The sequence below is a fragment of the Chamaea fasciata genome, unplaced genomic scaffold (genome assembly GCF_029207755.1).
Source record: "Chamaea fasciata isolate MVZ Bird 193981 ecotype frontalis unplaced genomic scaffold, bChaFas1.0.hap1 SCAF_7, whole genome shotgun sequence".
NCBI classification, from domain to species: domain Eukaryota; kingdom Metazoa; phylum Chordata; class Aves; order Passeriformes; family Sylviidae; genus Chamaea; species Chamaea fasciata.
This window is the reverse complement of record NW_027094092.1, coordinates 59309897-59452603: the sequence shown is the minus strand read 5'-3', so window position 1 is coordinate 59452603 and position 142707 is coordinate 59309897. Positions and strand designations below refer to the sequence as shown.

Below are 142707 nucleotides of genomic sequence, written 5' to 3'. Positions count from 1 at the left end.
CTGACAAACAAAATTCCAGCTTTCCAAGCCATGAGGGAGGCTTAAACTGAAGGGCTGCTTGAGTCCATTGGAAGAAGACACTTTAATGGCACATTTTCCTTGTTATAAAACCAGTCTGAAATAATGAGGCTCGTGAAAGGATACGACCTGAACTATAAAATGCACTTATTAAAGTTGTATGATAAATCAGGGAGGGACATTTTTGGCCTCTTCCTCAGGAACTGGGTGCAGCCAGACAAGAAATGGAGGCAAGGCAGATTGATTTCTGGTGCCAGGCTCTCTCCCAGCTGGGGGTAAAGGATTAGCGCAGGTCAAATTGCTCACAAACCTCTGTCAAGGAATATATATATGTCTAACCTAAATGTCAGGCTGGAGTAAAGAAAACCTGGGCTCTGTGGCCCTGCTACATCCCAGTGTGGGTGACTCCATCAGTTCCATCCCTCTTTGCTCCTTTGTCTGGCTGCTGAATTTTTGTCCCTTCTTTTTTCCCCCCAGACAAGTGATTTGTCTACAGGAGGATGCTCTGCTGTCATGTGAGTGACAGGACAAGGGGGAATTGTTTGAAACTAAAGGAAGAGAAATTCAGATTAATATTAGGAAGAAGATCTTCCCTTGAGGGTGTGGAGGTCCTGGCACAGGGTGCCCAGAGAAGCTGTGGCTGCCCCTGGATCCCTGGAAGTGTCCAAAGCCAGGTTGGATGGATCTTGGAGCAACTTTGTCTAGTGGAAAGTGTCAACAGCCTTCCCTCTGAGTGACAAACTGCACCAGTAGAAAGGAGGAGGAAAAAAACAGGTTGGTTCATTCTTCAAATGCTTGGGAATCTTTTTTATCCCACTCGGATGATTTATTCTGCTGCAAAAGGCCTGGCTGGAGGGGATTAGCTTCCACCAGCAGCAAGCTGCAACAGGGAGCAGAGCAAGGAATGCCACTGAGGAGCTGTGGGATGCCACAGCATCTGTAAGGTGAAGGCTCAGAAGAGTGAAGGTGAAGTGGTTTTTTGCAGAACTTTCGGGTACGGGTGAATCAGGCAGGTTTTTCCCAAATCCCAGTTCCCAGAACACTGAAACAGCACCAAAATGGCCTCACACCTTGCAAGGGATTGGGGCTGAGCCCTCCTGTCCACTCAGGGCTTATGTCAAGGCCAGTTAAGGTGCAGGAGCTGCCTCTCCTCCCCTCAATTCCTCGTGGCACTAAGACGCCTCGGTTCTTAGCTGCCAAGTAATTTTCTTTTGGGTAATGCAATAGTGCATGGAAGAGCCTATTATTTGCCAGTAGCAAGAGACTCAGCAAGCACTAATTGGACAAACGAGGCTCCAGGGATTTACAAACTAAGCAGATGAATATGCAGCTGGGGAAAAAAAAAAGGCAAATAAGGCTTTGAGCCTCCCTGAAGGGCACCTGGGAGGGCGTTTTGCTCCTGGAAGCAGAGGGACAGTGCTCTGTGTGTGCTGTGAGAGGTCCTTCCTGCCCCATAAACCATCTCCCAGAGCTGTTTTCCTGGGAGCATCTCTGATGAGCAGGTTTTTTTTTTTCCCCAGGGATGCACTGGCTGCACTCCGTGGCAGGTATTTGGAATATATTTCCCAGGCTCTTGGCGTCCTTCCCAGCCCATGTTGCCCAGAGGAACAGGCTGCCATCAGTTGTCTGTGTTGGGGACTGTGCTGGGGTGAAGACTATAGCTCTTCACCTGTTCCCAGCCTAAAATCTTCCCTCTAAAAAAGAAGGAAAGAGGGAAAGAGAAGGAAACAAAAAAATTTTATGGGCAAATAAAAAAAAACCCCTTTTTTGTCCTCAAATATTGCCTTTGAAAGGATATCCTAAGTTGTGCCACACTGCAGGATATCGTTTGGAAGCTCTTTCTTCTTGTGCCCCCCTCATCCTTTGGGGTCACATCTTCATCTCTGGTCCCCTTGGGCGCTGTGGCTCTTTGGTCTGTGCAGGAGAACAGCTCAGACTGTGATTTCCAATACACAACAAAAGCCAGTGAAATGGCTTGAAAACATTGCTTTTTAACTGCTGCCAGACATGACCCATGACCAGGTCACTTTTCCTTCCATTTCTGCTCCCCTTTTCAGCAACAACTCCGTAGGGAGGAGCATTTGTTGCACCACCACCAAACCATGGCATCTCCTCAAACCACAAAAGTTTTCTGGGCACGAGAGCTGCTGTTCTCCACATCTGCGTCTTGCTCCATGGCCTGGGTACCGAGCTGCTGCCATAAAATGAGTAATAAGGTGTTGTGTTCAATCGGTGTCCAGGGCTGAAGGCTCCTGGTCCTGGAGTAAGGCTGGGAATGACCCCGAGAGGACGGCCAAGAGATGACTGATGGTGTTGGGTGAATTACGGCAAGCCAGGAAAAAAAAAAGTGCTCCTGGCTGGGGTTTGGATGATAGATCACTGCCTTTTTCTGTAGTGCATTAGCACTTGATCTCAGAGGTCGAGCCAGAGAACAACCTTCTCCCTCTAATTGACATGCAAAGCTGCTGCTGTGTATTAACTGGGATTGGGGCTGAACTCTGAGCCCCCGGCGCAGAGATCAGAAAAATGGAGAGGGGGAAATCTGCAATGAATTGCTTGGATATTTACAGGCTCTCAAACATGACATGTTTATTTAAAAAGAAAACCAAACAACAAAACTGCGGCCCATAGGATGGCTTGGCTTTCTGCAAGTGGCCAGGGTCAAAGAGTCCTCAGCCCAGTGTGGTGGGAGCAGGAAATATCTCATGGCGTTAACGACCTGGAGTTTTCCAGGGTGCCATCATGGATATCCTCTGTGTTTCCATGGCTTACCAAATGCCTACCTTGGTTGCACTGTGAGGACCATCAGTGAGGAGGCGAAATGCTGAGGCTGGAGTTAGACCAGGTGGGGAACGGGGAACTCCAACAATCTGCACCTTTTGGTGGTTAAAGGGCAGAAATCAGCTAGGTGAGGCACTACTTATAAAAGAAGAAAACAGCAATGAAGGGGATGATTTTCTGCCATTGGATTCCCTCTTTTTTTTTTTTTTCCATTCAGTTAATGCTTTCATGCTTCCTCTGCAGTCCTGATGGCCAGAAACGTGTTAGAAAAGAATCTTCTACATCTCCCTGCAGGGAAACCATGAGAGCTGCTGTGGGGCTGAGGGGTACAGACATTCAGCTTTGGGGACCATCACGATTTCTGTGGTATCCAAAGCTGGGAGACCTGCTATCAGTGACATCTCCTGCACTGGGGTTTTCACTTGAAATAGGACCTGGCAGCTAATCCAAAGTGCAAAACTTCTTGTTGAAGGTGAAGTGGCAACACAGAGTGTAAAAAGAAAAAAAGTGATGTTAACACACCTTTCCTTTAGTCTGCCTTCAGAATTACCCAGTCTTGTAAAGAAAAACCTTCCAGACCCTCTCTGTGCTGTCTGGCTTCATTTTTGCATGTCTGAAGGAGCAGACATTTCTTCCAGAAATAATGAGAGAAGTCAAAACGAGAAAAACATAATGAAAAGGGCTGCTGTAAACAGAGCTGCATCTTCCTCTAAAGTTAGAGGCTCTCATTAACCATCGTGTATCCAAGGGCTTATGAATTCCAATTATTAATTTCTCTGTGTGCTGTGCTTCCAAGGAGGACAACAATTAATTCAGTGGTCCTGGGCTTCATTAAGGCTCCTGGGTCTGGCAGGACTTAGCAAGCTGCCTGTGGCCAGGCTGAGTGTGGGCAGTCCACACACAGAGCTCTTGTGATAAGAGGGGAGAGGACCTTCACCCCTGGGCTTGGGTTTGTGCTTGAACCAGGAATCTGGGAGATTTTCCCCTTTTTGGGGGCAGGAATATTCTGGAACTGATCTGGAGGGAGGGATGTCATGGGTCCCCCCTTTAGCCTGCAGAGAAGCCCTTTCCATCCAGGAGCATCTGTGCATGTCCAAGACCTCGAGTGTGGCTCTTTGCTTGTTTTTTACCTATTTTTTTTATTTATGACCTATTTTGCCATTTTTCTCACCTGGGTGCCACCCTGATCACAGTGGGTGTGAAAAACAGGGTGAGCACAGCTGGGGCTGCCCCACACTGCAAACACCACCAGCACTCCTAGTGCTTCCCTCTCCCCCTTTTCCCATTCAAGCACAAAGTCTGGCTGTGGTGTGTGCTACCACACAGCTCTCCTGCAGCCTGCTCATGTTGGTAAACAAGGCTGCTCAAGCAGCTTTTCCCAACAGGCATGAAATGAAAGCAGCCTGGATGCTTTTCCCTGCCCGGATGCAATCTGTGCAGCACGTGGAGTGCAGTTCAGGTGTCTCCAGCTCTGCTACAGCAGGCGCATCACCACCAGCCTGATTAATTGTAATAATAATGAGTATAACAACAACAACAACAACAACAGCAGCACCTATTAAAATTACAACAACAACAACAACAATAATAATAATAATTACTACTACTACCACTACTATAATTATTATTATACTACCTTTCCTGAGCTCAGGATGAGCTGCAGCCAGTTCAGACCTGAGCCCAGAGCAGAACCAGACTGCTGCAGCAGTGAGCAGATGCCAGGGCTGGCAGCGGGTGCATCAGGCTGCTCCTTCATTTCTGAATCCTGGGATGATGCCCTGTCCTGCTGCCTGTGATGGATGAGCTCTGACTCCAGGACAGCCAAGAGTATGGGGTGGACACTCCACAGTGTCCCAGGGGATGCCTGGTCTTGGAAGAAGCCCCAAGGTAGACTTTTTAGGGCGACTGTGGCTCCCAGCAGGTTCTGCTGCCCTCCAGAGCTCCCAGTTCCTCCTGGGTGAGGGTCAGGGGGTGCAGCTGGGATGGATGTGGCGTTCCAGGACCTGATGTGCATTGATTTTCACTCATGGTGGGCAATTCAGATGATGAATCGGCTCACTTTGAAAGGAGTCCACACTTGACCCCAGTAAGTCAAGATTTTATCCAGTAGCCATTCACCAGCTTGCTCTGGCCAGCTGAACCTAAATTTAGACATTTGTATAAATTTGTGCCAATTTTGGCAGTTGTATAACTGAGCAGTGGGCAGGCAACTCTCTCCATGTGCACACTGCAGCCTTGCTCTCACCCACATCTCGTTTTTCAAGGTGATGCCACAGCAAAATAATTTCTGTAGGTGTTCCCCAATGTCTGCCAGCATCTGCTGCTCCCACCCCCAAACTGGGTAAATTTTTGATCCGAACTTCCAGGCTGAGGTGAATTTGTACACTGAGTTCCTGTTGTTGTCTGATTTGCTCAAGGAACAAGGATTGCACCGTTTTCCCTTTGTGAATCCTGCCGGGACATGACAGAGCATTTCAGAAGATGCTGTTTAATTAAAACACTAACAACAGGAATTTCTGGAAAAACATCAGAGGTTCTCATAAATTATCCCAGTCTCCCGTGTTTCACACTCCCAATCTTCTACCTTTTCTTTACTCCATATTATTTTGGACTGTGTTTCAGGGGAATATTTATGGGTGAAGCATGTTCCCGGCTATGACTGGCATACTCACAAATTCCCCTTTAATCAACAGATTTGATATTAATTAATAATTCATAGTCTGCTCTTAGGATAAAATTGCATAATAATGTCTTTGATGCAGCCCAAAGTGTCCATTGTAGATGGCATAAAATGTTAATTAGCAGCAAAATGCAGTTAGGAGAAAACACTTTTAATTATGTAATAGGCCTCATTACAATGGGTAATCAACAGTGCTTCCAAATTAGCCCACTGACAGCATTTATCTATACATAGCAAATAAACTTTTGTTTGCAGAAAATGCATTCGAATAGTCAGCCTAGGAATTGCTTCCAGGCAGGTTTTTAAGTCACTGCAGTCCCCAGAAGTATTTTAACAAGGACCACGCTTCTCTCAGGCAGGGCCATATGTAAAGCTTAGAGAATAATGGGGGAAATTGTTCACAAATATTTGCTCAGATATGCAAGCAAATTTCAGTTTGACCTTTTGCGGGACCCTCGTCTGAATACGGGAGTGTTTTGCTGACGGTGGTGCCCAGAGAAAAATGGAAAGCATTGGTGCATGAATATCCCCTGAATTTCACATTGTGCCCGAGGTCGTGCGGCCCTCACTGGCTGCTTTGTTGGTGAGGGGCATAAATCACCCAGTCCAACAACTCCAAAGCGTGGTCAGGATGGCCCAAGGGTGTGCACAAAGACCTGCTTGGAAGCCACTCATAAATCCAGCTTTTCCTTGTGAAGGAAAACAGGAGGGAGCTCAGCAAGCAGATGCCTCATGGTGATCTCTGTCCCAGCTGACAGTCTGAGCCAGAGTGAAATTAAGCGTTTGGCTGAAATGAGCCAATTGACCCAAAGTCAATGACACAGGGGGGTTTTTTGGGTGTTTTTTTTTTTCCACCCTGAAGCATTTTGCTGTTTCTGCCTGGATTTTTAAAGTTATCCAGGCTTCTTCAATCCTGATTTCTCTTCCAACTCAGCCAAACCTTTACGAGGTTCCATGCAGAGATGTGGTCCAGCTCAGACACCTTGGGGTACGGATAATGGATTTCTCACGTCCTCTGTCCAGCCCAAAACCCTTTCTGTCTCACTCCAAGTCATTAGTGGTGCTAATAACACCCTGCAGCCAGAGTTTCTGAGCAGTGCTAATGGCTGCTGGTCTCCCTCAAAGGGACAGCGCAAATCCTTGGGATATCAAGACCTTTACGTGTTCTCTGCTTGTAATTGTCCTTTTAATATTGTACAACCCTTGATAACCCAAGTTTATCCATCTTGTGGAACAGACGGACACTCTGTTATTAGATTTGCTCTTGCAGACACCTCTCTGGATTGTCTGAATGTAATTTGGAGTCTCTAAAATCGGCGGGCACAGATCTCTGCCTCCTTCACTGTCTGGTCATTTCTATTCATTTCATCTCTGGAATCTAATGTAATGAAATTATAAAAGGCTCTAACTCTTCAGCATTTAATCAGCTTAGTATGAGAGAATTACATCAGCAGCCCTTAGGTGTACTTTACCCAGCAAAGGAAATCTCACATTAGGAGGCAATCGCATTATTCTCACTACCGAGGATTGCAGGAATTCCCGAGGAGTTGCCAGGAATACAGAAGACTGGAGGCAGGCTGTGTCTTTATTTACAGCAGGTAATGAGCAGGAGGGTTTTGCTCTGCCAAAGCTGAGCCCTGCACCCAGAGCCTCCTGGATCCTTCACTAAGATCCAGAGTTCTACATCAGATGGGATTTAGGTGTAGGTAGAAACTTGGTAGATCCATCCCCATCTCTGTTCAAGACAGTTTCCTGTTTGCTGTAGATCAAACTTGTGTTCAGCAGAGGAGCTGGCAAGGAGTTTAGTGCCTACTAATTCAGAGAGCTTTTTCCCTTGCTAAAAGGATGTTGGTGCCTCCTCTCTCCTCCGTTTCTTGATCTCAGTTTCCAGAAAACCTGCTCCTGTTTTATATCCCACCCACACACCTGGGTTACTCACTCTGACTGGATCAAGAAATTTACAGAAATTCTCTTCCCAGAAAGGTCCTGATGCCCTGACAGATCCGTGTGTTTCTCCTTCCCAGAGCCCAGATTAATTCAGTGTATTGGCTGGTAGGGCATTGGTGGGGTGATTCTTTGCTTCCATCAGGTCTGGAGAAATCATAAGTTTTATTTTCTTGGCTCTTTTCATATAGTTATTGAATGGTTTGTGTTGGAAGGGATCTTAAAGCTCATCCAGTTCCACCCTGCCATGGGCAGGGACACCTTCCACTATCCCAGGTTTTTCCAAGCCCCATCCAACCTGGCCCAGAACACTTCCAGGGATTCAGGGAGAGCCACAGCTTTTCTGTGTCAGGGTCTCACCACCCTCACATCCAAGAATTCCTTCCCAATATCCCACCTAACCCTGCCCGCTGGCAGTGGGAAGCCATTCCCTGTGTCCTGTCACTCCATGCCTTGTCCAAAGTCCCCCTCCAGCTCTTCTGGAGCCCCTTTAGGCAGTGGAAGGACCTCAAAGGCTTCCCTGGAGCCTTCTCCAGTTGAACAGCTCCAGCTCTCCCAGTCTGACTCTAGAGCAGATAAAATCCAGGTCTCAGAACATCTCTGTTGCCTCTTCTGAAATTGCTCCAGCAATTCCTTCCGTGTCCTTCTGACGCTGGAGGCCTCAGAGCTGCATGCAGCACTGCAGGTGGGATCTCACCAGAGCAGAGTATATCCATTTTAATTATTTCAACCTGATAATTTCCAGCAACTGCTGTGATAAGGTGAATAAAGAGATGGTGTGAGGAAAGAGATGTTCCAAAGGATGATGTGTCCCACTCACCTGCCTGGGGTTACACAGAAGCTCTGTGAGGTGGAGTAGGAGACCAAACCCACATCTTCCCTGGGTTATGTCACTGCAAAGCCACCGTGTCCCACATCTGTTCCCCATCCCTGCCCATGGGTAGCTGAAAATGGGCCAAAACAGGATTTCCAGGGTTTTTTTTTGGTGGATCCTTATGTGGGCTTGGCTGAGAGGCAAAGTGAAAGGAGGAGGCAGACAGGGAGAGAAAGGAGCTGTTTAATGCAGCACAGGGATTGCACTTTTCTGGGTATGCTGAGGCCAGGGCTGTCCTTCTCTTCTGTCTCATGAATCCGTGCTCTCCTGACCCCCTGAGATGGCATTTCTGCTTCTCTGGGCACCAGTGTTATTTTAAAGGAAAGCAGCTTGCTTGTTTTCCAGCCCAAGCTGGCTCAGCCAAGCTCAGCCCCTCTAACCACAGTCTGGGCATTTATTTTTGTCCTCCAGACTTTCCAAGCCATTTCTTGGGGTTGTTTGTCTGGTTCTTGCTGGGAGTGATGGAACATGATAAAAATAGAGAGGAGTCCCAGACCTGGGCTCTTTCTCCTGAAAAATTCACAGCGAAGTTTAACACAAAGCTCAGGAAACCCAGGCAGGGTCTCAGTGGCAGAGCAGGACATTTGACGTGTCTTGGAGCCATCCATGGGGCCTGGGTAATTGAATACAACTCACAAGGGTGGCCTCCAGCTTGCCCTTGGGCATGTGTTGAAAATATGGATTTGCTAAAATATTCCAGGAACTGTGTCTCCAGCTTCAGCAAAGGCATTGGGGCTAAAACGGATCAAAATACGAAGAGTGGAACCACCTCCATGTGGGAACCGACAGTGGTCAGAACATGGATTCTTAGGCTCCAGGCAGTGCCTTGAAGCCTGTGAGAAAGCCAGGGACAAATCTCTCTCAGTCTGGCCTGGGAAATCAGGAGGAGAGACCCAAAACAATCCCCATAAACAATCCCTGTAGATAGCCTCCTCCTGACACCTGGTGTTTTTCCAACTTGTTTACTGGTAGAGACGTTTACACAAAGGGGGTGACCTGAAGGACCAATCTTATCAGTTGTACCAAAACACTGTACAAAAAGAATCTGTCTTTCAATAAACTTCGCTGTAAGCCCTCTGAAGAAATTGGACTTGTACGTGTCGTTACATGAGCTGTCCTAAATCCTAACGATAGAACACCCCCACGTCGACTTCAGAACCTGGGGCTTTAATTGAAATATCAACCACGACGAGACTTGCAGCTCAGCTGGAGGGTGGGCAGCACTGGATCCTGTCCCCACAACACCTTTGGTGATGTCAGTGTGATGTTTGGGGAAAGCCGTGGAGCTCAGGTTTGGTTCCTGGAGCCAGGTGTCCGGCACCTGCCGTGCGCCTGCCGCGTTATCCCGTCCCTCGGGAGCGCCAGCAGCAGCTGCCCGTGCTCTTGTGTGTCTGTTAATTTGAGGATGTGTTGTTGTTGTGCCTTGCCAAGTGCCCTCTGCACACCACAGGGAGGTCTGTGATGGTTCCTGGAGGAGCTCATCCGTGTCCCTGACGGCTTTCCTGGGAAAGCACCGCTAATGCACAGCTGACCACTGCCTCTCTCCAGCAACACCACTGGACACTGATTTAGCTGCTCACTGGTTTGCTCAGCTGCTCCGGAGCCTGACCATGGGCTGCTTCAAAGATTTAAGTGGTTTCCCTCAATCCCCAGGGGAGGACAGGGTAGGACTGAGGACAGGAGTTCAAACATCCCCAGCTCCCTGGGGTTTCCAAATTGATGATGGCTCGGGCTTGGCTCAGTGCCACGGCTGCTTTTTTAGCCCTGAGCTGAATTGTCTGTCATCATCCGTCTGTCTGGGCAGGGTGGTTTCTCCTCGGGATGATGGGAACCGTCACAGGGTGCTGCCAGGGTGGCTGAGCTCATCATGGATGGGAAGTCAGGAGCCTGGGAATACCCTGAATGTGCAAAGAGCAGCAGACTCCTCCTCTGCAAGAACTGCTCCGTTTGAGGCTACGTGGTGCCAAGGTTTTCCATTTCCACCAGGACTTATCTGGGTGGGTTTTGAGCATTTCTAATATTCAGCTGCAGCCTTGGGTATTTGTGGAGTTTTGTATTAGGAGTGACAACCCACGCAGCACTGACCCAGCACGGCAGACTTCACCACCAAACTCTGTCCACAGCAGCCACATCCACAAGTGTTTTGAACACTTCCAGGGATAATGATTCCATCACTGCCCTGAGCAGCCTGTTCCAATGACAGACAAACATTTCAGGGAAGAAATTTTCCCTAATATCCAATCGAAACATCTCCTGACCCAATTTGAGGCATCAGTTTTTACCTGGGAAAGGAGACTGAACCCCACCCACCCTCAGCCTCCTTTCAGGGAGTTGTAAAAATAATCTCTGCTCCTCGGTTTTGCTTTCAGACAAATATTCTTTACACAGGGAATGATCTTGTCCAAACTGGGTACCACAGGGATAATGATGCCAGCAGTGGTGGTGAGCAGGTCAAGCACTGGAACAAGCTAAACATTTCATCCGGAATCATGGGAACCCCTTCAGCACAATGCCTGGAAAAAAATGCACCGGGACACGTAGAGCTGCTTAGCCATGGATGTGTGGGGGAAGATTTCTCTTCCTGTTTGGCAGGAGGCAGCCAGGATAGAACCAGTTGTGCTGCTGGGGAGCTGTGCAAGGAGCTCTTGGGAGGCAGGTTTGGGGGATGTCTTTGGGGTCTGACCTCCCTGGGACCTTGTCATTGCCTCAGGGCCACTCATAATCCACCTCTCCTTGCTCCTGTCCAGGTTTTGCAGTGCCGCAATTCAAACCAGCATCAGCACAAGCTGTTTCCTCCTGGAAGTGGCAGCACAGCCCCAGTGCCACTATTTTTGAATGTCCTTTAAGCAGAAGTGTTCACACCTCTGGATTCAAATCACCGGAGTGCCTCTCAGCATTCTCACCGCTTATCTAAACAGATCTTATTTAAAGGTTTATTTTGTGGTCATAAAAATTTGCTGCTGGCACTTGAAAGAAAGCTCTCTGCTGGATCTTAGCCTAGAAAGAAATGTGTTGGATTGGCTTAGGCTAGAAGGAAAGGGACTCCAGGAGTTTATGAGAAATGGGTCTCCAAACTGGAATGCTTTAAGCAGATTTCCCAGACTTACCAGTTCAGACAAAACAAACGCAGCACTTCTCCTGGCAAACATCTCCTGTGGAGCTGGCAAGGCCGTGCAGCACCAGCGCCTTCAAGGAGCCTCTGAGGAAGATGCTCGAGGCACTGATTGAAAGTTGATCTTTGTTCAGCCCTGCAAAAAGGGGGACACCAAACACAAGTGATCACCACCTGTGCTCACCCTGAACCCACACTGTGTGCAGCACCCTATGTGCAAGGGAGCTCTGGATTTTGATTTAAAACCACTCCCAGAGGATGATGAATGGAGAGCAGAGATATCTTTGCAACGGGACTGAGTGGTCCCAGGGCTGGGGAGGCTGCAGGTTGTCCCAGGCTATGCTGGTCCCATCCTGTCTCCTTGCTGGCTACATAAAGTCACCTTGGGATGGGATAGAAAGCCCCCAGCCCTCACATAGGAAAGGAAGTTGATGGCAGCAGAGCCTCATTTTGTTGAAATCAGATTTTTTTTCTCTCCACCCACTTAGTTTATCTTTATTCCTGCCTTCCTGCACTTCTGTTGTGCAGCCAATCCCCTGTGCCCCAAGCACACTGTGCTGAGTGTGGGCTAATGAACATCACTGACTGTGGAGAAATATTCCCCTTCTGCTTATAGCTCCCTCAGCCCCTTCATTTCTGGGCTCGAATTTGATTGATATTTTTCTCAGCCTGGACTTTTGTTGCCGTGAGAAGTCAGAGCAACATTGATTTGCCTGTTTTGTGGTGAGGAAACAAGAAAGGTACGGAAAAGTTTGCAGAGTGGGTTGTACTCTCTGCGGTGCCTCCAGGATGGGTGGAAGAAGCTCCAGGTGTGGTGAGGTGTTCTCCTTATCCTGGAATGGTTCCTTTGAATGGACTGCAAAAGAAGAACTTCCAGTTACATGGGTGTCTTGATTTGGAAAGACAGGTGTCTGCTAAGGAAGGCAGGAGCCTCTCTTGGAATGGAGAATGTAAACCCCCTCACTCCAAATTATTATAATTTTGAAATTAAGGGGCTCTCAGGCAAAGATGTGGGAATAGGAATAACACTTCTGTACTAGGAATATAAAAAATAAAAATGTAGTAGTACAAAAAAAACAACTGAACAAAAAGAAAACCCTGACAGAGTCAGAATACCACCTGACACCCTGTTGGTCAGGGTGTTGGGAGCAGTCCAATCAAGTCCTCCTGGAGTGACAGGTGTGGTTCTGTTGGAGCAATGATCCTCTAAGAGGGTGTAGTTTTCCTCTGAAGGTCCAGTGGTGATGAGATGGGTCCGGTCTCCCTCTGGGAATCCAGTGCACACAGGCTGTGCTGGTGTTCTGAATGCCAGCTTTGATCCAGGCGGGAATGCTGGGCTCCTCCCACTGGGTGGAGCATCTCTCAATGGGATGATGGAATGGTATCAGTCATGCAGTGAGCCTCGATGGCCCAGTAACAGCAGATACCCCCTGGAGGGAGGATGGGTCCTGAAAGAGATAAAGGACACTGCCCCACCTGGTTTTAACAGCTGGCAATAGAATAGGTTCTTTTGGTGACATCTTGCATTGCAACCCAAGACAAGGGGAGAGAGTGGGAACAACGGATCTGGGAGAGGTGCACAGAGTTACACCTCTGGGGAAGCCAGAAGGGTGGGAAATGTAGCACCGGGATGAGGAGACTTAACAAAATGGGAAACAGACCTCCAGACATTAACATTGGTTAATGGATCTCTTCCCCTTCTTTGATAAAAGCTGGGTGCTTGGCATCTTGGCTGGCAGAATATTGTGAATTCCAGCCTGAACCCTAGGGAATGCTCTTGGTGCAGGTGTGCAGCCTTTTGCCAGGCTGGAGATCATGTTCTCTGCTGGTTTTCCAGTCAGGATCTGGGTGAAACACAGCCATTGCTCAGATAAATATTGAACAAACCAAAGCTGCTCTGCTGGTTCAGGGCCCTGTGGTAAAACCACAGCTCCCAGTTCTCCTTACAGTCTTTTTCCCTGCTTGGAAAGACTCTGCTGTTAGCCTGGAGATTGCCCCTTAGTCCAGCAGGGATTCCCAGAGTGTAGTTAGCCTGTAGTTAGCTCCAGGGTTCTGCCTGCACTCAGTGAAAAATCCTCCTGACTCCAATGGATGTAGATCAAGCTTGCCCCGATGCTGATGCTCACACTTTAATTACTCTTTTATCCCTCTCTCATTCCCAAAGGAGCCAGTGGTGAAGAGTTTGTAGACAGTAAGTCTTTACCAGACGGATCTTAGGCATGTCTCTCTCACCAAGAATGTTTTCCACCAGGGGTATTTCTTTTCCATAGGTGAAATTGATGACTTAAACCCAAGGCCTAGCTTATCTAACATCTCACTTGCAGAAATGATTCTGGTATTGCTTGAGGCAATCTAAGCTGTTGGCTCCTGTTTGTCCCATTGCCTCTGGAACCATTCCTGGAGCATCCTGACTGCTCAGGAAGGATCATTTCTTCCTGACAGCCCAGGAGAGAAGAGGAATGGGGATGGGGCAGAGCCATGGGAAGGGATCTGCTCTCCACGACCTGCTTCAGAGGCAGAATTTTATTTATTTGTGAGTTTCTTCCCATCCATGTGAGGCTGCCCAGTTTCTGCCTCCAAGACCTGCATGCAAGGACGAGAGGTTTGCTCTTGTCTTGGAGCAACAAATCCAGGGAAAGGGCAGGAGGAGAGAGGAGATGATCTTTGATGTCTCTGCATCCTGCAAAGACAATGATTCACAGCTGCCCTTGTTACCTGGGAATCTGTAAGTCATTCAGGTGATTAATTTTAGATTTGCTCACATAAGCCTTTTTTCATCCAGGCTGTGAAAGGCAAAGCAAAGGAGCGAGAGCCCTTTCTGGAGATGCATTAATGATCAGGGATGTATCATTTTGCTTTTACAGCCTGGCTTTTAAACTGTGCAATGACAAGAGTTTCACCTGCTGCTGCACTAAGAAAATCTCTAATAAAAGGACGTTTTATTTTAAGACAGCATCATGAAACTTTACCAAACGATGAGGGCTCTGCTATAAAGTGACTGAGGTCACTTATCTTTTTTTTCTGGCCCCTCTGGCTTCCCTCTGGGAAATGGAGGTTACAGTCCTTTCATCCTCCCTGTAGCAAGGTCTTCAGTCCTGGGGCCAACCCTATTCAGCATGGCTGGACACCAATTTTTGAGCCTCTGAATAGTTCTGTGGTGTGAAAACGTGCAAGGAACAGCTCAGATATCTGGTTCAGCACACAGTGCAGTTGTTGCAGATGTTGTGCTGCAGATGTTTTTGCAATAGATGCTGTGAGGGCTTTGAATTTCACACATTTTCTCTGATTTTCTCAGCTCCACCAGCAGAGATGTGTGTGGGAGGGAAGAGATAAAATGGGGTAGACAACCCTGGGGCTTCTGCCTTGAAAATTAGAGTGGGCCAGGCACCAAAGGCTCCTAATCCTCAGCAATGCATGAGATGGTTTCTTTTCCAGCCAACAGACTGTGAGGACAGTTTGGAGATCACTGTGGGGCTCTCCTTGGATAAGTCCTTGTCCTTAAATAACTTTTACCCTGGAGCTGAAGGAAATGATGCTTGTTCTTCTCAGGCTTTCACCCGCTGAGCTGTGTCTGTCTGGCTCAGTCATATTTCACATTCAGCCCTGAGCAGGTTATTTAAATCCCAGTGGTAAATAAATGGTAGATCAGCAGCACTGTGGTAGGCTGCTTAACCCATGCCCCATTCCCTCCACAACAGTCTCGTTTTTCATCATTGGGTGGGAGAAAAAAAATCCCTTCCTCTTTGGAGAGAAAATCTCCCCCAGGTAGAACACGGCTGGTGGGTCCCCAGTGCTGCAGGGCAGCAGCTCCATGAGCAGCTCCTGCATCCCTGCAGCCATTCCCTGCTCCAGAGGTGCTTCAGGATCAGCTGCTCATGTCTCCCCATCCATCATCCCTGTCCCTGCCTGTCACTTCCCGTCCTGGTGCTGACTCACGGTGTTTCTGCTGAGCTCCCTCCCTTGCCAAGCAGCTTCCCTCGCTCTGTGGGTCACTTCCCAGCAGCAGCAGGAACATCTCTGAGCTGTCAACCAAGATGTCTCAGGCTGGCAGCCTCTGGTGACATCTGGGAGTCTCAAAGGGCTGGACGTGCTTTTCTCTGCAGCACCTCCAGGAGGGTTGGCTCAGGGTCAGTGAGAAGCCTGGAGGTGGAACAGCAGCCAGAGGTGCCCTCCAGCTGGCACGACCTCCCAAGGGGGCAAATCAGGCTCACGAGGGCAGAAGATGATGGGCTCTTTGTCCAGAGGCAAGGTTATTTTCAGGAGGCCAGATTTAAAGGGGATTAGTCTGAAAAAATACATGAAGGCAACCAAAGTAAAGTCACACAGAAAGAGCAGAGAGACATTGCAGGGCTGATTTAATGGCTGAACGTCGGTGAGGAGAGTTTCCTCTTGATCTGCCCCTGTGTCACTTGTGGAGATGGATCTGTGACTCCTTAATGGGCATCTTTGATGGAAGTAGCAAGGTTGTAAAGGAAATGGAGTAGTGGGCTGGTCTGGCTGCTGAGCACTGGTAACTTTGGGTTCTGACCATGTGATAGAAAATGAGTGTTTTGGTTATGTGGGACAACAGCTTCAGCCTTTAGTGGAGGAGATGGACCCATTTCCCAGGGAACAAGTGACAGGATGAGAGGAAATGGCCTCAAGTTGCAGAAGGGGAGGTTTAGGTTGGATATTAGGGAAGAACTCTTCACAGAAAGGGTGGAGAGGCACTGGCACAGCTGCCCAGGGCAGGGGTGGTGTCCCCATCTCTGGAGGGACTTGAGAACTGTGTGGATGTGGCACCTGGGGACATTGGGTCAGTGGTGGCCTTGGCAATCCTGTGATAACGATTGGACCCAATGATCTTAAAGGTCTTTTCTGACCTGAATGACTCTGTGATCATTTTTGGAGGTGAGAGAATAAAGGAATGTTCTCCTGTTCAAGTAAAATTTGCTTTTGCTAGCGTTCCCCAAAACCAGGGAAAAGGGCTGGCGATGCACAGGAGGACCCAGGGTGCAGAGCAGGGTGCAGGTGCCTTTTCTTGCTCCTCTTTGGGATCCTGAGATTGGCCTTCCCTGCCTGGCACACCTTTGAGAGCTGATGGACGCTCATCTCCTCTGAGCTCATCCCCTGGACGTTTCTGAAAGGGCCTGTGAGGGATATCAGGCCTGCTCCCACTGCCTTTGGTTCTTACATGGATACAAAATGTGAAAGGCTGATCAGCCAGCCCTGTCTGTAGCTGATGGAGGATGTAATTTCAGCCCTATCTGCACTTGATAACATTTAAACATTTCATTTAATCCAGGCAGAGGTGGTGTGAGGTAGACAAAAAGCCCATCCAAGCAAAAAAAACTAACTCCTCCACTGTCAAAAGGCTGAAACAGATCATTGCCTCTCCTCTGAGACAAACCCAACCTTCCCAGACCTCAGAGAGAGGAGGAGGAGGAGGACGGAGCCCTGTCGGGGGCAGAGCAAATGACAAGTTGGCACGTGAATGCTGTTTAGGGGTGGCAAAAAAATAGATGGTTCCAGGCAGCAGCTGCCCCCGAGGAGGAGCTCTGAGCAGGCCTGGGCTGTGCTAATTACAGCCACACACTCCTAACGAGGAGCACTGCAGGAGAGCCAGGGCAAGGCAGATGGGGGCTGATTTCCCAAACCTTACAGTGTGGGCCATGGCCAAGCAGAGAAAGAAGGGAAACGTGCAGAAAAAGAAAGAAAACAGGACCCCATCACCTCTACAATTCTCTCCAGCCTCTGAAGCTGCTGCATCTCAATGAGCTCCCCACAGCTCATCCCATTAACTCTATTTAAGGGTCGGGAAAGTGATATGTTTACCCAGACACTGGGAGCAAAACATACTCCCTTTTTTTTTTTTTTTTTTTTTTTTTTTTTTCAGTCTGGGACATCTTATTTTAGGTTAAAGAAAACAGCAAGGAAAGGCAGAGTAAATATAACTCCCCAGGAGACAGCAAGCCCACTGTGTCCGCAAAATTCAACCCACTGATGTCCTGCTGAGGGGAGAAGTCCACAGCTACCCATGGCCATGTCACCTTCAAGGAGGGAGAGTTCAAAAGAAGCATTAACCATAAACAGGTCCCTGGACTGGGAACCAGGAGGTCTGACACTGCTTCTCCAACCCTGAGCAGAGCTGTGGAACAAGCCCAGTCCCCTTCCAGGGTGTCAGCTCCTCACCCTGCACTTCCTCTGTTTGAACCAAAGGCTCTCCTGGGCTGGCACTGTCTCCCTGAATGTTCCTCCACACACCTAAAATGCAAAGAAACCCCAGATTCAGCCATTGCCACTTGCTGGGAAGTGACCCAGCACTGGGGAAGCCCCTGCTCAGCTCCACAGCTTCAGGGGTTGCTCTTAGAGCTGCAGTCACTGGTAGGAAAGTGGGGGAAATCTGTCTTCCTTTTGCAATAAGGTCACTGCTTTACCCATCTCTAACGAGGCTGGTGGAGAACTCTGGATGTGGGTGAGGATGCACGGGCGGTCCTTTTTCCTTACTTGAATTGGGTAACTGAGTAGGTATCAGGAATAAATTCTTGACTCTGGGGGTGGTGAGGCCCTGGCACAGGGTGTCCAGAGAAGCTGTGGCTGCCCCTGGATCCCTGGAGGTGTCCAAGGCCAGGTTGGATGAGGCTTGGAGCAACCTGGGATGGTGGAAGGTGTCCTTTGGCAGGGAGTGGGACTTTAATGCTTTAATGCCCCTTCCACCCCAAGCCCTTCCATGACTCTATGACTCCATGGAAGTGAGTGGCAGGATTTCTCCCCTGGCGCCAAGGATTGCTCTTCAGGGGAAGAAGTCTGCAAAGCACAGCTCCCCTCTGCCCTCCCTGCTCTGCTCCCTGATTCTTGCTGATGGACGTGGCTGGGATTCACCTGAGGGCAGGCCTGCTGTGGTTTCCCATGTTCACGCAATGTCTAAAGTAATCAACAAGATTTTTGAAACTCCTCAGGGCTGGATTTTCAAGTCTCTGGTGCTCACTGACATTTCACAGAAGTCTGTCTCTCATATAAGCACCTAATAAGGCTCAGAGGGAAGAGGGCAATAACACTAATAGCAATCACTGCTGCTGCTCTCCTCAGTAATTGCCTTTTCCCCATTTTGTTTATCCAGCATTGACAAACCAATTGGTTTAAAAATGTCAACAGCAAAAACCAAGGGAACGCACCACTTGCAGTGCTGGGCTTGATTTGCCACTGTCCATCAAGAGGTGTTCAGCTGTGTCTGACAGTCCAGGGACACCATGAGTCTGCCCACCCATCATGTTTTCCTCTCTGGCTCCAGGTTTGGCTCCCAGAGGAGACAGAGATATTTGGGATGGTGGTGAGGAAACACCCAGAACCTCACTGCCCATTGAGCCTGTGCTGTGCTGCTGCCTGGGGCTCTGCGCCTGCCCCCAGCACTGGGGCTGCCCTGGGCTATATCCATGAAATCCAGATTGATTGTTGCCAAAAAGGCTGGGAAAAGGGCATGGAAAGAGTGTGTTTAACAGGCAGACACACCTCTGCCATAACGCCTGTCCCAAAGCCACGGTGTGGCCCCAGAGTGTTAATCTGGGAGAAAAACAGATTACAGGAAGAGAAGAACAGGCAGGACCAGAGACAAAGATCTGAATTATTTCTTAAATACGAGGTTTCAGTGTCCATGACTTCCCTGGCTCCCTGCTCTAGCCCCAGGCTTTGCAGGAATCACTCATGACTCTCCTCCCAACTCCACGGAGGCTTCAGACCCCATGCTTGCACATCTGCTCCTGGGGATCCGAGCGTCCAGAGGGGGATCAGATGGTGGCTGTGCCACCCTGGGCCAGGGGAGCCAGCACAAAAGGGAGCCTGGAGAGTCTCACACAGAGGTGCCACTGTGAACTGCAACAGAGGCTTCATTCAGCTGCAAAGGGGCTCTCCCAGGGTGGCACTCAGGACCCCGCCGACCCCAGGGTGGGGGTTGCGTGGTCAAATAAATTCTGGTGGGGAAAAAAAACCCCCACAACAAACCCCCTCTGATTTATCCAGACCCAGGGAACTCGATGCTCTCTGGTTGGGGTCAGAGGAGGTGTGTGGCCACCAATGCTCACTGTAACAGCTGGTTTGTGCATTTCTGGCAGCATCCTGAGAAATGCAGAGTCTTGCAAGCGAGCTGCTGGATCTGGGACGAACCTGATGGAAGTCATTAGGGAGGAGTCAGAGCTTGCTGAGACCAGGCAGGGACCCAGCCCAGGGGCCAAAAGTCAGCTCTGTGATTCAGGAAAGAAAAAAAAGGGAATGAGAAGAGGAAAGGCTGCAATGGTTCCTTTTTGAAAACTTCCAGGGATGGTGATTCCACCAGATGTTGAGTTCTGAGTGAGAGAAAGTCCCTTGGGCTCCACCCACCCTGTGGAAAGGAGAGACTCCAGAGGTTCCAGATCAGAGTGGACAACATTCCAGATGTAACTTACCTCCTACAGGCCAGCTGCCCTGGATGGAAGCTTGGAAGCTGAGGAGCCCCAAGAGATCTTTGCAGTGGCACATGACATAAATCAAGGTCCCAGCTCGCTGCTGTGAAACCCCAGGGGTATGTCTGTGGTGGGTTGGTCTCCACTGGTGCTGCTGCTTATCCCTGAATTCGCCAAAACATTAAATTTTCCTTGTAAAAAAGTATCTCCCAAATGTGTAACTCGAGTTCACCTTTGGGTTCCAGCCCTCTGGGCCTTTTCATGCCCCGTCCTCTGTCCCCTGGTTTGGCCTGTGATGGGTCCAGTCTCCTTTTCTGTGCACAAAACCCCGCATAGTTCCACAGGGAGCAAAGGGAATGCAATGGAGGAGGCAAAAATAGGGGAAAACAACTTCCCCTCTGCTAGTTTTCCCCACTCCCAGCTCCACTTCCAGAAGTTTTCTGGGCTTGCATGAGTCTCTGAAGCTTTTTGACCTCCTTTCTTTCTACCTCTGTGGCAGCTTATACTTTATTCTCTGCCTTCAGAACTCATCATAGCTGTGCAGGGAATGTTTTTTTTAGCAGCAATTTCTTCCCTGGAAGCAGACAGCTGCTGCCTGGCCGTAGCAGACACAGAAAATGTTTACAAACACTCAGAAAGAGACAATTTCAAGCCACAAGTTCAACCCAAGTGTGAGGAAGTGAGGTTTTCATGAAGGAACCGTGGTGCAATTGAAAGTCCCCGATGTAAACAACAGCGCTCAGGAAAGGCTACAAAACCCGAGACACGGTGATTGAAGCCTTTGAATGATCCATCAAAGCACGAGATATAAAAATGTTCTTAGGCTCAAAACTGGGAAAGGCTGCACATCAGAGAAAGTTGGCCATGAGGGGCTTGGAGGAGCTCTGTGAATCGGGAAGGAAAGCAGGGAATTGTGGAGGCTGATTTGGGACAGCGATGCTGCCGCTTTCCCTGAGCATAATTAACAACCAGAACATGTGGGTCAAAACCTGGTGACTTGCAGGGAAATCACCTGCTGTGTGGACAGGTGAGAGGTGATAAAGTGTAGGTGTGAATGCAGATTTAGCTCTTTGAGGATGGAAAAAGAGCTGGAAAGCTCCCAGGCACGTTTGGGCATCCCAATCTTGTACCTCTCCTATCCTTGGGTTTGCCCACCAAGGAACCAGCAACCAGAGTGTCTCTTTCTCCCAGGAACTTTGTTGAGGTCAAGGAAGATTTGTTTCTATTGGAGTCACTAATCATGATCCATGGCATGACTCCCAGTAAGTGTTAATGCCTGCAGTGAACACAAAGTGGATTGCAGAGTCCAACACCCCAAGGGCTTGGGCTGGGCTCTTGGAGATGCACCCCAGCTCTCAGTCTGCTCCCAGGAGTGCTTGTGACAGACTCAGAGAATCATTATGGTTGGGAAGGACCTCCAAGATCCTTGAGTCCGACCTTTGTGATGTGGGGAAAAGGAAGAATTTGAACTGGCTGCTCCAGGTGGAAGGGCCTAAGGTAAATTTACGATATCACCAATTCCTGTGGTCATCTCTCACCTCTGAGCTGTACAATGATAATTTAATTCCTGTGGTATCCTAAGGACAATGGAAAACATTGTCAGCCCTATGGAGAAACTGATGAACAAGATGGTTTGGTTATGTTTGAGCCCATTTAGGAGTCTTTCTGCCCCACCAGAGATCTCTCCTACTGGAGGTTCAAGGGTGAACAAAATCACGGAAGGTTTCATTGGATATCCACCATCTGAGCTTCACGGAGGAGTCCATTCAAATTCATCCCCTCTTAGTTCCCTTGTCTGATGGCTCCAGCCCTATTGAGACAGGAAGGGACCACGATTAGCGCTCCAAGCTGCTTTCTGTGATATTAACACCAAGCACTGATGATGACAATGGCAATAAACTGAGCATCAACCACAGGACATGCCTCCTGGGGGGACCTGGAAAGGCAGCAGATGGCTGGAGGAGATGGGAATATACAAACGCTTTCCTGGGAGGGCCCCCTTTGGAAAGTACCTTTCCTACCCTGTTTCCCAGCTGATGAGCACAGGAGGATTTAACAATATTAACTCATTAAGGCTGACAACGTCCTGGGGGCTGTAAAAGCAGCGGGGGCATCATTTCATTTACATCTCCACCTCTGTTTTCCCTGAAGACTGCAGGTGATGGAGGCACCAGAGGTGTTTGGGAGCAGTTGTGTCACCTCCTCCGTGGTTTTCCCTTCGGCCAGGCAGTCCGTCTGCCAGGGGACTTTGCTGCTGGTGCTGGGTGTTGTGCGGCAGCAGCTCCCTGTGCAGGGGAGATAAAACACCCACTGGCTGGCGACTCATTAGCTCTCCTTCGTGGGCATTAGTGGTTAACAGCATAATTAGTTTCAGTGGTAAAAGGAGGTTTTTGCAGACCCCAGGAGAGAGAGGCTGTTAATCTCCTGGCATTTCACTCAACATCAAAACGTAGCAAGATCTGTGTAAGAAAAAACCGGCAGAAATACCGTTTGCTGTTAAGCAACTCACAAGTAAAACACCGACCTGAGGTGGCTTTGTTTTGTTTGTGAGTTATGCTAAAGAATGATGATTTTAATGCTGGGAAATGCATTGTATTGTCAGTGAGCAGGCAGCAAAATATCCACCAGGATCCTGGGGTTCCTTCCCACTTGTAAATATCTGCAAAATCCTCCGTCCAGGCTGAGCACCTGAGTCATCTCCCTGCTGTGGGCAGGAGGCAGAGTTTATAATGAGGATAAAGAGGCAGCTTTTGTTTGGTTAGGAAACTTTGACCACTTTCTTTGTCTTGGTTCTCAAGGGCTGCAGCAGGAACAGGCAGAGGAACACCTGAAGTCCATGCCCACATCATTGGAAGCTGTCCAAACACCGTCTGGCATTTTTCTACAGCCCAGACCCCTTCTGGCACTGCTCAGCAGCTGAAGCCAAGCATCAAATGAATACTCCAAGGAAAGTGGTTTGTTTTGCTGGTGGTGCTGCAGACTTTTCCAGATTCATGATGTGCTGGTAACCTCGTGAGGAACAGCGGCTGCCTCGCATTTCCAGACTGGAGGAGGTCACACACAGTTCAGACAAGCTTTGGGGAAACAGCTGAACTTCAGGATGTTTGTGCAAACCCAACCCCTGACCTCCCCAGCCTCACATTTCACTGATTCACAAGTACAGATGGGATATTTACGTGGACATCTGTGCATGTGCTTGTGTGCGCCATGGAAAGACACCCAAATTGTTGGAGAAAATGAACTTTCAGGGCTGTGAACACGTTGCTGTTTTGTCCCCACACTTGGCAGAAGGAGGAGAAGCACCTGGGATCTGCATGATGCCTGCAGAAACACATCCATCCCTGAACAAAGCGGGATTTGTTACTGGTAGGACTCGAATACCTCAGCCCCTTTGAGGAAATGGTCTTTACACCCTGTTTGTCACCTTGTGTCTGAGCACCCCTGTGAACACCAGAGCAATTTAGGCACTGTGTGGAACACCATGCACAGTACTCCTGGAAACACATGGAAGACAGGCTCATCGTTTGATGGAGGAAGATGAATTTTATTCCCCTAGCAGTGAGCTGTGGATGCAAGCACCAGAATGCAAAGGTGGCCTCGGGATTCAGCTTGGGCTCCAAGGGCTGCTTCTGATTTTGAGAGGTTGTGACTCTCCTCTGGCCCTTTTCCTTCTCTTCTGAGAGCTGGCCCCCTCAAAAACAGAAAGCAGCATTAGAAGTGGTTTAAAGGTTATCCACTGCATGCCATGTTCATTTATATGTAAACCCCAGAGGATTGACGGACCAGGGAAAAGGAGCTAAAATGGAGTGAGGTTTGCATTTCTGCAGGGTGCTTGCAGGGCACAGGGAGATGCTCAGCAGCAGGCAACATCCGTGCCCAGGTCCTGGAAACCCAGGAGCTGGGGACCAGCCCCTCTGGCATCATCTCCTGCCCAGCCTGGCACGCTGCTTCCCAGTGGATTTTGGGATCCTTGGCCACCATCACTCAGCTCTGCAGGAAAACTGTGCTGCATCTGGCCCTGCAATCTGATTGCTGAGCTTGGTGAAGCATCACCAAATGTGCTCTTCCATCCCAGAAAGGGGGTATGGAGACAAAAGGAAGAGAGATGCTTAAATATGGGAAGCTACGACAATTTCTGACGGGCCCCTTTTCCTGCTTTCCCACTCCAAAGCAGCGTGTGGAGAAGGGAGCAGCAGCATTTCCTGACAAGTCTCTTCTGGTAGCTATAGAAACTTAAAGCACAGCCACAGTAACAAAAATACACCTCTTTGCTGGAGCTTCCTTCCTCTGTGGGTCGTGACTTTTCCCTGACACGAGCTGCCCCAACCCTGCCGGGCCCCAGGGAGCCTCAGCCCGGAGGCTGAAATGTTTTTTGTTATTGTTTTATTTTTTTTCCTGCTGGAATTGAGCAGTGTCATTTTATTGCCTGGAAATGGAGAGATGCAGAGGCAAAGCAGGGAATAGCAGGGACCACCAGGGATTAACTCAGGGCAGAGATCCTGAACGTTGCATTTGCGACAGCAACGATGTCAGCGCAGCTATGGGTTTGGAGAGGGGGATATATTGGAGCAGAAAGGCTGTAGGGAGGGCAGGGATGCTGGGGAGCAGTGGATGCCAGGAGCAGCTTGTTGGCAGAGCCCTGGTGGCACCCTCCTGCCTGCAGGTCTGCCAGCCTGGGCTCTGGCTGGGAGCCACCCGGCTTTGTGCTATTCCATGGGCATCCAAATGGCTTTGGTGCCCAGCACGAGGCCTGGGGACCTGCTGGGACAAGGAGGGGTTCCCTCCACCCCTCCTGATGGGCTGAGACATCCGCTGAGGTGATTAGCAAGGACACAGGTGGAAGGGAAGGGCTTTTTTGTTTTTTTTTTTTCCCCCTGGCTTTTCAGGAAATGTGTGCCTGTGGTGTGTGGCAGAACCTCCGGAGACATCCATCCCAACACACATTTCCACGCTCAGATGTGTGCTACAGCTCAGCACCCCACAGTTTTTATCCCAGATTAGGGGCAGGGAGACATCTGAGAAGTGCCAAGTGCCAGCAGATTGCATTGCTTGGTTTTTCTGCCCCCTAACAAATAAAAAAACAAGCAAAACCCACTAGACATGAGATTTATGAGCCAGTAGCTTACTCTGCTCTTGGTGTTGGCTGCTGCCATGTGCCAAGCCATGGTGGCTGTGCCTACTTGGGCTGGCTCTGCTCTATTTTCTCCCCTTGAATATTCAGGGGGAGTGATTTGGTTCAGTGGGGTTGATTTGTTTAAAAGGCAGCTTGCAGCTCTTTGGGGTTTTGGGTTGTTCAGCAAGAGCTAGCAGAAGAAAACTGGATTTTATTTTTTTGTGGTTTTGGGGGAATTACGGGTGTCTTTCCCATTAGCTGGGACCTCCTGCATGCAGGGGATGCTTGGGTGGGCTCCAGAGCAGCACATTCCTGCACAGTGCCAGTGACAGGGGGCTTCAGTCGATACCACCAGGCACCTTCCCCTGCCAAATGCTGCTCTTGAGAGAGGAGATGAAGCCCCCACCCTCACCACCATCCACCTCAGTGCCTCGAAAAAAATCCCTGCCCTTCTCCCAGCCCTTCAGCACGTGTGGAATCTTCTCAACCTCATAAGGGATGCTCAGTGTGCGAGGATGAGGATGAGGCCCTGGAGCTTGGTGCTGTCAGCAGAGGACGGATGCAGGGACCCCAGGAAAGTGATATAATGGGGTAGGGAGAGAGGGGAACCCTTTGGAGAGGATCAGATGTGTCCCACGAGGTGACAATGTCCCTGTGTATGGACAGCATCTCCTGCAAGGCTGTCCCTTAAAACCGCGGCTGTTTCCGCCCTTGCCTGCGGTGTCTGTTCCCATGCATTGCTCTGCTACTGCCAGGAAGTTTTTCCCAATAATTTGCCTAATGGATGTCTTTCTTTGCTTCAGATAAAGCCGATTTCCTCCTCTCGCAGTCGCGGCGGATGCAGAGAACAATGGGCACCATGTCTGCTCTGCCCACCCCGTGTGACGGGGACTCTTATCCCACTTCCTTAGGATGCCCAGACCTCCCCTGGGAATGAAAAAAATCCAGAGAACCCACCCGAGGGGAAAAAAGAAAAATCACCAAAAAAAAGAGCACTACTGCAAAGAAGTGCTTTGGGAAACAGCCCTGAAAAAAAAAAAAAAAAAAAAAAAAAAAAGAAAGAAAAAAAAAAAGGTGGGAAGCAGAAATTTAAAGAACAATGTTTGTTTGGCTGTTCCAGGACACTTCCAGCGAAACACACACAGGTGTTTGCAACTTTCCACAGTGCAACTTTTGTAAAATTGCTAGAGAGAGAAGAATCGCATCGCTGTGAGCTTCAGGAGTTAAGAAGCAGCCACGGGTGACCAGCATGAAGGAGGAAAATCGTGACCAGGCTTTGTGTGCTGTGTTGCATTGCTGCAAAGGGAAGGTGCTGCCTGGGAAACCTCAGCCCAGGAGCCAGAGACCCACTTTGGGGAGCCAACCACTGCTGTGAAGCTGCTTACTGCGAAAGAGGCAGCTGAATGTATCCAATTATCACCCTGTCTCCGGGTAAAGCAGACAAAACCTGAGCTTGTTTTCTCTCTCTCTCTCTCTCTTTTTTTTTTTTTTTTTCAAATAGCAGATGGTAAAAAGTCTGCAGCCCCCAATTCTTTAATCCCTTCTGCGTTGGCTGTTGTTTCCAGACCATGTCAGGTTGCTCTTTCCTGGACCAGCTCCAGCTCATCTGTATTATCCCTAAGCCTTGTGGAGTGTTGCCTTGTGCCCAGGGAGAGCTGTCACCTCTGTCACCTCCCATGGGTGCACCCAGAGGTGGCCCTTGCCTTGTCCTTTCCCTCCTGGGCATCATCCCAAGCTGGGGCCCACCACAACCTCCTCAGCGATTTTTATGGTGTTTTAGACCTATCCAAATGCTACTCCCCAGTCTAGATTTGGGTGTTATTTATCCCTCCAAAACACAGCCCCTTTCCCTCTTTGCTCTTACTGAATTTTGTGTAGCTCACTCAAAATAAATGGCATGAATTCATTGTTTCCAATTGTCCACCTTCCAAAAAGCTGGCACTCCTCACAGCCCAGGGTTATCCACGCACTTTCCAACACACTCTTGATTCTATCATTGAGATGCTAATGCAAATTTTGAATCTAAAAGGGATTAGGAGATCCTTGCAGCCCTGCAAGGACCTCACCTGGATCAGGTTTCCTTTGTTTGTTTGCGATGTCGTCAACCAAGAAGGTGCCAGGAGCCTCCCCTGAGTGAGGCTCTGTCATATACACAGCTTCCCTGCATTCTCCCCTTCCTCCATCTTCCCTTCCCTCCATCCTCCCAGCCAGTTTTCCTGTCAAAGAGCAGGAAGGATTGACAGGAATTTGCTCTGGCAAAATCCCTGTTGGCAATTTCTCTTCCCTTGCTTTCCCTCTGACCTAATATTTCTAAATTCCTTAACAATTTGCACCCGAAGCTTTCCAGCTGCTGAGATCCAGGCCATGGCTGGGATGCCCTGGGCACTGCCTGGACACTCCGCCTCATTTCTGTCCTATCCTGTCACTGCTGACCCCAAACTGGGACCAGTTTGGCACATCTGACTTACCACTTTGGTGGGTGAAGGCTGGCTGGCAAAAGAGCTGGCTGCTCCCAGTGCTTGCTGCTGCAACACCTCTGGATTTGTCCCAGCCCTGGAGAGAAATCCTCCAGGTAGAACACTCCAGGGATATTTGGGAGAAGGTCCCTGTTCTTTGAGGCTGTTGCAGAGCCTTTCAATGTGATGTCAGAGGTTAATTGTGTTTAGGTATTTGGTGCTTGGCAACATTTAGGAAGGACAGAGAAAACATAAGGGACTGGCGTATGTTCCCAAATGCTCCATAATGATGTCAGCCGAGGAAGATTTCCATAGGAGCTGGAGCATATGGCATGCTTTAGCACTGCAATCATCTGCCAGGACATGTGCTGTCACCTAATTACACACCCACATTTGGTCTCCTCTGCTTTACGTTTTGCCTGATTCCCTGCAGAGGCATCAGCCAAGGGATTTTCAGGCAGAGCACTGGGTGCTGCTCCATCAGAGCAGTGGGACATCCCAGACAAGGAGAGTGGTGTCCCTGTGGGCATCACTTGGACTCTGTCTCCTCTTGTGCTGGTTGATGTCTGAGAGGTTGCTGAGGAGCTAATGCACCTCTTAGCTCCCTTGTGGCTAAAATCCAGCCGGACAGACTCCTGCCGAGATAAAATGCAGGGGATAAGAGCAATCAGAGCAAAGGGACGTGTGTTTAACACATCAGCAATTTCAAGGTGACACTCTGTTCCACATCATTCCTACATGCTCGTCCAACTTGTTCTTAAAGATTTCCAGTGACGTGGACTCCTGTGCTTCTCCAGCTAATCTAGACCCCTGCTTAATTAACCTTGTAATCGGAAAGATTTCCTTAAGCCTCCCTCCAATGTGCTGCACTTTAATTCACCCTTGTTTGTCCTGTCTGCAGTGGCCGTGGAGAACTGTCTCTGAAGGACCATAGTACCTCTGAGGACTGGTGGAAGCCCTTCCCTCAGTCTTTTTTCCCCCATTTCCTTCAGACTTTAGGTTTTCCCGACCTTTGATCACTTTTGTCTCACCCCTTCAGGCTCTGATCAGTTTGTCTGCACCTTTCTCCTTCAGCTGCTTTCCAGCGGTGAGCCTTGCTGAAGGAAGAACTCGTGTACCTTAAATCCAACAGTCGTCTCAACTCACCCCTTTTTTAAATGGCTTTTTCAGGAAAGGAAATGCCAGTGGCACTCATGGCCCTGTGGCAGCAGTGAAGAGGGGGACAGACATTGTGATGGAGAAGATGGGATTTCACAGAACCCAGAATGGAATCCCGTGGTTTGTGTTGGAAGGAACCTCAAAGCCCATCCAGTCCCACCCACTGCCATGGGCAGGGACACCTTCCACTATCCCAGGGTGCTCCAAGCCCTGTCCAAGCTGGTCTGGAACACTTCAAAGGATGAGGCAGCCACAGCTTCTCTATGCCAGGGCCTCTCCATCCTCACAGGGAAGAATTTCTTCCCAATATCCCATCTAAACCCACCCTCTTTCTTCATTCCTGACTGTCTTCAACTGTGGCCTTCTAGTATGGAAAACAACATTTCCAAAGTGGGGGGGGGAGAAAAAAAATCTCTAATGATCCAAATGTTTTGCACTTGGAGTTTGATTTCAATGATATTTTCAGGGCAGCTTTGTTTTCAGTGTGTCTCGTTTTGAAAGGACGAGAACATTCTGTGCTGATGAAATTGTTTGGCTTAATTGCATGCTAAAAGCATGTTGATGTTTATGTTGTGTGAGTATTAATTTTAATCTCCAGTATTAATCAGCAGCAATGTAAACAATGTATCAAGTAGTATCTTTGCCAGGTTGTATTTGTATATAATTTAATATTTACAACAGGTGTTTAATATTTTATATTATGTGATAATGTTTCTCTGTTATTGCTCATCAGGGACACGAAAAGAAATAGAGGCTCTAAATGGCAGCCAGGGAGTCTGGATTAAACATCTGGAGCATTTTCTCTTAGGGGAAGGGCAGTGAAGCACTTGGGCACATTTTTGGGGGTGGGGAGAACTTGGTGTGACCTCAGCTGTCGTACCAGTTGGTTGTCCCCATCTGACCATCACCCAAAACCCTTTTAGCCCCATTTTCCCAATGGGGAAGGGAAACTCTAGAAGTGCCAGCCTGTGACAGGGACATGATAAAATAGCTCTGAAAACTCATAGATTTGATTGTCCTGATGGAACTATTTCCCTATTTTGCAGGAAACAAAGAAGATTCAAGGCAAGATCTGGACTGGCCAAATTTTGCTTTGATCGGGACAATTTGGGTCCTTGAAGCAGCTTATAAATGAACTGCTCAGAAAGTCATGGTCCAATTCCTCCTGCTGCCAGAGTCAGATAAAATTGAGCCATCACTCCTTGTCAGGACTGAAGACCACGAATCCAACTTGCCTCCAGATCAAGGCTGAAAACATCTGCATAAGAAATTATTTTTTACCTGTAAAACTGGTATTCATCCCTCAGGTCTGCTCTGTGCCTGGAACATCCAGCACAGGCACAGCCTGGCATTTTAATCCCAAATTTGTAAGGCAGAAAGACCCGCTGTGATCCAAAATACAAAATAACCTGTCTCTAGTAGATTTAGTGGAGATGTCTACTCTTCAAGACATGGCTCTTGATTCCCTGCACTAAGGAAGTGGACACTATTTCCTTCCAAAATTATTTTGAGATCTCATGGAAAGATTTATGTAGGAGCTTAACAGCATTTTTTTTTTTTCATGCATGAACCACTTTGACATTTTTTGTCTTTTAAACTAGAAAGGTTGTTTTTTATATTATTATTATTATTATTATTATTATTATTATTATTATTATTATTTTCCAGGAAGCCATTTAGTTAAATTATATTTTAATAGTGTTTCAACAGACTCTAGTACAGAAAATAAAGCAGTCACAAGTTATGCACCTAAACACTGATTTGCATTATATTTCCCCACCAAAAAAAAAAAAAAAAATTTGTTGTTGCTATGAAACCTGAAGTTTTGCTTAGATCAGATCATTTTGTTCTCATGTCGTGGATAGAGGGACTGAATGAACAATGTACTGCTAATGGTGCTCACGTTAAATCTCCTTAAAGGAACCTTTCACCTCCCACACTTCCCAAACAAAAAAGGTCTTTTTAAATTGGCTTTGGGTAAGTTCAGTGCTCCTGAAAGTTCCTCCTGGGAGAGGCAGTGAGAGGAGTGCTGGGGCTGTGTGCTGGTGTGCAAATCTGGGTTTTGCAGTGATTTATGTCTCAGTTAAGTTGAGGTGTGGTTTTTGCTGATGCATCAATTCCCTCCTTCAATAGAGGGGGGCCCCTTGAGAATCCTCCTGCTCCTGTTGGGAGCCCAGAGTGGCACCAGGATGCTGATGGTGAGATGTTGATGATGAAAGGATAGTAATGAGAATATAATTTTTGATTAAAGGACTTCTTCCAATTGCCTTTTGGAAGAAAACTGTGGTTAGAAAAGATTCACTTGATTCCTGGAGCTTGGTCTTTAAGGGGGAAAAAAAAAAAGGTGAAATTCTGGGATCAAACTTCCTTTGGGTGATGATGTGTCAGGCCTTGGGCAAGGCAAGCAGGTTCTCTGCTTCTTTTGGCTGCATGTGTGTAGGTAGAGTGTGCAGGTATCTATGGAATCTATGTATCCATGTGTGTATCTTTAAAAAAATTATGACTTAAGATTCATGCATGATAAATATGTAAATATATACGTATAGTGGATAGCTGAAATTTTAACAAAAATTCTTGAATACATGAATACACATGTGTGTATATATATGTGTGCCTGTGTCTATATATATATTTATATTTATAATCACACATAAACCCATTATATTTATATACACATATAATAGCATAGATATTTATATATACATATACGCACAGAGACATATATACATATATATAAAAATATAAATATGAATATATATAGTCCTGAAAAAAGACTCAAAGACGGAAACTGTCTCTTGCCCCTGCCCTCATTTTTTCCTAATTGTGCATGATGGATTGCATTTATATGGCTCTCTCTAATCTCTTTTCTTAAATACAAATATATCTCTGTAAGAATTCCTTGGGAAGAGCTGTGGGCAGAAAGCTAATTCAGCCTCCATGCTGATTCATATTCCTTGCTCGCCTCAGACATAACAGTGATGGGCTTGTGGAAGTTGGTGCTTGCAGAAAACCCCCACCTGTTTGAGGGAGCAGCTCTGGGGTGTCTCGTCCTTCCCCCCTTATCAGCACTGGGTGGCTGCAAGAATAGAGCCTGTGTAACAGCCCGGGAATGGGAAACGAGGCACGGCAGCCAAAACGGGAATGAAAGTCTCTTTTTAGCTGCTGAACAGAAGATAGGAGTTAAAATATGCGAGTCCATGACGGAGCCAGGAAAATGTGTGCTTTGTTAAAACTAACTGGTGAGGGCTGCTCCCCATCCTTTCTTAGCCACTGAGGGAACACCGTGGCTCTTCTCCAAAGAGGGGCTCAGTTTTGGGTTCACCTCGTGCCAGCTTCCACCCCTGGGCTGAAGGCGATGAGTGCTGTAAGCTGGAAAAATCTAAAAATTTCCTCAAATATCCATCCTGAAGATACACATTTATATGTGTGTGCACATATTTAAATATATATATATATATGCACACATATATAAAAATAAATACACACACACACACATATATATATTTACAAGTCCTCAGCTGCTCTGTTTTCAAAATAAACTTTCAGTCTAACTTAAAAAAAAAAAAAAAAAAAAAGAGCAGAAAAATCGACAGTGAGTAAACCTGGAGTTGCTTGGAGGGAAGTGATGCTGCCTGGAAAATCAGTATGTTTTTAGGGCTGCCTTTGCTTCTGGCTATAAGTCATGACAGGAGTTACCTCCAGCACCTGTGGCAAATTCGCTCTTGGCTTGGACTGGATTTGCAGGGAGCCCGAGGGAACAGCCTGGAATTTTAACCTGGTTCCTACCCCTGTTGCATTAAAGAGGAGAATCGTTAACTACAACTTAGCTCATTAAAAGAGGGATGAAAGGAGAGGGCAGCTCAGACGGAGGGGAATTAACTCAGCAGGGAGCAAGGCAAGGGGTAGAGATGCAGGGGGATGGAAAATCCCACATGTGGGACTCCAGGAGCTGGCTGGGAGGGCACATTCACAGAGAGCCCTTCAAATTTTGGGAAATGCTTTTTCTTCTCCGGCTGCATGATTTTCCGTAGTGGAGGGATACCTGAGAGTGACTTGGGATAAGCTTCATGCCACAAACCCACAAATCCAAATGGGTTTCTTGGAGGCTCTTTAGAAACTCTGGCATTAAGCTTCCTGTAGTTTTACTGGTTAAACTGGTGGTTTTGTCAGGATACAGAGCACACAGCTATGGATAAGGTGTTCTCTTTCCCTTTTGCATCCTTGAAGAAAACTCCCTGCAAGAAAATGTCCTCAGCTTTTGGAGCAGGAAAGGTGCAAGATCTACGTTTCTCCTGTGAAACCAGTGCTAATTCCTGGCTGCTTTAGAGAGGGATTAGGGGATGCATGAAGTGTAGTTTTGTGTTCAAAGTGAACTTTTGGGTTTGTGGCACTGGGCTGTGACACACGGGGTGGCTGTTTATACCTCCACTAGGTAAAATCAGCATCATTATCTCTTTAGGAATGAGTAGATATTACCACTCTGCCTCTTAGAAGCAATTACCGCATCCATTGGGCAGTTCAATAATTGACACCTTTTAATTACAGACTAATTTATCTCTGAACGAAATACATTTAAAATTTCCAGTGTATTATTCCATTCAATTACTGCAAATCTCTGTCTGTTTGCTGCCACAGACGAGCTGGGTTGGCAAAGCTGGGCACACACAGCAGCAAACACTCAGCTTTCCCCCTCCCGTTCCTGGGGAATCAGCTCCAAACTCAGCCCCAGCAGCCTGATTTCTGTCTCAGGTGGCTTTTCCAAGCTTTAGTGGAGGTGGGATGTTTTCCAGCCATGCCCAGGGCCAGGGAGGTCGGGTCTGGGGCCAGCAAGTGAATCTCAAATCAAGCTGATACAGAATTTGGGAAGGGACTGAAACATCTTTATGGGATGTGGGATGACATCCCAGACTTACTGAGGTCAGAGAGGAGTTGATGACCATGGCCCTGAGATTGAGGTTTCTCCTGGAACCTCTGGTGAGGTCTCCAAGATAAACCTGGAGTGAAGCCAAGCTGAAATCCAACAGTGGCTCACCTTTTTAGTCCTTCCAGCAGAGTTGCATCATCTAATCCCAGAACTGGAAGGGACCTTACAGACCCTCCTGTTCCAAACCCCTGCCACGGACACCTTCCACTATCCCAGGTCACTCCAAGCCCCATCCAACATGGCCTTGCCCCAAAAGCTTACATTTCACAAAATTCCTTGTGTTTTCAGCCACAGAAGCTCAACAAATGAAACAATCCGGGAAGATTTGCCAATCTGGCATAAACTTGCGCAGAAACATCTTTCCAGCCAAGGGCAGACAATTCTCTGTCTGTGCTGCTAACCAGTCACAAGAAACGTGACTGTTTGATGAGTCTGTGACTAAGGGACCACTAAAATAGGGCTTTAAAACAAACAAACAAACAAATAAATGAACAAACAAATAAAATAAATGCACCTCTGGCCGTATGCTGGCCAAACCAGAAGACACAGAGCTGCCCACTGGAAGACTTTAAAATATCTGTTGGCCATTAAACACACAGTCAACAGTCTTGCAGACTGCAGTAGGAGAGGGAGGTTTTATTTTATTATTATAATTATTTTCTGTTATATTGGCATTTTCTGAGCAGCCTGAAATTGGGCAGGAAGCTCAGGGGAGTCTGGGGAACGACACAGGCAAAATTCCTGCTGCTTTTGCCCTAAGCTACAAATCTCTCTGTGTTAAACACGTTTTCTTTAAACACAGATGCCCTCACTGCTTCATCCTGGGGCTATGAAATATTCAGGCATTGTAAAGAGAAGGAAGACAACCCCTTTTCCAGGGGCTCTTCAGCTCTGTGCAAGCTCTGGCTCTAGAGCTTGGATTGGAGCACATGCTGAAGTCTCAATGATTTCAGCTTTACTAAACAGGTTTTCCTTAAATGTATGTTTAAGGTTTGGCATTTTCTAACCTGGGACATAAAAGATAATTTTGTCCCAACCCCTTCCCATGGGCAAGGACACTTGCCACTCTACCAGGGTGCTCCAAGCCCAACCTGGCCTTGGACACTTCCAGGGATGGGGCAGCCACAGCTTCTCTGGGCACCCTGTGCCAGGGCCTCCCCACCCTCACAGCCAAGAATTCCTTCCCAGTCTTTAATACCTTTGAACAACCAAGTGTGCTTCCTTGCAAAGAAAATTGACTTTTCATTCCAGGTTAAGCAACACTGTTCCTTTTTTTTCCCCCAGCCCCGCAGTTTCTTTTTCATTATGTCTGGGAGAAGGGAACACAAATAAGAGACACAGGAGAAACCTGACAGTATTCAGCCTAATAGGGAATATGGGACAGCGTTTTGCTTTTAGATCTGTACCGAGTCTCTCATCTTTATTAGGGAATTTGACAACTGAGCTTATTTCTCCGTGTGATAAATCCACTGTAGTAAAAGGCTGTTTCCAGATGGCAATAGCTGGCACACAGGAGTAAACACAGATACAAGCAAAACATCAGTACTCCCAACCAAAACTGTTGGCTGGTCAAAAATTCTTCAGTTTTAATAGTGTGTGAAACGCCACATGAAACACATTCCCTCGATAAAAATCGTGGGGGATGTTATTTTCAAACGAGCTCTTTAATTAGGAATTTTTTCTTCAGCCTCAAAGTTTTCACTCGGTCTCGGCTCAGCAGAAAAAATCCAACACGGCTGATCTTATCAAGACGACACGGGAGTACTGGAAAGCTGGGGGTGGGTGGTGGCAGGGATAATTTAGGTTGTAAATGCCTAAGTAATGTAAGTGCTAATGACTGTTGGGATCACCAGAGCGTTAGTTTGGGTTCTTCTGGCTACAAATGCCTTTGCCATGAAGGCACAGAGCTGCTTTCAGCCCGCGGAAAGCCAGGCTGGATGCAGAGGCTGTGCCTGTGGAGGAGGTGTGGTGGGAGCAGCACTTTGCCCCCCGAGGCACGGACAGCTGGAACAAGCTTTTCAAAGCAAGTTAAATCTCTTGCTCTTCATTCCCGTATCATCCACAGCTCGTCTGTTTCACGCTGGGATGATGTCCCCCACATTCCCAGCCCGGATGGGAGGTGGGCAGGTTTGGGAATTTGAGCTGTGTCCTCCCCTTCTTCCCTCTTGCCACGACTTTCTCCTGCTTCTGGCTGCAAGTCTAATAAAACACAAACCCTGTGCATTATGCAAAGCCTTTAATTTAAAATGCTATCCATAAATCCGGTCAGTTTTATTTTGCCACGGATGGGGTTTTAGCTATATTTGCTGTTTTGATTCTTTTTTTCCCCCTAGGATTTCTGCTCTGAATCCTCTCGGACCTGCGGTCGGGGTTTTCTCTAGGGAATGTCTGCCCTCAGCCTCCAGCCTTCAAACTCCTTCCCTGTGTAAATCCTTCCACGCAGCCACAGAAATTCGCTCTATATTATGTGCTATATATTGTTTTTGTGCTATATATTGTTTTTTTTTGTGCTATATATTGCCTCTGTGTTATATCTGCTCTGTCTGCTGTACGTGGCCTGTGTGCTGTGTAGCCACATATTCGCATCCCAAATAAACTTACGTTCCACAATTGTTACATCGACTCCTACAATGGTTTGGGTTGGAAAGGGAATTTAGAGCCCATCCCGTTCCAACACCCTTGCCGTGGGCAGGGACACTTCCCATTAGAGCAGGCTGCTCCAAAACCGGTCTTGAACACTCCCAGGGATGCCAGTTTTTCCTTAGAACCCCCCCAGGTTTGGTTTATTTTACGGAGGAATCCCCCTAGGCCTGTCCTCAGGCACAGCCCAGCCTCCCGCCTGCAGCAGGCCGAGCGGTTTTCCCGAGGAAAACAGTCCAATATCGGCTCTGGCTCCCACTCAGAGCGCATTAGTGCGTGGATTACACGTAATGCAAACCCATTATGCAAGGCAGCCGGGATTGCAGCCGGGATTACAGCCCGATCACCCCTGGAAATGCGGGTTTAGCAGCCCTGGGCGCGAGCCCGGGCCGTGAGGCCGCCCTCACGTGGGGCTGAACGCCTTCAACCTCCGGGTTTAGCTCCCACTGCAGATAAAAAAGGGAGCTGAGCCTCCAGCATTCCCCCCCCGAGGATACCCCTCAGAGCAGGGTGCCTGGAGAAGGCATTTCATGGAATCACAGAATTCTCCTCAGCTGGAAGGGACCCGCGAGGATCAGAGCGCAGCTCCTGGCCCCGCACGCCAGCAATCCCACCCAGCGCGTTCCCGGCAGCGTTGTCCGAACACTCGTGGAGCTCTGGCAGCCTCGGGGCTGTCACCATTCCTGTTCAGTGCCCAGCCACCCTCTGGATGAAGAATATTCTCCTAACATCCAACCTAAACCTTCCCTGAGTCAGCTCCAGCCGTTCCCTTGGGTCCTGTCACCCATGAGAGTGAAGAGCTGGTGCTGCCCCTGTGCTTCCCCTCGAGAAGATGTTGAAGGCTGCAGTGAGGTCTCCCCTCATTTTCTAACCTGGAACCTAAAAGATAAAGTGGTGTTTCGACTCCTGGTGCACATCCCAGCAGGAATGATGTGGGATACATCCCTGCCACGGGGTGCAAAGCCTTTTTACAGCATCCTCAGGTGCTTGGTGAATCCTCTCGCCACTCAGTGCAGAATTACACAGTTGGGATAAGGTCTGCTATAAGGTTATGATGTCTGTGGGACTTTTTTTTCTCTTTTTTTTCCCCTCCAATCCAAATCCACTAACTATTTTTATCCCTGAGCTATCATAGCTTCATCCTTTGTGTTTTTGGAGTATCATGTTAATTGGGTTGGAACAGAGGCTTTTATTATCAAAAGCAATAGCTCACAAACAGAGTGGAACCAATTATTTCCCAACCAAATGCAGGATTATTTAATCCAAGGCTGGATTTTGAAGCCTGTGGCACAGAGGGATGGGGATGCCCCACTGGCCTGGCTGTGGAGTCACAGGGATGCTGATAATTATCTGAGAGAGGGACAAAGGCAGAGCATTGAACACTTTTCAGGTGGGATTTTGGGGGTTGAGGAGTTGTCAGACTTGATGAAAGGTGACTCATGGCAGAATCCAGCCAATGTCAGGATTTCCTGAGGCTGTTCAAACCTGTGTGAGTCTGTAGTGGAAAACTGGAGAACCTGGATCTGCAATGGTTATAGGTCATGGGAGAGCTGGTGGATATTAATCTTCCTGCTTTCACAGAATCATAGAATCATGGAATGGTTAAGCAAGACCTTAAAGCTCATCCAGTTCCACCCTTCTGCCACAGGCAAGGACACTTTCCACTATCCCAGGTTGCTCCAAACCCTGTCCAACCTGGCCTTGGACACTTCCAGGGATCCAGGGGCAGCCACAGCTTCTCTGGGCAACTTGTGCCAGGGCCTCCCCACCCTCACAGCCAAGAATTCCTTCCCAATATCCCAGCTAACCCTGCCTTCTGGCAATGGGAAACCATTCCCTGTGTCCTGTCTCTCTGTCCCTTGTCCCCAGTCCCTCTCCAGCTCTCCTGGAGCCCCTTTAGGCCCTGCCAGGGGCTTTGAGGTTTCTCCAGAGCCTTTTCCTCTCCAAGTGAACACCCCCAGCTCTCCCAGCCTGGCTCCAGAGCTCAGGGACTCCAGCCCTCGGAGCTTTTCCATGACCTCCTCTGGACTCACTCCAGCATCTCCATGTCCCTCTTATATTTGAGGCCATGGAGTTAAGCTTAAGGTTAAGCTTAATTACATCTCTCTGTTAGATGTCAGGATGAAACCTCTCAGGAGGGATGGAGCACCTGAGCGTTGGTGCTTTCCAGCCCCAAAAGCAATGGGAATTTTTTCCAGCCTTCCCAGTGAGGTCAGCAGCACTCGGCCCCCTCGGTCTCCCCTCCCAAACTGGGACCAGAGGGTGCAAATGATAAAGTCACTAATGCATAGAGGAGAACCAAAATATCCTACAGAGGAAGGATTTGGGTTGCCAGCACCTCTCCAGGTTGGCACAGAGGAGTGAAAGCTGTGGAGCAGAGGCTGTAAAACATCCTTTGTCCAGGGAACACACTGATCTGAGCTGCTGTAGGGCATTAGGAGAGTACAAAGCCGGGCTATGGGGTAGGGATAGAAACCCCCGGGCTGCCTGGCGCCTGCAGAGCCAGACCTCTGCTAATCCCTGACCCCTGTGCAGCTCCTGCAGGGAATCCAGGGGGTGAGGACACATGCTCTGCTCCTGCAGGAACACCCAACACGTCGGGTTTTGTCCTCCCAGAGAGCTGCTCTTGGAGATGGGGGGAGAGGGAAAGCAGTGAGGAATCATCTGTGACTGATGAAATCAGAGTGCACTCGTCTGCAGGGATCAGATCAGCTCCAGACAGGGACTGAGCCCCTGTCTGTCTCTTCCAGCACCTTGCACTCATACTGGCCAAAGGCAGATGTTTCTGGTAAAGGTGTGAGAAGTCTGGGAGCAGGCAGACACCCCCCACCCCCAGTGCTTTCCCTCCTCTGCCCTATTTCTCTGCCAAACAAAGGGGACTGTGATGGGTGCTGTGCTCTGGGCTGCGGGGTGAGATCTCTGTGCTGGAGGCTTTCTTTATTTCTTTTTGGTTCTGAGCTGCAGCCGCCAGAAGATGCTGCATTTGGGGCTAGTGGCTGAGACCCCAGTGTGACCCATGACACTGGGGATAAGGTGGGGACAGCTGAGACCTTGGCTTGGGGACACCACACTGGCTCAACCTCTTGTCCGGGAGCATGGACATAAGACTTACAAAGTCCAGCCGGCTCAAGGAGGAGATCAAGGCAGGGAATAGAAGCACTTTTCTGCATTTATTTTGTATTTGAAATTCTCCCTGGCAGCTCCTACTAGGCAGGTTAAATCCCTTTCCCTCTTTCCCTTGGCACTAAGCCCACTGGAGGCAGAGCCACAGCCCCAGCTCTGTCCCCAGCTGTGGTCTCAGAGGACATGGATTTTTCCGAGTCGTCCCCTCCAGCAAAGGCAAATGACGGGTGAAGCTCAAGCTGGGGACAGGCACAGAGTCTGCCCTGTGTGCTCCTGCCTCCATGGATAATCTGAACCTTCCCAGCCCCAGGGCAGGATCTTGGCTCCATCTGCCTCTGCTCCCACCTTATTGCCCTCCTTGGCACCTGGACCCTACCAGTCTCTGGAGGGCAAAGGGCTGGGGCCCATCATGCTGCTGCTGTTGAGCCTCATCGACTGCAGCTTTGCTGTAGAAATGCTGGGGGTTTTTTTCCCTAGAAAAAAAAAAAATCGTATTTTCTTAGATCTGCAAGGCTAATTGAGCAGAGGAATTGATTACCATGGCCATGAAAAATGCCTTACCTCTTTAAGTCTATAAAGGACTCACGCTGATGTAGTTGTGAAACACCCGTGAAGTCCCAGAGGTGTGTTCTGCCAGACCAGAGCTGCTGGTGGGGTCCCTTCCCTTGAGAAACACAAAATCCAGGGAGCTATGCCCATTGCCTGATGCCTCTCCAGCAGGGAGCTGTGATTTCTGTATCAAGTGGCTCCATGTTGCTCCAATCAGCAGGACTTGTCCATAAGTGGCGGAGAACACGGAGGCAGCTTTTAAATTGCTGGGATGAGGCTGATGCTGGTGTGTCTCAGCTCACCAGTGCTGGTTATCCTTGTTTCACCTCTACCCCTTGGCCTGAAAACGTGGAACTTTCTGATCCTAAACATGCTGGAAGGACTGAGACACTGAGACACTTGGATTCACAGAATCACAGAATGGTTTGAGTTGGAAGTGATCTCTTAAAGTTCATCCAGTTCCACGCCCTGCCGTGGGCAGGGACACCTTCCACTATCCCAGGTTGCTCCAAACCCTATCCAACCTGGCCTGGAACACTTCCAGGGATCCAGGGGCAGCCACAGCTTCTCTGGGCAACCTGTGCCAGTGCTCCCCCCACCCTCACAGGATAGAATTTCTTCCTAATATCCCACCTAGACCTGCCCTTCTTGAGCTTAAAGCTACTCCCCATTGTCCTGTCACTCCATCCCTTGTCCAAAGTCCCTTTCCAGCTCTCTTGGAGCCCCTTTAGTCACTGCAACAGGCTCTGAAGCCACTCTGGAACCTTCTCCAAGTTGAACAGCCCCAACTCTCCCAGTCTGTCTCCAGAGCAGAGGGGCTCCAGCCCCGTGATCACCTTCATGGCCTCCTCGTGGTTTCTGAGCTTCGGGAGGAAATCCAGTGAGAGGCACCATCCCCTGGTGTATTCAGACAGCTCTGGTGTTTACACTCCGCATTTTGCTCAGAATCTCAGCATCCCTTTCTGACACACACGCTTGTGCAGAGCCACATGGAGAATTACAGGCACCAAGTATTACACAGCCAGACTTTGGGACATTCTGTGTGTTTAGGCTGAATCCTGGGCCAATAGCAATCTCTCCTTTTTTTTTTTTTTTTTTTTTCCCTCACCAGGATAATATCAGCAGCCTAAGGGGATGCTTTCTATTTAATCTTTTCTTGTGTATTCTTTGTGGTGAGAACCACGTAGTGAGCAATCCGTGTGCTCCAAACGAGATAATGCAGAGATACGGCAGACCCCCTGCTTGGCTGGAGATTGCTGGATAATATATGGCATTCTGGTGAGATAATAGCCCCAAATGGACTGAGTTTTTCCTCCCTGCAGCATTTACATCAAATACTTAAGGTAGCCTTTTGTGGACGGAGAAGTCAGAGGTGGTAGCATCTGACTGGAGAACAGAAAAGACTTGAAATAGGGGGATAAAAAGAGCTAGTCATCGAGATGATTTCATTTTCTTGAGCTTGCAAGGTTTGGGAGGCCGTGGGATGAAAGGGGCTGGAGGGAATAATTGGAGTTATGAAGTGTGGGCAGCGAGCTTGCTGCCGGGGGAGTTAATGAGCTCTATGAAAATGAAATCCCCGGCACAAGAACTCGCTATGAGGATGCTCCCCCTTGTTTTTTTTGGTTTTTTTGGGGTTTTTTTTGTTTTTTTTTTTCCCCTGCTGGCTGCCAGCAGGTACTAGAAAATGGGATTTTGCCATAGATGATGCCAAGCCAACCTGCTGTCACCAGATTTCTTTCTTCGAAAGGGAGCAGAGTTTCTAGGCAAGGCAAATGCAGCATCTGGAGCCTGCCTGCCTTCCCAAAAGCACTGGCCCTGTGCTGGCAGATTTCAGGGGAAGTCTGAGGGTCAGTGTTGCTACTGAGGCCTGGGGAGGGGCTGTGAAAGCAAGGGGGTGGGTTAGGGGTGATGGAAAACAGGGCACATGCCATATTGCAAAGGGTGGGCTCAAGAATCTGGGAGATGAAGCAGATTTCCTGCTAAATGGAGGGCTCGTAAGTGGAAATTAAAAGGAGAACAAAGACCTTGGTGCATTCCCCATGTGCCATTGATAAGGGATGCTGCTGAGGAAAAGGAAAATGGGACCATAAAGTGTAATAAGCAAAATAAAGATGAGGAAATATTTAAGGACTCTGCTAAAAGCTCTTTGGGAATGTGCCACAGCGTTCTGGTGTTTACTCCCAAAAAGGGTGAGTTTAAATCGCAGCAGGTGCAGCACAGGGGTGCTGGGAAGGGCAGGGGAAAAGGGCCTATTTTAGGCAAGGAGCTGAAAAATGCAATCTGTTTTTGGCCAAGGATGTTGGGAGAGGACGTGACGCCTGTCTATAAATACAGAGGGAATGTAAACACCAGGGAGGGAAACAAACTGATTTCACTGGAAGGGCTGTGTCAGCAGAAAACCAAATGGCTCTGAACAGGACGGGAATAAATCTGAGAGGGGATCAGCACGTGGCTGTGGGATCCTGGGGTGCCTGGGGCTAATAGGATTGTTGGGGGTGAAAGACCTCAAAACTAATTTTGGGGCAGAGCTTGTTAAACTGATGGAAGTTCTGACGGGGCCATTCTCTGCTGGCAGCAGAGTGGGGGTTGAGCTGGGAAATCCCTTTGGGGGTGAATTACTGGGAGCTCCCTGACTTGCATCCACAACAGCCCAGTGGCCCTGAGCCTACGGTAATGGGAGTAGGGACTATTGATAGCGCTACAGGATTCTTTATTTACATTTTCCGTGCCTATCCCATGCTATTTGTAAAGGAAAAAAAAAAAAAAGAAGGAATATTTGAAATTAATACAGGAATATCTGAAAATGCCTCCTTGCACCAAGCTGGATGGATATCAGGATTAGCATGGGGGCTGTAGGTACAAAGGAGTTTGTGAAGGTCCTGTGCTGATGAGCAGAAGAGGCTCGTGGTGGGGGATGCTCAGCCCTGCTCGAGACAAGGATGTGTGGGCACATCCCACTCTGAGCTGCTGCATATTGCTCCTATCACGGGAACCACAATATTGCCTTAGCACCTTATGGTAGTAGACCAGAAATGGGCAAAAATTTATTTTTTTTCTCAGTTAATCTGAGCATTTCCTGCAACCTGAGAGCCTCCAGACAGATGGATCATAAAGCTTTTGGTATTTTTTGGGTAGCTCCTCGCAGGGAGGTTTTTGGGCTGCCAGCCACGCTTGAGATTTTGGAAAGGGTCGTGCCAGGGGGGTGGGAGAGGCTCCCCTGGGGCAGAAGGGTGTTTATTCTGCAGCAGGAACAGACCCAGGAATGACTTCCCTATTTTTTTTTTCCCTAGGCATTTCAGTTTTGTTAATCAGACGAAGCTCTCAGAACTGTTAATTCGTTGGGCTGGAATTAACCTCGTGATGAGGGTGTTTGGATAAAGCCTTTGCCAGGCTGTACTGTTTGGACACAAAAAGGGTTTGCTGAAGCTTATGTGGGGTCACAGTGGCCTAATTAGGATTTAGGGGAAATGGTGTTTTTGTAAATGGGTTTTTAGGTAAAGGAAGGAGGTGGCTGGAATGCGCTGTTAGATGTGGAGTGTAGCATTAAATGAGCATGTAAATGAGATGACTCTCATTAGAAAAGGGCAAGTTTGATGAACAGTTCCTGAGAGCTTTCCCTGGAATGATGCCTTTGACTTCTGCCTCCTGCCTTATTATGGCAGGACAAGGAGGCTGGGAGCATAGGAGGGATAATGAACTGCTGGGAACTCTGGGAGAGCAAGGCTTTGATGCTGGAAATAAGGAGCAGTCATTTCACCTCTGAGCCCAGCACTGGTAAATCTGAACATCATCCCAAAACTCATCTGATTGGGAATATGGCAAAACCACCATCAGGCCCTGGGGGACGAGGTTTGGCTGAAAGTTCTGGTCAGTGTTGGTGGAGGTTTTTGGCACAGGCAGGTGAGTCTCTCCTGGGTGGGCTTATGCTCAAGCCCAGGGTTGCATGGGAATCTCTTCCCAGCATCTCCCAAAATTCTCCCCAGGAGCATCTCAGCACCCATGCCTGCCACAAGCCGTGGTGGAGAACACGTCCAGAGTTACCTCCTGCGCTTGGGATGAAGCAGTGCTGTTTTTTTCCTGCCTAAAATAATCTTGACTATTATGCCTCGAGCCCTAGACCTTCTCAGCCTGACAGTAGCATTTCAAGATGATTCCCCTTGAGCTCTCTCCTTGCTGAAACAACTTGTGTGTGCTGGCTGTGTGCTCCAGCCCAGCCGAGCTCAAAGGCTCCAGGGATGAAAGCAAAATCCTATTTGTCTATCCTGAATGCAAACAGCTGGAGGATCAGAGATGTCCATCCCATTTAGAAGCAGGCTAGGGCAATTTTCAGGTGCAGGGGATGCCTTTTGCTGAATAAGGTGGTTTTTGTTACCACTCCTGCAACTGAAGATGAAAATCTTGCTTGTCACCAGCTGAATTTGGCAATCCCCTCGTTTGGTTTGTTGGAAATAGCCTGGCAGACGTGGGGAGAGCCTCAGGGATTAATGGAGTGGAGCTCTCCTTATGGAATCTGCTGGATCCCCCAAGTGAGGCTGAAAAGGATTTTCTGAGCTCCTCAGCATTCCTGAAGGAGGTTTTAAGCTCTGAGACACATCTCCAGTCAGGTATAGCCAGGTGATGTAGATGTCCATGGTTCTCCTGATACCTTTCCTTTGAGACAAGGGGGTTGATACCTTGAGCATCTGCAAGACCATCAGATCCAAAGCATTTTCCTTCTGGGCCAGAAATGAAACCTGCCTCATGCTCCCTCCACGCTGCTTCTCCCCATCCCTCCTGCATCTTTACCCTCTAACTGTGGGTTTGTCAGGGTCAGGATTACCCCCCACAGCCAGGGCAGGTTTAGGCAACGAAGTCCTGTTGTTGGTTACACCCCTCAGCAGGAACTGACATTCCCTAGTGCTGGAAACTACACGAACCAACCCTCAAATTCCAGCAGCTCCCACGCTGCTCCCCTGACTCCGACTGCAGCCATTGGCAGCCCTGTAATTGTCGCTGTAATTGCAGGGGACTTGGAAACCCTGAGCCCTGCCAGAAACATAACTTAATCTTTCCTGAGCTGTTGCTTTTGAGGGCTGAGCGTGGGGATTTGCTCTTCTCATGGTGGCAGGGGATCAATCCTGATCCCAGAGCTGGCAGGGAGGGTCTGGGTGCTGCTGCTCCCTCCCAGTGCATAACAAGGAGCCCAGGTAAGCTCGTTACAGGGGCTTATTCAGCAGATGGACGAGCTGTTGCCAGGTAGATCTTATTGCTCATTAATATGCCATTGGCCTCATTTGTGTGCCCCGCTCACCTCTGGCTGTATCCTCGTCTGGTGCAGGGATTGTGTTTCCAGCCAAGGCTGTCCCTGGCATCCTGTTTCCATTGTTCCTCACCTTCCCAGATGGAAATAACAGGTGAGGGACCTGGATATGGCCATACCCATTCCTGGGGCTCGAGAGATGTCCTGAATGTGGCACTGGGTCACAGTCCCAAGGCTGTGGAGAAATGATGCCCAGTCCCTGAAGTGTCCAAGGCCAGGTTGGATGGGGCTTGGAGCAACCTGAAATAGTGGAAGGTGTCCCTGCCCATGGCAGGGGGTGCAATGAGATGAACTTTAAGGTCCCTTCCAACCCAAACCATTCTGTGAACCTATGATTTGACTGCAAGACATACCAAAGGTTTCTGTATCTTCTCCAGCTCTGCTCTCCCAATGTTACAAAACCCCCCGGGGAGGGCGTTTTTGAGCACGTTGGCATGAGGACAGGTGGGTGACACAGAACACCTCGTCCTGCAGCCCAGCAGGGAGAGATTCGGGGCTGGGAACCTGCTGCGTCCACCTGTAGCATCTATCAAAACTCCCCCGGAAAACCAAAGCCTGGCAAAATCCCTCCTCCTGTGCCATTCTTCCTTAAATGTTTGCCATCAGTACATTTGGTTCTCCGTTTTCCCTGGTACTGAAGTGAGAGATTTCATAATGATTCACACTGTGTTCTGCTGAGCAGCTTCAAGTAGCAACTGGGGAGTCTGATAAACAGGCATCCAGCCCGGAATGTTTTGTACACTATCTAAATGCAGCGCTGTAATTAAAAGACATGCTTGAAATAAATGACAGAGGGCTTGGAGTTTGTGGGGTTTTTCCTTCCTTTTTTTTCCCCCCTTTCCCCAAGGGAGATAGGAAGGCGGGTGGAAGTTGCACTGAAGTAGCAAAAGGCACAACAAGCACATTTGAGCAAATAATATCCAACAACACAGGTCGACAGAATTGCTTTCAAATGCTGCGTGTTCGGTTATCACCCAGGGAACTTTCTGTCTGATTAAAAATAATTATTGCTGGCATTAAATCTGTTCAGAATTACTCAGCGCAATTCGTCTCCTACCGCACGCTGCTACCATATGCCCGGTCTGTTGAGTGAAAAATGTCTCTTTTATTCGGATAAATAATGCTTTGTAAATATTTAGAGATGAATGTTCTGGATCAGTGAGCGGCTATTTTTTTTCCTTGATGATAAATATGGGCAAACGAGCTTGTTTTTGGCGGCGGCTCCATTTGAGGCAGGCTCTATGTGGGGCCAGATTAATCCCCATGTGCGCGGGCAGGGGCTCTGCCAGGATGATTTACCATGGGGACAGCAGAAGGGTCACAGAAACATGGAAGAGTTTGGGTTAAAGGCCATCTCCTTCCAAAATTATTGCGATGAGCAGAGATACTTTCCCCTAGACCAGGTTGTTCCAAGCCCCCTCCAACCTGGCCTGGAACACTTCCAGGGATCCAGGGGCAGCCACAGCTTCTCTGGGCACCCTGTGCCAGGGCCTCACCACCCTCAAAACCAGGAATTCCTTCCCAATATCCCATCCATCCCTGCCCTCTGGCAGTGGGAAGCCATTCCCTGTGTCCTGTCCCTCCATCCCTTGTCCCCAGTCCCTCTCCTGGAGCCCCTTTAGGCCCTGCCAGGGGCTCTAAGGTGTCCCTAAAGCCTTCCCCAGGTGAACACTCCCAGACTCTCCCAACCTGGCTCCAGAGCAGAGGGGCTCCAGGCCTTGAAGCAGCTTCATGGCCTCCAAGCAGGTCCATGTCCTACTGTTGAGGATCCCAGAGCTGGATGCAGCACTGCAGGTGGGGTCTCATGAGAATGAAATAGAGGGGAAGAATCCCCTCCCTCGCCTGCTGCCTGAGCTGCTTTGGGTGCCGCCCAGGACACGTTTGGCTTTCTGGGCTGTCAGTGCATATTGCCAGGTGATGTCCAGCCTTGCCTCCACCAGCACCCCAAATCTTTCTCGGCACAGCTGCTTTCAATCCCTTCAACCCCCAGCTTGTAACACTAAGGGTTGCCCCAATCCAGGAGCAGAACCTTGCGCTTGGTCACTTCTGCTGCTGAGCAAGTGGGAGGAAATCTTTAAAAGATTTTAAAATCTATTAAGATATCTGCAATGCCTTCCAGCCAAACATAGTTGCAGGTACCTGGATGTTGGGCAAATGCCATGGATTTCCCTCGTTCCTGCTGCTGAAGTCCCAGGAGGATCCATGGGACACGGGCAAAGGTACAAGAGCTGGATCCCACGCTGTGTCTGGATCTGACCCTGCTCCTGATATGCCTGGAAGAAGGGTTTGTTTAAGAAATGGGACACATGAACCTCTTGGCATGCCCAGACTCCTGCTTGGTGCTGACAGAGGCTCGTGGGACTGGATGGGATCATGGGTTATAGCTCCTGGAGCCGTGTGATGGCAGTGGAGCTGACACTTCGCATCTTTCCCCTTTTACACTTCAAAAGTGCTGCAGGGAAAATGCTCATCTCAGTGCCAAAAAATGTATTTGCTGAGCACATACAAGCTCCAGGACAGCTGCTCTGGCTGGGTCCTGGTGATTCATGGAAAGGGAACATGGCTGTTGGAGGGTGCACGGAATATTTAAAGCAATGCAATTTTCACATGTTTTGTCCAGAGGCGTTAAACGAGATGAAATCTCTCCCACAGGTGAGATAATGAGCTCTGTGAGAGGTGAGAGTTCAGCCAGACACATCCTTCCACTCCCAAAATGCCTCCCAGGGAGTGGAGGTGTTGGAAGGGCACGTCCAGAAGATGAATTTCTTTCCCTCAGGATATGCACGGGAAGAGGGATGCAAATCCCAGGCCTCTAAGTCTGCCACCTCTTCACCTCCATCACCTCTTTGTGACATCTTTGTCACCTCTTTCTCCCAGGCAAATTGCAAGTGGCCGGAGATCCTGGCTCGTGCTGCCGGCCTCAGCGAACACCCTCTGGATGTATTTGCTCTGTATCCCATTAAAACGCGGAGGCAAACAACGGGCATTAATGAATTCCTTCGTTTATGATGACAATACGTTTTTGAGTCCTTCTATTGATTTGCCGAGCAAGCTGATAAAAAGAGCAAACCTTGCAGTATTTACCGCCCCCAGCCCAAGTGTGATGTCTGAATCAACAGAGCCTGTTTGCTTTTCAAAATTCAAATGAGGACAAAAAATAATCTCCTTTTCAGGAGGCCGGCAGGCCCCTGCAGGAGGGGTTTTGCCAAACTCGCTCAAAGAGATGTCACAGCTTGCGGCCAGCCTGAAGGGCCTGGTTGGTGTAAGTGGGATTTCCCCGAGCTTTGGGGTCTGTGCTGGTGCACACAGGGGCAGACGCTGGGTCAAGCAGCGCAAACTGGAAACCAGAGCGAAAAAGCTTTTGACAGTCAGCTGAGTCATCAGCGCCACGTGGTTAATTAGACATAGTTCCTAATCAAAGTCATTATTTACCTTGGAAAGCAGGAGACTGGGCTGCTCCAGCCTTTGCTGAGTGCTGGGCTGGGCTTTGATGGGTTTTCTAGGAAGGACAGTGGGAAATGGAGGCACATGGTTCCTTTGGGTACATGGAGACAAGTAAAAACCCACGAAATGAAGAAATTGGAGTGAGGGTCAGCGTCACCTCTGGTGCTCTGGGTTTCTTCCACACCGTCCCATGTTCAGTGGGAGCTGCAGGATGGAGACGGATGAGCAGTGTGAGCCCAGCTGACCAAAACCACCCTGCTCAGATTACCTACAAAAGAAAAACAAACCAAAAAACCAAGCAGGATTAAAGAATTTCCTTTCTCTCTCTGGAATACTGGAGACCACAGGCCATGCTTCTGGCCCCGTGCTTGCATCCATCCAGAGCAGATGGAGCAATGCAGCCGCATGCTCAAGTCTTGACCAAAGAGGCCATTACAAAGGCAAGTCAAAGCCTTGATTTAAACCAGCTTGTTCAAATATTTTCGTGCTCCCTGTGGTTGGATTCCAGACTTTTACTCCCTGATTACTTTAGCCTGGCCAAAAAAAAGGGAGAAAAGAAAGGCCTGATTCAGTGACGAGGACACGGCACTGCTGAGCACAGGGTGCTACAGTTTCCCCAGGAATTCTTTCAGGTCTCAGAATGCCCTGCAGTAAATAAAAACAACCAAAGATTGCTAAAGATTGAGGGAGATAGTTTTGCCCATCTTAACAAGTTATGGGAGAGTGAAGTTTGGGAGATGTTCCATGGACACTATTAACAGTTGTGGTTATTAATGAATATCCTGGGTTTTTGGCACCATCAATTTGGTTTTGTTCAGGATCCTGAAGGGACTTTGGGGTTCCTGGACACCCCATGGATAAGGGCTGTGAGGACTCTTCCCATGTTTTTTCTTCCTCTGAAGTGGCAGCTGTGGGAGGGGCAGGGGACGCTCTGGGGCTGTGCTGGCTCCATCAGTGATTCCAGCTTCACTCACAAATTATTTATGGTCGTTACTGGCTTCTCATTCTTGGTGTCATGGAGATCCTCCACAAGCAACAACCTCCCAGTGAGCTCACCTTGATGTCCAGGCTCATATATATATTACTTTTGTTCTCTGCAGCCAGGAATGTGCTTGCAGGATCCCCTTCAGAAGCCACAAGCTTTGACATCCGGGGGGACGCTGGAAGGTCTCCCCCATACCCTACATATGACAGGCACCTGTGTCCTTGTTCCCTTTGGTGGAGAGTTTAGGCCTGGGAAGCCCCTCATGGCCACAATCATCTCTCCAAGGCCACACAGTAGGCACAGGGTCCATGGTTTTTTTGGGTTTTTTTTTGCAGAAGACAATTTTTAGGAGGAAGGAAGCAGCTGATGGTGGTGTGTGCTCTTCCCAAACAAAGATAAAGAAGGGTGCTCCAAATAACTCTGTTCATGCTGGCAAGGGGTATTTTTAACCAGCAACATGACACAAAAATAACACAGACGGCTGGAAAAAAAAAAAAAAAAAAAAAAAAAAAAAAGGAACGGCTGCTTTGCCGGGAGAGGAGTTTGCTCTGTTTCATGGGGATGGAAAGAAATATTTATTCTACAGTCCTCTCCCAGCTCCCCATCAGCCATGCCATTCCCAGGAGGTGTTACCCACGATGTTTGCATGGACATGGGGGATGATTTTAAATGGCTGCTATAAAGTAATAAAGGTTGAAAGGCCAGGCTTGGGTATAAACAGCCCCCAGGAGCCTGTTTTTACACCCTGGCCATGCCCTGAACCAAGAAAGGACCTGTCAACTTTATGGGCTCCTTTCTCCAGAGATACTCTGGCCATCTGGGTGCTCTGGTTAACGCTGTCAAAAGGCAGAAAATGCAGCTCTGACTCAGTGCCACCCAAGAAACGACCTTTTCCCAACACTCCTGCCTGCAGCCTTCCTTCCCCGCTGTGCTGCAGAGCCAAGGCTCCCCTGGACCGTGCTGGAAGCAGGGCTGAGCCTGCCCATGGCAGGAAGAGAGCTCTGGCACGTCCTTTAGGGTGTCTGGGGTTTGTGAGCTCTGATAAGAACCTCCGTGGCTTTGGGGAAATTTTTGTACATGCTTGACAGCTGTTGGTTTTAGGTTGGGTTGTTTTTTGTTTTTTTTTTTTGTTTTTTTTTTTTTTTGTTTTTTTTTTTTTTTTCCCTTTAGTAAAGAGCAGGAAATAAGCTGGGGTAAGGATGGGATGTGCAGCGTGTGGGGGAAGTTTTGGAAAGAGGCTCAGACCCCAGGGCTACGCGAGGCAGGCGGAGGCTGCCGGGGATGTTGATATCCAGGTGGAAAAGCGGGAGTATCCCCTTGCAGGTACACGCCCACACACGCAGAGGGGAAATTAAGGTTCTCTGGTGCTTGTCAGAGCATCGCCTGGGGAGAGCAGGCAGGAAAAGGAGCAGTTGTGGAGGAAAATCACAGTCTGTGCCCATGGAGCAGCCCCAAGGCTGCGGTGTCTCCAGCCCCTCTCTCCGCGGTGCCGTGATGTGAGTCAAGTCCTTCCCTCTGCCTTCCCCTCCGGGATGAGTAATGGGAGCCGGGATAACCTTTAACGTGTCCTGGGGACTCTCCCAGCTCCTCATTTTAAGTGTTTTATTAGCAGGGATCAGGATGGAGTAAAAGTGCAGGGGTGTGAAATGTGGAGGTGTCTGCTGGGGGCTCCAAGGAGAGCCCCCAAGAAATGCACTCAGTTCCTACAGCAGCATCCACATTTTCTGGGGAGGGAGCCCTGTAGCTCAGCTTTCCCCAAACTGCAGCACCCCCCAGTAAATCTTATTTGTGTTTTAAGGCTTAAAAGCTCCACTGGCTCCAGTTGCAGCACCTGGAGGGAGCCTCTGCCCAGCTGATCCTTGTGGGGCTGTGCCTGGAGTGGGGTGTCTGGCCCTGGAGCAACCCAAAGGCAGCAGAAATTCAGCCAGAGGACCAAAAGGCTCCTTTCTGGCTCAAAAACTGGCCCCTCACTTTTCTCAGTCCTCTGCAGGACAGGGTGATTGCACAGAACCACAGAAAAGACCCTTAAGGTCATCCAGCCAGTTGTCCACCCAGCGCTGCCAACCCCACCACTCACCCATGACCCCAGGTACCACGTTTCTGGCTCCATTTATTTGTGCAATGGCTTGGAGAGGTGAGTCCTGGCCCATGAACATTTTTCACCTTCTGGGGTGCAAATAATGACCTCAGGCATGATGGGCTGAGTCTGGTGGGTGCTGAAATTTCCCATAAATAAGTCCATTACTGTGGGAGAGGGCAGTGCCATACCAAGCTCTCTCCCTTTCAGACTTACAAATAAATTGCATGGTGTGATTTTTAGGGTTGTCCTGTGTCAGGAGCTGGACTTGATGATCCTTGTGAGTCCCTGGCAGCTGAGGATATTCTGGGATTCTGTGTTAAAGAAGCTCTTCCCCATAACCCGTGCGCCAGAATTGCACTCGGGTCGGTGAATCAGAGGCGAGCAATTTATGTCAAGATTTCCCCTCTCTTGCAAATTATAACGTACTATATTGTCATTATAGGATTATGATTATGTCTAATAAGCAGGAATTTTGGGTGCTGGCAGCTCTTTAAACTTCACTGCTGCGATTTCTTTGCCTGTCCCGAGGCAAAGACAGGCGGCAAAGTCATGCAGAGAGGGAGGGCTCTGTGGTGGCCCAAAATGAGATGGGGTTTGGGAGGTCAGGATGAAAGGGACCATTGTGGGGGCTTGTCTGCTGCCCAGCACGTGAAGGGCCTGGTGTTCAGCAGGGCTCATCATGTGTCAGCCCTGAGCACAGTCGCTGACCTTTGGTTTTGGGACTGAGGGGTTTGTTTGATCCTGGGGGTGATGCTCAGCCCATCAAACAGCCCAGGGATGCTTCAGGCTTTGAAGTCGTGGGGTTTGGCAGAAGTGTGTGATCATTCAAGGCAGCACAAGGCCGGGGTCAGGGGAGGTTTAGGTTGGAAATTACAGAAAGATTCTTCATCCAGAGCATGGTTGAGAACAAGAACGGGCTCCCCATGGCAGAGGTTTTGGCATGAAGCCTCTCAGAGTTCTAGAAATGTTTGGACACTTCTCTCAGACACATGGTGTGACTTTTGGGGTCATCCTGTGTACGGCCAGCAGCTGGACTTGGTGATCCTTGTGGGTCCTTTCCAACTCAGGATATTCCATGATTCTGTATGTTAGAGAAGCCTTTTGGGCACCTGAGTTAATTCAATTCCTCCACTACCCACAAAATAGTCCTGCATGGGGTATTGAATTGTATTATTAATTTCTCATAGGTACTGAGCAGTTTCAAAAGATGAAATCTCAAAACACCAATGTCAAATAAAAAAAAAAAAAAAAAAAAAAAAAAAAAAAAAAAAAGAAAAAAGTTGAATGCTTTCTGTGATTTGCTGATCTTTCCAGTGTCAGTCTTAAGATTTTGGGGGCCTTGGTGTGGACTTTAATAATTGCAGTTAGTAAGACTGGATTTAAAGGGCTATTATTGGTATATTAAATCTCTGGTATTTAGTTATGTGTCATTTGTATGAAAATTGAAGCCACCTTCTCCCTCAGATCTCCTGCTAATAGTGTTGTTTTAATTTAGGCTTGTTAATGGGCCGTGTAATTTAAGGACAAACCCCTGTCTTTGAAGCATTCCCAATCACTTCAAGTCCCTCATCAGCACTCAGGACCTTCCTGCCTTTGCAGAAGGATGCAGATGGAAAACATAGGGGCCTCCAGAGGCAAGCTACAGGTGGATATCTCCACCTCCAAGAAAAGGTTATGTACATGTACGTGTGAGTCCTCAGGATATCAGAGATCTCTTCTTGCCCCATCCCTGGAAGGCAGGGCTGGACAAGGCTTGGAGCAACCTGGGCTAGTGGGAGATGTTCCTGCCTATGGCAGGGGGGTGGAATGAGATAGGCTTAAAATTCCCTTCTAATCCAAACCATTCTGTGATCCTATGAAGACAAGGAATGTCTTTAGGAAGGTCTGTGTCCTTGTAGGAACAGCCCTCAAACCCCACAGTGGTGGGATGAATTGTTGGGATAAGGGATCCAGATAGTCATGCCCAGCTCAGCAGCTGATGCTCCAGCTAGGAATTCTTCTTCAAGATTTCATCTCCTGGGCTTTTCCTTTCACTGCCTCCCTGAGGGTCTGCTGGGCTCCTTCAGCACCAGGAGGAGGAGGATGAGGAGATGGAGGAAGGCTGTCACACAGCGCTTGCTCTTCCGAGGATTTTACAGCACCCATGTCTCCTCCGGATCTTCTCACCACATCCTTCTCTTCTGCAGAAGGGTCTCATGTTCCGTGCTGCTGTCGGATCCCATCTCCCCACCATAGCTCCTGGAAGGGAGGCTCCACATCTCCCGTGGCTTTAATTCATCCACCTCTCACTGTGCGAGACACGAGAGCACCATTAAGCACATAAACGTATCTCTGATAATTTATGGTCCAGCTTGGGAACTCTGTGGCTTCTGGATGCTGCCAAGTGGTTCTGCAAGTGAAATAAATACCATCCCTTCAGGATTCCAGCTGATAGCTTTATTTTAGGCGTCTTTCCCAAGGGGAAAACGTAGAATCTACACTTTAATTCTTCGCTGGTACCTGTTCCTCCTGAAAAACGTTGCTGGACTGAATCATGAGGAGAAGGAATGTGTCTAGGTGCAGAGTCAGTTGCCACCACCTGGGATTTATGCCATGGAAAACACCATTCCATCAGGGTGTAGCTGCCATGGGCACCTCATCAGCATGATGGGAAGTTGCATTTATCCTGTTGTGTGGATGCAGAATGGGCACCTCCACGATAAATCCAGTGCCAATGCCTCACTGGAGAATTTCGTGCCTGTGGTGGTAGGAGGAATCTCATTAACACCAACTTCAGAGGGGCCCAGCCCTGCCAGCCAGAAGACAAATGCAGCGGGTGCTATCATCATCTATCAAACGGAGAATGACCTTTGCTATCCATTAGGATGAAATGAAAAGCTTTGGGCTTTAACTTGGTTAAAATGCACATGGCTGTCTTTTTAGATCCTGGAGCCAGCGCATTGCTGAGATTAATCAAATTGTGCATTTTGCAAGTGCTTAAGCAGTATTGTTATGTAACTCCATCTCTGCGTGGCTTCAAGACAGAAAGCAGAATAATTACACCGAGCTCTGCTGTGGAATCATCCTGCTGTGGTCAACAGCTGAGGAGGCAGGAGGGGTTTGGAGCCAAGTGCCAACCCCGTGTTCTTAAATCATGAATTCAGCTTTTTTTCTGGTCAGAATTAAATATGTGGATCTCTAAGGCTGCGTGTGTGCCCAGCAGGGCTCAGCTGAGGGACATGGGCGCATCTCGTTGTGGTCTATCCTAAATCTCCCCACGGAAAGGGGGTGTAGGAGTGGGTTTTTCTGGCATTTCACTTTGAAAAATGCTGATGACCCAAGGAAATGCAACCATGCTGAAAACAGGGAGAAGAGAGCATTGCTCTGCTGGCATTGGCCATCAGAGAGGGGACCCACAGAGGGAAGCAGGGCTTGGTTGGGGTCTGTGCCTCTGGGGTGGCTGCGGAATGGGCTGGATGCCAGTGAAGAGCATGCCTGGAAAACCCTCTTTCCACCAGCAATTTGAGCAAAACAGCTCTGACCATGGGTCCCTCCTCTTTGATCACACCTTGTCTCTGAGACAAGCACAAATTCAGCCACTCCCTAAGAGAAGGGATTACCCAGATCATCATGTCCAAAATGTTTTAGTCAATGCCTCAGTGTCCCAATGGAGATCATCCAGTGGTGTCTCTCAAGGGATGGAATTGGGACTGGTTGGAGCTGGATGATCTTTAAAGGCTCCTCCCAGCCCAGCCCACTCCATGATTGTAAACCCTCACAAATCCTCCTTGTGTGTTCTTCCCCTCCCTTTCTCCCCTCAAGCTCTTTCCTGCTTTTCTCCTGGTCACAATGAAGCCCACCTTCATCCTGGTGCTGTGTGGGCTGATAATTTGGGACCATCTGTGGCATGGGCAACTCTTGGTGCTCCCATAGCAAAGATGAATCTATTTTTCTGTGTAACCTCTTGAGTATTTCTATTTTCTTGGCAATTCTTGGCATAAGGTGCAGACAATTCTGCCAAGCCATGCAGGCAAGGCAGTCAGATGGTGACTGATGCCTTCTTGTCTTCACCTGAGAGCTGCACCCAACTCTGCATCCCTGGATTTTGAACCATTGCTGTTCCATAGGAGGTCTCATGCTGCTGTACAGCCAAATCCCATTCCCTGCTGAGTTGAGCAAAAGCAGGAAACGCTTGGAGCAAACAAAACAAACCCCAAAAGTCTGTGCAGCTGTGTGAATTAGGTTGGATGGGATTAGTCTGAGGTGTCACCTTACAGTCCCTGGTTAGAAAAACTGCTGTGTTTATTAGTTGTAACCCCACCTGTATTTATTTCAGTGTCAGTCTAAGCAGATGCTTTACTTAAGCCTATAAATATTTTTTTTTTGCCTGCTTAAAGTATCTGCTTATTTACAAACAGAAATAAAATCCAGTTTAGAGGATATGATGTAACAGGGTCTTATATTGAAATAACGACAAGCTTTGGCTTCCAGCTGGTGTAGCTCAGCTGGCAGATAAGACCATAATACTACTGCATATAGACAAGCCTGGAAGCAAACTACATATTCTTGTAGCTTCAGCGCAAAAGGCAAGAAAAAGTGATGATGAGGAGAGCTGGAGTCTTGTAAATCAGCGAAGCACCATCGGCTGATCTGACAGGAGCTGAACAAAGAGGAGCTGATACCTCAGTGGAAATCAATCCCTTAATGGACAGTTTCCCTTGTCTGTTCCTGGAGTTGATGCAAGTCTCTGGGAGGATCTAAAATGATTAGCTGGAAATACATCCTTGTTTGAGCAGGGTGTTTGGGAAGTGTCTCTTTAACTCAAGCCGTGTGAACTTTCAGCCTGATGGTGACATCAGATAAATCACCTCTAACGTGGGCTCCATCCTGGATTTCTGTTCTACCAAATCTGGAGGAATTTCCCCACGGAAAGGGTTGTTAAGCATTGGAATGGTGTGCCTGGGCAGGTGGTGGAGTCCCCATCCCTGGAGATGTCCAGGGAACTACTGGACGTGGCACTCAGTGCTCTGGTTTGGGTGACAAGGTGGTGACAGTCACAGGTTGGACTCGATGACTTCAGAGATCTTTTCCAACCTAAATTATTCTGTGATATAGGATGTGCTATTTATGTCTGCGTGCTGGTAATAAACAAGTTTGCATCACTCACTTACAAACCCATATGCAAAAGCCATTTCCAGCGTGGGCTGTGAATACCTGGAGGAGCTGCGTGGCACCGGATCCACGTCCTGCTCGGACCCTGCTCTCCCCTGGGAATGCCTCTGCTCTGAGAAACTGAGCTAGGAGCCTTGAATGGGAACCAGTGACTAAATATTAACTCAGAAAAAAACAAAGACCCCATTTAGATGTAAATGGGATTGAGGCGGAGGGAGAGGAGGAAGTGGGGGAGAAGAAGGAAGGAAACAAAAATACATAAAATAGGAGTTACAAGCAGAATTATTTCTTTGCAGATTCCGTTTTCCAGACTTCCCTCGGCGAGTTGTCGGCAACACTCCACGTATTTGTGCAGCCCAATAGCTGTGAGGCACGAGCACATTCTCCAGGAATGGGGGTGAAACTGGATGATCCTGAAGGTCTCTTCCAACCCAAGCCATTCCATAATTCTGTGGCTGCAGATCTGAGCGTGAACATCAGCACTGGGCTGCTCCTGAGTTAGAGCAACGGGAAGATGTAGCAGGAAAACGCTGCAAATCTAACAGAGTAGTTTTCTCTCTGCCACTAACACAAGACGCACCTTGCTGGGAAGTGTCAACACTTCAGCTTTTCCAAAACAGGGTCTGTCAGACCTCTCTGCACGAACGCTAATTGCTTTTAGTGGTGAGGCTGCTCAGCTCAGCAGACAGACCCAGGTGCCTCTGGCCCTGTCTCAGCTGCTCTGTGATCAGCCTGTCCTTGAAAAGCAGGTTGTCCATCGGTGCCACCCATCTGCCTTCCTTTGGGTGGGGAGCTGTCACCCCTGGGTTTGCAGAGTTTGCAGCTCCAGGAAAGGCTGCAGCAAGCTGGAGATCAGATCTGAAAAGGCAGAGCTCATTTGTCTCCCTGACCAGCAGAATGAGTGCTCAGGGTGTGCAAAATGAGGTTAAAACAATGTAATATATATTGTTCCAGCTTTTTTCTCCCCCCTCTTCTGTTGGTGTCACTGGCAGTAACTGACCAAGATGGAGAGGAGATCTGGGAGAGAAGGGGAACTGCATGCTCAAGGTCAATGTTTTTTTCTGAGCTCCAATGGGAAAATAAAGAGAAAAAAGTCAAACTTCTGTCACAAAATCCCAAGCCCACTAAATTTACACCTCTAAAAGGGGTTTCTCCACTGCTGCTCACATCAGTCCAGCTGTTGGCATCACACCTGTGCTTGCCCAGCTGGCTTGGCTGCAGGTGTGAGGAGTTACCTGCGTCCTACCCTTGGCCAGCAGAAACACCCTCTTTTTCTACCTTATTTTTTCCACTTGCTGGGGAAATGGGGGCAAATCCTAGAGTCTGCCCTCCAGGTGCATGGGATTCAGCAGCTGCTCCACACTGGGGGCACCAACACAAGAAGATGTTCAAGAGCTCTGCCAAGGGACACTGCTCTGTCGGGGCTCCCAGCAAACCGTGTTTATTCCCACCTTGACATTTTCCTGTGGATGAAGAGCACGTTATCCTTGGAGACACAACCCAGAGCTGTGCTTGCAAATTGAAATCCTGAGCCCTGCATGCTTCCTGGGAAGCATCAGATCAGTGGTGAACGCTCACAGCACGCTGCCCTTCGCAGGGCCACGTCTGCAGGGGCTTTGCTGCTTGCAAGGGTCTCCTGCTCCACAGTGGGGGAAAGCGTGGTTTTCCTCTGTTGGTTTGTTATTTAATTTTTTTTTTTTTTGTGAAAGGCTTTACAGGCTGGGATTTGGAATCATTCCCAGTTTTTGCAAATAAAACTGTGAGCCTGTCTGAGAGCGTTGGAAGAGGAATCTCAGGAACGTGGGAGCGTTCTCCCTGGAGCCGCTCTGGAGTTTCTCCTCTTGTTGCTTCAAAGTATTCCTAAGGCGGTGGTTGATCTGCACATCTCCAGGTGCTGGAAACAAAGGAGAAGTGAGACCCTTACAGCAAGTTTGTTTGGCAAAAAATACAGGTCAAAATTAAAAGCAGGATTTGCCCCTGCAGTTACAGAACCAAAAGAAGGAAATATCAAACTCAGATTCTGCACGAGTGAGGACAAAGATGGAAAAAGTTCCCTGGAGAAACTGTGAATGCTCCAACCCTGGAAGTGTTCCAGGCCAGGTTGGAAGGGGTTTGGAGTGACCAGGAATAGCGGAAGGTTTCCCTGCCCACGGCATGGGGTGGAATGAGCTGATCTTTAATGTCCTTTCCAGCTCAAACCATTGTGTGACTGACAAAATATCAGCAGTGGTTCCTGTGTCGGTGGCTGCAGTTTGTGAAAGACCCTCAGCACATCGTTTTACCCCACTCTTCATGTCCCCACACAATGTCAGGACAGCTAAACACCTTCCAGACTTGGATGGGACTTGAGGAACCCAAGAGACATCCAAGGAACTGAGATAAAAGGCTGCAGTTGTCTCCTAAGCTGTCTGTATTAAAACAAGAGACGTTCCTTGCTTGTTGTTCCCCATCCACATGAAGGATATGATGACTTAACATAAAATTTTATGAAACAAAAGCTCACAGGCATTTTATTCACTTTTCTGTGGCTTAGGAGTCATGGACAGTTCAGGAATGTGATGAATCCTGAGAAAAAGTTTTATCTTCTTAACCAAGGACTGGAGCCGCGCAGTACCACCAACGGGATAATCTATTTCCTCCAGGCTGCTGCCTTAAAAATGTCAAAAAGTTAAAGGGATTTGAGTAAAAATAGAAAACGACATCCTGGATGATGGGGGAAGGCTTTGTGTCCGGTGGGAAGCCAGAAGAAGGCAGGAAGTCACCAGGCAAAGCCCAGCACTATCAGGGAGGCTGGCTCGCATGGGGACCCACGGGTTGGGATGGGAGGAGGGAGAAGTTAAAAATCCAACCTGGATGTTATTCTTGAGGGGGAATTGTTGGGGTTTCTGCTTGTTCTTGCTGCTCTGCCATGTGCATGGGGCCAAAATGAGATGGGTGCCAGGGCTGGGTTGGCTCTTGTGGGGGACAGAATACCTTCTGCTTCCCACAGCAGCATCGGCGTGAACAGAAAGCCCTGGGATTTATTGCCCAAAGGCCATCCCAGCAAACAGGAGCTCTTGGAACTTCCGTTAGAGCAGCAATGGATGGGCAATGCCAGTGATCCTGGGATGGAGATGTGGAGTCATGGAGAGCTGAGCGGTGGCCTGGTTCCAGGGCTTGGTGCTGAAATGTCATCTTGGTATAACTGAGTGAAGAAGACTCAGCCTGCCCTCTAACAGCAAATTAAACACAACTTTGTGGGTTTGGTGGTTTGCTGCCAAGTGCCAATACAGCTCCATATTAATGGCTTATGACAGGATCATTCTTCCTGTTTTTGGCAGGAAGCAGCTCTTTGGCCTTAATCCTGCTTGTGGCTGAGGGAAGAAACCCAGCGTATCCCACATATTTACCAGTGGTGTAACTCCCAAATACTGCTTAAATCCCAGATTTTCAGAGAGGAGCAGAGCAGAATGACGCTGCATCAATCCAGAAAGGCTGCCAGGAGGCAGGGAGAGGTGAGAACCCTTCATGCACATCCCAGGGGGAAGCTCAGTCTACCCCACAAACAGGAATTGCCCTGTGCAACTGTGGGCATCCATCTTCTCACTATAAATATAACATATAAATGTCACAATATATAGAAAAAGATATAATATTTCATATAGATATCAAAATACGACATGTAAAAATACATGTGTGAAGTTGTTAGATCAACAACTTCTACTAAGTGTTTAATACCAGTAGCGAGCTCAATATTTAAATGCCTGAAATGGGGTAAAACCCCCAAACAATAGGGTTGGAAATGGGAAAGCAAAATGGATTTGAAGCGGTAGGTTTAGGAGGGCAAAGTACTCAGCACACAACCAGGTCAAAATCTCTTTGGAGGGCATCTGGATGAAGGCTCCCAAAGCAGTAATCCTTTTTAAAATTCACAGACTCCAGCCAGGGACCTCAGTGGTCAAAGAGAATCTATTTAAGTGAAAATCTCCAAATTACACACCCAGCATCCCACCCTTCTCTGTGCTTGCAGTGATGAGAGACCGGCCAGAGAGGCTTCAAGGGCTTGATTTTGGGAAAAGCTGAGTTGTCAGCACTGGCAGCTGAGCTTCACCGAACTGGCAGCATCACTGAAAATAAAAGCTGGGTTTATTTGTTTTTTGTTTTGTTTTGTTTTTTCATTTCCTCCAAGAGAGAATTTTCAAAATTTCTCCCTGATTGTTGAAGTTTTGGCTGGGTCAGTGAGGATTTGCTGGTGTGGGCAGCAGGGCTGGGCTGCACTGGAGGCTGCTGGACTGGTCAGTGCTGGGGCTGGGGCTGGGGGCAGGACAAAGATACGTGTGTGCAAACCACCCAAACCTCCAGGAAAAATGAGGACAGGCTTGAATTTTTATAAGGAGGTCAGCACAGCCACGGCTTTGTGCTTCCCACGGACCTGCGGACAATGTCCCTTCTCACTGTTACACATTTGCAAAGAGGAGGAGGGGAAAGAATAAAAGTCAAACTTTGTCTCCTCGGCTTTGGCCGTGCCAGTCATGCCCTGTGGGCACAGGGAAGGTGACACCCCGCAGCACCGAGCTGCCATCGCTGCATCCCGTCGGCGAGGCACAGAGACGATGCGAATTTTGGGAGGTAGAAACGCTTATCTTCAGGCTGGAAACTGTGTGGAGTAACCAGGAGTCAGCAGGAACAGCTAACTACGGGGCGAGAAAAAAAAAACCCAACAAAACAAACGAAACAAACAAAAACCAAACCAGAAAAACCCCAACAAACCAAACAACAACAAAACACAGAAAAAGAAACAACAACAATAACAAAAAAAAAACCAAAAAACAAAACAAAAAAAAAAAAACCAAAAAAAAAAAAAAAAACAAAAACAAAAACAAAAAAAACCCCCAAAAATAGAACCCCGAAGCCCTCAGGACGCTTCAGTCTGCTTCAAAGTCCTCACGTGGCACAAACCAGAGACATCTGCACTCTTTCTGTGTTTCCTTATCTTCCCCAAAACAGAGGAGCATTTACCCACACGCACACAACATTCGTGAGAGGATCCAGGCACAGACACGCTGAAATATTTAAATGTAGCACCATGCTCAGCCAGTGACCTTTGCATAATTAGCAGCTCTTTCTCTTTCTGATCATGGAAATGGCCTGTGGCTTCTGCCTTTGTGTTGCCTGCTATAGTCTCCATATGCTCCATTTGCATCCCGGAATTATCGATCGCCCTGCGTCTCAAATGTAAAGATTTATAAGCAGCCGTGGCAGGGTTGGGGAGCCCAGGTGGGGAGGTCGAGGTCACCGAGGCTTTGGCGGCCGCAGATGGGATGAGCAGAGGGTTTGGCTGTGTAGGGCCTCTCTAATGAGTTGCAGGTTGGGTCAGTTCTTGGATGAGGAGGCTTCCTATGGCTCTGTTCCCATCTCTTCCCCAAAATCAGGCGAACGAAACACGAAATAAATAAAATAGTACATAAAAATGGATCTTGTGTAATGGAAACTGTTGGGGCAAGGCCACGTTGGACGGGGCTTGGAGCAACCTGGTCTAGTGGAAGATGTCCCTGCTCGTGGCAGGGGGCTGGAACAAGATGGGTTTTAAGGTCCCTTCCAACTCAAGCCATTCCACAACCCTGTGATTTTCCCACCACCAGATTTGGATTTATAAGGTTGCTTTTGCTTTCCTGGATGGTTGGATTTCACTGAAACATCTGACCCGAGGACTCCTTCACTCCAGCAGGCAGATGGTGATTTTTATTAGCAAGTGGTTTCCTGCTCTTTTGATTCCTTCCATAATGTATTTTCTGTTGCTGGGGTTGGATGTACTCTCTGTATATGATTGCTAACCCTCAGCAATGAATTCATGTTGATTTTCTTTCAGCTCAAACGCTTTCCTCATTCATCTTCCGTCTCTTAATGGCAACAGCAGGTATGTGTGCGCTCTTTTTCTACCAAAAAAAAAAAAAAAAGTATCACACACTTTTCACAGATTCTTCTGGGGTTTCCATACAAAAATCTTCCCCTCTTTAGCAGAGCTGGTAAATCTCAACCAAGCCTTTTCCTTGCCCAAGAGGCGAGAAGCTCTCAGCCTCTCCCATGATAACTCCTTTGTTAAGGAAAGGCATTATCTGATGAGGTACAAGGCATATCCTAACGATCCCAGGAGCAATCAGGGGCCCACCAGGATTGTGTTTCTCAGCCATCACCTGAGAGCCCGTCATAAAGACAACTCCACCGGAATCCCGGCCGCTCCCGACAACAGCGAGCACTGCAGCTTGTAAAGATAATGACTTACTAATTACCCGGACCCGGAGGAGAAGTGACCGTCTATAATCTTGCAGCTCAAGCTCCTGCAGCCGGCAGGAAGGCAGCGCTCCGGATTTTTGGGAGCTGCCGCCGCACGTTGATCTCACAGGATGCTGCAGGATGCCGCTGCTCCTGCCACATCCTCCCGACATCTGCGCGGATGGTGGTCGCTGCTCTTTGGTGGTGCGTTTGTTGTGGCTTTTTTTTTTTTCCCCTTCCCTTTTTTTTCCTCCCCTCTTGCTCAGATTTCAAGGATTTTGGGAGCTGCAGGAGCCCTTTTCCCCCCCTTTTTTCCCTGAGTTTATGCACCGGCTGGCTGAAGGCAGCCTGGAAGCCTGCCAGGGGCACCTGGCAATGCACTCAGTAAATTACAGCAGTGAAAAGAATGTCAGCTGCTGGGAGGGAGTTATAACGCTTCGCTGGTGTGTATACACTTTGGAGGCCAAATGCTGCTTTTATAACATATTCAGGTATGACCTGGCATCTCTTTACCCTAACAAGATGTAGAGGAGGAAATGATGAATTGCCAGGTCTTGCTGCCCACGAAGACAGAACTTCCCAGTTGTTGTTAACCACAGAATGGATTGGAAGGGACCCTTAAAAGTCATCTTGTCTGAGCCGCCTGTGATAGGGAGCAACATCTTCAACTAGAGCAGGGTGCTGAGAGCCCTGTCCAACCTCTGCCTTGAATGTTCTCAGTGATGGTCACCCACCACCTCTTTGGTCAACGTGTTCACCCCCATCATAAAACCTTCCTCAAAGAACACAAGGTCCCACCAAGATCCCACAGCCCTTTCTGTCCCACTGAGTGCCTGAGTGTTTTCCTTCTCTCCCAAAATCCGTGCTCCAAAGATTGCAGTGATGAGGAATTTGGGGAGACAAAGGGATGGGCTCCCACGGGCTCAGTGCTTTTGGCTGTGGAGCTGAATCCTGCTTGGGAACAGCCCGGGCTGGATCACACTGGAGATGTGGAGGAGGTTTCTGTAACCTGCTGATTATCTGCTGGCTGAATGGGAGCCAGGGGAATGTCTCTCGTTTCTAATATGCAATAATTTCTAAAATGCATTTAATTTTCCATGGCAGAAAAATGTGAAAGTGATGTTTGATTTTAAAGTGTCTTTGTGGGTGTTCACACCTTGCTGGTGGGTGAGATATTTTGGCACCTGCAGACTGGGGAAGTTTTGGGTCCGAGGTTCATGCTGCTGGTACGGATGGCTCCCATCATCCTGAAACTCCTCGAGCATCCCCTGAAAAGTGGATTTATTGCCTGATAAAAATCGGTGGTGTGATACCAGCAGCTAGAGGGGGTTTTCAGGGATCAGTGCAACAGGATGACAAACCCTGACCAAGGCAGCCTTTCACACCAGGGCCAGACTGAGGCCACAGATCTGTGCTTTGCCAGAGCACAGCTCCTCTCCTACCTCGTATCCTGCAATGATTTGGGTGTTCTCATTATGTCTGACTGGGGGAAGCCTGGCTGATTTATGGGATGGCTGAATTTCTTTTTGTGGATGGAGACCCAGCCATCTGCTCTGGAAGCTGCTCCCCTGGGGGATGGGGACCATCATTGCCAGGGATAGCTCCTGCAGGAGGATGATGTAGTCCAAGCCCAGGGATGTGGATTCACCAGCTTTGTGTGCTGGGATAAAGGTCAGAGTAGCAGAATTTCCCCTAAATTAGGTACAAGTAAATTATAGAGAAACTCTGCCCATCTTTTGCATCCCACCACTGTGTTCACATTAGCTTTGCAATGGAGCCAAAATTTAAAGGGAAAAAGGGGTGACATCTTTAAGAGCAAATGTCCATTCCCAAAACAGCAGCTGGGATAGGATAGAGGGATGTGTTGATTTGATAGGGGACTTGGCTCTGGGCTGCAAGGTCCTCCGCAGGAGCTGGAGCTGTGGCTGGACCTGAATCCTCCTGGGAAAAGTGCAATAAAGGTGACACCGAGATTTGGGATGCCAGTGTTCTGATTTTGGCAGACACACACAAAAGGTGTTTATTTATTTTTATTCCCCCTTAGCTAACACAAGTCCTTCAGGAACCGAGCTGCAAAGTGAGAGCACAGTGCTGGTGCTCCAGGAAAAGGGGTGGGCTGTGGGGCACAGGAAAAGGGACTCAGAGCATCCCTCTGGAATAACCCACATTGATGTAAAAGACCTACAAAACCAGCTGGCCACACTTTGTGTTTTAGATTTAGATCATTCTCTTGCAAGAGAAGGACCTGTAGTGCCTGTAACACCTGGAGTGCCTTTCTGGAATGACAATAGCTCAATTACAGCCAGCCATTAGACAGATATGGCTAAGGTCATCTTGTATCTACTTTACTTGGACGTTTTCTTGCTAGGTCCTTCTAGAACTCCTTGCAGTCAGCTTAAATTTTTTTTTGGCTTGTCAGCAAACTTTCCTATTAGAAGTCAGCAGCCTGGCCAGGGCCCCACCATACCACAAAATCCCAGCAATAACCTCTCCTCACTGTGAAAATGAAAACTGATTTCCAGCCTTTGGTTCCTCTTGTCTCAGCTGCTAATCCATGCAGCCCTTTCTTTATCTCATGCAACTTTTATCTCTTTGACAGCTCTCGTGGTGCCAAAGCTTTGCTGAACCCCAGGTATGTGATACTCATGCAATCACCTCCTCCAAGATATTCATTGACTGCTTTAAAGGGTGTGAATGCGTTATAAACTTTGACTTCTTTCTGCAAAAGCTTCCTATTGCCCTTTCCCTGGTGTATCAGATCTTCCCAGTGCATCCCAGGTATCCATATGTACCTGAAATCCATTGTATTTTCATTTGTGTACTGCAGCTCAGACTTTGACTCTTAAAGTTTAAGTTCTTATACTTAACAAACTTGGCAAGTTTGTTATTTCTCATCCTGCAGACAAGTGCACTCCTTCACAGAATTGTAGAAATGCAAATATACAATAACATATTTATACAATGTTTTATAGAATATAATAAAACAAATAAAATTATTCATATCATTGTATTTGAATCTCTTTCCAAGTCATGGGCCAGTGACGTCTCACTCTGGAAATTCATTCTTCTGTCAATTTACCTTTCTATTCCAAAATTTTCATAGTGATACTTATATTTAAGAATCTCATCAGAGCCACTGCAGGACAGGAAAGGAGAGTTTTTCTGTGGGAGTCTCAAGCCCAGACACATGGGGAGCTCATTTACTCGACCCACCAGTGTTTTATTTCACCCCAAACTTCTCACTTTCACTGCTTGCTGGTCCCACCGAGTCCCTGGTTGACTTTCTGTCTCTGCTGTGTTTTTATGAGCATTTTTATGCCTCTGGTAAATGCTTTGAAATATCTTCTCCATTTGCCTTGCTGTGGTTTTATATTTGCTAGTGCTTCTGCTATATTCCATTTCCCTCATTTTTGACAGCTATCTTTTTTTTGTTCCTAATAGCCTTCCCCACTCTGTGCTACTTAACCTCTTTGCTTTTAAAAATTCCTTTAGGGTCTTTATTAGGGAGCGTTGCATATTAAGCTGGAGCCTGTACCATAACTTTAAGCTGCTGCCAGGATATTTGAAAGTATTTTATCCCTTTAGCTCTTCTACTTATTTTTTAATGCAATTCTCCTCTCTAAATTTTTGGTGGTACTATGAATCAAGACCATTTCATGCCGCGGTGGAAAATTAAGACAATGGGAGAGATTCTCAAACGGAGTATGGAAAAGGAAATCTGTTTTAGCCTGACCTAAGTTAGTCCCTGAAACACGGACTGAGAGGTTCCCCCAAACATGCTTGTCTTGGTATTGCATCATTATGAGCAAACATATCTTATTTTTCCTGTAATTTATTTATCAAATCCACTTTTCAAACACCTGCTGGTCTTTCTTCTACTATTTCTACTTGGTGGCTGCTCGAGAGCCCCGCTCACCTGCCAGCTGGAGACTTTGCAGCCTGAAAGGTATCACCCACCCAGGTGATCCCTGCTTGATCCTAACCTTAGAGCTGAGAGAACTTCTCTCCTTTCCTGGGGTTCATTCCCCTCCCTGGAGCACCAAATCCAGGCTGCTGCGACCCCAGAGTTTAATTTTCCCATGTCCAACCATCCCCACTGATGGCTGAACATAAACCTGATCCCAGTCCTGGAAACTTCTCTATGAACAGCGACAATTCAGGACTGGGAATGGAAACCTTCATCCCTATTTGTGCTCCACTCACGTGTGCCATGAGTTCCATGTGCAGTGTGAGCTGCAGGTGTGATTCAGGGGCTGTTTAGACTCAGAGGATCATGGAATGGTCTGGCTTGGAAGGGACCTTAAAGCTCATCCCATTCCCACCCCCTGCCATGGGCAGGGACACCTTCCACTATCCCAGGTCGCTCCAACCTGAACTTGGACACTTCCAGGGATCCAGCACAGCCACAGCTTCTCTGGGCAACATGTGCCAGGGCCTCCCCACCCTCATAGGGACGAATTTCTTCCCAATATCCCGCCTAAAGCTCCCCTTTTTTCCTTTAAAAACCTCTTTCAGTACTTTTGAAGCCCATTCCCTAAGCCCTGACTCATAAAAGCACTGAAGTACACTCAGAGTCCAGCACATCTGGAAGTACTTTGCTGAATTAGAGCATTATTAATCTTCCTGCATTTAAAATAACTTTTTATTGCATTTTAAAAATAAATGGGCATGTACTATTTCTTCATATTTGGGATGGTTTTTTTTTTTTCAAACATTGATTTTTAATGCTCGCCTGGCTTGGCTGGATATTCCTCCATCCAGCCAAGCAGCTGCTCGTGCTAAACCTGGGAGCAAAATCCCTCTTTCAGTGTTGATGCAGCCTAAAAGGAGCTCCAAGTTATCCGTGACTCCCACTTTCAGTGGAAAACCACCAAACCTCCCTTCACTGCCCTGAAAAGCCACCCTGAGACATCCCAAATCCAAAAAGGAAGGATGTTTTGAGCTGAAATTAGCAGAGTGCAGCTGTGGGTGTGTTTCTCAATTATTTCAATGGGTTTGGGGAAAAATGCCAGCCAAGCGTTGCTCGTACCAGTTGCAAAAGGAATTTTTTTGGAGCTGGGGGAAATAGAGGGGCTGGGATTTGGGGTTGGGATCTGTGTGGGACAGGGAGCTGTGTAAAGCGTGGCAGAGCTGCTGCCTCCTCCTGGCTCTGCTTCATCAGCCAAAAAGTAGAAAGTTTAAATATTAAATAATTCTAAGCAGGTTTCCAGTGCTGGCAGCTATTGGTCCTTGGGAATTGAAACGAGAAAACCTAAAATCTGGCAAGAAAAGACTCAGCAGCCCTCAGAACACCTTGTGGGGCTGATCTGCCCTCAGCCTAAAACACCTCGTGGGGAGAATGAAGAGGTTGGACATGGACAAATGAAGCACATTTCCAAGGGGAAAAAAAAAAATGGATCAGCCCAAGCTCAGGGTTTAGGTCCCAGTCTCCCACCACAGGTGAGTGCTCCTCACCCCAGCACGGCTCATCCACCTCCTACAAACACCACAGATGTAAATATTCCCCTGTGAATCCCACTGGGATCTTTTTTTCCTGCACATTTGTTTTTCAGCAATGCCAAGAAGAGCATTTTTGTGCCAGCACAGGCAGGAATGGGACGGGGCTGCTGGGGTAACTCTTCTCAATCTTTGCTTTTTCAACTCCTAAAAATCCTCTTTACTTTTAGTGTTTCCCACACATTTTCTGTAATTAATAATTTTTTTTTTTCAGCAGTGCAAACCAGTGCGTTTTCTGTAGTCATGGAGTGGGAGTCACTTCTGTGTTTAATGACAGCAAATGCACTGGTTTGCATGCTAGGAAAAACACGTGCGGGTTTGGGAAAAGGGTGCAGAGCTGCCCAGCTCCCCTAACACTGTCTTCCAAAAAGAGCAGTGTTAGGAAATGAAGAAAAGAGGGGCAAAATCAGACCTCCAAGGTCCTTCTATTCCCAGGAAGGAGCAGTAAAAAATTGCTCCAAGTGCAGACGCAGCACTGACTTGCGGAAGCCCATCTGAGCTGAGCTGCTCGGGAGCATTTTTTGGAAGAGTATTGGAGTTTGTTACCGTCATGTGAAAGCCAGGCTTCTGCTTTCATGGGGGAAATGCAGAAGTTGAAGAGGATGCAGCCGGGAGCTTTGTTTTCCACACTGTTTTTGGGAATGTATTTGTTTCCTTTGACAGTGACTTACGGCCCGGCTTTCTTTTCTATTTTGTTAGAGCAATAAAGAAGATAAATCTGTAATAATTCAGCTCCCTGTCTTCAATAATATCTTGTCTTCTTCACACGGCCCCTGGGAAGATCTCCATTTTGCAGCCCTTCGAGATTGGTTGTGTTTTTCCATTTCACCTCGTCACCAGAACGACAGAAAAATAATATTACCAGTAAAATTAATAGCTAAATACAATTTCTGGCAGAGGGAAAGCTTGCAGCAGGAGGAGCTGGATCCTGAGTGCGACTGTGCCGGCCCCAAGGATGCTCTTCAGCCAAGGTGGATGCTCCCATTTTGTCTTTGATAATGGGGCTGGAAAGCTCAAATATCAGCTAATGAGGATTTCTATCCTCAACATGGATTAACATCAAGCCAACCTTTGTTGGCTTTGGGCTTTAGTCAGGTGCAGAGGACAAAGGAGGAGAGAAGGGGATGGTGGTGGAGGAGACATCCTCGGAAGTCATAGAATGGGTTGGGAAGGATCTGAAAGACCACTGAAGAACAAAGGGGGTGAGGGCATTTCTGTCCCCTCAGAAGACGACAGTGGACAGAGGAGGCTGGAGTGTGGGCTCCACGGCTCCTGCCACCTGCAGGGATGGCAGACAGGAGATGGGACTGGAGAGCACCACAGGCGCAGAGACTGATGGCGGCCCCATGGCTGAGACCCCAGGGAGGTGTAGGGGGTGCGGGGTGGCTGAGCCCTCCCTCGGGGGTGACCCGGGGGCTCTCCACAGATCTCCACAGCCCCGGGGCGCCGATTCCGAGCTCCCATCCCAGACAGGAGGCGACGCGGCCGCGCAGTGACCCAAACCCGGGGCAGCTGGGGCCCCGCGGATCCGAACACGCCCCGGGGGCAGGAGGAGACCGAGAACCCCACAAATGATGTGGAACCCGGGCTGAGGTGACCCAGAGCCCCCCGCTCGGTGACGCCGGGCCGCGGCCGCCGGTGCGCGGCCCCTTTAAGAGCGGCCGGGTCCCCTTTACTCTATGTTTACATAACACGGCCGGGCCGTACCACTGCTGCCCGTGCCGGGGGGGGGGCGCGCCGCGCGGGAGGGGGCGGAGCGCACCCGCGCCCAGCCCCGCCCCGTCCGCCGGCAGTTAATGGGCGCGGGGGGGGCGGGGCCACTCGCAGCCTCGCGGGGGGGGGGGGGACGGCGGCGGTTCGCTCCTCCCGCCCCCCCGGCGCGGCGGGTTGGTCCGTTCCCCCGCTGGCTCCGCCCCCCGCCCCCCCGCGGTGTAGTGGCCGTTGCCGGTGGCCGGCGGCGCAGAGCGGAGCGGAGCCCGCTCGGGACGCGCCCCCGCGGCGGCGGCGGCTGGGACGGGGGCGGCCGGTGCTACCACAGCGGCGGCCTCATGTTTTCCCCTAGCCAGGAGGAGCTGTGCGCGCTGAACAAGGAGCCCGTCAAGTACGGGGAGCTGGTGGTGCTGGGGTGAGCGCCGGGCAGGGGCTCCGGGGAGGAGGGGAGAAGCGCGGCGGTCCCGGGGCGGCGGGGGCTGCCCCGCTCGCAGCCGCCGGCTCAGCGCCGGCCCCGTCCCCGCGCTGCGCGGCGGCGCTCGGGGCTGGAGGGGGGCCCGAGGGGGCGCGTGGCGCTTCCCGCCTTCCCGCCGGCCGAGTGCGCGGCGCGGCCGCTGGAGGCGGGGGGGTGATCCCGGTGCCCGAGGGATCCATAGGGGGGGAGTCCCGGTGCCCGAGAGGAGCGGGGAAGGATGGATGGGAGGGGGTCCCGTTGCCTGAGGGGAGTAGGGAGGGAGGGATGGATGGGGGGGGGGGTCCCGGTGGGTGAGAGGAGCGGGGAGGGCTGGAGGAGTGAAGGGGGAAGGTCCCGGTGCGTGGCGGGGCGCGCGGTGCGGCCGTTGCGCGGTCCTGGTGCCGGAGGGGAGCGGGGCGGGATGGAGCGGGGAGCTGGTGCCTGAGAGAAGCAGGGATGGAGGGATGGAGGGATGGAGGGATGGATGGATGGTGGTCCCGGTGCCGGAGGGGCCCGCGCGGCGCGGCCCTTGCGGGGTCCCGGTGCCGGAGGGGCGGACGGAGCGGGGTCCGGCCGCTCTCGGGCACGGAGGTCGCGACGGGGCCGGGAAAGAAACTTCTTTCGGGGCCGGGGCTTGCGGGGTTATGGCGCACAAACCCCCCCGCTCCCCGCTGCGGGCCCCGTCCCTCGGCCGCTGGCTCCGGGAGACGGCGTCCTCCTTGCAGATGGCAGGGAGATGACTTCGGAACGAGGAGCGGAGGAGGGGGGTGAAGCACTCATATTCAGATTCGTCGTGGAAATGTTTATTTTCTCGGCTTGATATGGATCTTAAAGTAATCCGCTTGGCATTACGCTGTTGCCCTGCTGTTAAAGCTCGCAGCCGCTCTGCTGAGCGCCGCGGAGGCAGATGAGGGAGAAGCGTCTAAGCCGTGCTTGCCGAGAGCCCTTCGCGGACCTCAGAGGAGATGCTTAATTTTGGTACTTTAATACCTGATAACGTGTGGCTAATGGAGTAATTTTACAGCGCTAAACGCGACAGAAAGGTTCGGAGCCAGCCGCGGAGCAGCACAGTCACAGCCTCGCTGCGTTACTCAGCCTCCCCCAGAATCTGGTACATATTTGCTGCAAGGTCGTAGGAAACCCTGTCGTGGTTTCTTAGGGTTTTTTTTTGGTTGTTGTTGTTGTTGTTTCGGTCCTTTCCTAAAGAGCCGTGTTGAGCTTTGCAGAATTAACTGAAAAAGAGCAGTCCAGGCTGGGTGCTCGTATCCAGTAGTGCACCTTTTTTCCTTAAGGGATGCTAAATGTTTCCTGTCACGAGACTGGGTCAAGATGCAGTTACCGTGGAATAAAACACAGCTGCTGTCATGAGCGTGTGGCGTAGCTGGTACTTGAAGTCCTTGAATTTAAGTCCCTTGATTCGTGAGAGATACCCGTATCACACTGAATTTAATAAAGAAACGTTCTTAATGTTTTCAGTTGTGGAAATGGAGGGTGAGCTCAGCTGTGCAACACTGTCTCTGACAATAAAGTCATAGTATAATGCAGAATCTTTAATTAAATTAGAGTGCATAAATTGATGTTGTGCTGCAGAGGCTCTTTGTGCACAGCTGGAAGCATTTTCCTTTCTGTTGCTTTGCTATTTTTAGCAGCAGTTGAAAGTGCAGAAGTATGAAATGTTTTGGCTCTGATCTGAACCTGGCAAAGTCTGGTGCGCTTTGCCTTTAATACGGGGACGCATTGATGTCAGCTTATCGGTTCTGCTGGGCTCTTGATCTTCACTGTATGTGTTGAAACATGCCGGTAAAATCGAAATAAAACGTACATGGCTGAGTTTAGGTCCTGTTTGAGTTTCAGCCGTTCTCTAAAACTCCTGAGGTTGCATCACGTAGGTGTAAGATGTACTGAAAATGCGAGGAGATCCTGTCCCCGCAGTGCAGCCGGGGACAAGAAGTCTGTGCCCGGGAGCTGAGTCTCCCTGGTCACGGTGTCTCTGTGGCTGCGCTCAGACAATGGGGCACTGGCTGTCACCGCTCACACAATGTGCCTGGCAGTGTGCTGGAGGGGTAGGTAGATGTGATGGAAGCAGTCCAGGAGGTCTCATGACTTGGGTATCTGCATTTTTTAATTTTTAGACCGAGGGTTGTTGTTTCGAGACCCGTTTACCACTTCAGGAGTTCCGTTGCTGTGTGTCCTGTCAGAGGCGTCTTGAATGTTGTTTGTAGTGCCACAAATAATGCAAACGTCCCTCTCTTTGGTGACTCAACATTTGTGACTAGGAACTCTTGGAACAGCTTAAGCTGTTCAGTATGCTAAAAAAAAAAACCCTCTTAGTACCTGTTTTGTATTAAAATCTTGTAATCTGGAGTTTCATTTAAATAACACAGTGTAAATCTGTTCTCCTCCCTGTAGTGAAACTGAGACCTGGGGAGCAGCAGAAGCGTAGTGTTGCAGCTCCTGTTACAACTGCCTGATTAAAATTGATAGCGCAGCCTCGCAGCTAGATTAAAAAAAAAAAAAAAGGGAAAAAAGCTGTTTTGAGACACTGTGTGGGTTGTTTTTTTTTTAAAAAAAACAGCCTTGATTGTGATGTTGATGAATAACTTGTGTCTTGAACTGTGAGACTTTTAAATTAGGTGGTGAAAAGGATGATGAACAAAGGAATTGGCATACCTGGCAAACTGCTGAGCTCCTGTTTTTAAGATGACAAAACTTTCCCTTTATCTTTTGCTTTCACTCTGCCTTAGCATTATTCAAGTGGGGCTGCTGTACCTTGACCTTTTAAATCGAGGGAAAGGCTTTTTTTTTTGGTGGTTTTTTTTTTTTTTTTTGGCAGGAGGTGTCACTTCCAGCAGGGCACGTTCCTTATTGTCTGGCAATAGTTGTGATTGCTCAGTGTGAGCCCCAGTAAATCCCGAAGCGTTTGGTGTCGGTCGGTGCAGCAAACACATTTTCTAATAACCTTCTCCCAGCACCGTGCTACGTCTGTGCTGGCAGTGATGTGGCTGCGTGTGTTTGGTTAAGATTTTGCCGAGGTTTACATAATCGATGTTGTAGTGAATAGAAACAGTTTATGTAAATCGAGCCAGACAGGTCAAGATGGCTGGTAAAGAAGAGATCATCTGCTTTATTGTGAATCTGCTTGTGTACATCTGCTCGTAGCATCATCTGCTCACAAAAGGCTCAGGATTTCTTGGTGAAGCAGAAACATTCATATTCTAATTCTTTTTGAAGAAAAAGAGAAAGCAGCTTTGTTTGAAGTCCTGTCAAAGTAATGGCTCATTATATATTTCTTGGAACTGTGAGGCTGGAGGGATTGCAGGAGATGCAGAATGCACTACCAAGTACCTGAATAGTGTCAGGGTGTTTGTTACTGCCTTTGTCAGTAGCTTTTGTTTGACTTATCTGGTGTCTTGTTAATGTTTTGAGGTGCATATCCTGGCTCCTTTGTCCCCTAACTTTGAATTGTGCCCGAAGACTTTATTCCAGCAGTGTGACTCCATCCAGCGCTGGATGCAGAAGGAGCTGTTCCCTGGCTGCAGGGGGTGACTGTCACTGAGGGCAGGTGTCAGTGGCCCTGGTGCCCTTAAATGTCCTTTGGGACTGCACGGTGGGCATGGGCAGCTGGGACCTCTAAGGAAAGTCACTCGATTGAAACGTTGTAAATTGAAGGAGGGACAGCAAAGAGACGTGAGCTGTAGTCAGTGGCGGAGTTCTGGAGCAGTGAAAGATTTGTACCTGACATTGGATGTGGATTTTGGATGTGGTTTCTGGCAGTTGGGTGCGTGTAAATGGAATATTCCTTATTAACCAAAGGCTTTCTGGGTGTTTGCTATTTCTTAGCAAGGAGGTGCAGCCTGATGCATCCTCAGCCGAGGAAGACTTTGTTGTAGGAGGACTTTGTTGTACAGACTTTGCAATATCTAATGCTTTTATTTAATTTAACCACACAAAACGCTGAGGGCTGTCCCTCAGTGTTGTTACAGCAGTCACTTGGAAATTGCTGTCAACATTTTATGTGTAAATTTCCCATTGCCTACCATAAAAATAATGAATTGGTTAATTTGGAGGCTTCAGTGGTGAAGGAAGCCACTGTGAGTTGTTACGTGAGCATTGTTTAATGTGGACTGTTGGATGTCCTTGAATAAACAGGCTGCAGTTTTGCTTAAATTCAGCATTTTGAGAAAGTAGAATATAAAAGGATAGGTCTTGGAGCAGCCTGGTCTAGTGGAAGATGTCCCTGCCCATAGCAGGGGGTTGGAGCTGAACGGTCTTTAAGGTCTCTTCCAACCCAAACCCAGAATTCTGGGATTCTGCAAAAATTCTCGTGTTCACAGTGATACATTTTGTGGTAGTTTTTCAGAAGCTCTTCTCATTGATGGACCACTTTATACTTGAAGCAAGTTTAGGTCTGAAACAGTCTTTTTGTGTTTATCTGAAGGGACACGCATTTTTAAATTCCTATCTTTGGTACTGGCTTTTTCTGACTGATGAAAGTTCCACTAGCACTACCTCCTTGCAGGGTAAATAAAGTTTCTGAAGCGTCTTCTGCTTATAAACACATTTCCATTTTTTAACTTAGCTGTCTGCATTTCCATTTTTTATCTCACTTGTCTGGCTTTTCACGTAACTCTTGTTCATCTCTTGCGGTGCAGTTCAGGAAGAAGCCAGTGCAGGTTTCCAGTGGTGTTGACAAATGCAGATGCACTGTGGGATCTCTGCTTGTCCTTGAGTGCTGTTTGCTTCTGTGCATGGACTGAAGGAGGAGGAGGAGTCATCCTGCCTGTGGAATTAAACTGGGGACTTAGTTTGCACATAGATGGATTTGCTGTCTGATACCAGCCTGAGGCTTGGTTTAATGACTTGGTGATTTTCTGCACTCTCTGGTGTAGATCTATTGGTGAAACTGCTTAGGTGACTCCAGTTCTGCTTCTAAGCCTTATTTGAAAATGTACTTTAGGTTTCATTTAAAGGAGTGACTGTAGCACATAATGGGAGCTAGCAGTTAAATGTGCTCAAGGTCATGATTCTCTGAGAATCATTGGCTCCAGCAGCCATAGCTGCAAGGCTGCTCTTCTGGGGAAACAGATTTTGGGGTTTTTTTTTTGGTTTTGGGTTTTTTTGTTTTATACTGACAGTGGCTTCTTGGAGACCTTTGTGTCCTGTGCCGACTCTATGGTGGCTCTTATATGTGCATATTGCAAATGTGATCAGGGTCGGTGATCAGGGCCAGTTCAGAACTTGCAATGCAATTAATAAAACACCAGAAGAATTGTGTCTGAATAGAACATTAACTGCAGTGTAGGAAAACAGTGGAAAGGATTATATCTGAGGAAAGGTCTGTGGATTGTTTTTGAAAGCTCATGTATGGCTGGATAGAGCAAACGTTTTGCTTCATTTAAGCTAAGAAAGAAAACATACTTGAGTTGGTTTTGTGCAGCTATCCTATTCCTTGGAGTACTTTTGACTTTCTCAGAGTGCAGATTTGTATCCAGCTGTAGGCTTTATTCACAACATCTCAGTACCAGTGTAAAATCAGAGAGCAGAAACGTCAGACTCTAAAATCTATGTTTATTGAAGCAAATCACAGCATCAAACGTCTGCATGTTTAATGTTTGTTATAAAAAGGAAACTGAGTGCATTTTGGAAGTTAAACTAATCCCCTTGGTGTGTACAGGCAGGAGGTCACACATGGGGAAGGGAAAGACTCAGGGTTTTTTCCTTAAAATATGGAAAACAGTTTACTCTGAATAAACAAGTCTGGGAAATGTAGGATTTTGCCTTTGATGCACTTCTTGTGTAGAACCAAGTAGCTGTTCCTCTTCAGTCCTGGCAGAATCAGGGATGAATAGTTTTCCATTTTCAGCTGAAATTTGCAAATGGGTAAATACTGTAACGGTCCAGTTGGTTCTACTTTAAAATATGCATATAAACCAAGAAATTACTTTCTAGGCTGTTGGAGGTTTGTTTTTTGTTGCTGAAAGCAGTATCTTACTTCAGCTGTTTTGTGTTCCTTCTTAACAGCAGGCTGTTCCTTGACTGTGATTACAAGGTTGCCCGAGAACAGATTTTTCCTTAGAAGTCAGGAACTTTTTATAATTCAGTTCAAGCTGAAATTATGGCTGGTTTCTACTTAGAGAACTAATACTGCTCTCTAACTTGTTCAGTAGTGACAGAAGGTATAAACTTGATACTTGAGGATAACAACCTCCTTCTTCTGTAACCTAATGGGAAGGTGTGTGAGTGTAGTACCGAGCCTGTGCCTTGCTCTAGGTGGGGTTTGTTAGTTCAGGGTGCCAGCAGAGAAGTTTTACAACTGTTTGCAAACTCCAGCAGGAGTGTTGTGTTTCCTCTTGGTGTTGTCTGCACAGCCTTTGGTTCTCAGTTTGTCCTGAGCACTTACGACTGGCGTGGCTGTGAAACCTTCCAAAGATGACTCCTCTGGCGTGTTAGTTGCAGTCTTCAGTGCTTCTTGTGGTGTCATCTCAGTTGTGTCTGGTTATTCTGCACTGTCATGCTTGTGGCTTGTTTGTCCTGTGGTCAGCAAGGCAAGTGGAGTAGAGGAGGATTTGGTCTAAGCTCCCAGCTTGATGCAGGATCTCGAGCTGGTTTCCAGTGTACTTTGTGCTGTCAAATCCTTTTTTGCCTCTGCTGGTTGATACCCTAAATCTCGTTTGTGTTGAGGATGCTTTTTCTTTTATCAACAGAAATCCTTATGTTTATTCTCGCTCTGTCCCAAGGTCACCACTGGGAGCCTGCATGTGACTTGTCACGAGTTTAAACCTTGAGGGACAGGAATGAGGATGCTGGCATAGGGACTGTGCCTGTTTCAGGAGTCTTCTGAGGCAAAGCTGCTCATTTTGTTTGTTTCGTAAAGACATCACTAAATGGTGCCCTTGTATTTTTCACTTCACCTGTGTAGACCAATATGTTGAGGGGCTCCTGCCTTTCCTTTGGAGGGCTTGTTTCCCTCTTGATATGATGCAGTTCAGAATTTTATGCCTCCCTTATCTTTGCATCCGATTTGTTTTTAGGCATCTCCTGGTGTAGCTTTATGCGGGTTAGTCCTGGGTCTTGAGTTCACAGTGGCATTCCCGTACTTTGGGGGACCAATTCGTGACTTGTCTGACAAACTGTAAGTAACATCTGGGATTAGACTGCTTTAATCCTGTTACTTGCTAGCCTGGAATAGTCTTGGTGCTCATGTTAAGCAGAGAGTACAGTGGAGAGCAGTGGGGGTTCCGGAGCAGAGATTAGTGAGCTCTGGGGGCAGGAGCAGCAGCAGCAGCAGGGCTGTCCCAGCTCCGAGCTCCCTCTGCAGCACCAGCTGTGCCCCCTGCGTGCCGACTGCTCTGCTTGACCTTGTAACGTGACCTCCTGTGCAAATACTCTCCCTGGGTCTCCGCACTGGTGATGAGTGAATAATGACTTAAAACCAAACAAAGAGCAGGGGAGGGCTGCAGGCAGCAAACTGTCTGTAGGGTTTTCTTAAAGTCTGGGTAGGCGTCGTGGTGCTGGGAGTGCAGCACTGAGAGTAACCTGTCCTTTGGTTAGCCTAGGGATAAACATCTCTCCTGCCCTTCCCACAGACAGCGCTTGTTGGCTCGAGTTAAAAGATCTTAGGATTCAGGAAGACAGTCCTTGTAGGGGAGCCCTGTACAGTGAAACTTCAGCAGTTTTAAATGTTTGGTATTTGAAGACTTGTCACCGAGGGGCCCTGTGGCAGGGGGACGCAGCGTTTTAGTGTGATGGGGTTATGAGTGGTGCGTGAACAAGGTGACACTGGACTTGCATTGTCTTCATCTAGACAATGCTTCTACAATTACTCCTTCTGATTAGTATAACCTCTGCTCCTAAAAATAGCAAGTATCAGCTGTTTTGCAATGAAGTTTCACTCAGTTCTTCATATTCCAGCCTTGGAAGTCCTGGTGTGAGGTCACTGGGAAGCACACACACAGCTGGGTAGTGCAGCAGTTATTGGCTCATGGAGAAGAGAGAGTAATTCAGCTAAAAGCTTTCCTCTGTTTCACAACAGAAATGTCATCTGGAGGGAGCACATTATAAACAGCAGTTGTGAAAATGGATACAGACAATGTCCACAAAGCTGAAGAGTTTGTTGTGTTAAAAGCAAAGTGGTTTGGAGATGAGCTCTGTTTGATGAGGAATGATACGAAGGTGCTGATAACTGAAAGGCCTGTTTAGGCATCATGCTTTCAACAGCAGTTTGTTTTCTGCTCGAGAGAGGGAAAGCAAGCAAGCAAGCTAGCTATGTTTTGTGCTTCTGGAAGTGATTTACTTCAGGTCATTTAACAGTGTAATTTTTAATATTGCACACTGACCTCACTGTAGATACAACTCGTGTTCAAAGGAAGATGGAGTAGATGTGGGCTGTACCGAATCTGGGTAGCACAAGGCTTCCTTTTCTAGGGAATTGGCACAAAGGCCACGGCTGCCCTCACTGAGTGTTTGTCAAAAAAGACCTGGTGTTCTTCTGTCATATTTATTGCTTATATTAACTATGATATAGTACATTGCTGTGTAGCAGCTAATTGTTTTTACCAGAGGTGCTGGCAGGCAGCTGCACAGTGAGTCAAGTATTGTGTAAAATGTCTAATAAAATGTTGTGCTGCCTCCCCAAAGTAGTGGGGACAGGCAAGAGAAGTTATGAGACAGCTGGCACATGGTAGGTTAAAAGGAGAAGGCCAAGAAGCATTGTGGTCATCTCCTTGAGTACTGTAATGTTAACTGACCCCTGTTGTTGCAAATTTTTTTTTTTTCTTTTCTCTTTACATTCAAGGAATTGAGGACAAAAAGTTATCAGTCCTTCTTTTTGAGGAACCCTTTTTAACTTTTTGAAGCACTTAGAAATGTAATGATATGTTTAGTGGGCTTTCAATTTACTCTTCACTCAGAAATGCGTGCTGTCTTTAATTTAGAATCCAGTTCATAAGCTGTCATGAAACAATTTTGTTCTTCAAACTGGCTGGCTTTAGTAATGCCTCAACAAACAGGTAGGCTTTACACTTCTAAGGTGTATCCTCTTAAGGCATGGAAATGTCATGGGTGAGGACAGAGTGGGACTGACTGAGAAGACAATTAGTCACTGTAGGAAAGTAAACAAATTGAAGTGAATAAAACTTTAAATTTCTGCTTGCCTGTTACAAATAAACATGAAACCAAATGTGCAAACCCTGGAGCACGTGCCCCTAGGAAGAGTGAAAGAACTGTTTAGTCTGGACACAGAAGTTAATGGGCTGAAACTTTGATATAAGCACAGCTGTATTTCTTCATGTGCAACAGCATGAATTCATTTTGATTGTTGGTGTCTGATTTAGTGCTGGTGGAGGCTCAGCCTTTGAAACAGGAGTAGTGTGTGTGTCCTCCTTTCACAGGAGAGGCTGTGCTGGTGAAAGATAGCGAGGGCTGCGTGGTTCCTGCTTCCCAGCACATCCTGTGGCAGGGTTCAGCACCTCACAGATTGACTGTGTTTTTTATGGAACATTGACTAACATACCAAAATGTTGCTGTGCTTTCAACTTGCCTTTCTCTTAGTGCATGTTTGACCTCTGAGAGCAAATAGCTGTGCAGCTCAGTACTTGGATTCAAAATCATTTTGGTGTTCTAGAAGAATCTTTCAGACTTGATAGGATCCATTACCTTGTGCTTGCCCTAACCTTCCTGCTAACGTACCTGCAATACTTACTTTGAATTGCATTCTGAATCTTAAAGTGTGCTGGAGTAATTTCTCAGTGCATCAGGGAGTGAGTTTTGATTCCTGAGTTTGGTGTGTGGCTTTCTGTGCTGGGCAGTGGGCACAAATCCCATTCCAGAACCACCTGTGTGATGGGAGAGGTGGCAGTGCCCTGCTGCAGGTCTGCAGTACAGAGAAATTCCTTGTAAGTGTTCCCTCATCTGACTCTACCAGAAGATTTAATTAATTAAATGGGCTGTCAGTACCTTGGTGGCTTTTGCCAAAAAACTAGTGGCAAATTAAGCAAGTGGAGTGGTTTGGTGTTGGGGCAGATCTATGAGGAGGCAGGTGTTGGTTCATTTGAGCAGCTGAGTGACTTCTTCCATCAGAGCAAAGACAGGAGAAGGAAGTGTGCAACAGCCAAATGGTCAAGCCTTGCATGGTTTTTTACTCCACTTTTGTTTTAGGCTGGGCTTCACTGGAAGAATGAAAAGAATGAAAGGTAAGAGATGCCTCAAAACACCTCAGGTGATGCAGCTGCCCTTGGGATGGCGCTGGCATTGTGGGAGATTGCAGGATCTGGCTCCAGGGGCAGTGGCCATGGAAGCTGCAGTGCTTTGGTCTTACTGACCGTGCTCAGATTTGTTCCCCAGGTGAGATGCCTTGCTCAAGGTGCCAGGGTAGAGACTGCAAGCTGCTTGTTTGGTTTTAGGGATGTGCACTGCGATTTTTTTTCTCTATAATTTCCGCAAATATTTTCTTAAACCCAAATGTTCTTTTCTACCCTTTTTGGTCATGAGTCCCTGCGCCCATTTAAAAGACTTTGATGGAGCTTTCCCAAAATCTCTAGATACATTCCTTTTGCCTATGAAAGATAACTAAGCTGGGTTTTTTCCAGTATTCTCGCAGTCTGCTTGCTGTCAGAGCAAAAGAGCTTTAACTTTTGACTTGGGTTTGGTGCCTTTTTCCATGTTTGAGCACAAAATGCTGGAGTTCCGTTGCTTTCTTAGCTGTGCCTTATCTCTGGTTGTGCAATCCCGCTTCCAGCTGCAAAACTGGAGTGCCATATATCCACTTTTTTTGCAAGTTTGGAGTTTCCAGCATGCAGAGGCCGGTGTTACCCACCAAGTAGCTGTCCATGTAAGGATGCAGGAAGACTACAGCAAGTAGAGTTCCCTCTGAAAGCAAAGCCAGGGTTTAAGTGATTAGCAGGGTCTAGGTCAAGCTCCGTGTACCCTCCTGGTTTATTAAGTGCAATGTGACTTCAAACTCAGCTCAGGAATTGTCCTCTGTTCACGTATTGCTGGTTTGCACCTTCAGCTCTTTGGAGGAGACTGGTTTGTGTTACGGCTTTACCTACTGGAAATCTCTTGGTGTAGAGAGAACAATGGTAAAATGATACTTTGCTAAAGGGTAAGCAGACTCTTGAGGCAAAAGCGATTTGCTCTTTCACCTCTGGGCATTCTGTAGCCGGTGCAGGCGGGAAGGAAGGAACTGGATTTGGGGTTGGCTGGGGTCCAGTTGCAGACTCTACTCAGATCCAAGCCAGGAGGAGTATTGGCTTATTTGTAAGTTTTGGGCAGAGATGGCAGTTGAGAAAAACCAGCTGTCTCACTTTTGTGAACGGATGAAATTAGTTATGAATGTGTCTGATGGTAAAAGTGGGATGCTTTGTGCTGTGCAGAGATTGAGAAATGCATTAAAGATCAGTTTGTCATGCCTAAGTCAGGAGACCAAAAGACTTAGCTGAGTTACACTAAAAGAGATAAGAATGTATGATGCTCTTCGATAGCCAGAAAATAAGTGTATTCATTTGTAAAAACAACTCATTCATTGTATCTCCAAGTACAAAGGAATGTTCTCCCACCCCCTGCACCATTCTTACTTGTGCATGAACTGAGTGGAGCTTGTGGAAGTGATTGTGAGCAGCCTTTGGTTTACTTAGTCGTTATTAAATCTAAAGGCTGGTCTGGTTAGGGATAACACACATTTCATTTTCTTCCTGCTTCTCTTCCTAGACTTTACTCTGTATTTGGAGAAAGATGGAGTTTATTTGATGTACAGACCTATGCAGTGTGACAGCTATTGTCAGAATTTAAAAAATGTGGTGTAGCAAGCAGAATTTGACAGGACCTTTTAGTTTCCTTATTTGTTGTTTGTTTTGGAAGAACAGGAGTCCAGATAATGACCGTTCAGATGGGCATAAACAAATCCTGGTTAAAACCTGGAGAAGTTCTGAACAGGTGCTTCAGTTTCACACTGATGGTCACAGTTGCTTGTAGCCTCTAAAACTGCTCGTGCTGGGGTGTGGGACAAGCCGTGTAAGGATCTGGTGTTGGGACAAGGCAGTCAGTTTTGGGATGGTGATGCCACAGCTGGAGAGAAGCGGTCGCTGCTCCTGGCTGTCCTGGCAGTTTTCTTGCAGGAGGACACTGAATCCTCAGCTCCGCTGGCACCACTGGCTCCTTGTCCCAGTCATTTTCCATCTGCCTCTGGTGAATCTCAGTGATTTACTGAGAGATGTAGTGACAGGTGAGGTTGTAGTCTGTAACTGGAAATGAAGGATGTCACTGAACTGATTTTATTCCACAGCCTCCCGATGCTGTTTGAGCTCTGGTGAGGAGAGGCTGTAAGATGAATGAGAATCGCACCCCCTTCCTTGTTAGACATCAGGGAATCCATGTGACTGATTCTCACCTCTGAGAAAAAGCTTCAATTGGAGCTGTCACCTCAGTAGACAAAGAAGGAATCCAACTGCAAGACATGTACCCAGAGGAAATCATGCTTTGCTGGTTCCCTGCCTTATGAAACTCCTTGTTTTTTCATTGTTCTCCTTGTCACTAGCAGTGCTTCACCTCTGCTGCCTGCAGTAGTAATAACTGTGTTGGGATATTGAGTGGGAATGGACAGAAATGTTCTGCTACCCCAAGGAACTCTGTGGGGTGGATGTAGGAGAGGTTTGGGTGTAGAAGAACTCTCAGTGTTTTCTTTTCTCGGAAAAACAGCTTTTTGGAGCCATTTTGAACACAACCTGAAACTGCTTTGAGAATTGTCAACAGTGTCTCATGTAGTTTAGCAGCTTCATATTTTGCCTCATGTATGAGCTCAGTTCAGAGCTAAGAATAGTATTCTGTGTTACTCGAACATTTAAATTTTCTGGATGTGGAAAGTCTCCTTTTCTTAGTGGTTGTGAAACAGCATAGTGGAGGATTTTTGTCCTTGGCTAAAATGCTGAAAGGAAAAACTTGGGATTTGTCCAGACATGAATGCCTCTCCTGTAGATCTCAGGCTTGTTCCTTTATAATGGGTAGTTCCAGGAGATTTGCTTCTGAGTTTTACGAAGATACTGAAACAAACTGATGGGCTGTGAGTATTTCTGGATGTCATTCTTATCTTCTGCTCCCCCTCAAGGTGGTGCAGCCTGAGAGATTTCTACAAATGCTCTTTCTTGATAGGGCTGGAGGAGGAAAGGAGAACAGTTGTGGGAGACCCTTGGAGATATTCCTGTGGGTATAATGCCAAAGAATTGACAGAGTAGCAAGGGAATGTGTGGTTTATGTTGTGAAATGCACGTGCAGCACCTGCAGCTGGGCAGGGGAGGACAGGAAAGAATTTGGTATCTGCAAAACCCACATAAAAACGAGATAGTACAGACATAATCTGAGTCTTGCACATCCTCGTGCCCTGCAGTGGCTGCAAAGCTCTTTAGCTTTGTACCACTCCCCTCTTCAGCTGGAAACAGTGCGGCACGGCCAAGGTGCCCTTATGGAGAGTGATGTCAGGTATAAAAACTTGAGGGCAGCAGGGAATCTCTGGAGCCAGGCAGCTGTAATCAATTACTTGATTTCTGTGTGTCTGAACTAGCTCCTGCAGTCATGCTTTGCTGGGCAATGCACTTCCAATTTCAGTCTTGGGCTCATGAGCTTTATTTCCACAGCTGAATTTCCATTTGGCTTGCTAAAGCTACTTCTGAGTCCTGTAATGCTGTTTGATATTATGGCCTGTACTTGGAGAAACATTGCTTTAAACAGATCCTCTGTTTTCTTGGTCTGGTTTGCCCCATAGGGCATTCTTGCCTTTAAAATCAAAGGAGTCTGGAGGAACAGAGGGAAACATATGGGGTGGCTTGTTTTCTTGAAAGTTGGTGAACAAAAATAGTAATAGTATGCTGTCTGTCTTTGTGGGTGTTGGCAGAGGAAAAGAGCTGGATTTCCAAAGTAAAAAAAAAAAATTGAGGGAGAACTATCTGTGGTTTCAAACTTATTTTCTGTTCTACAAACCACTGTGCCACTTGTGCACATTACTTAATGTCTGTTGGAATGAAAGTTCAGCTTGCAGAGTGTAACCAGAAGTAGGCAGGCTGGAACAGCCCTGCCAATGAGCTGAGTGAGAATTTTGCTCTAGGAAACTTCTCTGCTGTAGAGCCTTCAGTGTGGCTTCAGAGTTTCAGAGCTTGCGTCCATGTATAAACACAGCCTTGTGTGGTTGTCTTGCATAAAACTCTCTTGCTGCTTCAGTGAGGACGAGATGCCTTCCCATCTGCAGAGCACAGCAGTGCAAGATCTCTTGTTCAGGCACTGCTACGTGCTCTGTAGTGAGATTCTTCAGAATCTCTGAGCATTTGGATGTGAAAAGACGTTCGGAATTCATCACTTGCGTTGCTTTGATTCGTTCCTAGTAAGTGGTGTTTTCTGAGGCCTGTGGAAGGTCGATGTTTATTTTCTGTAGCATTTTGGGAAGCCCTCTCAAGGGAAGCAAAATCTCAAAATTCCGTTGCTGAAAGTATGAAACTGAAAGACTTTACTGTCACGAAGGTACATAGATCAGAATTCATTCTGCTGATCAGCAGTAAACACTTAATGGCTTTGCAGAAATCTTTTCCTGGCTAGAGATGTCTGATTAACTTTGTTATAGATTATGATAAAAGCAAACACCCAAGGTTGCTGTGAATTAGTGAGCTGTCAGTGTGTTTTAAGTCTGAAGAAGATATATTGAAGTCTAGCTCCCTGCACTGCTGCACTGTTAATTTCTGGTTTATTAAGACTTTTTAAAAAACCCCCACAGTTAGAGCAGTGCTGTGATGCCTCTGTACTTAGAGTCCACACATAGATCCAGTAGGTTTTAGGTCTTTCAGACTGGGTGTGAAGCATAATTAATCCTGTGTGGATTTTGGGGCACATAACACACTTGCTAACCAAGAACAGGCAGAAAGGTAATTCTGTGCTTTTTCTCTTTACTTACCTGCTCCAAATGTGCTGTGAGCAGGCAGTGCAGTAGATTATCTTCCCTTTGACAGCTTGTGCCAAGGAGCAGTTGATAGAGTGCAGAATCAGTGATATTAAGGAAGCTGCTGTGTTCAGAGGCAGCAGTGCTTGCAAGTGCTACAAAGAAGGAAACCCAGTTCTTTATTTTCTGTTTCTGAGACAAATATTTGGGATTCTGTTCAGCAGTTGGAGTGGAACTGGGCTCTGTACATTTGTAAGGGTGTCTTTTTCCCTGGGAAACTAAAGGGATTGTTAAAATTGATAGAATTAGACTTGGATGTCGCAGCTCAGAATGCAGTAGTTGAGTGCCTCACTTTCTATTCAGTGCACTGCTGGTGAGATCACCTATATTCACAAAATGGATGCAAATTTTATCTCCTCCTCTGTGCTAAACGGTACTGAAACCGACCTAAGAAGATCCTTGTCATGCTCGAGTGTTTGAAAAAGCTGTAACAGACATCCTGGAACTTCTTCCACTGTCTGTGAAATCACAAAAATGACATTGCCGCTGCTTGTATTTGGAGGTGAACTGAAGTTATAAGAAAGCTATCACCTTTTCTTATGGAAATGTGAACTATCAAATAGTCCTTGATAGGGTTTTAGGGAAAGCACTTGATTTCTTAGGAAATGACTGTTGGGACTGTGCTTTTATTTTCAATGGCTCAAATGGTCCTTTGAGTGAAATGTAGTTTCTCCATAATGTTTAATGTAGCGCAGTGTCAGCTGTAACTTGGTGTTATTACTGTTCATTCCTCAGGCTAAAATTTGAGCAGTTTGGTTTTGCACCTTCTTGAGCTTGTGGGAAGTACAAATGGTTTGGGAGAATGTCAGAATTGTCAGGACAGGTGGGTTTTGAGGTCTCTTGTCCCTTTGCATGCTATGAAGTCTGATTTGTCTCGGTTTTGAGACTTGCAGCCTTTTCTGGATCTGATGTTTAAGAGCAGTTTGTAAATAGTTTCCAGACAAAGCTGTGTGGTTCCTAAGCCTCTGGTGGTGTGGATCAACAGTTTTCCTCCTTCCCTTCTTTCCTCCTGTGCTCCAAAACCCAGCTGTGTGTAGTACTTTGCTTTGAAATGGATTTTGTGTTTTCCTGTCCTGTTCTGAATGCACTGAAAGTCAGATCTCGCTTTCTGCCTTGTCTGTGTGTATTTAACCAAACGCCATACCAAACAATTCCAGTGGCATTTGGTAGATTATAGATCCTTCTCAGATGAGTCGCATTTCCTCCGTGCTGTGAGAGGTTTAGGGTTGGAAAGAGGATTCTCTGAGCACGGTGCTTTGCCCACCTCTTGTGCTCTTTTAGCTGGAATAAAAAGCGTGCTTTGAAACGAACCTGATTAGTTTATACCCTGTATTTTGCTGTGCACTAACAGTGCTGGTTTTATGCAGCGGTGAATGGTTTTAGCTGACAGCTTTGGAGATGGGCTTAAAGCACTGAATAAAATTGCCTCCTTGTTAAATGAGTGCTAGGGGGGAGCAGTAAAATGTTGGAAATAAGGATTGTTAAGGAAATCATTATGTGAAAGAAGAGGTTTCCTTACCCCTTACCCTTTGCTTTCCAGAAGGGAAACCTCTTGCATTCTAATGCTCTGCTGGCGTATTACTTTTATTGGAATTGCTATCATAGTATCTTAAATGTGGAAATTTTTTTTGTTAAACTTGCTACCTTTCTTTTCCCCTGATCATATCGTGGTTATGGATGACTTCTGTGTTTTATGTTATGAGACTCAGGTCATCCCTGCCTAGAGAGTTTTTAGCTATTAAGTTGTTTGGAACTGTCAGGTCATTTGCCTGCTTTAATTGAAGCTTATCCTGATGCTGTAGCAGGCTGCATCAGCATGTTCCTTGGGTTCTTCCACAGTGTCAGCTTTTAATCAAACTCTTGTGCTACTTACACAGCTGTCTTTGATTTCACTAAAACAAAAGTAGCATTGTTTTCCAGGAAAATAATCTGGGACCAATAACAAGCCACTTGCTACGAAAAATCCAGGAGGGTAATGAGAAGTTTCTGCAGAAAGTTTCTCCCAGCCCAGAAGACGCACCAGCTCTTTTGTATTCCTGACTGGATCTCCCTGGTCTTCTGTGCCAAGGAGCTGCTGTAGTAAAGCCCTGACTCCTCTGCCCCTTGCTTGGGGACTGTTTCTTCTGCTACTTCTGTATTTTCTTACTCCAGAATTTCTTCCTTTCCCCCTCAGTGAGGAGAAGACCATCAAAATAGCAAAAAGTTCTGGGAATCTCGGAGGAAGCTGGATGTGTGGTGTAAATAAAGCTGATTAAAAGCAGTTCTTACGCAATCCATTTGGTATTTGCAAGCCAAGAGCATCCTTTCACTTTTTGTATAGAGTGAAGTTAATACAGATCAGGTGCGTTTTTCTTGAAGTGCCTGCATTACGTAAGCTAAACATACATGAGGATTAGTCAGCTGTATTTTCTGTAAACATTCTCCCTGAAACAAACTTGATTTTTTTTTTATTACTCTTATGTTACAGCTGTTAAAATAACAGGGTAGTCTTGCTGGTGCTAGAGGGGGATGTGTGGAGTGGAATAATTAAAAAAGTAATGAGTTAACCTGATCTGTAGGGTACCAGATTCTTTCATCTCTTGGTGGGTGGAGGTGTGGAGGAACAGGAGGAGGCCACAGCAGCCAGGAATAGCCTTTCCCCTCCAAACCAGAAGAGTGACCAGTTCTGTTCCAGAACACCAGGGAATAATTAAGGTCACCCTGGAGAACCTCAGCTACTGCACATGTGACTTCTTGTGGTGTTTCCAGCAGATAAGGTTCTACCTAATTTGTATACCCTGTGAAGGAGGAAAGTAGGTTCTGGCTTATCTGATCTGCAGTAGGTGCCTCTGAAAGCTTTTTTTCGTGGTGTACATAACCTTTTACTGAGTGCTCAGCTAATCCATGGGGCTGGCTGGGTGGATGTGAACATAAAAGCTCTGTGAGTGCAGTGTGAGGCTTTGAGGCCAGCTCACTGCTGGGTTCCTCATGGTAGGAGCAACTTTTGAAAGGTAGCTAAAAAAAAGTAATTAAAAGTAACTCCTAATCGTGAGCCAGTGATGCAAATGAGCCTTTTCTCTGAAAAATCTGGAGTCATGGCACAGATCAGGTCAGGCTGCATTTCACTGAATCACTGCAGCCTCTTTGAAGGCTCGAGGACAGTACAGGGAGCAGTAGACAAAGCAAGGAGTAATAAAATTGGTGCTGGGGATGAGAAGGCTTGTGGTGAACGCACAGGGCTGATCACTGTGCAAACGAGCGTTCCAAAAGTGCTGGAGAAGGGAATGCTTCCCAGAGTGTTCTGTGATAGTAAAATGACTTCACAAATGCAAGTTGTAAGAACAAACCCTTGTCTCAAAAGCAAAAAAACCACCCAAACAACCCCAAACTGATTATAGCCACAATTAATAACTCCAGCATACCTTTCTTATGGATAATCAAGTTCACAGATGCAAAAACATTGCTTTTAATTGGGTAAAGAGATGAGATTATTTGGGACTTTGGAACTTGCTGGTTTGGATTTTCTTGCTCTGCAGGAAGAATGGCTTTGTTCAGCTGCACGACTGGTAGTGATTAGGAGGCATTTCTGCCTATGGAGATGTCTTAGCCAGCAGAGTCTGAGGTGGGACTGTGTCTTTCATTCAGGACTTCCTCCCAGGTTGCACAAAGCAAAGGTCTTGGATCAGTGGCTTTTTCTTAATCAAAGGATGGAAACCCTTTGGTTATCCATGAGTTGGTCATTGCTGTAGCCTTCCTCCTTAATACTACTTTAGTTTTGCTGTTGTAACTACTTAAAGCATTTTCTTTCAGAAAGAAAGCAAAGTCTGATGGGAATTAATCTGTTAGCACGTGAGCCTGCTGTGAGGAGGAAGAGAGAAGAGGTTGTTTAAGCTCTTTGGTGGATTTGGCAGGAAATGCAGGAGACTTGCTTGACCTGGATCTCCTTTGCTGTGTGTATGGGGAAAGTTTTAACTCTAAAGATGTTGAAACACAGTGGGGAGGCCTGGATCTTCCAGGCTAACTCAGAGGTGTCATGGATCGACTGGATCAAGCCTTTGAGTTGGGGATGGAGCAGGTGACTCTGCCTGCTCTGTTTTCTGTCATGTGTGGTCAGAAAGCAGCTGCACCTTTTTCCAGACGTGCATTGATGCAGTGGGGAAAGGGAACCAACCTTCTGGTCAGTCAATGCTTGGGTGCCTGGAGCTGAGGCCAACAAGGATAAAACAGTGGCCTCCTTCCAGCCTCCAAGAAACTTCAGCATTAAAGGTGTTTGTTGCAATCTCTTGTGGCGATCTGTGAAGCCCTGCGCTGTTAAGGAGCTGTCGTGTGTTCACTGCCAAATCTCTCCAACAGGAATGGGATTAGCAATACTTCTGGTGGTGGAGGCTGCTTCTGGGACAGGCATTGATGCATGCAATCAGCTGGAGACAAGCTGAGACCTAAATTCATATTGAGTGAATATCTGTGACACTGATACAGCACCAGAGAGCACAGTTCAAAGGAGGAAATGAACCAGGAGTGCCCTCTTGGTACAGAAGTACTCCTTAGCTGTGCTTTTGCTATTTGGCAACTCTTCCCCACGAGATTAAGTTTGAGAATAACTTCACTGTTCTGTTTCACTGAAATTCTCAGATAACTGGCAGACAGCAACTGCTTGTTTTCTGAAGCCGTGGTGCCGAAAAACGTGTTTGAAATAATTCTTGCCTTTTTTTAGAAGGAAATCCTTAGCCATTCTTTTGCTGAAATATTACTAGATACAAAATGAATTGTTGAGGTTGATACAAGGGAAGAGGGTGTAAAGACTATGAAGTACTGGCAGTGATATATAAAGGGAGACACAAATACGCTTATTTTGTTGTCAACTTCTCATATGTTGAAGATTTCTGTTTGTGTTTTGCTATAAACATGTGACTTTTCCCCTTTTAATGTGTTCAAGGGAGGGAGTGCTGGGTACTTCAGCAGCAGCAGGTTTTCCAGTTAGTCAGGACTTGAGTGTGGAGCAGTGAAAAGCTCTGGGACTGGGTGTTGCAAAGGTGAATAATGTCTCTTTAGCCTTCATTTGTGGTGGATGTCACGACAGCTGTAGACTCACAGTACTTCCAAGGGAATCTCCCCTGCTCTCTGCTGTTTTCCATGTTGCTGATATAACTGCTTCTGTGGCTTTGCAGTGGGCTGGAGAGTGAGGAATGTGGTTTTAAAACCGAACTTAAAGCATCAATCTAGTTTTGTTTCCCCTTCATGTGAACCAAGGAGAGAAGTAGTGGGAACAAATTAACAAACGAAAGGTGAGCCTGCTGCTTTTGGCCGCAGTGTGGGACCACACTGGTTCAGGGATGGTGAAAACACAGTGTGAGCACAAACCTAATTTTGCTATGTGTGGTGTATGTACTACAGGATTCTGCCAAATTTGGGATCAGAATGTACTTACAAGAGAAGATGTACTGAAGTCTGATTTCCCTTCTGCAGCTTTATTGTTTCGTGAGCAGAGATGTGCTGTTTGACTCACTAAAGCTGTGGAAACAACTGAACTGCAGCATCTCATGTGTTTATAGCCAAGTCCGTCATTTGGGATGGTTTTCATCCAAAAACAATGTGCTGTGCTGTAGATCTGTTAGTAATAGACAAGGAAAGCAAAGTAAAATTACTCCTTTTTGTCTGGGGGAAATATTACCGGTGAAAATCAGGAGTTGTTCAGTTTTAGTCTTTCGGGACGTAGTTTGCATATGTATGCAAAAGTATTTCAGTTTCTGATGGGCCTGTATTTTGATAGCATTGTAAAAAAAATTAGCTACATGCAGCACCTTCAGTGTCACCTAGTAGATGCCTTAAGTCCAAGGATGACTTCTTTGGGTTGAAGTCAAACTTTCCAAGGTGCAGGTCGAGATTCAGAGCTCTTGTTCCAAGTAACAGAACTGTCATTTACTCTTTGCCACTGTCTAGGCTGGGCTTTTTTTAAAAAAAACAAAACCAAAATAAACATAAACCAAAAAAGCTTGTGTAACAAGCCTTCTGACAGACAGTTCAAAGCTTGTTGCTGATCTCTGAAGCAGACAAGTCCTTGTAGTAGTACAAGTAGTACAAGACTTGTAGAAAGTAGGAACTTGCCCCAGTGGACTGTGGGAGAGAGCATGTGTGGTCTTGCTCTCCAGACAGCCCTGAATCCAGGCAGAGGAGAGGCTTTCATTACATATCCCAGCCATGGGAAAAGCTTAATTGGAGTTTGCAGCTCATTGTATACCAAACTCTTCAAGTGTTTGATGTAAATCTGTAGGAAACTGGCTTTGGTAATTATGGTGCCCATAGCCCATGCCAGCACCACTCCCTTATTTGCAAGGAATAGTGCTATCAACTTGAGATAATTATCCCAGGAGGTTTCATGATGCAGCTTGTCCCAGTACTGCTGTCACTGAGAAGCATTTGCAAAAAGTACAGGACTGCCCCTTCCACGGGTGTTTGTCTGATGAACATCTGGAGAACTTCCAGAGTGCCCCATGGATCTGTGTGTGCGGGCAGGGTGCTCTCAGAAATGAGTGTTCTGTAGCTGTGAAATTGATTTTTTTTTTTCCTAGTTTGTTTATTAGTTGGGAACAACTGGGCCTTTTGGTGGGGTGAAGGAGAGTTCCAGGTTCTTTTGGTAGTACTGGCCTTGTTGTGAAGCAGAAAGTTGGGTGGTAACGTGCTGGTCCCTAAGCTGATCCTGGAGCTATTGGAAGAGCGCGGAGGAGAAGGGAAATGGCTCCTGCTTGTGGAGTGGCTTTGTGAGAGGAAGTGTTTGGTGACGGGGAATTTGTGTCCTCAGTCCTTGTCCCTCGTCCATCTGTGATTCCATCCTGTTGCTGCTCGGGGGGAGGCACTTGTTGCTCTCCCAGACACTGCTCAGTGGAAGAGCTGAGAGCGATGGAGAAGAGAGGGCAGGGCAGGGTTTTTTTGTAGTTCCTCGTGCCTGTGCTTGGAAAAGCTGACCCAGCAAGGTGTGGGCAGCTATTCCTCCTCCTGGGTGCTGAACCCACAGCTGTGTCCCGTGGGACAGCCAAGGCTGCGGGGCTGCTGCCTCAGGAGCAGGGCATGGAGGGTGCGAGGGAGCAATCCTCGCAATCCAGGCTGGATCCCAGGGCATTACTGCTGGGTCACTGGGCATGGAGCTCGTTCAGGGGGTGGGGAGCAAAGGTGTGGCTGCAGTGCCATGGGGAGGGTTGGTTTGTGGGGAAAAAACTTGAGAGGCCCAGCCTAGGAAAAATGAAAGCGTCTATTGCTGTGGAAAGAGGCAACTTCTCACACCCTCCTTTTTCTCCCCTTCTAAAACACGTCTGTATCCCTAGGAATTGTTCCAGCTCTTTCTCTACCGCTGTTGGATCAAAATCAAACTTGCAGGTTTATAATTGAAGCATAACAAATCATAAAACTACCACTCAATTCCTCCTGCCCTTTGTGGAAAGGAAATGTAAAAACGGGCACAAGGAAAACCTTCGTGAAAATTTGTCAGTGCTAATCAGGATGCCTGAGGTCAGCTTTCCCTTTGCTTGTATTTCCTTCCTATTTGAAGACTCCAAGAGATCTTTTAACCTTGAGCTTCTTTATTTATCTATTGTAGAGGTAATTAAACCCCAGAGAGACCTGAAATGAAATACAGTGGTCTTCCCCAGTTAAAACTGTGTTCTGAAAGTGAGGGAGAAAAAAACACCCCCAGACAATAAAACCCCACTTGCCCGGTTTTAACTTTTGGAACTACTTTTGATCAGTACTGTTGAGCAGTTACACAAGTATAGGAAAAAACAATTACAGGATATAAAGCTAGCAATGGTAATATATAGTAGTTATATATTATTTCTGAGGGACTTGTTACTTTTTTAGGTTTCTAGATAAAAATAGTTATGGAAAGGATTTTGCCTTCAACAAGTTAAAACTTGTTGGCATATTCCTGATCATAGTGTCTGTGTAAGAAAGCATGAGCATATACCCAGGAGAATCAAACAACTCCTGTTTTAAGGGCTGGCATTTAAGCTGCCTGTGGAACATTTTGATGCATTTTTCTAGAGATTGGTCTCTTCTGATGAGGATCCACAGGCTGCACTTCTCTGGAGTAGAGTTAATAATAAATTTCCAAGGTGCAAGTAGGCCTGGCATGAAAGAATAATTTATTCCTGTTGGCTTTGTGCTGTGTTAGGGAATCTCCTTTAATATTCCAGAAAGACATAGTAGTCTTCCCTTATTATGAAAATGGGAGTGAGAGGACAAGTTCAGCTGGAAGTCTCTCAACTTTCCATGTGGCTTTAGCATCATGTATTAATAGTGTGTTTTTTAAATGTCTGGGTTTTAAGTTCTAGAGCAGTGAGATTTGAGATAAAACTTACTTTAAATCTGTTCTTGCTTGTGCTCAGTCATTCAGCAGTCCTGCCTTTGGGATTCCTAGAAGGGTAGGAGGATCTCCAAGCTCATTCTCCTGTTATCCAAATAGTTACATATACAGGATGCAATGATAAAAAACCCCCAAAACTAGTTACTGCACTGCTGCTTCTTTCCTTTTCGTATTCTTTTTCTACCTGCAGTGTTAACCTGTAATCATAAAGACTGTAGGAGAGGGATAGATGAGATCAGTGTAGAACAGACCTCACCAGTAAGACAGAAGAGATTTATCAGTGGAATAACATCTGTAGTTTCTTGGGCAAAAGTCTGAAATCTCTGAGGATCTGGAGTGGAAGAGTCAGTAAAGCCCTGAAAGCTCTTGCAGCTGAGAGCTGGCAGGAATGATGGTGAAAAGCCTCTACCTGACCTAAATCTTGGGGGTGAGATGATGGTGAATTCCGTGCTTGTGCGCTGCAAAGAAATTTCCAATTGATCCCTTCCCTGGGGAAGGAGCTCTGTCCCCTTGAGGCTTCAGACTTGTCTGAATAATTAATCCATTGGGTCTGTGTCCTCAGGGAGAGATGAAAGAACTGTGGAGGGCTCCTGTGTTACACCTGATAAAGAAAGTCATTAGTGAGGCTTCAGATAGTCACATAAATTAAAAACACTTGCATCTTCTCTCCTTAATAATAGATGAAGCCTTTAGGATTAAAGTTTTTTTAAAAAATGGGGGGGACACAACTAGCAAAGCATTCTGTGTGAGTAGAATTCCTTTTCACATAGTTTTACTTGCCCCGAAGTTACTTTGGTTTTCCATGTTGGCCCTGTTCTTCCTCCATTCCTGCACAAGATGTGGGCAGACAGATGGTAGGGTAAAAACATTTTAGAACTCATCATGTTCTGAAATGAAAGTGCAGGTGTAGAGTTTGTTTGATTCTAGAGGTGAAGAAGTGTTTCTGTGGCTGAAAAATTGAGTATTTAATTTGTAGTTTATTACCTTTTTAATGAGAATAAAATTTCAACCATTGGTAGGTAAAGAATGTTTGAATGGAAGCAAAACTTAGCCTGAAACAAACTTTTTTTTTGTTTACTCCCATGCATTTGATGATAACAGAATATAATGGCCAAATGACCTCTCTCTCCTTTGCTGTGTTCCAAACTGGTGATGTTTTATGCTAAACTCTTTCCCTTTTTTTCCAGGTATAATGGATCCCTCCCTAATGGTGACAGGGGCCGCAGGAAAAGCAGATTTGCCCTTTATAAGCGATCTAAGGCCAGTGGAGTTAAACCCAGCACTGTTCACGTCATCTCTACTCCTCAAGCATCAAAGGTATGTGACACTGGGCAAATCCTGGGTTTTTGATGAGCCTGGGTGGAGAATAACTCAGGTATTGCTGCTGGTTTACCTTGCTGCCAGTTTATTCTGTGCCTGTAGGATGCTTTTTTTTAATGAGGAGGCTGCAGTGGATTTGCTTTCTGGGGTCTGTAGCTTTAATCCAGTTACCTGTTTAAAATAGTCTATAAGCTCAGGTATGAGATAATCTGACCTTTCTGCCCCTGTTCAGAAAGCTGGCTGTCAGTGCTGACTGTTTTATCTGAGCCATAGAGTACACAGGGGTAAAAAAGTATTTTAGTTTCTTTCTCACTGGAGGGATATTTCTTTCCTCTTCAGGAAGATAACTGACATGCTATAAAAAATGTTCTGATCCCTTTGGGCCTTTGATTTTTCGTGCTAATAATGATACTGTACAAATTTTTACCTGAAGTTTAGTGTGGGTGAAGGAGGAAAAGCGGCAAAGTTAATATATTAACATGGTAACATATTAATGTACAGGACCGTCCAGGTTGGAATTCTGGTGGTGGATTGTATTTCAGGCTGCAAAAGGTCTTCCAATCTCTCTTCTCAAAGCCTTTTTCTTAGAAGCAAGAAGCGAGTAGAGTTTATGCTAGACTGGACGGGGAGTTAAGTGGTGGCACTCACACAAGAGGATGATTTGTATGAAACGTACCTCACTGAGATATCTCTTGGGACAGACAGAGAGAATTTACACTGTGCTCAGAAATGTGTTGTCTGACTTGGACCAAGAGAGGAATGTTGTTGAATACATTGGATGGGATTGTTTTCTTTTCTAGTACACACCATACACAGTATATGCCTAAAGTTATCAAAATACACAATATCAGAGCTTGTTCTCTTTGAACATTGTGTAGGGCTTGCCCGCTGCAGATAAATGGGGAGCCTTTTGGATTAAAAGTTGCAGTAAATATTTTTCTGTGCTTCTGTTATCAAAGTAAAAGCTTTTGAGAGTTAAATCTTCCTGATGAAATCAACCTTCAGAATAGACCTGTAGTATATGTGTAATTCTGGTTTGTTGCTTAAAATTGAACAAATGGGGGAAAAACGCGTTTTACATAGTGGATGAAAATATGCACGTATTCTCACTGGATGATCTTAAGCATTTAGAGTGCAGATAGTATTTCAGCATTTGAGTTGTAAAATATTTAAACACCTGGCAGGCACCACAAGGAATCTGGTTAATGTTCATCCGTGGTGTTATTGTAGTGCAGATAAAATATGTGTGCTGTACAAATTAGTGCCCTTATAAAGATAGCAGAGGATCTGGGACATTAAAGCCTTTCCTCTGAGCTGAGGATTTGGGTAGATGTGTCAAGCTGAATGTGTTTTGCACTTTCTCTGAACCCTTAGGAAAGAGCTTTTGTGTATTTGTGCTGCTGTCTGGGGCAGGGCCGGTGGATGTGTGCCAGAACAGTGGTGCAGTGGCTCCCGGTGAGTGCTCTTTCCATGCACGGAAAGGACACTTACATTTTAAAGATGCTGTCATCAGTTATTCTCACATCTTAGGCACCAGAGCTTGAATTGTTTTACTGAGAATGGTTTCTGCATGTGACTTGTGTAAATGACTGAAGAAACACGGGCTAATAAAGAGCGAGCTGCTTAGTTCTTAGAAAATAATGGGCAACTTGACCTCAGAAGTTTGTGCTCTCAGTCTTTTAGTCTTGTATTTAAGAAAGAAAAACCAGCAGAAACCTGTGCTGCCTAGGATGTTAACAAGTTTCCTCCCTTCACATCCTTCATTTTAACTCTTCAGGTACCAATTTTCTGTTTTGTTCTGCTTGTCTGTCACTGTAAACTGAATCTGTGAGTAAAAAGACAACTGTCGAGTACTGATACTTTTTGGGTGGTGGATTTGGCAGAGGTGGGAGAAGCCCTGCCTGCCTCCATTGGTTTTGTCTCTGACAAACAGAGGCTTGAATAAGGTGCCTGGCTGGTTTTGTGCTGATTGCATTAATGCAGCAGCTCAAGAACTGTAGCTGTCACCAATTTCAAGTTGGTGTGGCAGCCTGAGCGCTGCAATAGATGGTAAGAGGATGCTTGTCATGTTCCATTGTCCCTGCTGTGCAGGTGTCAAGGACAGCTGGAGTAGCAATGGATTCAGTAGTAAATTTAGCTTCGCTAATTGCATATGAATCACTGTCTTTTGTTTTTTCCACTGAGCACTTGTTTTTTGTCACTCTGCCTTCTGAGGTGCTGAAGAAAATTGAGAAATGTTTGGCTCTCTGAGGGTATGTGGGTGTATTTAGGGGAAAAGCAGTGTGTAGGGTAGTAAGTCTCAAGTTTTTCCAGAGTTGATGTCATTGTTAAAATACACAGGCATCTCTTCAACGTTATGCACTGGACTTTAAAACCTATTTTATTCACTCTGTTCTTAGGCACCGTTCAATAAATTTTGTGCTGTCCCCTATTTGACAAAAATCAGGCCGTTGGAGATGGGCTTTTTCCAGCATTGTCAAAATTGGTTTTACTGTAAGAAAGAGCCTAAAACTCTTCTGCTCTCCTAAGTTTGTCTGTGTGGACATGTCTGGGGTAGGGGTTTGGGGAATGGGGGGACTGTGAGTCTTCATTAACTGAACATGGATCTTTCTCAAGATTTCAATAATCCCCTTTGCTGAATTAGAGAGTTTCTTTCAAAATCATCACATCACAGGAGAGACCATTCCTTGCCTCTTGACCATCATTCATGATGAAGAGGAACGTTTATCAGTCATGATAACAGAATTAGTGAAAACCTTTCTCTGACTACCAAATTCATGGGTGTAAGTTTGCTGTTGGCTCATCATAACATAATTAGGGTTGGTGATTTTTATTTTCAAGCTACTGGAGCTGTTTAACAAAGTCAGAAGTCAGTTGTAACGTTTATTTCATTTAGTTGAGTTGTGTTAACTGTTGTTTTCATGCACAGTATTTAATGCTGGGAAACTCCAGTCAGTGTCTGCTGGTGTCTGAAATTATTACAGGATTTACTTGGGCAGAAGTTCTCCAGTAAGTGCTGAACGTCAGGTGAGAGCGGGATAAAAGGTTGTTTGTAGAACCATCTTCTGGGAATGGTGGGATGCTGAGCTGGACTTTACTGGGTTTGGGGAGGCTTTCATAAGGGGTTTTTGTATTTTGAGGGTTTGTGACTTTTTTTTTTTTTGGTTGGGGATATTTGAGTCTATCAGGGAAAGAGGTGTCTGACTTGAAACAGAACTGGCTTAATATCACTGTGGAATAATGTTTGAGGACAGTATGTTTTTGTTACAGACCTTAAGCAGATCAATAATATGCTGTTGAAAGAAAACTGTATGATCCCAATTCCTGCAAAGCGTGGACGTTTTCTGTTCCAGTCCACATTCAGTCTCTTGATTCAGTGGATTTCTAGGTTCACGCTTTGCCCTGACCCAGGTGAATCTTCACTCCTCATTGCTCCTCTCCATGACCATCCCTGGCTTCTTGCTGGATGTTGTTAGTTGGGATTCTTATTGTGGAACAGTGGAAGAGAGCTCCCCCAGTCCCAAATGAGAGGGCTGCTGGCAGCTGGCATTAACACTGAGCTCGCTGGTGTTACTGGGAACTCTGATCTTGGAACCCCCCATGACTTTGGCTCTCCAAGCATTTAGATTTCTCTGTTGGCTTCTGCGGCTTCAGAATTATTTCCATGGGTCTGAAGTTTAGAGAAATGAAGAAGGGGCTTCATGTACGTTTGAATTACTTGGACTATGGCATTAGGAAGCAGGAATTGTTGACAGCAGCCCTCCAGGATTCCTTACTCTGGAAACATGACTGAATTCCCTTGTTACAGTGTGGAAGGTAATTGAGACTTTCCAAAGTATTAAGTCAGTGGGCAAGAGAATTAACAACTGCTGAGCATTGGAAGTATTCCTTTTTAACAAGGGAATGTTGTGCTTTGCTAAGTGATTGCATGTGTACTATTGACTCCGGAAAAGATTCTAAATGCCTTTTGGATTACCTTGAAAAACCACGCCTCTAATACCTTTTTATGGTGGTGTGTCTTGGTATTTATTATGTCTGTCTTTCTTAGGATCAAAGTTTTCCTTTGGGTGACCTGTGGTAGATAAAGGCAACCTATTTTCTCCCCTATGAAATTACTATTTCAAGCTGACTGAGGAAGATCTCTCTGACTTCCAAGTCCAATTACCTGCCGAGTTGGCTCCTGCTTGGTGCTATCACAACAGCAGCTTGGATAGTCGCTGGCTGGGCTCCTGCAGCTCTAATCAAGTTTCCTGCTGCTGCTGGAGAAGAACAAAACGCAGCCATACGAATAATTATTAGGTCGGGGAGAGAGCTGCAATTTGTGCTTTGAGTGACGAGAGAAAATGAAAGTATAGGATTCTTGTGATGAGTTATCTGCTGTAGATATTGCATCTGCTTTGACGTACTTTGAATTGGGAGTAAAAAGGCCACAAATCCTTTTGGCATTGACAGCTTTTTGGTGTTCATTCTGAATGAGAGCTGTAGAGCTCAGCTGCTGTCAGGAGGATGCTGTGTCTGTCAGTGGCTTCTCTCTTTCCTGTTGGGCTTATTTATGGTCTAATCAGTTCATGGAGCACTAATTTGTTCTGAAGTAACTTAATCGTGTAGGTGTCTCGAGAGCCCTGGCTTGTGCAGAGGCAGCTTTTTCTTGGCTCATCAGACTGAGTCTGCTTGAATAATAGTTTCTTTGGTGTAATGTCCTTTTCTTCTATTAAACGAGCATCATCTTAATGTGCTATAACTCCCTAGCCCTGTGCCCTTGCAAATAGCAGGGAATGGTTAGGCAGGAGAAAATGGCTACACCAATTTCACTGGTAGGGCTGAATAAATAATAACCCTTACTTGGTTTGAAACCCTCCCTCCTGAGCTTTTTGGGTCCTATTGAGCAGAATGCATGTCAAAGGTTTTGGAAAATCATTTTATAGTGTTTTCTAACAAAACCCAGATGTGTAGTGAAGGAAGGGGAATTAAAAATTGCTGAGGTCTACAACAATTATTTTTTTATGACTTAACGTTGCTTTTTGTTTTCGTTCTCTCCCTTCAGAGGATTAAAAAAAAGATCAAAAAACGCTTTCCTTGTAAACTCTCTTTAAACTACATCTGCTCTAAATCAATATTTTAGAGCAGATTCTACTTGAATGCGGTGCCCTTTGAAAGCAGAGGAAGATGCAGTGATCACCAGGCCTGGTGTCAAGAAACTAGGGAACATTTCGTCTCCCCATACGCTTCCCCTTGGCTTCCCACAGGGAGCCAGGCTGTGGAAGCTCTGCCGTGCAGGATCTGTCACTTTGCAGCTTCCTTGACCATGTCAGAAATAACCTGGAGGGTTTGGGCTCGTGATGATGCAGAACCAGGGAAAAGAGAGGCTGCATCTCAGCTGAGGTTTAAATGCTGGAGTGTAAGGTCAGACACTGCCAATCTTGCTGCCCATCACGGAATGTCCTCGATCATTTTATTTTTTTTTTTGTGCCACGAGAAAAGCGACGAGTAGGATTTGTACTGGAGATGGCAGAGCCACTTGTTTCACTGGAAGATGAACATTTCACAGCTTGAGCTTAATGCAGCATGACTTGTTTAAAACTGTCATGTTCCAGTCTGACTGGTTCCTGCATGCTTCCCCACCGTTCCCCAGGATTTAGAGTGGGAACTGTGGTCCACCTGCTGTAGTGGTGAAGCTCTGTCCTGTTTCATGTTTATTCTGTTTGGACTCTGAATTGGCTGGAATGGATCTGGTCTTAAAAGTGCATGTCTCTTGAGAGCTGGGCTGCTCTGAGCTATCTAAAAGTCAGGGACAGTCCCCAATCTGGTTTTGGATCAAACGAAGCTGGATGGTCTGAGCACAGTATTTCTGCCTGTGTGGTGGTACTGCCTTTGGAACTTCTTTGGGATAACTCACCCTACAAGCTGGCAATACTGAGGGAGATTCTCTTCAGGGTATTGAAGTGGTGGGCATGTGCTGTGGTGTTCCAGGTGTTTGGGCTGTGCTGGAGCACAGTTGGGAACAGCCTGATGACTGCAGGGGCTTGTATACAACTATTAGAGCCTGGGACTGTCAGCATCTGTATTACAGGAATTCCTCTTCTCTATATAGGTTGTTTCGTGCTCAAAAGAAATTGCCATGACAAGGGGAACATGGCAGCTGGCGATGGATATGCTTCTCCTGTTATCTCGAACTAATGTCCAAAAGAAATTGTCTTAGATGGATGGAACATTGTGTTTTGGAAGAGTCAGGTAGTGTGTACTCAGTCAGAGGGTATGGAGTTGCTCTCCTGGAACAGGGGAGTTGGAACTGCATCAAAAAGGAGATGAGACTTCTCTGCTCCAAGGTTTTGTTGACAGGGGCAATTATTTTGAAAACAGAGAAAGCAATTGAAGCATCATGGGCCAACAGTAACTTTTCAAAGAAGCAAACAGCTGCTACTCCTGTTTTACAAATTAGAAAATACTTGTTTTCCAGAGCGCTTAGAGATTTTGTTGATGGAAAGAACAAAATCTAAATATTTCTGTTTTTGGGAGTCTCTTTTGACTCCATCTGTAAAATGAGCAATGTTATCTGCTTGCCAAGAGAAGAACTAAGAGGGGTGACTCCCTTGTGACATTCAAAGATTCCTCTTTCCACTCTGTAGGTCTCTTGTCTGAGACTTGTTTATGCTTTCTTTTAGACATGGATTTACTTTGTTTTGAGATCCTGCTGGTTTGCTCCTATTCAACACCAAAGACCTCAGAAATATTTTAGGAGAAAACAGGGAGTACTTTATCCTGATAATCTCTTTTTGAAGGGATGTATCCCCAGCAAAATGCTTGTGGTGTTGCTTCATTGGCTGGATGCTCCAAGCTCTTCAGCTCTGCGTGCAGAAATTCTCTGGCAGTCATAAAGCAATTCAGAATTCTTCAGCACTGTGGCTTTGCTTCTAGGAGATCATTATCTTTTTTTTTTTTTTTTAATCATCCCTGAGGTGTCTTTCCATGAAAACAAAGGAGTCCAGCCACTGGACCTACATCAGAGCTTGTACTTGAGTGACCTCTGTGCCAGACTGAGGGTGTTCTGTACAGACTTGCCTTGAAATCTTGCATGTCTCTTGTCCACAGTGATTCTGCCAGTTCTTCAGGAAGTTCTGGACTCTGCAGATGCCTGCTCTGAGATAATGTTTGTGGTAATCTATACTTTGGCCTTCTAATTTCAGTAGCAGCAGATGCCTATCGCTTTGACTTGAGGAAGCTCATTAAAGGCCCAGCACTGCCAGCTCGCTCTGTTGTTCAGTTCTCTCTTCTCCCAGCTCTGAGGGATCCCTGTTCCACTGAGTTCACCACAGCCAGGGAATGATGAATGCTTTTTTCTCTGCTTTTTGATACCAGCGAGCAGAGAAGGGGTATCACTCCCTGGCCACCTGAGAAACTCTGGGCTTGGTGCACTGAGCTCAGGATTGCACATTTCCTGGGAACTCTCACTCTGGGGGCTGTGGCCTGGGAACAAGGCCAGTGTCTGAGCAGGGATCTCTCGCAGCCTGGGGTCATCCTGAGCTGTTGCACTCTCAGCCTTGGATGTTGACAACAACTACCACTTTTGTGGTCCCAGAGATTTTCCTGGGAGCCTCTCCTGTTCTGTAAGTTTAAGATACTCAGAGACACTTCTCTTCCTCTTTTGCCCTAACCCAGGATAAGAAAAGGGGAAGCAAGTACACGTTTGATTTCTGTGTATTTAGTTGGCTTTCATGAAGCTCGTGTGGCCAAAGAAACCCTGCTTCCAGATCCTGTAGCTGCTCAAGTCTCTTTCTCCTCCCACACTTCACAACTGATTGAAGGCTTAGATGACAGAGCAGACCCAGTTTGCAGCTTGGCTAACCCTTGTGTGTGAAACAATTCTGTTCAGCATTGGTTAGGGGTGTCCTTGAGTAGGGGAGTCTGAAAGCTATATGGCACTTCCCTGATGAGATAGACCACATTACTTGCAATGCAAATTTCTGGGTTTTATTGCTAACCTCAAATCCCAGAGCAGTTGAACTGAAGAGATGCTTTGCTTTGTGGTATCAGACGGCCTCTGAAAATCAGGACTTTGTGGGACCAGAGCATACACATTTACCTCCTGCATGACCAGAGAATTTCTGAACCTGTAGCAGCTCGCTTGTTCTCCAGCTCCTTGGGAAATTCTGTGGAAGCTGTTCTTTGGGTAGTGAGTTACAGCCTCTGAGGATCAGAGCTTCTGTTCCCTTCACCAGACAGTGCTCTTCCTACCAGTGCTGTTGCTGAAGCTTTATTTCAGCTGAATGAGTCCAGAATTCCTGAAGAGGTAATTAAAGAGATCGTATGGTTCAGAGAAGCTGAGGGAGGGGTGCTTTTTTGTGCTTGAGGTTTTCAGAGGGTTTGTGAGTGTTACTTAAGCAAAGCATCTTCTGTACTGCATAACTACAAATAAAATTGTGTGGATGATCAGAAAACCCTTCAGCAGTTCTGGGCTGATTTCTGTAGTTTGCACCTTTGAGGCACTGGACTTTATATACACAGGCCTTACCAGTTTGGAATTTTCTGCAGGGGTTTGGAGGGAATGTTGAATAGGACAGGGAGAGCAAATGCACAAAAGCCTGAAGGGGGCCAGAAAGAAATTTTGGGGAGGCTTTGTGGATTCCTTTTGACTCGTAGCCTTCCTCTAGTGGCATTTACCATTATAAACTTTGGACAATAGGCTACAGTGTAAAACATGCAGAAGTTTTTCCTCCACCCTGTTATCTCTACGTTTGCATTTGGTTTTCCACACTTCTGTCTCTCCTTCAGCCCGGCAAAGAACCTTCCACTGCTGGAGGTCAGGAATGAGGCAGTGCCTTGGTGGTCCAGGTGGGAGGCAGGGAAAAGCTGACCTTGCTTCAGCATGGGCAGCTGCTCCCAGTTTGTTCCCAAGGAAAAGCTGGCCTTGGAAAGCTGGATTGCGAAACTTGCAAAAGCACATAGAGTGTTCTCCCTAACTCAGCCCTCCTCCTCCTCCAGGCTTTCTCAAATCTTTGTTTGGTGTTTTGTCACAAAAATTGACTCTTGCTACTTGAGTGTAATAAATAAGCTGCAGAAGTCAAAACAAAATGTTTGCAGTTTTGCTCCAGAGACAGCCCATACTGAATGTCTTAAAATATGCCTGTGTTATGTTCTTGCCTGTTACTGGAAACTCACTCTCTTACTCTCGTTTCCTTGGTTAAAAATACCTTGGTTATTTAATGTTGTCCCTTGGTGTCTTTACACTGTAGTAGCAAATACTGCTGGGGTTGAAAGTATCACTGTGCCATTATGTGATGCTTATAAAAACAAAGCTCTTTCTGAGGAACCTTTTTTTTCATCTCCAGATGATGATGTACTTGCTAAATGTAGAGATAGGGCTCTGATTTTTCTCTGACTGCTGAGAAATTCTGTGTAGAAATCCTCTGATTAAAACTGAGCCATAATGGTAAATAAAAATCTCTCTGTGCGTGACAAGGGAGAGCACCATCGGCCAGTGTGGCACTGTGAATTCACTGAGGTTTTTCCAGGCTGAAGTAGTAATTGATTTTTACTTGGTGGCACTGAGTTACTTCATTTAGCCTTGAAAGCACTGCATCGCTTTGAAACAGGAGTATGGAGGCACCTTCCAGAGTCCAAGGCTTTGATGGCTTCAGACACATCTGTGGAAAGGAGATTTTGAAATTTAACAGCTGATACTTCTGCCTCAGGTTGGGTTGGGGCTATGCAAATGCTGAGAGGTGATAGTGGCCTCAACGAGCAGATGTTAGAGTGTCCATAGAGCTGTAATCCATTCTGATCCAGCGTTCAGTGGGTAATGCTTGGCTGCGGCATGAGTGATGGAGCAATAATGTAAATAGGATGATCTCTGATACCCTGAGAGTCTTGCTCCCAGCTCAGGAGTAACAGTCCTGTCTAGATTTGTTCTGAATAAGGCACTTTGCATCAGGTAAAACCCCACAGCACTGCCCAGGGTCCAGCAGTGCAGACAATCCTTCCCTGTGCCAACTTGTGGGGAAAGCAGTGTCAGGGTCCTGGAGGCTGAGGTGGAGCCTGTGGTGGAACATTTGCTCTGTGGGAAGATGCTGAAGGCTTGGCTGAGCAGGGTCACTGGAGTCTCAGCTGAGCAGCACGTGCTGGTTTAGGGCACATGGATCTGCTCAAGGCTCCAGTGACTCAGATGTGTCCACAAGGTCGTGCCGATTTTGGTATCTTAGTTGCTGAAGGTCACTCCAGAAGGAACTGTAGCCAATTTATGTACACGGGATGTTTGACAACTTGGGCGCCTCGTGTATTCCATTGTCCTTCAGTCATTCTGCTGCCAAAACCTTGAGTGTCTGCAGAGTCACTTTCTGAACTCCTGCCAAGATTCTTTGTTGTGAAGTCAAGGAAGTTGTCTTCAAGGAAATGTCATATGCAGAATCATTTGTTAATTGTGCACAAATGGTGGTGCATAGGCTGTCTTTTAGCAGTACTTTCCCAGCTTTCACTTGCCCACTTGTGAAATGTGTTGTTAGCACCAGCAGAAGTTCATAAATCTCAGATATAATCTGTGTATTTAATCAGCCTGTCCAGTGTTCCAGGATTATCTCAGCCTTGTGTTTCTCAGGCTTGTTTAACAGGAAGGAGAGAGCACTTAGGACACTTGTTACAGGTACATGATGTCTCCTTGTTATCACTTATAACTTTTTTCCTGTTGTGTATCAATGTGTATTTGAAGAACTATGAAGATAAAAAGTAGATTTTCTTTAAAACAGAAATCCTTCTCATTCAAAAGTTACGTACTCATGGTCTCAAGACTGGTAAAAGCTTGCACGTTTATTTGCCATGATGGTTTGCTGTTTATGTACTTCCTTTATTTTGTTTTTCTTTTTCTTTGTTTGTTTATGCATTGATCTAGAGACACTGTTTCTCTCACTGCTGAAATAGATGAGCAGTGTTAAAGAAGACGTGCAAACTCTTGGGAGGGGGAATGTAATTTACAATTATAATTCTTTCTCACAGAGCATTCACTACTTTTAAATCTATTTATTTAGTGCCTGCTAACTCTAGCCATGATGATGATGATGATTGAATGCTTTTTCATGCTGGCTCGTGGAGACTTGAAGTGGATTAAGATTCACCTTTGGAATTCACTGAGATAACTTTGTCAACAGCAAGAAATTGCGTGTAAAGCGAAAAGGCCAAGAATGTGCTGAATGTTTTGGCATCATCAGTGCTCTATTAATCTAATTTCTGATTGTGCCTTGTACTAGTTCTCTGTAATAGTTTCTTACACCGAGGGTATGTTTGGCTCTACGTTGGGGGAAAACACTTTGCCTTGAAAATAGGGGTTGTGGTTATATTGAAGTGCTTTTGGCAGAAACTAAGATTATTACCTGTCTGAGGCAGGTTGTGTCTCCTTGTCAAGTGGCAGATGGGTTGGTTGTCTGTGTAAACAGTGAGACTTGTTCTCTGATGTGGTGTTCTTGCTGCAAAAGTGTTGGGCTGGGACTTAATTCCAACTTTACCAGGATTTTAAAGCGTCAAAAATTGGGACTGAAGGGCTTGAATTGAACTCTTTGATAATTGACATACAGAATCTGGCTGTGGTGTAGTTGTGTAGAGTATGAACTTTTTATGAGACGATGACATTTGCTGTGGAAATAAGCTGATACAGAAGCTTGTGCTTTGTCTTCTTCCCCTTGTGCATCACCTCCTGTGCATCCTACAAATGCCGACATAATACAGAGTGTAAAGAAGAAATTGATTTCCTGAATTGGTTTGTAAGCCTGGGTTAAAGTCCTGCTGTTATTTTCCTTCTCATCAAACCTCCCGTCTCCTGTCTCTTGCTGCTGACCTGTCCTGTGCTGCTCCTCTCCTCTGCTCTTTTGTCCCGGGGAGGTGAGGGACACCAGGAGTCTAGACGTTGGTTTTTGCTTTTTCTGGTTGGCCTAGCAGTTAGATGCCTTTGAGCTTTTTAGGAAAACACAGCTGAACATTTTCTTTTCGGAAAGAAAAATGTTAAAACTGTACTCGTGGGGCTTTAAAAAAGAATTTTCCTTCTCATTTTGCATTTAATATATAAAACATGTATACACTATGCTTAGCGCTCAGTACTGGTGTAGAGCCTTGCTCCTACTGGAATACACATAAATAAAAACAGTCTGGTGTGCTCAGGAATTATGAGATTTGATGTGTCCCAGTTTTCATTTGTAACAATCACACTTGCACACACACACTGATTCTATTTCTTTTCTCTTGAGCTGATAAAATGAGAACCTTGTTTTTGCCACAGTGAGTTTCTTTGCCGGTCTCTGAACACACATATGGTAGCAGTGCACCAACAGAATGGAGGGGATGTATTGACAGGATATTCCGTATAACATTAGATCCAGAAGAAATTTTTAATAATCTAAAAATGTAGAACTACAAATTCATCACTTCATCATTTTTTTTGCATGTCTGTGTTCATGAAAGTAGTTCAGAGCCCCGATGGTTCTGGCTTGAATCCTAAAATCTTCCCTGACTCCTGGGTTTGAATTTTCATGAATGAACAGATCCTAACTTTGTAAAGCAGGAAGCGGTAGGATTTTATTGCAGTGCTGTTTGTTCACGTTTCTGCGAAGGGGAATCCTGGCCTAAGAGACATGATTCTGTAATTAGAGTATTAGTTACACTAGATCACCTCTTTCAGCTTTACTGAAAATCAGTGCTTTTCACGCTTTGCTAAGTGAGATGCACAGAGACAAGCCCTAAAAATTACACGTTACACCTCAGACTCTTCTGCTGTCTTGATATTTTCCTTGCTACTGAGGCCTTTTGCTGCTGAAGAAGAAAATGTAGGATACATGCTGTTCTTTCCCTAGCTCTCATTTCCTCAAAACTATCATTATTTTCCTTGGAAGCCAGTCTGAGCAGAAAGTGTCAGTCACGGATCTGTGTGTCTGGTGGCACAGCACTGATGTGTCATCTCCCAGTGTCACAAATAAAATGAATCTTTCCAGGTCAGGACAGAATTTCAGCTCGTTTCTCCTGGAGTGTTTGCACTGGAGAAGCCTCATAGTAACAACTCAGCTTTTTTTTTTTTTCCTCTTTTTTCTCCAGGAGGAATGTCTGCCTTTTGTTCTTACAACTCCAGCGCATTGTTCTTTTTTGAATGCCTTCCCCATGAGTGCCGTGTTGGGTTTTTCTTGTTTGTTTTCCACTAAAAAAAATAATAATAATAAAAAAAAAATCTTGAATTAATTCGTGAAACGGTGTTTGAACTTCCTAGCAGAAGTTAGTCAGGTTGATGTGCAGTGAGACAAAGCTGCAATTATCTCTATCTTTGTAATCCCGAGGGGCTTCATTACGGCGGCTCCTCTCTCCCCGCTGCCGTGTCCCAGCAAGGTGAAGTTCAGGATTCAACAGACACAACAAATTATTTTTTCCTGTCTCTGTGTAGTGTTTCATCCCTGTTGATGGAACATTTAACTGGGGGGTTGTTTTGGGGTTTTTTTTTCTTTTTTTTTTTTTTTTTTACTTGCTGTTGTAGTAGTAACAGGAGAATCTGTGCTGGTTCAGACATAACCTTGTATTATTGGAACCGACATGTTTGATAGTGATGCGGCAAAAGTATCGACAGTTCTGCCGCATCTGCTCCTCCACTGCTCTCAGCCAGAGACAGGGACACTTCCAGCCCCAAAACGGCTTCAAACTGCTCCACTTCTAATATTGCTTAATGCAGTTTGACAGGCACGTAATGCTCTGACTCTTAAAGCCTCACGCTCTAACAACAATTTCGTGATGGACTAGTGTGGGTTTAAGCAGGCTTGCCTGAAGTTTTAGATTTGCTGATCCAACCCCGAGGGCAAGTACTTAATGCTTCAGACCCTCCAGACTGTTAGTTACACTTCAGAGTAACGTTTCCTTCTTCAGGTAGTGCTTTGTCTTTTCATAACACTTCAACCTCCTTTAATTTGACAATTTTAGCTATCAAAGCTGAGGCTTGAGTGGCAGCACAAACCATTTGGTTACAGACGCAAAAACTGTCTTACATTTATACTTTCCACTGCAGAAAATTGTCTCTGTTGCACACCTGTTGTTTCAAGATCCTTAATTTTTTTTGACAAATAAATGCTCTTTTTAATTTATTTTTTTTTTTGCTTATGTGTTTTAGTAGGATATAGTTCTTTTTTCTTAGTGATATCTTTGGCAGTATTTAAGTATTGAGTTCCAAGTCAGGGGAACTGAATAGGTTCCTTGTTAAGGGAATGGCTATAATACTTTGAAAAGGATGTACTTAAGTAGCTACCTGCAATTCACAGTACTCCGTGCCTGGAAAGTGATCTTTAGCTATTGTTCAATATGTATTTTTAGAAACTGTGTTAATGTGGAGAGAGGTTTGTTCAAAATATTTTACTTAAAAGAGTATGTCAATATATAGATTTGGCAGGACACAAATGCTGGCTTTCTCGGATGCCCTCAGCAAGGAGAGGGGAGGGAAACAAGACCAGTGAGAATTAAATGCTCTGGTGTTGTGCATTGTTTTGTTGCATTTCAATGGAAGGTGGATTATATGAAGGATGACCCCAGTCTTCTGCGGGTGGGGTTTGTCATTGGGGTTGAAGACGAGGTGGAGTACCCAGGTGAAGGGTCTGTGGTCAGTGTGGTGAGCAGCAAATGGGAGAGAAACTCATTTCGCAGATTCTAGTCCCAGGGATTCCTTGCTTGCCTACATAATAACGTGAGGAATCTGACATTTCTGTGACTTGCTGAGTGTAAATGAGATGTTGGTATAATAAAAGACACTTTGAGAAAGCGGATGAGGACGCAGTGAAGAGGAGTGAGGAATTCTAAACGATTTGTCCTCATGTTCATGAGGGAGGGATCAATTCCTCATCCATTCGGGTTGGATTGGATCCCTTTTCTGTAATGAGGCATTCTCTGAGTTTGCTGGGAGCAGGAGAGAGCCTGGCTGTGCCTTTCCCAAAGGAAGGTGGGCATGGCAAAGCTTGCACAGCACCTCCCCGTGCCTTTTCATCCCTCTGCACGCATTTTTCCCCTGTATTTGGGGAAAACTGCAGAACAGCAGGTGTCTGTTCACTGCAGGGTTATAAGGTGAGTCCTGGTTTATTGAGGACTTCCTAGAAAATACCATTTTCTAAATGAGTGTGTTCCCAAGGATCCTAAGTGGCTAAAGAGAGAGGAAGAGAGCACCTGCTGGCTTGGTAATTGATTGCTGGAGTGAGAACAGTGGGGAATTCCTGAAGAGCTTTAATGGTCCTCCAAGAACTGAAAAGGGATGAGGAGGGACCAGATCCCTGTGCAGGATGGGAATAAGGCACCGCTGAACACCGCTATGAAAAGTCAAAAAGAGAGAAATGGAAAGGAGCTTTAGGTGATATTATCTTCACTGTTATCAGCTGGCTATTAATTAATTTAAATCACAGTAAATTATTTGTGAAATTGAAATTCCTGAGCTGGTTACTAATGGGATTCCATTGTAGTAAGCCATTTGCCAGCATTAAATGCATCACATGAAAGAAAACCTTTGAAAAACAACAAAGAATAGCAAACTCCATAAATGGCCTTTGACAAAATGGGTAGCAGTTCAAATGTCAGAAGGGTAAATAAAACAAAACAACTGCATGGAGCTGTCCGGATGGCTTGGTGATACGGGTTTTTAAAAAAACACATTAGTTTAAATTAACTCTAACCAAAATACTAGCAAAGTGAAATATTTGAAGGATTTCAGTAGGGCCTGTGCCTTGGAAACGAGAGTTGTCTCCAGTTGGTAAAAATGTAATGGATTTCTGGACTGGGATGAGCAGGGAGTTGTGGAATTGAGCAGTCTGTGTGGATGAGGCTGCGTTATCCAATACAGCTCTGCTGTCAAGCGTTCAGAAAGATTCTGAAATACTGGAGAGGATTCAAACGGGAGTAGCAAAACTGATTTGAAGGAGGGAATGGAGAGACTCTGCCTGGTATAGCAGCAAATGAAAACTGGCAGCTTAAATGAGCTATTCCACAAGTTACTCACCACAACTACCCAAGAAACCCTGGCAGAAAGTGCCTCACCAGTTTGATTCTGAACTCCAGCAAGTGCCTAGGAATTTTCACATGCTGCTGTCTGAAAACTGATTGCTTTGAAGCAATCTGGCTTGCTTTTAATTTGGTGTATTTTACACTTCATTGATGAAATCAAATTAGCATGATGCAGGTTGAGATATTTTAGCCAAATGTGATACACTTAAACCAATACGGGGGGACAACAGGATGACTTAGGAAAATAGCAGGTTTGGGGAAAATTTAACCTGATTAAGTAATTCTGTTTTAAAATCTAAATTGTCATTTCTTTGTGCTCTTTTGGGAGAAAATAATTAGTGTGCAGAAATATTTGGTTATTCTGAAGCAGGTGTTCACTGTTGTCTTTAGGGTCTGGGTGGAGGGTGAGGTGAGTTGTATCCCAGTAACTGCAGGGTTTTGAAAACGATGGAAAATGTTCCTGTGTGTTGGTAGCAGTCACCGTGTGCAGTGTGTGCAATGGGAAGGTAATGGCTGTTGTAAAAACAAATTAGGACTGTTCGTGAGTAAATGCCAAAATGGAGCCTTTTTTTTTTTTTTTAGGTGTAGAAAAGGATGATGCTTTTAGTGAAAGTCTCTGTGTACATAATGTGGGGGAAAAACAAACCTGGGAAGCATTAGTGTGGGAAGATTAAAGGAAGATCCCATCTTTGCAGCCCGTGCGTGATTTGTAGCTCCAGCTCTGTCTGCAGAGAGACCAGGGTGTGCAGGGAAGGGGATGAGAGCCCTGAGCCCTGATGGATGCAGGGAAACCCTCGCAGCAGCTCACGGAGCCTTTTGTTCCTGCTGCTTCATTAGGCAAAGCAGATGTGAGATTTAAGGGATTACTTGCTACTCTTACAGAGGCTCAACAACAAAATCCAATACCAGAAGGCCTCAGACTCGAGTTTTACATTTCGTCTGGGGAATTGTAAATTTGGAATGATGCCGTATAAAAGTGTAAAATGGAGTTTATAATCAACCACAAATTTTGGTTTATGGCTTGCGTGCCATCATTTTAAATCTGTTATCCACACTCCCTGACCTGACTTAACAGTCAGAGGGCAAATCTCCTGAGTGGAAATAATTTTACATCAGTTGCCACGTACAGAATTGAAAAGGTCAAAATGAGATAGTGTGATAAAAGGTGCTCTGAATTACCTATTACATGTAATAGCTGTATTAATACTAATAGTAGAGGTTGAGAGAGCAGGATGGGTTAATGTAGCTGAATAAAACACCTTTTAGGTGTGAGATATTTTCTGCATATTACCTTGGTTGTTAAAGAATGCATGCCATTATCCCAGAGATTTAATAAAACACTGGAGGGTCAATGCAAAAATGAACATTTTGGTAGGACAAAATAGACTGAGGCAGAGGTAGCTGGAGGTCATGCTGCAGGTGAGGAGTGCATTCAGTTATTGAGACGCTTCAACCTTCCCTTTCCTTCAAAGAACCCAAGAGAGGTTTTGCTACAGTTTTCTGAAAGGAATTCTTTAAGTAAAGCCAACTATTTGTGTACAATTTGTATGTAAAAAGAATTTCTGTGTTGGCACTGCACTCTGTGGTCTGCATTTCTTCAGCGTTGCTGTGCTATTAAGTTCTTGTTTTTAAGGATCAGTGAATCTGTACCAGCTTGCTGGGTGGTTGTTAGAAAAATGGGGGGTTTTTTTCAGTTACAATTATATTAAATGCGAATTTGAATACACTCTTCATTTATATTGACTTTGAAGAGATTATCTTTTTGGATTTCCATTTATTATATTTGCTCTAAAAATATGTAAGCTCTTAATTATTTTTTTTTAATCTGGCATTTGATCTGGATTGCCATTTTCATCTGTTGTCTTTAATTAGGCTCCCTGCTGGGTTTTGTAGCTTTACAGTTCATACCTTGTGAAAGAATCAATTGATTTCAGTGCAGATTCCCACGGTTACTATTCTTAAATTGCTTTCTTAGCTCAGCAGAGTGGTGGCAGAGTTCTTGCGATTTGATCTTCACAGCCACTGCTGTTTATTTAAAAAAAAAAAATAAGAAAGACTACTCATGATTTTTCTATAGCCTGCATTAGATGATTCGATAATTTATTTGTAGGCAGTGTTTGCTCCAAGGAGTCACTAGAGCTGCTTCTTAATTCACTCACCCACAGCTGACTTCACCGGCAGTTACAGAGTGTTTTGGAGCTTCCTCTGGACACCAGCCAAGTATTTCAGAAGTGCGCAGGAATGTGAGTAACATTGCACCCAAAACATGGGATTTCAGCGTTGTTAATTTCATATATAGATGTATAGAATAGATGACGTATAGGATAAATCATGTAACAACTGCCGTTAGATATTTAGTCAAGGGGATGTGAAGGGCAGGTAAGTCTGGAGGTGAAGGTTGGTGCAGAGGAAAGGGACAGTGGAAATGATTTAGGTAATTCTGGGATTTATGGGGAAGATCTCTGAAAAGTCAAAATGGGGTTTTTGGCAGAGGGTTGCAGAAGGGAAACTTTTTTCTTCTTATTTCCAGCATAAAAATGATGGGTGAGTAAGCAGTGATCACTTGAGCTGTGCGTGAAATGTGTAGTGGCTGTTCCAAATCCTGCTCTCAGTAAACCTGTAAAATTGTGGATAGTGAAGTGGTTTGAAACATGTCAAATACTGCTCTTAAAGTTCTAGAGACATGTGTGTAAATTAATTAATTTTTCTTAAATTAAGCAATAATATTGAACACATTTATCATCTTTATTATGGGCAGCCTGATAGTGCTTTTTGCTAAATGCCCTTAACTGTCATTGGGATTGAAAGCTGTGCCAGGAGAAGAATCAGCACAGCAAAGATTTTCCTCCTTGTTAAAACCTAGCTTAAACAACTGATTTAAGGAATCAAGTAGTTAAAAACGCCAGATTAACATCATGCTTTAATTCAGTTAATACTGGGAAACACAATTAATTTTTATGTAAAGAACTTCTACCCAGGCATGCTGAGGTGGGGAAAAAAGGGTCCTTGAAGTGCTTTTTGCTATATGCAATTTCATAAACCTGTTCTCCACATAAATGTGGGCTGCTTTATCCTGGGAAGCACTGCCTATTCTATAACCCTCATTAAAACTCTGCCTTATTTACACTGTGGGCCTGCTAAGTGCATTGTGTCCTTATTTAAAACTGTTACTCAATGTTTGTTTCATTCAGTATAAAGCCCCAAATCCCACCTACCACTGGCTGTTGTGTTTCTCATAGAAATAGTGACATATCCCATAATTTTGCTCCTGCAACTCTAGTCTTGTGCTCTACCTCATTATTTTTAAAATTAAAATATAAAAATATAATTTTAAATGTTACAATCTTCCTGTCTCTGTGTGTGTGCTCAGATAATTTGGGCCTTATTACTAAAGGTACATCTGGAGATAAAAGTGTTAATATGGGATGGAGCTGTGCCTCGCTTCTGAGACAGCCTGTTTTGGAGAGGGGCAAAGCAGGTCATATCAGTGGTGAAATCATGTTGTGTGAAGTGCAGAGCTTCTGATGAGCTGTTCTCTTATCTGACATTACATATGAATAGAAAGCAAGCTGCCTGTAAAGCTTGCTTTAAATTTTAATAAACTGCAGAAAAGATAAGTGGTAATTTCCTGATGTGGATGCATCTAGTACAGCCTGCTAAACCCAAATTCCAGGATCATAAATTTTAAAACAAATCTTTGTGGCTTGAATTTTTAAGATGGCATGATAGATTCAAATTTTAGGGAAATAAATTTCCCTTCCTCTCCTCTGTCTGTATCAATCTTACTGAAAAACGACAGAAGATTCGAATTTGAGAACACAATGAAAATAACAGGAGTGGAGAGCAATAGCGGTGGCTAATCCTCTAATTACTTTCTCTGAACATTGGGAATTGGGCTGCAGAATATCCTTCAGTACAATCTAGAGGAAGCTAAATTTATTCCATTCCAAAGCTGTGAAGGGAGGGATTTTGCTACCAACTCAGAATAGTAATGGGCTGTGGTGGTCTTTATCTGATGGCAGCCAAGCAGATGTGGCTGCTCTGTCAAACGCCTGTCTACAGATTGGAATTTTCCTGGCTCTTAATTGCCCTGTGCTGGCCCTTTCACACCCTGGGGTTTGAAATGTAACGAAACAATTCCGTTTTGTAAAGGATGGGGCAGAGCCCTCTGTCTGGGCATGGGGGCTGAGGATGTGGCGCATTTACAACAGTGACTGTTTGTGTTGGACTCCGCTATAAAAGTTCTCTTTGGCTCCACACTGTGATATCAAAGCTGTTTAGTGGCAGACATGACCTGTCTTTTGGCTCAAGTGCTCTCAGCCAGTTCTTTTGTGCTTGCTTTGTTCAGTAGTGTGCTGTTGATACTGAAATTTTCCCCAACTCCTTATTCCACACTGGAGTTCAGTAAATACACGAAGATGCTGAAGTTAAATGTGTGGCTTTGAGCTGAACCTCCCTGTACTGGTGTTGATTGTGTTTTGTGAAGCTGGCTGATATCTTGGACACTGAAAATTCTGGAGTAACGCCCAGGGACAAAACATTCTGCGATAAATGAATCCTAAATTTGCTTGTAAGCTCTTAGTTGTAGTTCTAGTGAGTGGCTGAGAATGGGATTTGCTTTCTCACTGTCTTTCTCAATTTGCAAGATGGAGAGGCAGAACTGGTCCCACATCCTCCCAGAGCTGTGACACCTCCTGGCTGCAGAGATGGTCTTTTTTTTTTTTTTTTTCCTCTCCCTTGGATAATTTAGAAAGGTTTGGGAATCGGGGCCAGCCTTGTTTTCAGTTTTGCGCAGATTCAGAGACAGCACCAGAGGGGTTTACAGTCACTTATGTTTTGAAATGAGCTTGGCAGCTGCACATGTGCAGAGAGAGGAAAGCTCCTCGCTTCCCACTTGTTAGCAGCTTGATTTTTCAAGTCCTGTGCAGCACGTAAATCAGGATTTAATTCTGACTGCTGTTTAATGTATTGTCTTGTTGATTTAAATGACTTAAGTGGCTCGGTTAAACACAGTTCAGAGTTTGTGTGTGTTTTTAAATACACTAAGTTGTGTAAGGAATGTGAGTAAGCTCTGAACTTTGCCCAGGAAGATGCTTGGTCATGTGCAGAAATGAGAACTGGAAAGGTTACGAACACTGTGTTCACTGTGCACTTGTAGGGCTAAAGAAACTCAGAGTGATTTTTTTCCACGTGCAAGATGGGGGCTGTTAACTTGTGTTAGTGAACTGAGAGATCAGATCATCCCTTCATCCCTGGAGGAGACAGATCCTACAGATTTACCTGTCTCGTGCCTTCTGCCCCCAGAAATCTCTTGCAGTAAGGGTGCTCTGCTTGAAACTCCGTATGTGGGCTTAACATACTTTTGCCAAGAGCTGCTGTCAAGTCTGCCCAACTTGGTTCAAGCACCAGCTGAACTCTTCCAGAGGATATTTTTTTTATTATTGAAAGTCTCCACGGAGGAAATTGCCACAAAGTCCAGTTTGCGGTGGCTTGTTGCAGTTCCTGTAGCAATCCCAGACCAGTAAAAAAGAACCTGATTGTTTTTGTGTTTGTTCTGTCAGAGTGCCTTCTATCAGGACAATATTCCATAGTGTGATTTCTAGAAAGCAGTTTCTGTCCCTTGATGGGCTCTATAAAATGTAACTGCTTTCGAGAAGCACTGAATGGCTTCTTGGCAAGAAGGATTTGCCTTTTTTTTTTTTCCCCCTCTTGAGAGAGTTTTGTGCAGCTGCGTAACAGGTCTGTTAAGGTAACTGCGTGGAGAGCCTTTGGCTGTCTTAATGTAAAACTGACTTGTGTCAGATGCAGTTTCTGGGAGCTGTGGAATGATCTGCAGCTTCTCCTGGTGTTATTATGTGCTCCCCTTTGGCAGGCAGACACAGCTTGGTGCTCAGGGGTGCTTTGATTCACAGAAGCATTCACTGCTGATGAGCCGAGAGTACAAATCTTTCAGGCTCTGTATAGATAGAAGCCCTTGAGGGGACATTATCACTATATTTTGTTTCTGTCTGGCTTTTAGTTAAGGGTTCTAATTTGTGGCTATTTTGTGTGCTTGGCATACCCAAATACATGAGTGTAGCCAGGCATCTGCTGCTTTTGTTCCTGATGTGTATAAATGAATTGTAGACTGTTGGCACCAGAATGTTCAGTTGCAAACACTGTTGCATCCTTCTCTAATTACTGATATTTTTGTGGGAGTGTCAAGAGTTTTGGGGATGTGATCCAGCTGCAGTGACAAAATCATGTTTATGCCTTCATGTTTAAATCTGTAGGCTTGTAGTCTTCCTGGAGAAATCCTAGTCTTAGGAAATTAATGCCAGAAGTTTTGGGGTCAGAAGTTTTGCTTTCCAGAAAGTCACATGTGATGGGAAGTCTCACTGGTGTCCAATAAAAAGTTACTTTAAAAATTTGATTGTAATCTGTATGGACAGGAATATGAAAATCTAACCTGTAATACAGTAGGGGATCCCCATACAGCCTGTAGTGATCGGTTAAGACAATGAAAAGAAAATCCCTGCTGGAGTAAATAAGAAATAGGGAGGTTTTTTGTTTTTTTTTTGAAGTGTGGATAAGTTAAAGACCCGCAAAACTTCCAAAAATATGCATTGACAGTCTGATAGTACAACACCTAAGGTCTCCTTTCAAACAGATGAAACTCTGCATAGGAAGTGATAAACAGAGATGTCTCCTGAGGCTCCCAAGGAGGCGAAATGTGTCCTCAACACAGGATTCCCAGCAGGCAGCTCTAGAGCAGCTGTGATAGAAAGTGTCACAGCAATGTGCAGGCACTGATGTGTCCAGGGCAGCATTCTGGATTTTGGGAAGGGTGGTTTCTGCTTTGGGTAGTTGATGTATCTGACGCTGCTGCAGCTTTGTGTGATGCCTCTGAGCTGTCTCTGGGTCTGGTCTGTTTGGGGGAGGAAATCCAGCAAACTGACTAAAGGAGGAAAACCACAGATAATTTCATAGATGGATGAAAGATTACTTGCAACATAATGTTACTAAACATAGACAGGAGAAAATGGAAGGAGAGAAGAAAGATCTTAAGGGCTAGAAAAGTGAAAAGGTGAGAATGGGAGGAAAATGATTCATAGGTTGGGTTCTGTAAAGTGTTGGTTCACAACCACCAAAAGTTGGTGATGTACAAAGCAACTCCTGAGCTACCGATAAAGTTGGTGTGTGTTGGTATAAACTGAGAGGTCAGATCTCACCCCTTAATCCCTGGAGGAGACAGATCTTTGAGCTGCCTTTTTTATTTTATTTTATTTTATTTTATTTTATTTTATTTTATTTGGTCTGCTTTGAGCTGCTTTTACTTATTAGGGGGAACTACTGGATTTGCAGAGTTGGTCAGGAGTCCCAGGAATGAGGTGGGACTCTGATCTGGTCAGTGGCTGCAAAAATGACGATTTGGACCCCTGACTTCAATCTGTGCAATTTCACCAACACCCCCTGCACATTTTGAAGATGTTTTGAATACTCCCTTTTGTTTGAGGAGTACCCTACTCTACATTTTTCTGAAAAGCAGAGTGTAGCCAAGTGTCTTATCAGCCCTGACTTGACTTTGCAGTAGCTTATCTAGGAATACTTCTACCTCTCTGCCTCCTTCCTTGCTGCAGTACCCACCAGAGAATTAGGGAATGGCGTGTTTTAATGCTGCCTCTCTAGAGAGGGTGCTGTGTGTGGTATTGGCTGGTTGTCTGAAACAACACAGATTCAGCAAATGCAGAAAGTGCTTCAACGTCTGCCTGTTGAGTTGATAAATGGCGAAGTGCTCGAGTGGCAACACGCAACCCCACGTGTGCACTCGGAGCAGATGGCTTTGATGTGTGCTCCAGACAAATGTGCTGTCCCTTCTGCCCCCTCCAACCTCAGCAGGAAGGGGTGCATAAAACAAACCTGGGAGTGCTTCAAAAGCCACGGAAACGTGAGGTGTAAATCAACCCCGCGGTGCTGACTTGGTTTCTTGGTTTCTTGGTTTTCAGTAGTCACTGAGCACTGAGTTTTGAGGGCTGCTATTTGCATGCTTCAACTCGTTCATTGTGACAGGGATTGCAGGCAGTGCCGCACGTGGGTCGTTTCGAAGCGACAAAATTTAATTTCTTTATGGCGGCACATTTCCTTCCCTACATGCAGTTACTGGCCCTTGGTCTTTTTTTGGCCGTTTCCTAACACTCATTTAGTTGTCAAGAGAGTATTGACAGCTGAAATATTAGAGACAGACAAGGCGTTAACATTGGTATTTCAAAAATGACTGCATCGATGTTGTTGCAGCTGCAATGTTTATAAGGAGAGGGAAAACCCTGGAAGAATGGGCTTGTATGGAGCTGTGCAGAGAGCAGATGCAGAGTTAAAAGAGCTGGGCCACTGGTTCTGGGTGATAGAGATATTTCAGTCTCTCCTACACCACATGAAACCCTTAAGTTTTCCATAATGATGTGTCTTTCTTTGCAGAAGGCTATAGGAAAATTACAGTATATATATAATAGCTGTATCAGTAGGCAGAGGTCAGTGTAGATTTATTGAAATGCTGTGTTAGAGAAGCAGTAATTCTGGGCAATTACTGTTAGGTTTGAGACAGAGTAAAACTGCAAACAGTCTTTAGCTAATGTTCTATGAATTGGCATTTGTCTTAATTTGCTGGGAAACTTCCCAAGTGGTGGACACACTTTTCTGATGTGGGCAAAATATCAGTGGCTCATGCTCATGAGCTTTTTATTACGTTTTCTTACGATAACTCAGAGTCTGCTGGCTCTGGCAGTCAATCTGTCCAAAAATCCAGTGGAAATGGGATGTGTTCTTCGCTTTTGAAGGCTTCCTTCCTTGCTGGCTAAAGCTTCCTTTTAAGTTGCAAGATCTTTTGTCTGACATCCCTGAGTGTTTCTTGTGTTCTCTTTTTATAAAAGCAATGGAAGGCCGGCAGCCAAGTCTGAAAGCATTTAACTCATGAAGGCTCTGCTGTCATTAATTTTAAACACGTCACCGTGGTGTCGGTCAGCTCGACTACCAACAAAGAAAACCAAAGTGTTCCCATAAATCATTTTATTGTCCTAATCCAACCTAATTAACTAAACCAAAACTCCTATTCTGATGAAGCAGCCCTTCCTGTGAGACATCTGCCTCTTTCTTAATGGGTTTTTGCTTTTATTTCTGCTGTAGTGCACAGGAGTTGGTGACCGTAATAATGTTAAGTCCCTCTTGCCATCTTTGGCGAGCTCACCTGGCACAAGGGAATGGTTAATTTTAAATTTCCAAATGCAGAAAAAAAAAAAATATATATATATTTTTCATTCCTCGGAAACATGGTTTGCAAGGCAGGAGGAAGCAATAAAAATCTCTGTTTCTAGAAGTGGATTAGACTTGTTCCCTGCAAGCTTTGCAAGCAGCAGCCTAAAGGCTCTGAGAATTTTGGGATCTGCTTCTGTAGTTCGTTGACACGCTCCTGACACGGAAGGTTTGACTTAATAGTGTTAAGCTGATGTAATCGTGCCGTGAGCTCCTGACCTGTTCTTGAACTCTGAGTCTGGAGGTGACTGAGGGGAAGGAGCAGCACTGTCAGTGTGCAGGGGTTTGCTCTGGCACATCAGGACATGATCCTAGGTAGGGAACATCTGGCTGAGCACAGATGTCTGTTCAGTGTAGGAGAAAAAGGTGGAAATTCTGACCAAAAGAGCCACTTCTGCTCTTGGGGATAATCTTCTGGAGATTTGTGAAGTTTTTCTGTATCTTTGCTAAAAAAAGCAGAGCACTAAGAAACACTAGTTTTAAATATAACTCTTATATATTCTTATTCCCTTTATCTACGAGGTGACTTCACATGGGGTGAGGGAATTCTATTTTCTCACCTCTTGAAATGACGATAGAACTGATAGCATCCACCTTTCCAGGGGGGTGAGTGGAGAGCAAAGAATTCAGATGGACTGAGATATTCCAGGGGCTGGCAGAGTTGCGGTGTTGCTGCTGGGAAAGCAGACTCTGTTTGATCTCTATTTGATCTTGGCTCCTCTGAGACCTGACAGATTTGTAAGTCATAGCCTTTAGCTGCTGCTTTGATTGTGAGGGCAAAGTGCTGGAACGAGGTTTTGTTCTCAAAACGGAGAGAAAGGAGCAAGAATGAAAAAGTGTGTGTAAGGAGGCAGGGGGAAAAACCACGGCCAAATGTAATTCCAGCCAGCAGGAAGGATATAACTGGAAACTTGAGCCACTAGCAAAGTTGAAAAATGAAAAATAAATTTAAAAAAGGGAACGTTCGCTTGGGCCATGTTATTGTGAGGTCATGAGCCTTCTCTTTTCAGCCTCTGCTAAAACCGGGCAGTTTTGATCCAAAATCACCAGAACACAAATCTTGAGGTAGTGGAGGGGAGCTGTGGGGTTTGCCTGGAGCAATAGGGAGGAATCTTCCTGCTCCCCTTAACAGCAGGCTCAACGTACAGTGAGGCTTGGAGCTTCCATCTGGGAAACCCATGGAGATGGATGGATTGCTCTGCAAACACAAACCCTGTCTTGGAAAAGTGCTGGGCGAATCTATCTGTTCATATCACATGGAATGTGGCACTCGGGGGTTCCCTTACTGCTTTTGTTTGGCATTTGGACTTTTAAAAATCCCTCAGCCCCACTGTGGACAGTCACTAGCAGTGGAATTACTCTGGAAAAATCTCTTGCTGCTGTTTGTTCCCCCTATTCCTCCACAGGGTTTTTGTCAGTTCATCTTCACTTTGCTCTCTGTTTCAAAGGGAGTTACTTGAACTCAGCACCTTGAGACAGTTAAATGTATAAAACCAACTGTTGTGTAGGGAGCTGAATTCACCCAGCCTGTGTTTCCCCACCAACATTCCTAGTGGACAAGAGGTGGGATGTGCTATGGCCAGCCTGGAGCCACATGGATTGGCTTGATAGGCTCAGCCTCTGGATGTTAGCAAGGTTTTTCCAGCGTTTGTATCTGTTGGACACTAATTCAGCGTGTTTTTTCTTTTTTCCTGTTCAATTGATAATTTTCATTAAATTTTAAGAATCTGAAAAACAGGAATAAACAGCTCAAAGTAAGGTCAGGGAAGAGTAAAGAAGCTCAAAATGCTGAAAGGTCCTGAAGGAAGATTTCTCGAGTTCCCTTCCATGATTACTCAGGTGAAACCACAACTCTGGGATTTATAGTTGGATTTTTGATGGTCTTAAAGGTGTTTTAAAACTAAAATGATTCTACAGTTCCACTCACTCAAAAGCTTAGTGGATGCTAAGAAAAAGCTGTGAAAATACCCAGTATTGCTCTGGTGGATGTTGGCAGCCTTGGAGTGGAGGTACAGGTAGAGTTTAGTGCCAGGTTCTTGTTCTTCCTTTTCCTCTTTCCTGCCTGGACAGGTGGACATGATGTTATCCAGCCTGAAACTCTGAATTTATCTGCTAGAACTTGTGGAGCTGCTGTAATTCTTGTGGGAGTCAGGGCTTTTCTCACAACTTCAGTTGTTACGCCAGGGCAATTATGCGACAGCATCGAGGGGTTTTGAGGAGGGAATCCTGCTGACAGGAAAAACAGTCTGGAAATCTGAATGCTAAAAGCAGTAAAAAGGCAAACTCGCTATTTTGGTTGCAAAAAAACCAGGTTTGTGCAATCAATCTCCAGACTCTTTTGGGATTTGCAGTAGTGTGGTTCTATATTTCCTCAAGCAGTCAAAATCCTTCATGATTTTGCCTGTGTCTGCATTCCAGTCACAATAGTGTTTTGTTAGGAGTCTTAACTTCCACTGTTTTGTGTAGTTCCGAAAATAATGTTACTTGTCACTTTTTTTTTTTTTTTACATAGAAGTGGCCAATTGCTTTGAGACCAGCACTTAAAATACCTGTAAAATGTCTGAATTGAAGCAACGGCTGGTGCTGAGCAGGCTGTGAAAGCACACAAGTTGAAACATTTCTCATAACGTTCTTGGCTTTTTCCAAAAACGATTACACAATTCCAGGAAACTAAATGTAGCATTTCTGCAGTGAAAATAACTGGGTATAAATAATGGAAAACAAAGAGGAGGGGAGGCAGATGAAGAAGGAAAGTTGGGAGGGGAAAGGAGCACACACGGAAAAGAGGATGATGTCCTACCCTGGAATTTCAGAGGACGCACTGACCCTGGTCAGTATTATTAATATATCTAAGCCCTGAGCTCTGTAGGCGTAGGGCATGACCTTACTCAGTCATTCAGGAAGTCCTTGTGTTTCTCTCTGTGTTTTTTCCATCAGACCTTAAAACTTTCAGCTTGGGTTCTCACCAAAGCTTCCATGTGATCCAGAAGCTTGTCTGACACGAGCAGGAGCTTGGGGCATGGGTCCCTGCCAGGGAATTTTACCTGAGTGCTGCACAGAGTGGCTGGAGCATTTACAGTCTGTCCTCTGCTGTGTTCCAGCTGCGACAGAGTTTTGTGGAAATGAATGAAAGCTTGTTTATGAAAATTATTGCTTTCTGATGTTTGAAATGGTGATATCTGATAATATGAGTATGAACTGATTAGTGCTATGTTAAGCTAAAAACTTAAGGTACAAGTTTTAAGCTGTTTATCACTTTATTTCTTTTATATCCTAGGAACACCTGAGACCTGCCCAGGGTTTGAGCTCGCTTTCTTAGTTGTCAAACAGGCACAGAGGAAAAACTTTTGAGACCACAGCTCAGTGTCCTGGCTGGTCACAGAGTGTTAGTGACTTCATCCAAGCTGCATCTTGGTGCCATTTCTTCTTCCAACTGTGTGCCACTGTAGTGGTTACTACAAAGCACAGATGATTTATAATCTGAGAAATTCAGGATTTGGCTATTACTGATTATCAAGTGTGTTTACATCACTTTTCAGCTGTTAAAATTGCTAGACTTTGTCTTTGAGTTTTGTTAAAAGCTTTAGTGCAGAGACGAAGTACTGGGAAATGTCCTCTTGCCTAATCATAGAATGGTTTGGAGGGAAGGGACCTTAAACATGATCCACTTCCACCCCTCTGCCATTGGCAAGGACATTTTCCACTGGACCAGGTGCTAGAGCTTCCAGCAAGAGGCACGTTATAAAAGCATTGTCTGGTTGTAAATGCATGAGGTTTGCAAAAAAACAATTCTTCCATTACGTGTTTTCAATAATTCTGTGTCAAATCCTCTTGCTAACCCTTAGTAGGCTTTTAGTATGCACATAGATGTTTTTAATACCTCCAGCATTCAGAAGGGTTTTTAATGATTTCTTCAATAATTGATGGAGCTTTGGCATAATTTAGGCTTTTGTGAGAGGTGGCAGGCAGATGAGTAGAATATATTTAGTTGTTTAGTTTAATCATCCCTATCTGTGAATTCTGTAGGTGAAAAGCAGAAGGAAGGAATGGAACAAGTGAGAGAACCTCTTGGAGAAAATTATCCCCTTAACTGAAAACTGGAGAAAGCCTTAATTAACCTATTAATTCATTGCTTAAGTGTCTGCAAAGTGTTTTCTGAGCAGTAGCAGTCATTACCTTCCAGAATTGTGTGTGGTTATGTGGACCTTTATATTTACGTCTATTTCCCTGTTAGCCAGTAGATTCAGTTTCTCAGCTCATTTCCCTCAGTCTCGGTGAGATAAAGTGGAAGACAGGTGCTGTCCTCTTCTTGTCTTCTTTTAAATACTGCAGTCCTACTTTATCTTTGTTGCTAAATCCATGTCTATAGACACCAGTCTGCTTTGACAGGTAGTAAGGAGTACCTTTTAATGAGGAAAACCACACTGAAAGTGTTTGGATTTTGTCACCAGTTATATAAAATTGCTGGGCTCTTTCTGATAGAACCAGAAATTTACTTAACCTGGAGTGCAGGCTTTTAACTGGAAATCAGTTCTGTTGCTCAGTTACTTTGAAAACAAACAAGCCAAAACTCCCTCAACTCTGAGTCTTTGCTAGGGTACAAGGGTTGCTGCAGGGGTTAGGAATTGAATATAATTTCAGAGAAAAAAAGGTGTTTTGAGTCTAAACTGTAAAAGGGTAAGTATTGGGTACTTCTGAACTCGAAACAAACAAGTGCAGGTTGGGATTTTCCATTAAAAACAAACAAAAGAAATCCTATTGTGTATGTTTACCCAGCCTTGTAATAACATGTTACGATACACTGCTTTTTCCTGATCATAGCAAAGGTGTTTATGTAGCAGAATGAATTTGATTACAATATTTTTGTGTGTAATAGACTTTTTTTTTCTTTTTTTTTTTTTTTATCCACCAGGCAATCAGCTCAAAAGGTCACCACAGTATCTCTTACACATTATCCAGAAGCCAGACAGTTATAGTGGAATATATTCATGATAAAGATACAGACATGTTTCAGGTAAGACTCTAAAATACTTGGATTGTTTTTAAAAAGCAACACGAGAAACCCCAGTTTTATGTTATCCTCTGGGTATTCTCTGACCCAGCTGCATTAAAATGGGAGCACTTTGAAAGTTTGCATTATTCTGCTCTTTGCAAACCCACACCAGCATCTGTTAATATTCTTACTGACTTACTCCTGTAGTTGTACTCTGCTTTTTCTCCAATGACAAGCATTACTGGGGAGAAATACGTGCTCAGTTTGGATTCATGAATGAGCACAGAATTACACCCACCACCCTCCGGATAATCACATAGCTGGAGTAAAGAGAAAGTGGAAGGAGTAGGATGTGGGATGGGGAAGGAGGAAGGTAAAAGGAGCAGTAGGGGAGACAAAGCAGTGATAAATGATAAACTGTTCCTGAGGGATGTGCACATGTCTCAGGTGGTGTAGGGGACTGGGCTGAGTTTCTCTAAGCTCCCATCTGTTGTCCAACAACGTGCTCAGTGTCCCCAGTCTGCATTTGTGTTCTTCTGCATCATTTAATGTTCTGGTAACCTGAGTGATTTTCTTGTGCCGTGGTTATTTTTATGTATAATAAGAGAGAGCAGAAATTCCGTGCAAACTCAGACTTCAAACTTGGGGAATCCAAACGTGCCAAACAACCTTTTTCATTCTAGACTGGTCAGGTCTGTGTTATCTTTGACCTCTAATTAGAGCATCTCACCGGGCATTGTTACCCCTCCTCATTCAGCCTTTCATATTTAGAAGGGTCAGCAGTTGAGTGCTGTTGACAGAGAGGAAATAATTCTTTGGAGATGTCGTTGCTTCTCTTGAATTCTGTGTTTTGCTCTATATTAAATTTTCCCAATGTGACTGAAACTATTGGGTCCAAATAGGAATTGATTAAAACCCAGTCTTACTCATTTGCTGCAGAATGAAGGATTGAACAGCCAGGGTGAACTGAAATAGGTTTTTCTGTGTTGACTAGTGAAAGAAAAATGTAACCCATCCGTTGGGGTTACTCTGTGATGCTTGTTTAGCTCTTGAGTAGCTACAGTACAATTTTTTTCCTGTATATAAATTTTGAAAAGCTATTTTTGGAAGCTGGATTTTTTCCCCTTCTTGAGTACAGTAAAAAAATGAATAAAGAGTTGCAGAACAGGTGCTTTTTCTAGGCACGCTGTATAGACATTTATTGCGTGATGTCCTAGTGGTGGATACAGCTTTTTTGGGGGGATAAGACACCATTTCAGTCTTGGGATGTGTGGGGAGTCCTGCTGTGACTTGATCTCAGTGTGACCTCGAGTGCTGTGACTGGTTCAGGTTTCTCTGGCTGTTTCTTGAGGATTGCATTCCGTGCATCGGCCTGCAGGGGCTGCTGGCTGGGGAGAGTGGAAACAGGAGTGGTCTGATGGACTGTGGCAATAATTCCCCACTGCAGCAATGCCAGAGCAGCAGTTGAAGAGGTTTCCATTATTTATATGAGCCATTAGGTTTTAACTGTTCTCATGAATCTGTTGGAGAAAAGTTACTTGAGGATGTTTAGTGCAGCCCTGTGGTACGTGATGTCAAAATTCATGTTTGTTGATCCACAGAGTAGAATTTCATTGTTGGTCAGGCATCACTTGGTCAGACAGTGCTTGGAGTTGGATGTTGTCTTTTCAGATTTGTGTTCTTGGCTCGTGTAGGATGTGGCAGTTGAAAAGGGAAGGATAATTCCTGGACCATAGGATTATCCTGAGCCTCGAGGCCCCACTTTGACTGCAGTTAACATGTATTATCCTGGGCAAATCACTCAGCTCTTTGTTCTTTATTCCCACTGTGCTTCTTGAGCTCTTGTTCTGCTGTGTTGTTTGTAGTTTTGTTTTTTGGGTTTTTAAAATGTAACTGCATTATGAAATCTGTGTACAAATGCTGCTATGCACCTTTGTCTTAGTGACATCCAGGTCAGATTTCTTCATTTATTTAAAAAAAGAGTGTACAGATGTGTTCCTCTGGCATCTCCCAGAGTCTATATGCTCCAGAATCCATGTGCTGCTATAAATGAAGATTTGCTTCAGAGTTTAACCATTCTGTTGACGATGCATTAGGTGAAGTTGAACCTGCTCCTTCATGGTTTGATGGGGTGAGAATGGGTTGATTTTATCTGTTCATGCCGCCACAAAGAACCAAAATGTGCAGCTCCTACTCTAAGTAACAACGAGTTTATACAAGAAGCAGGTACATTCAATACGAAGCATTGATTTTTTTTTTCCTGAAGAACGGCCCTTCAGAAGATGCAGAATCCAATTCTCGCTCTCACCAGAGTGAAATTCTGTTGAAGCCCAAGAACCTGCAGCTGTTAAATTGTGTGCTGACAGGCTTTGCCTTGTCAGGAGCAGTGTTTCACTGACAGCAGACAGCAGCAAACCCAGGGACTGCCTGCCTCTCACACAGCTTTTAACAATCCCCTGCAGAGGACACAACACTCGCTGCCTCTGCAGCACCTGGCACATCTATGGGTTCTTGTTGGACATACGACACAGTTAATAAGAAGGGTCCCAAAAAGCAGCCTGAAATTTGCTAGAAAGAAGAAAGTTGTCTATGCTGTGGAGGAAGACAGGAGAAAAATGAGTAATGAAGTGTGTAAAGAGCAGCTCCGAATAATGGACTTGGTCTGTAGTGACTGTAGTCTGACTGCAGCAGCAGATGAGTTAAAAGTTTTGTAGGGTGGATGTTGATAGTATCAAGGTTTTAATTTATTCCTTAGGCACTTGCTTTTCAGGTAATCTCAAACCCAAATTCTTGATTTAATACAAAGCTTGAGAAAATTGCCAGATTTTGAAGGTCACTTCTTCAAATAAATTCAAATGCTGAAAAGTAGCACAGTACATGAGACTGATCCTCTAGAAGGCTTTCTCAACTGGAAAACGGAAGAAAACCAGATATTTAAAATAATTGATTTTGCATAGACACACTTGTGACACAAGTGAGATAAGTACTTAAGTGTTCATATAAAATACTGCGTATCATTCTAGATTTAGAAAAGCACATAGATGCATTGTTTATTGGTCTTAATGGTTATATCCAAACAAATTTGAATTTCATGGTGAATGATTTGTGTGATGTAAGAAAGGCTGGGAGCACACATTTGTGTGCTTTGTCATCCTTTAAGGAAAAATGAGGCAATTTTTTTCTCTAATTGCATCTAAAAGCTTTGAGAGAATGATCTATTTCAGAGACTGCAAGAGGCAGAAACTTGTTATAAACAAATTAATTTCATATTTGTTATTGATTATCCTTTAAGAGACTCCACGTGCAGATAGAGAATAGTCAAAAGTTATTCATGAGGTTCCTGCTGCTGCTGCTCAGTGCTGACTCTTAGCAGGAATTGCTTTGGATGGGAAATAGAAACCTGGTAGAAATAATACTGTAAAAGGAAGAAGAATATTGCTTTGTAAGATGTAGCTTCAAGTTGTCAAGTTCTATAAATCAGAAATATCCCATATTAAATAGTTTCTAAACTCTGTCTCCTGGGTATTCCAGTAGACACTTTCTGTGAGAAACTGAAATGTACACTTTTGATTAGGCCTTGTTGAGTATTTCCTGTGCAGGGAGCTCATCCCATTTTCTACTTGTGCTGAGCCCTGTGATACGGAGATAGTAACTGGATGTGTCACTGGAGACATGAATTTTGACATGTGTTAGAATGAAACCCTGCAAAGCAGTGAAGCAACAGAGAGAAGTACAGGAGAGATCCCTGCACTGTTTCTATCAATCCAGTAGTGACAAGGCTTGGGTGTGGATGATACTAATTTCCTTGACTCTTGAACAGTGTTTCTTTAAAGCAGGTTTAATTTGCAGAGATGTTTTTTAACGATGGAACCATACATGGCTCCCCATAGTTGGCTTTCAAGAACAAGATCTGAGCAGAATGGACCTTCTTGGGGGACAATGAGATCGTGTTTAGTGAGGAGGTTATTTAATATCAATGTAGGTACCTGATACTGAAGGTAGTTTTGTGTGAAGAGTGTTCCTAATTCTGTTTGATCATAAGGTGTCTGTAAAATTAATATTCTGTTCCACTTCTTGTTCCTCAGCTCCACTTTCCCAGTTAAGCTGAAAGTTGGTGTAACATTAATTTGCCTGTAGAAATATTGATAAAGCCTCACTGTCTCTGTCTGGCAGTCAGATCCTTCCATCCGTGCAGTCCTGAAGTTTTCTGTCCCAGATGTTTCCAGATCAAGAATTAAAAATTTTAGCTGACAAGATAGAAAAATCTTCCTGTCTGCTGATAAGTGTTTCATTTCTGCTCAGCTCAAGGAAATTATTTTATTCTGTTAGTCATGCATGTGCATGATTAGGAATAAATTTCATCACATGGTGGGTTTTGCCTGAAAACTCTTCTTTCTGGGACTACAAATACTAAAAACATGATGGTGGGTAGCTCTCTGTTACAACATATCAAAATAACCAAGTTCTAAAAAAAGTCCTTTATATTCATAGCAAATGTATTTGGAACTGGAAAATGTGAGTAAAACTCGTCAATCCAAGCTAGGTTTTTCTTAGCTGACAGAATGTAGTGGCAAGTAATCTGCTGTGGTTGGATGAGGAAATAGCAAGGTGATAATACCTTTTTTGGTGGCAATGCTCTTATCAAACAGATCAGCTCTGTTGATTTATTTCAAGCAAGCATGAACATCCCTTGTGGTAAGCGAAAATTTGTCATTCCATGTGCATGATGTATTTCTGCCTAGGACAAATGGGGAAATGCAGGTTAGTCTCTGCTTGGATCTTGCCATCCAAAAATTCAGTAGACAGAAATACTAACCTGTCAAAACTGTGTCCTCAGTGCTTCATTATTTCTGGGGGTATTTCTAGTTATACCTTTATCTTAATTTTTTTTTTTTTTTTTTTTTTTTTTTTTTTTTTTTTGCAGGTTGGGAGGTCTACAGAAAGCCCCATAGACTTTGTAGTAACAGATACTATTTCAGGAAATCAAAATAATGATGAAACCCAGATTACCCAGAGCACTATCTCCCGATTTGCCTGCAGGATAGTTTGTGACAGGAACCCACCATACACAGCAAGGATCTTTGCAGCTGGATTTGACTCGTCTAAAAATATATTTCTTGGTGTAAGTACTGCTAATTATGATGATACGAGCAAACTCTGGTTTATATTCTGTTACTTTTAAGCCCCCAAATCTCCTTGTATTGGTTGATAACTTGTACTCTCATTAGACTTTTATGACTCCAATGCACCAGCTGCAGTGTTAAGTAGAAGCTGCAGTTTTATGTGCCTGAGTTATCACCAGCACAGACTCGTGGTCATAATTGTCTTTAACAATGAAGCTGCACTTTAGTAACTGTTAGTGGATTTTCTTTAGGTTGGTTTGATGTGTTTCTGGTAGTCACTGTGACTGTCACACGTAGGAAAAAGCGGCCAAGTGGAAAAACCCTGATGGCCACATGGATGGACTGACAACCAACGGGGTGCTGGTGATGCATCCCAAAGGAGGCTTCACGGAGGAGTCCAAGCCCGGAGTGTGGCGGGAGATCTCCGTCTGTGGGGACGTGTACACGCTCCGGGAGACCAGGTCTGCTCAGCAGAGGGGCAAACTGGTAAGTGGGAAGCAACTCAAATTCATCAAGGGGTGCTTGTTTTCCTGGTTTTGAATGGAGGCATGTCGCAGCAGCCCTCTTATTAGAGGGTAAAAATGAGCTGAGGCACAGACTTCTTGTTAAACACAGCATAGAAAAGGTCTTGGTTTATTCCTCTTCACAGCTTTGCCATCTTAACTCCAACTGTTCGCTGACTCTGGCTGCAGCAAGCTCCTACTGTAGGTTTGCCTTGCAGCCTCAGACTGCTGGTTATTTCCTTCTAAACCCTGACTGCAGGGATCAGTTTGCAGACTCTGTCTGCAGGCTTTTACCTGGCCAGACTGTGACTGCAGGGATTAGTGTGCAGGCTGTGACTGCAGGCTCTCACCCGGCTAGACTGTGGCTGCAGGTTCCAACAACAGCTCTAACTGCAGCCCCAGACTGATCTCCACAGCAGTGATTCTCTCTCCCCAGGATCCTGATTCATGAATCTCTGCTCCATGCTCCTCAAAGTTCTTTCTCCATGATGATCCTCCCCTTACCAGCCAACCCCGTCTTTTATCTCACTCATCCTTATTGGATATAGCTGTTACTCATCAGGGGCAAGGCTGTATTGGTTAATTAACACAGCTGTTACTTACTGTGGTGAGGTCACCTGTATTCCCTTCTCCTACAGAGGCAGGTGCAGGGTGACTGTCCCTGAGTAGTGGGCACTGCAAGCATCTGAATGTGTGTTACAGCAGATTTTACACTGCTGTTCTGTTACTGATTGTATGGGAGAACACTCATAGCTGTCTGCTCATTCCACTTTCCCAACTGAAATAGCACAGAGTGTAAAAGCTAAATAAACTCTGCTCTGGAATCTCCATCTCTGAAATGTTCTCCTGGGATATGGGATGTCTGGAGCTTGCTGCATGGGGAGCTGTCTTTTGCAGTACTGCCAGAAGAGTCCATTTTAGTGCAAAAGCAGTTTGGGTAAGGGAGCTTCTGTTTGATTTGGCTGCCACTGGGAAGATAAGAGGAGCCCTGGAAGTATGTTCCTGTTTTCTCCTGTGAGGCAGGATGGGCTTTGCCTTTCCCAGAAGTGAGAGATTTCAGCTGCCAGTGACCTGTGACACATAAAACCAGGAGAGAAGTCAATGAACTGACTTTGCAACTCTGCCACTGGCTTTGCAGAAAACTGGCTGCTGAAAGAGTTAGGGGAATGGAGTTGGGCTGTTCTGCTTTCAGCAGACACCCTGCAGGACATAAATTGCTTTGTCACACTGATGGTGGCAGGCACATGTTGCCTGGGGACCTGGACAGATGATGTGGCAATTGCAGCCTTTGTACGTGGTTAGCAAAACACCTTTATAGTGCTGCTAAAGAGAGGCACAGCAAAACAAATGAGTCCCCCTCCCTGCATCCAAAATGAGTTGAATTCTCATTTAAATAAAATTGCATGGCACACTGGTATTGATGTGATCAGTATTCGTTGATTGGGTTCATAAAACCAAATGCAGGCTGTATAATGAATTGAACACGTTGCATATGAAGGAGCTTTTTGCTTTGCTGTTTGTGAAGGAATTATCTGAAAAGAACATCAGATCAAGGCTTCTCTCATCTCTGCTTGAACCACTACATTTTTCTGCTGGAATTACTTTGCACTGGTGACCTCTTATCTGTAGTCTGTATTGTACCACTGAGGTGTTCTGTGCAAGGATGATCCACAGTTAATCTGTGAATTTAAACTGGATTAAAATGTAAATGCTAAATTGGTTGTCATTCATAGTATTCTTAGGCAGATGTAATGATTTCATGTGACCTACTTAACGTATTTGTTTGTATTTGGCTATTTGTTCTGCGTACTTTCTGTGCATAAAGCCAGGCAGTAGGTCAATTTTTCTCTTTAATTTTATAAACAGCCTTTTTTATATCTATAATCATCATTAACGAACTGATAGCAAAAGCACAGGTTGCTTATATGTTAGTGACATTAAAATAAAGAAAATTTCATTCAAGTACAATGGGTGTTTGGCATAATCCCTTGAAAATGTTTTAAGTACCTGCTTTTAATCAGGGAGATGCCTTTAGGCAGTGCACGCTGGGGCTGTGTTGCTTGGATTACCTCATTAAATAAAAAGCCTAATGAGTGGGGTGGGTAATTGTTTGTAAGCTGAGCCTGTGTGGCTTCAAATATGTCACCTGAGAAATTCCTCTGGTAATTCTGTCTGCTGCAGTGCTGAGCCATGCAGGTACCTGTGCTGCTGCTGAGGCACGCTCCAGGAGCTCATGCTTCTGTAAAATGCTTGACCCTTGCCACAACCACAGAAAAAACGGTATCTGAGAGGCAGGTCAGCTGGCCTGTCCGTCCTGGGTAGCAGTTTTTAGTCCAAAAAAGGCTTTTTCTTTTTTTTTTTTTTTAACTGTATGAGCAGCTTCTGTCAGTCTGTGGGCAGAGAATTCCAGGAGAGAATCTGCTAATGCAGCCCTCAGGGAATGGCACGTCTTTTCTTCAGTCTATCAGGACTTACTGTAATATGACAAAGGCACGGAGAATCAATATTGGAGGAAAAAAATGCATGCTCAGGGGCCCAAAGACTGTGTGTAATAATTCATATTGCAGCTGCAAATGCAAATCCCCTGTACAAGCACAGCATAAGAGCCCAGTGCTCATTATAATCCTAGATCTAGGTTAGGAGGTGAGGTGAATTCAGGACAACAATAAGACAAAATCAAGTAGCATCTGCGGAGGTTAAAGGCTGAGAAAGATGCTGCGGTGTCTGTCAAAGCTCTCAGGCTAAACAGCCTCCCCTCGTGTCCCTGCCACCAGGTAGAAAACGAGACCAACATCCTCCAGGACGGCTCCCTGATCGACCTGTGCGGGGCCACGCTGCTGTGGCGGACGGCGGACGGACTCCTGCACACGCCGACGCAGAAACACATCGAGGCCCTGCGGCAGGAGATCAACGCCGCCCGGCCCCAGTGCCCCGTGGGCTTGAACACCTTGGCCTTCCCCAGCATCAACCGCAAGGACGTGGTGGAGGAGAAGCAGCCTTGGGCCTACCTCAGCTGCGGCCACGTGCACGGCTACCACAACTGGGGCCACCGCAGCGACACGGAGGCCAACGAGCGCGAGTGCCCCATGTGCAGAACCGTTGGCCCCTACGTGCCTCTGTGGCTGGGCTGCGAGGCCGGCTTCTACGTGGACGCCGGGCCCCCCACCCACGCTTTCAGCCCCTGCGGACACGTGTGCTCCGAGAAATCCGCCAAGTACTGGTCCCAGATCCCGCTGCCCCACGGGACGCACGCCTTCCACCCCGCCTGCCCGTTCTGCGCCACGCAGCTCGCCGGGGAGCACAACTGCATCAAGCTCATCTTTCAGGGCCCCATCGACTGAGAAAATGGCTTTTGGCAATGACCACAATAAAAAGTTTTCTTGAACGGTTTTACTGTGAAGATTTTTGCCACTAACTCTTAGATTTTACCTTTTTTTATAATGTTATTAATAAAGCAGGGGCGATCGGGTGGGGATGGGGGAAGCGATGAGGAAAACGGAGGGACTGTGGTGGAGTCGGGATACATTGATACCTGGAACTTGACAGATATCAGTGGTGTTGCATGCTCAAAAGCAGCATATTCATGGAGTCTTCTTGGTCAAATTGTAGTATATTTGTAATCTTTTTATTAGTACCCTGGATCAGAAGAAGGTGTCTTAAATGATTTTTTTAAGCTAAGATTTTTTAATGGAAAGGTTTTTTCTTCTAAACTTTGACAAGCCTTTAAAACCTATTTTTCAAATCTAGAAGGAACATACAGAATGTAACTGTCTTTAATTTGCAATATAATTTAACTTGAATAGTTTCTCAAGGAGCAAATACAGAATGTGTGGACAACCATAGGTGAATGTTCACTAGAGATAATTGGATATGTAAGAGAAAAATTAGCTGCCTAAAGTGTAGAGGATAAGAGCTATTAAAATATCTATTATGGTATAACACAGCTGGCCAAAAAGGCATCAAAGATTACTTGAAACTGAGGAAATCCTGTTTGCATTGATTTCCTTTCAGTGTAATAGATATCCACTGGCTATTAGGTATGGGAGATGGCTGATTATTTTCTGTCTTTTTTTTTTCTTTTTTCCATTTAACCTGCATCTGGTGAAACCACTTTACTCTTCCATACTTAGCTCTGGGGTTTAAGCTGATGTGCTGTGTATGTGTAGTCTGGCCTTTTTATTTCTGCTTTGCTTGCCCTCAGTGCTCCTTACCCAGGACCTTTGGGTGAGTGGAGGCCACAGATTCCCAAAATCTTTTGGATTGGAAGGGACCTTATAGCTCATCAGTTCCACCCCCTGCCATGGGCAAGGACACCTTCCACTATCCCAGGGTGCTCCAAGCCCTGTCCAACCCGGCCTTGGACACTTCCAGGGATCCAGGGGCAGCCACAGCTTCTCTGGGCACCCTGATGGAGCCAGAGCTGTGTCCAGGCTTTACTGCAGTGATGAAGGGGTGGTGCCACAGCATGACATGAGGTTTAGGTACAGCTGGTACAGAATTTATTTACATAAACCTGAATTCAGGAAAGCACTTCGTCTGTGTTTAAATATAAGCCCACGGCTGGGACTGTTTTTAGATTCTCAAGAGCTTCAGTGCATTGCGGTTATTTGCTGTTATGTTTTGAAATAAAAAAAAAAAGGCAATTTAAAATAAATTATTTTTTAAACTCACTTTAAAGCATTTTCACGAGAAGGGAGAGCATCATTTCCAGTTCAGCTGAGCATTTTTGTTCACTTTTCAACTTGCTGCCATCTGTCACCTTTTCTTTTGCATACTGAGTTGTGTTTGTATCTCTTTTCTTTCCCCCAAATGTTTGCAAATCAAACAACATTCAAATGTAATCAAATACATGCACCAGGGTGGTACATCTGAAGTGGATCACTTGAAATTCGTGACTTTTTAAGAGAGCTGATAAATGTTTACTACGGAAATAATTAAATCAGAATTTCATATGAGGTGTACCCTGCCCACTGTTAGACTCATTTCATGCAGAATGATAACTCTTTGATTTGTGGGATTTTTTTTTTTTTTCTTATGCTTTCTGTACTCTTGGTATCTGAGGTATCAATCTATCCAGGTTTAAAAAAAATTTTGGGAGAAATTTATAACATCTCTAGATGAAATTGATCATTCAAGCTCAGTTAGTTCTGTCTAATCAACTCTAGCTTTTTGCTATATTTGTGCCCTTTGTATAAATATATAATTTATATGATTTTAATATATTCTGTATATATATATATATACTTGAATTGGCCTGTTCATATTTTGGTTGTAAAATTGTTTTATAGTTAACCTTATAAACATTTTACATGTCCCTTGCCAATGGTGATGGGATGGACTTTTGTCTGCTGCTGTTTTTAATATAATTTTGCTGTATACATGTTCAGCATTTTAATAATTTGAAAATAGCTTTACTTTCCTTTTTATGCTTTTGCTGTTAAAAAAAGAAATAATTCTGCAGCATTTTTTTTTCTAAAAGCCCCAAACCGTACAGTTTTTGTCCCGCTCAGTGATTTGAAACAGGATAAACCTTGTTAACCTACAACTATACGCTTCTTCCTAGTGCCTTTTCAAAGAGATCCTCTTGTGATTCCATATTCCAAGTCCTTACTCCCACAGGGCAGCCTTGTGGCTCATCTCCACGGGGAGTGGCAGCCCAGCCAGATGGGGAAGAAACACCTTTGGCCTTCAATTCCAGACGTGGAGCTGCCTCTTCCTCGCTCCTGAGCCCGTGCAGGTTCCTCAGGTTCCACAGTGCAGCGTCATTCCTGGTTAGCAGATACCTCATCTGGGAGAGGTGGCCTCACTCCTCCCCTCCCTGCCTGGAAATGTTCACCTGCTCCCTGGGCTCTGGAAATCTTCACCTGCTCCTCGGAGAGAAGCTCCGGACACACCCTGGGGAGCTGCTCCTGGCTGGATTCAGACCCTGCGGCTCCGTGTGTGGCATTCCTGGCTCCGCTGGCAGCCCTGAGGCTGAGCTGAGCAGGGTCTGCTCACGGTGGCGTCTCCTCTGAGCCCCCAAGGGTTGGAAACACCCGAACTCCCAGACACCCACCTCCCTTCCCCAGCTGCTTTCCTCCTTCCCTTCGCCGGTGCAGTTTAATTGCTCCTTCAGGGCTTCAGATCCCTTCCTGCTCCCTGTGGAAAGTGAATGTGCCGTGTTGGAAGAATCCTCACTGGAAACAGTACACCATCAGGCTTGGTGTGTTTGGCTTGTGTGAAGCAGAACACTGGATAATGGTTTGGATCCAAGGGAAGTGTCTGTTTGAAGCTGTTTAAACAAGATTTTTTTTTTCTTTTTGCTGTCGGCAGTTCTGTATAACACAAGGAATACTGCAGGAAGGAAAACTCTCAGAATCCCGGAACGGGCAAGGCTGAAAGTGACCATGGGAGCTCATCTGGTCCCACCTCCCTGCTCAAGAGGGGCCATCCTGGAGCACAGAATTGTGTCCAGACGGCTCTGGAATATGCCCAGTCAGGGAGACTCCACTCCACCTCTGTCTCTGTTCAGGCTGGGTCACTGCACGGGGAAGTTCTCCCTCATGTTCAGGTGGAACTTGTGGGCATCAGTTCCTGCTTGTTCCTCGTGTCCCACAAAGCAGAGCCTGGTCCATCCTCTTTGCAGCCCCCTTTAGATATTTATACACATTGATGAGGTCCCCTCTATTGTCTCTTCTCTGGGCTGAACGTGCTCAGCTCCTTCAGCCTTTCCTCCTGGAGAGGCTCCACTCCCTTCATCCTCCTGGGAGGATTTGCCCTCTGCTGTTCCTGCTCCAGCATCGCCGTGTCCCTCCTGTCCTGAGGAGCCCAGAACTGGGCACAGCCCTCTGGGTGTGCCTCAGCAGGGCTGAGCACAGGGACAGGATTCTTTCCTGGGAAGCAATTTTCCAAGGTTTGTGCGGAGTTCAGGGACTTTGCTGTTCAAATCCAGGGACAGCCCTGCAGAGTTGGATTTGCTGGGGAGGCCGAAGAGTTTGTAACATGATTTTCCTCAGACCCTGCTCTGGTGTTCTGCTCTGGTGAAATGAAGAAGCATTCAGCTCTTAGCCCTCGCCTTCCCTCAGCTCCAGAAACCTCTCTTCTGCTCTGGTACCTCGATAGGAAAAAGGAGTTTGTGGATAAACAAGACTGGAGACAGTAAACTTGAGAACCACCCTCAGGTTTATTCATTACTTCAGTGTTATGATGTTCCTTACATCCCATTTCCAGTGCTGGCAATGTATTCCATAAGGATTTTTTTTATCACCTGTTACTGTTGATTCTATTTGAATGCCTGAAAAGCAGCTTTGATTGCATAACTTAAAACTAAAAGTATTTTTCTAGTCTGTTTTGTTGTTGTTGGGGGGGTTTCTTTTGTTTGTTTGTTTGATTGTTTGTTTGTTTTTTTTTAAGATTATATCTGTCATATCCATGCACTCTGGAGCTGGGACACTTCCTTTTTTTTTCCCTGGCAGCTTTTTGGGAGAGCGCCGAAGTCTAAATAAAATGAGTGGTGAACACTGTTCTTGCTGGGAATTGTTGTCCAGTTGTACAGGAAAGTTCATCCAGGATTGTTTTACTCATTTTTTTCAGATGTGGTTATTTTGTGCATCAGTGTGTACAGTCGTAGTACTGTACAGTCTGAGTGATTGAAGAAGAATCTTCTTTTCCATTGTGAGAGTGGGAATGGGGATCAGAGAAGATGAAAGCCATGGTTGAGCTGGTTCCAGTAGGGACAGATCCGCCTTGAAGCAAAGGTGTGCCAGGAACTGCTTGGAAATGTGACTGGAACTGCTCATCCATGGCTCTGAAAAGGATTCTCCTCCTTGCTGAGATTGTTAGGAAGTTCTGGGATGCTGTGGAAAGCCCTTGACCTTCCCAGTGAGACACTCCTTGGTGTTTTAACGGCACTTCCTGGAATTTGGAGGTTTGGCTTCAGAGCCAGAGATGCTGAGTGTGTCATAGTGAGGAACTGCAATGGAACTGTGAACAGAACTTAATCACGTTTTAGTGCTCACACCGCTCAAAGGAAGTCTGGTTTGGCTGTGGTCACTCCCTTTAGTGCTCTTGCAGTAGCTGGTGACTTCCTCGCCTTTTTTTCATTGTTCTGGAAGTGGAAGGAAACTTCTCCAAGGCCATCATGTTTCTGTTCCTCCATCCCACAGTCTTGACACTTTCCTGGGGTTGGAGAACCATTGGTAGGGACCCAGCTGTGGTGAGGACTGGCAGGCATTTAAATCCAATTTTAGCCTGGTAAGAAAACTGATCTGGCTCTTCCTCCTCATTTCCTCAGTTTTTCACCCTCCTGTGAGTCCTTTCCTCCTCATTTCCCATTTAGCCATGCAGTTGCAGGTACACAAATGGAAGGAAAGGCACACAGCTTGGAAGGAAAACACGACCCGGGGTTGCAGTGTGTTTTCAGAGATTTTTTCTCATCATTCTGGATTTTCTAATCACTCATCACAAGTCTGCAGACTCGGTGTTGTGAGGTAAAAGGACAAACGTAGAAGGTAAGGCTGGTTTTGGGGGGTGGGGGTGGAGAGGGGGCAGTTTCTAGGATGGAATCACAGTGGCTCTGCAGACTGTGTCCCACTGAGTGCAGTGGACACTGGCTCTTGGAAGAGCAGTGGAGTGACCCTGGACAGGCAGTGAAGATGCAGCTTTACTGTCTGTGCTGCTCAGTTTTTGTTCATTGGCAGCAGAACGAAAACAGGAGCTGCTTGGACACCCGAACGCCAGAAAAAACCAATGTCCATCCAGATTTCCTCGTTGGGGGCATATTTATACTTTCCTGGTGGGCAAGCCAGTCTCCAAATCAGCTGAAGTCCCTCCTGCTGGTGTGCTGGGATTAGGGATGGGAATGGATTAGATCCACCATGGGGAGCCCTTGGGAGGCAGCACAGCCCTAGGAAAAGCCTCTCCCACAGCGAGCCCTGTGTGATGGAGGGCTGATGTTTACCTTAAAACAGTGTGAGCAGCTGTTCAACTTCTGGGTATATTTGTAAAATTGGTCTTTTTTTAATACGCCGTGTGAAATGGACTGGAATAATTTTCTTTTGCTGTTGTACCTGTGGAAGTACAAGCCATTTTACAGGAAAAAAAAAAAACAAAACCCTATAAAACAAATTAAAATATTATCTCAGTATTGTCACTGACTCTTTCAGTTTATTTTACCTGCTGGTTGGTTGTCAGAGTTTGACTTTAATTTGCAAAAAAAAACATATAAACAACTTCAAAAATAAATGGTTTATTTTGTTCTTTCATCCCCTTTCTACTCAGCAAACGAAACTCAAAGCCTTTGATTGAGGATTGTTAAATATTGGAGGTAGTGGAGCGTATTCAGGTGTGAGTGCCCTGGAATTTCAGTTAATTCCCTTCCCTGATTTTTAAATTGAACTGTTTGTTTTCAGTGCCAGCTGCCTTCTTGCAGTGTTAACGTAATTGCTAAATAAAAGCAATTTCCAGGAATAATGTGCTTTGTGACTCTTAAAATTAATTTCCATAATGGGAATTCAGTGGTTTGTTTTCCATCTGTGTATTCTGTATCCCTTGTTTGCAGGTGGCTCCCGTGAGTACAGGAGCTTCATTTTTTAAAAAGGAGCTAAAACAAATTGTCAGCTTTTTTTTTGGGACTTGGAAAAGAAAGTGTTGGCATGAGCACAGGGAAGGGAAATAAGGATATCTGCAGTGTTTTCCAGATGTGGTCACCTGCCAGCTGGCTCTTGTCCTTCCATGGAAGTCAGGAGTGCTAAATCCTTTCCAGGGAAGATGCTCCTGGGTGAGTGGGAAGCTTTGGGATGTTTGGGTGTAACTGTGCCCACCTCCCAACAGAAGAGTGAACCCTTTTTCCTGTGGGATTGCTCAGTCCAGCTTCACTCCAGGGCACTGTAAATGCACTCCTGGTGGCACAGATGCGGTCCTGGTGGATTCCTGGGCAGGAGTTCTGTGCTTGGAGAAAGGCAGTGCACGGGGGAGCAGAGACAGGCAGGGCCCTGCTGGTTTTAAAGGCTTGAAGGCTGTGCATTGGGGGTTGGAATAGATGATCTTTAAGGTCCTTTCCCAAACCCAAACCATCCCAGGATTCTACGGCAGCCTTGGAGCAGTTCTGCTGGGAACCTGGGTGAGGGAGAAGTTTCTGCTGCTCCTCAGAGGAGGGGAAGAGCCTCAAGGCAGGAACAAAGGCTGAGAGGGAGGAACAGGGAGAGTCCAGAGCTGAGCTGCTGCTGCTGTAACTGCAGCCTGGGGAGAGGGAGTAGGGAATTACTCATTTCCTTCCACCATCCCAGGCTGCTCCAAGTCCTGTCCAGCCTGGTCTTGGACACTTCCAGGGATCCAGGGGCAGCCACAGCTTCTCTGGGAATCCTGTGCCACGACCTCCCCACTCTCACAGGGAAGAATTTCTTCTCAATCTCCCATCCATCCCTGCCCTCTGGCAGTGGGAAGCCATTCCCTGTGTCCTGTCCCTCCATCCCTTGTCCCCAGCCCCTCTCCAGCTCTCCTGGAGCCCCTTTAGGCCCTGGAAGGGGCTCCGAGGTTTCTCTGGAGCCTTTTCCTCTCCAGGTGAACACCCCCAGCTCTCCCAGCCTGTCTCCAGAGCAGCAGAAGTGTCCCAGCTCATGCCCTAAAGCAATCCCCAGGACCCCTCAGGACTGACTCTCTGTGAGCTTGTTACGCAGATTGTGCGGATTTTGTATCAATTCTGTCACAGGTTTGTTTTTTAATTGAAACCTTCAGCTTCCGGCCTATTCTCCATTCATTTCATGCATGACAACAGGACCACACATCATCCTAATGATCCCATTCCCTTGCTGCTTTTCTCCTCATCCCTCCAGCTCCCTGATTAAAGATGTTGTGGTCTCTTCTTTCACTCCTCTCTGAAGGGAGCATCGATTCCTATCTGCGTTACCTGGCTGTTAAATTTCACTACTTACTCACTGCAGCTCGTGCTGCTGGGAAATCATCTTTGTGAGAGGTTTCCAGGGCGTCTGTGACTCCTGCTTTTCTTTGCCTTTCAAGGCATGGCTCTGTGGATGCATATTTTTAGGAGGAACTTAAGAAATCTCTTTCATGTGAAAACTAAGGCAGACAGAAGTTTGACAGAGGAAGTCTGAGCCTGATAGTTCTTTTCTTTTCCCCTCGCTGAAAATTCCTGTCTGAAGACAGGCTTGAGATGAGAAAAGACTTCACACAGAACCCCAGTTACATCAGGGCTTAAAACCCTAGATGTGCTTGTAAATAATGAAATAATTACATATGCAAAGAAATATTCTTTGGGGAGTATTGGCCTTAAATGCTGTGTTTTTAAAGGAGACTGCCAGGCCTGGCCTTTGAACTGAGCCAAAATCTGCTCATTCTGGTAGGAATTGTCCTCTGCAAGGGGAACAGAAAGGGAGCCAGGGACCAGAAGTGGGATGTGCTGCTGCCCATGCTGGTGGCTCTCTGGGTTTCCTCAGGGTGTCCCTGCCAGGCTCCTGGGATCCAGCTGTGGCTCTGCACAGCCAGCTGTGTGAGCAGGGACAGGAGGCAGGGCCTGGCCCCACGCCCAGGGGGA

At 46.0% G+C, this 142707-nt stretch overlaps 1 protein-coding gene across 4 annotated transcripts; it reads left to right on the top strand.

Moving 5' to 3' along the window:
* The first annotated feature begins 70433 nt into the window (after window positions 1–70433).
* On the top strand, window positions 70434–136515 carry PELI2 (pellino E3 ubiquitin protein ligase family member 2). 4 transcript variants are annotated; one of them, XM_066189068.1, is made up of 7 exons: window positions 70434–70594; window positions 95154–95283; window positions 113439–113516; window positions 125471–125572; window positions 130476–130673; window positions 130972–131160; window positions 133952–136515. In XM_066189068.1, exons 1-7 carry the CDS (start codon window positions 70542–70544, stop codon window positions 134516–134518), a joined length of 1317 nt encoding a protein of 438 aa, XP_066045165.1. In that variant the 5' UTR covers window positions 70434–70541; the 3' UTR covers window positions 134519–136515. The 4 variants fall into 4 exon arrangements, with proteins under 4 accessions (XP_066045165.1, XP_066045167.1, XP_066045164.1 ...); XM_066189070.1 differs by lacking the exon at window positions 113439–113516 and adding an exon at window positions 109788–109897 and having other exon boundaries at window positions 70434–70618; window positions 95154–95281; XM_066189067.1 differs by having other exon boundaries at window positions 70434–70618.
* Window positions 136516–142707: the final 6192 nt, after the last annotated feature.

Coding starts and splice junctions, on each gene's coding strand:
- PELI2 (XM_066189070.1), top strand. CDS start 70,542: ATGTTTTCCCCTAGCCAGGAGGAGCTGTGCGCGCTGAACAAGGAGCCC. Junction 70,619..95,153: donor GGGGAGCTGGTGGTGCTGGG/GTGAGCGCCGGG, acceptor CTTTTTTTCCAG/GTATAATGGATCCCTCCCTA. Junction 131,161..133,951: donor CTCAGCAGAGGGGCAAACTG/GTAAGTGGGAAG, acceptor CCCTGCCACCAG/GTAGAAAACGAGACCAACAT.